The 120,353-nt window shown below is 37.6% G+C and overlaps 7 protein-coding genes and 1 long non-coding RNA gene across 11 annotated transcripts; 3 read left to right on the forward strand and 5 right to left on the reverse strand.

The window, feature by feature from the left end:
* Positions 1-10,636: 10,636 nt before the first annotated feature.
* exoc3l4 (exocyst complex component 3-like 4) lies at positions 10,637-24,518 on the reverse strand. The gene is made up of 14 exons (XM_056760730.1): positions 24,280-24,518; positions 22,868-23,158; positions 22,601-22,642; positions 21,298-21,498; positions 20,338-20,947; positions 18,070-18,187; positions 17,717-17,842; positions 16,659-16,759; positions 15,659-15,757; positions 14,784-14,907; positions 13,657-13,779; positions 13,395-13,547; positions 11,798-11,916; positions 10,637-11,508 (listed from the first exon to the last, which is right to left on the reverse strand). The coding sequence occupies exons 2-14, from the start codon at positions 23,142-23,144 to the stop codon at positions 11,292-11,294; spliced, it is 2,310 nt and encodes a 769-aa protein (XP_056616708.1). The 5' UTR covers positions 23,145-23,158; positions 24,280-24,518; the 3' UTR covers positions 10,637-11,291.
* A 298-nt stretch (positions 24,519-24,816) lies between these two features.
* si:dkey-45k15.1 (exocyst complex component 3) lies at positions 24,817-32,490 on the forward strand. Its single transcript, XM_056760003.1, has 14 exons — positions 24,817-25,130; positions 25,327-25,364; positions 25,513-25,671; positions 25,770-26,376; positions 26,470-26,554; positions 27,127-27,255; positions 27,667-27,767; positions 27,861-27,974; positions 28,073-28,196; positions 30,585-30,707; positions 30,787-30,939; positions 31,021-31,142; positions 31,235-31,376; positions 31,945-32,490. The coding sequence occupies exons 2-14, from the start codon at positions 25,340-25,342 to the stop codon at positions 31,945-31,947; spliced, it is 1,887 nt and encodes a 628-aa protein (XP_056615981.1). The 5' UTR covers positions 24,817-25,130; positions 25,327-25,339; the 3' UTR covers positions 31,948-32,490.
* A 6,805-nt stretch (positions 32,491-39,295) lies between these two features.
* si:ch73-49p17.1 (protein LBH) lies at positions 39,296-44,791 on the reverse strand. Its single transcript, XM_056761574.1, has 4 exons — positions 44,259-44,791; positions 42,320-42,404; positions 40,939-41,155; positions 39,296-40,776 (listed from the first exon to the last, which is right to left on the reverse strand). The coding sequence occupies exons 2-4, from the start codon at positions 42,401-42,403 to the stop codon at positions 40,724-40,726; spliced, it is 354 nt and encodes a 117-aa protein (XP_056617552.1). The 5' UTR covers position 42,404; positions 44,259-44,791; the 3' UTR covers positions 39,296-40,723.
* Positions 44,792-45,834: 1,043 nt separating this feature from the next.
* Positions 45,835-71,004, reverse strand: LOC130431736 (protein AHNAK2). Its single transcript, XM_056760904.1, has 7 exons — positions 70,619-71,004; positions 57,881-57,930; positions 57,680-57,778; positions 57,477-57,587; positions 57,222-57,375; positions 56,941-57,110; positions 45,835-56,848 (listed from the first exon to the last, which is right to left on the reverse strand). Exons 1-7 carry the CDS (start codon positions 70,668-70,670, stop codon positions 47,096-47,098), a joined length of 10,389 nt encoding a protein of 3,462 aa, XP_056616882.1. The 5' UTR covers positions 70,671-71,004; the 3' UTR covers positions 45,835-47,095.
* Positions 61,628-75,649, forward strand: LOC130431737 (uncharacterized). Its single transcript, XR_008908314.1, has 4 exons — positions 61,628-61,735; positions 71,956-72,149; positions 74,695-74,772; positions 75,504-75,649. It is a non-coding gene; the product is annotated as an uncharacterized LOC130431737 (long non-coding RNA).
* A 3,121-nt stretch (positions 75,650-78,770) lies between these two features.
* On the reverse strand, positions 78,771-83,065 carry aifm2 (apoptosis inducing factor mitochondria associated 2). The gene is made up of 9 exons (XM_056760931.1): positions 82,752-83,065; positions 81,933-82,116; positions 81,739-81,854; positions 81,539-81,658; positions 81,331-81,423; positions 81,136-81,244; positions 80,181-80,333; positions 79,482-79,682; positions 78,771-79,175 (listed from the first exon to the last, which is right to left on the reverse strand). The coding sequence occupies exons 2-9, from the start codon at positions 82,105-82,107 to the stop codon at positions 79,021-79,023; spliced, it is 1,122 nt and encodes a 373-aa protein (XP_056616909.1). The 5' UTR covers positions 82,108-82,116; positions 82,752-83,065; the 3' UTR covers positions 78,771-79,020.
* Positions 83,066-84,538: 1,473 nt separating this feature from the next.
* On the forward strand, positions 84,539-108,271 carry ninl (ninein-like). Of its 3 annotated transcripts, none has more exons than XM_056761190.1 (28): positions 84,539-84,844; positions 85,940-86,147; positions 86,227-86,323; positions 87,453-87,640; positions 93,038-93,104; positions 93,197-93,390; positions 93,492-93,647; positions 95,193-95,360; positions 97,743-97,879; positions 98,072-98,212; positions 98,289-98,463; positions 98,646-98,756; positions 98,847-98,933; positions 100,102-100,249; positions 100,351-100,410; positions 100,498-100,619; positions 100,740-101,086; positions 101,564-103,111; positions 103,555-103,659; positions 103,754-103,823; positions 104,294-104,578; positions 105,109-105,222; positions 105,306-105,452; positions 105,532-105,681; positions 106,022-106,135; positions 106,942-107,151; positions 107,234-107,347; positions 107,705-108,271. In XM_056761190.1, exons 2-28 carry the CDS (start codon positions 85,965-85,967, stop codon positions 107,894-107,896), a joined length of 5,430 nt encoding a protein of 1,809 aa, XP_056617168.1. In that variant the 5' UTR covers positions 84,539-84,844; positions 85,940-85,964; the 3' UTR covers positions 107,897-108,271. The 3 variants fall into 3 exon arrangements, with proteins under 3 accessions (XP_056617168.1, XP_056617169.1, XP_056617170.1); XM_056761191.1 differs by having other exon boundaries at positions 87,456-87,640; XM_056761192.1 differs by lacking the exon at positions 101,564-103,111 and having other exon boundaries at positions 84,543-84,844.
* Positions 108,240-110,092, reverse strand: gins1 (GINS complex subunit 1 (Psf1 homolog)). 2 transcript variants are annotated; one of them, XM_056761194.1, is made up of 7 exons: positions 109,894-110,089; positions 109,727-109,791; positions 109,540-109,638; positions 109,367-109,457; positions 109,175-109,291; positions 108,886-108,960; positions 108,240-108,648 (listed from the first exon to the last, which is right to left on the reverse strand). In XM_056761194.1, the coding sequence occupies exons 1-7, from the start codon at positions 109,966-109,968 to the stop codon at positions 108,580-108,582; spliced, it is 591 nt and encodes a 196-aa protein (XP_056617172.1). In that variant the 5' UTR covers positions 109,969-110,089; the 3' UTR covers positions 108,240-108,579. The 2 variants fall into 2 exon arrangements, with proteins under 2 accessions (XP_056617172.1, XP_056617171.1); XM_056761193.1 differs by having other exon boundaries at positions 109,175-109,457; positions 109,894-110,092.
* Between the last annotated feature and the right edge of the window lie 10,261 nt (positions 110,093-120,353).

Here is a 120,353-nt window from a genome sequence, read left to right on the forward strand (position 1 = left end):
AATCCGCGAGGGGGACGAGTGGAAGACGGCATTTAATACACCATCTGGACATTACGAGTATTTGGTACTCCCGTTTGTCTTGACCAATGCTCCTGCCGTCTTCCAGAGCCTCATTAATGATGTGTTGGGAGACATGATTAATCGTTTTGATTTTGCATACCTGGATGATATTCTTATCTTTTCCCCCTCTCTCTAGGAACATAACCGACACGTTAGAGTGGTTCTCCAGCGTCTTCATGAGAATCAACTGTTCGTCAAGGCGGAGAAGTGCGACTTCCACTCCGATACGGTTTCGTTCCTTGGCCACGTAATTTCCCCCCGAGGCATTAAACCTGACAGTTCCAAGATCAAAGCTGTTGCCGAATGGCCCACCCCTGACTCTCGTAAGGCCTTACAGCGGTTCCTGGGGTTCGCCAATTTTTACAGGCGATTCATCCGTGGATTTGGCCAGGTGGCCACTCCGCTCACAGCATTGACCTCCACCAAGATCCCGTTCTCTTGGAATATTCATGCACAGGTAGCCTTTGATAAACTTAAGTCCAGATTTGTCTCTGCACCTGTGCTATGTTTTCCAGATCCCGAACGGCAATTTGTGGTCGAGGTTGATGCTTCCGATGTCGGGGTAGGCGCAGTTTTGTCTCAGCGTTCCAGTCATGATGAGAAAGTGCACCCTTGTGCTTTCTACTCACACCGCCTCAGCCCTGCTGAACGAAACTACGATATCGGTAACAGAGAGCTGCTGGCGGTTCGTCTTGCTTTGGGTGAGTGGCGCCACTGGTTGGAGGGGTCGTCACAACCTTTCTTGGTCTGGACGGACCATAAGAACTTGGGGTATGTCCGTTCAGCCAAGAGGTTGAATTCGCCTCAGGCAGGTTGGGCACTCTTTTTGACAGATTCAACTTTACCCTATTGTACCAGCCTGGTTCTAAGAACATCTGATCAAACCGGATGCACTCTCTCGTCTCTTCGAGTCCCCGGGGGGGGAGCCGTCTACTGATGCCATTCTTCCCAGAAAGATGGTGATAGGGGCTCTCACCTGGGACATCGAGAGACGAGTGGCGAAGGCCGGTCTTGGGGTACAAGTTCCAGAGGGGTGTCCAGTGGATAGACTGTTCGTTCCAGCCTCAGCACGTTCTGAAGTCCTCCAGTGGTGTCATTTCTCCAGGTTGGTCGGCCATCAAGGAGTTCAGGGAACCGTGGCGTCAGTGCGCCAGCGTTTTTGGTGGCTGTCAGTGTCCACCGATGTCAGACAGTTCGTGTTGGCTTGCCCGGTGTGCGCTCAGAACAAGATGTCCCGCCGTCCAACCGCTGTTCGTATTCGCCCCCTCCCCATTCCCTCCCGCCCCTGGTCACACATCGCTCTGGACTTTGTTACGGGCCTTCCCCCCTCCAGAGGAAACACTGTGATCCTCACTGTGGTGGACCGATTCTCCAAGGCGGCCCATTTCATTCCTCTTCCCAAGCTCCCTTCCTCCCGGGAGACGTCTCAATTGATGGTGGACCACGTCTTCCACATTCATGGACAGACTCCGCTGTCTGACATTCAACAACCCTAGCTCCTGGAGCCAACAGCTCTCTTGGGTGGAGTTTGCCCACAACTCTCTCCCCGTCTCCTCCTCAGGTATGTCGCCATTTGAGTGTTCTCTAGGTTACCCACCCCCTTTGTTTCCCACCCAGGAACTCGATGTTGCCCGAACCTCCCTGAGACCAAGGCCGCAGCTGACCGTCACCGGTCCTCTCATCCTACCTATGTGTGCGTCCAACGGGTATGGCTTTCCACCAATGACCTACCTCTCCGGGTTCCCTCTCGCAAGCTGGCTCCCAGGTTCATTGGGCCATTCCGTATCACCAAGGTGGTTAATCCGGTGGCCTTACGGCTCAAGCTTCCCCCTTCTTTTGGTCGAATTCATCCTGTGTTCCACGTATCCAGGGTTAAACCAGTGTTCTTATCTCCTCTCAACCCCGCCAGTTATTTTAACGTGTCTACCATGATTCCTTAAAAAAATCAACCTTAATCTGGTTTACTTAAAACTGTTCATTTTCATTGTATCAGCTTTATTTGCAACAGTTGACGATGTACTCATATTAATGGAGACTCTTTTAATTCTAGAAACTACAGTACATTGGTCATCATTTTGGAAAAATTTGTGTAATGCTTTTCATTACACAACACTATGTATGATAATTAATTTGCAGCAGAGGATGAAGGTCTGCTGTGACAGAGGTAAAATGTAAGTCACATGTCCAATATGTCATGTAGCCTATGTACAGTGTATCCCTTTCAAATACAAATACATTTTTTGTTTTTTTGTTTCTTTTGATTATGTTTGCTAAAAGGCCATAGCTTTCCAAATGTTAAAAGAGGTGGAAACGGCCTTTCCTGAAAGGCTAATTGTTATTTAGAGAAATTCCTTGCAACACTAAACTTAAGGAGTCTGAGGATCAGAAAGACATTCTTAAGGAACACAATCAGTATGATAAACCTTAAGTCTAAGTTTTTTATGTATTGTTTAAAATGGATTCAAAATTATAAAAAGAATTTAAATCTGTGAACAATATGCCATTGTGATCCCATTGGGGGTCCCCTAATAAAACCATGGAAACCTGCCAGCCTGGGGATCGAACTTGCAACCTTTGAGTTTAAAATCTGGCTCTTCAACCATTAGGCCACAAATATGTTTGACCCAATATATCAAATATTGCCTAATAAGTGGACATGTAATTGCTCTGGAGTTAAAATACTTCACTATAAACATCCTATAACTGTTAGAAATTGTAAGGTGTGTATATTTATACAGTGATATTTGGAGATGTTTTAATAAGCCTCATTCAAAGTATATAAAGTATTTTATATAAGTACATAAAATTTAACAATAACAGCTAACATTATTTTATTTAAAGATTACTTTAAAAGGTTTTATTACATTTTAAAAGGTTAAATAATAAAGGTAACAATAAAATTAGTTGTGAATGCTGAATTGCTATTGGTGAGATTGCAAATGTAGTTGTAATATTAATGTTAAATTATAATATATGATACGTAACAGATTGATTTGATTGATTTCACGCCCACTTGACGCTCATCAAAAATGCAAACATGCGCAGACCACCTCTGAAGCTTAGTAACATTTCCTTAACATGAACTAACCCTGGAACATAACCTGCTCCAGAGCAGGTTATCTTCAGAGATTGAGTTGCTATGGTTACTTGCATCACCTGTTTTTGGAACCGAAAGTTGGGGTTATCAGCTAATTGACATTTAAACTTACCCGGGTATGTCAAATTACCAGCTTTCTTGAAAACCCTCACATGGCTGGTTGGCAAATGTTTGCAGTTAATATTTTAAATGTCCAGTGTATGAATTTTAGCGGTGTTGAAATTTAAATCGAGACAATAGAGTTAAAGGTGCAGTTTGTAAAAAAACTCCACTAGAGGGCGCACAATCAAATCAACAACAATGGCGTAGCTTGATGACGCTGTGAAGGAGCGTGGAATGATGGGATCTGTTGACTTCAAATCCACCGCTGCTGAACATCAATAAGACAGGAGCGAGAAATCATGTTTGCGGATGAGGTAAAGTTTTATAAATGTTGCGAATAATTGTTGTCCATAAATATATAACTGCTACAAAAGCTAGTGGCTTGCTAGACACTTATTCAGCATTAGTCCACACATGGTTGTTATGCGGTTTCTATGTCAGTAAAGGCGGTAACGAAGGGTTACTTGGATATGACACCATTGACAGGCGACTGCACAGCCCTGTGTCACTGTTTAGAATTGCGATTTTCTCAAGATTAACAAGTAGTTGGAAACATTTAAGATAATGTAAGTACTCAGCTGAACAAAATATATAACACTGGCCTAGTGTTTTTGGGATATTTTACTGCAAAATTGTTACAAACTGCACCTTTAAGGAAATGTAGATGGTAATAAATAACAAGAACGGAAAATGATGACACATGCTAAATAAAACCACAGAATACACTTTTTCAAAGTATAAATAATTTTATTTCCTAAAATGTTTGCGAAAATCGAAACAATTATTAATTAAACGAAAGTGAAACAATGTTTGGCTTTTGCGGATGTAAAAAAATTACTTTGATTGCTTAAACACATTTCTTAAAATGATTCCTCGTATTCTCAAAACAGTAAGCACAAATCCATAACATATTCCCCAAACATCCAACTTTCAGGTCAAAATTAAGCTGTCTTCTCAAAACATTCAACCTTGCTGAAAAACTAACTTTTTCCCCAGATATGATACACAAGCCCTCAAAAACACCCACACTACAAAATAGTCTTAGTCACTGGTGAGATCAATTCAAAACACTGGTACTAAAATCTCTTACAGGGATTCAAGAATAATTTGACAGCTTAAGTGTTTATTATAATATACAACATAAACGAGTGCAGATATAGAGCAAAATGCAAGAACGAGCTTTAGTAAAAAATAAAAATAAAATATTACAGAACTGTAGAGTAGATGAAGATTATTCTGCAAGACAAGAACCAACAAGTTCAAAAACCGAAGAACAATATGAACTGCTCATGCAACACAATACAGTACACAACTGCACAAATAACATTTACATTCAGGCATTTAGCAGATGCTTTTTTCCAAAGTGACTTAGAGAGAAGATAAATGAAACAAAACAGTGAAGTTATTTGTCAATGGGAGGCAATACAATAAAATTTGGCATCCACTGCACCATTTCCCCAATTTCGTAAAAGTATACTATTTTCTGAAAAAATAGGTAACAGGTAAAAAGGCTACAAAGGCACATTTGTAAAACTGACTTTGTAAAAAAGATTGTAAATTTGAGGTTACGTGCCACAGTGTCCTGGATACAGAATAGTGAAATTTCTCTCATGTAAAGTATTTACTGTGATTATACTGTATGTTTACTGTAAATAGTATAAAGCCCAGTAGATGATTCTAGGATGCACAATTATCTGTGCTCCTATTGATATTATCCTGAGATTCTGATTGGTGTGTCATCAGTTTTGCCACTGAATGGACAAATCTGTGATATTTGAGATTACTTCTTGACACTTTAGTTCATTATATTGTGTGTTTGTGTTTTCTGAATGAGAACATGGTGAAGGCTTTGCAAAACGAGGCTGTTTTTTTGTAGGGTTTGTACAAGCGTACAAGTGTACTGTTCTGAGAATGTGCCCTCCAGCTGCCCCGCCCCCCCGCGGTGGCCCGGCTGATACTGGGCCCTCGAGGCGACGGCCATCAGAGATGCAGAGCCCCGCGGGACAAGGACTTGGGAACCCGCCTAAAGCGGCCCTGACAGGATGAGCCATGGGGATGGAGAGTTCAGCGGTCGACCCCCCCCCCCTGCCAAACATGTTGCTTAAACATCCCCCACCCAAGCCCTCTTTAGGGCCGGGCGCCCACTCTCTCTCAAAGAGCTTCTCTCTCTCCGGGCTTCCCCGCAGCACTCTGCACCGGGGGACACAACTTCTCACTACCTTCCGCAATCTCTAAGTGATGTTGAGTTGGCTGGCGGCAACACCAAGCAGGTAAGTGGGCAGAGCAGTCAGTACAGTGCCATTCGGTCTGGCCCTGTCTACACAGGCTTTTTCCTGGCCCAACCAGACTTGGCTCTTAGACATTAATGGCTCTGACGACAGCCCCCCCTGGTCAATTCCCCTGATGAAGGACCTTCTGTCGCAGGGGAAGGGCACGGTCTGGCACCCCAACCCAGGCCTCTGGAATCTCCATGCCTGGCCCCTTGGCGGGAAGAGGAGACCTTGACTGGCTTTGCCGCCAGCGGTCAGAGAAACCGTCCTGCAAGCTAGTTGCCCCGCTACTAGGCGTGTGTACGCTTATAAGTGGCGCCTCTTCTCGTCCTGGTATTCTTCCCACGGGGAGAACCCACCGAGTTGCTTGATTGGGTCAGTGTTGACCTTCTTACAACAGAGATTAGAGAGTAATCTCTCCCCATCCATGTTGAGAGTGTATGTAGCAGCTATTGCTGCTCATCAAGATCTCCTGGAGGGTAAGTCCCTTGGTCGACATAACCTGGTCACCAGTGTAGTGTATTTCGGGGAAACTATGAGTTTGATCACACTAAAATACGGATAATTAATGATGATTAACTACACCTATCTTATACACTTTATCGGATTCAGCAGACCTGATAATAGGTACAAACTAAACTCACTTGTCCAGCGAGTGATCCGCAGATCGTATATTAATTCTAAGAAATATTACTTTCCTGGCCCTGGAAACATAACACTCTTACTGTACAGTACCGCTCCAGAAATGATAACGAAATCAAGCAGTTTAAGTGACGTTAACATGTGATAAAGAGACACAGCAACAGTTCAATTGTAGATAACAAATGCAGGTTTATTGATCACACTAAAGGGAATACAAACCGACTAACTAACAAAATAACAAATGCTAACAAACAAAACATGAAACAAATGCAGTAAAGAAAGGTAAGAAATAGACAAAGTAAAGAGTGGCAGTTTTACAAACAGCTATTCACATCTGCATGAACCATCGTGGACAGTCTCCTTAGTTAAAAGGGGTCACAGCTTAAACGCACCTATTTAGGAAATAGTTGATTCTTGCATTGGTTTCCATTTGAGTGTGCTTGGACAAGGTTTTTTGCCCGTGGAAAAGTGTTCTCAGAGTCCTGATAGTTTTCAAAGCAAGCTGATGAGTCCGTCTACTTCTTTCTTAGAGCCGGGATTGGCTGTCGAAGTTAGCCGAAGTAATTCTGCCGAAAGGAAAAACTGTCTCCGAAGAGAGAGACAGGTCTCAGGAGGTGTTCTTGAACTGGAATGCGCAAACACACGGAAGAGCTGAGCATCGTTTGCTCCGTTCACGGGTGTTTTAAAGCCTGGGGGGTTCCACACCCCTCCAAAGTTAGTTATCCAATGTGATGAGCTGATTTTGGAGCGAAGTAAAATTCCTTTGTTTCGCCTATTAGCTCATTTGCATTTAGGATTACTTGGAAGTTTGGCGCTGTAGAAATCTTTAGAATGACATAACATAGATATGGTATCACACACATTATTGTGCCATTCCTCATCTTTCCAGGAATGACGAGAGTAACATTTAGATATAGAACATGCCAGGATTATAAGTACATTGACATGAAGTTCGTACAAGAATGGAAATTGGATCAGACTTGCTGGCGCCGATTAGAGTTCCACTGAGAGGTCATGGTCTTAACGACCCTCAATGGTCCTCTTTATTTCAAAACCCAAATCTGCTGACGCAGATTAGACCCCTATTGAGAGGTCAGGGTCTTTTACGATGCCCCAAATGGTCCTTTTTGTTTCCACACCCAGATCTCTATTCACTGGTTAGACCCCTATTGAGAGGTCGGGGTATTTTACGATGCCCCAAATGGTCACCTTTGATCTGGGCAAGATCTTACACCAGGTTCCTCAGGGGCGCGACCTCGGCGCGTAATATGGTCCTACTGGGTCTTGGTTTGGCCCCTCAGAGACACCAGTCTCCTCATCTGATGATGAAGACCGTGCTCTTGATGGCACCCACTTCTACCAAGAGGGTAAGTGACCTCCAGCATTCTTTGTGTCCCATGGGTGTCCCAATTCGTGCAGTCACTCTCAGGGTATCCTGAGACACCGGCCCGGTTACGTGCCCAAGGATCCCACCACTCCCTTCCGGGACCAGGTGGTAACCCTGCCGGCGCGCCCCTCTGGGGAGGAAGACCCAACCTCCAACTTGCTGTGTCCAGTACGTGCACTGCGCCTCTACTTGGACCACACACAGAGCCTTAAAAGCTCTGAGCAGCTCTTTTTCTGTTTTGGAGGACAGCACCAGGGGAGGGTCTATCTCCAAACAGAGGTTGGTGCATTGGATTGTGGATGTCATTACTTTGGCATACCAGTCCCAAGATCGCCTGTGGCCACTGGCAGTGAGAGCCCACTCTACTCGTAGTATGGCCTCCTCGTGGGCACTGGCTCAAGGCGCCTCTCTGGCAGACATATGTAATGCTGCGGGTCAGGCTACACCCCAGTACCTTTGCGTGGTTTTACAACCATTTTATTTTGAGTGACTATTCTCCCCACTGGGGAGACCATGTTAGTGTCTCTCAACTCAACTCAACTCAACTTTATTTATATAGCGCTTTTTACAATTTTCATTGTTACAAAGCAGCTGTACATGAGACACATTGAATACAAGTATGAATTCTAAAGCAGCCCCCCCGGCCAGGCAGATAGTGCAAAATAATATGCAAACGGTGGTGAGGAACCCAAAACTCCCATCGAGAAAAAAACCCTCAGGGGAACCCAGGCCCAACCAGGGGATTTCAGTTCCCCTCTGGCAAAAGCTGCCGCCTCTTCACAAGCTCAACAGTGCTTGCACAACAAGGCTTAATAAAAATATAAAAATGAAGGATTTAAGATTATCAATAACAATCTAATAGCATTTGAAATGTTGTAGGAAAAACAAAGTTGTCGCGTCCTTTATCCAGCTCTATCCTCTTAGCTCTTGTCAGGTCACCCCTTCCCATTCTCAGCTCTGCCATCAGGTCTGGGCATAAACTGCATCCTGCGGTAACCTTGGAACAAAGAGACAAGATTGGCTGAGAGAAGAGCGCTGTTCTGCACTCTTTGATGCAACAAGTACATCATTTGTTGTTGGATGTGTTCCTGGTTCCGGTTGATCTAAATAATGCAGCCTAAATCCTCTAAGGATTAATATTATGGAGGTGTAGTGTATGCAAGATTAAAAAGATGAGTCTTTAGTCTAGATTTAAACTGACAGAGTGTGTCTGCCTCCCGGACCGTGCAGGGAAGAATATTCCAAAGTTTAGGCGCTAGATAAGAAAAGGATCTACCACCTGCACTTGATTTTGAAATTCTAGGTATTACCAACTGACAGGACGCCTGAGAGTGTAATGTACGCGGAGGTCTGTAATACAATAGAAGTTCATTCAAATACTGCGGCGCTAGACCATGTAGGGCTTTATAGGTAATAAGGAAGATCTTAAAGTTAATGCGATGCTTTATAGGTAACCAGTGCAAGGTTGACAGAACCGGGGTTATATGCCCATACTTTTTTGTACGTGTAAGAACTCGAGCTGCCGGGTTTTGAACCAGTTGCAGTTTTTGTAATAGGCCCGCAGGGCAACCACCTAGAAGTGCATTACAGTAATCTAGTCTTGATGTCATGAATGCATGAATTAATTTCTCTGCATCTGACAGTGACAGAATATGACGTAATTTAGATATATTCTTAAAATGGAAAAATGCTATTTTACATGTGTTGGCGACATGGCTTTCAAATGACAGAGTACTTTCGAATAAAACGCCAAGATTCTTAGCTGATGACGAGGATTTCCACATGTACCTCCCCTAGTGGTAGGATGTGGTCTCCTTAACACAAAATCCAAGAGGAGAGCAGTGTTTCACTAGTATTACGGCTACGGAAGGCGCCTCACTACTAGAGACGAATGCCTCCGTCCGTGATGATCAGTAAAGGCTTCTCAGTTTGACCACTACTGTTCCAACCGGAAGATTACTTCTCACTGTAGCACAACGTAGAGAGACCGACTGAAGGGAAACGTCTCAGTTATGACTGTAACCTCCAATCCCTGATGGAGGGAACAAGACGTTGTGTCTTCATGCCACAATCCTTTGCCGATCCGCTGCAGCGGCTGGGAGATACCTCTCAGGTTCCTCAGCCCAAAGGGTGAGTGAATGACCGCCGCCATCTTCCTTTCATACCCGTTTGTACGGGGCAGAGACTGGCGTGCGTGTGCCATTTGCCAAGCCCATTGGCATTTTAAATTCCTCTCGGAGATGATAGGTTCTCAAGGTCAAGGTTTCACAACACAACGTCTTGTTCCCTCCATCAGGGAACAGAGGTTACAGTCGTAACCCAGATGTTTCTGTGCATTTCAATGGAAATTAGTATGACAAATTTTTTCGACACTTTTAAGTGACATGATATAGTCAGAAATAGTGTGCATGCGCTGAAGAAAGACTCATATAGTGAATCAATGTGATCCTATATAGAATTTGAAATCTGTCTGAAATCTTCATTCGTTTCATTACACATCAGTGCCTTTTACTAATATTGAAATGTTATAAAGTATGTTCTTGAACTCTTGGGCACAGAGAACCCTCGGACCAGACTTCGGATCACTGTTTTCTGTAAGCTTATGATGGTGATGGCTCGTTCTTTATTGAAATGAATGTTGTTGAAATTAAACTGCTACGGATTTGCCAGTCCTAAGCCTAAACAACACAAGGGGACTTTACTGGTAAATTTCCCTAATTATGAAAGTGACGATATTTGGAGTATTAATAACACTAGAGGAAATGATCATAACCTCAGAAATTCCCTTCAAGGTCTTTTCTTCTGTTATCTGCATAATTATCCTACAATAGAGGATAATCAGGTTAAAGCAACAATCTCTACTGACCGCTGACATTTTGAAATCTTATCTGTTAGTTTGTACATTTTTTAAACAATAGCCTTGGCATGGCCAAAACCTTGCGCTGCAGGAAATAAAAAGGATAAAATCTTCACAATCATTGCATTCAATCTATTTCGGAGTTCATTTTTTCATTAATCATTCTGCCCCTCTCTACGTTGTTGATTGGGAATAATAATAAATGAAAGCAACTTCAAGGATAATAAGGAAGATTAAATGTATATTCACACAACTGTCACATAGCAAAATATAAATTTTTTACCTTTGCAGTAATTACAAAATGCTCACAAATATTTAAAAACAGCATTTATACAGGTTATGTTGAATATTTGTCTGAAACAGGTATGTCATGCATGTTGGTATTAAACTGAACATCACTGTTAACTATAAATTATCTGATGATATAATAGGTGAGAGGCTTCTACATTCACTCATTAAAATCACACTGGCTACCATAAATATATTATTTACAAATTATGAGCATGGTTTTTTATATTTTGCATTACGAACTTATAAATAAAAATATCCCTACAAGTATACCCTGCAACATGTTTTGAGAACGTGTTTCACAGCTTGTATTTAAGTTAAAATGTATGAATTTATTATTACGATTATTTATTATCACTGATATTATTAACACTATAACTAGTTCACGTTGTAATATTTAAATAGACATAACAAGACGAATGTTCTGATCTTACTGTATTAAAATATGATCCACAACAGGTAAAATACACATAATAATATACCACAAACATTGCATATTTTAGAGAGGTTTGACAGAGATCTTTAAACAATATATCTTACTGCTTATATCATTAGATATATGGGTACTGCCATGTGCTTTTCTGTGGATTAACTGTCCGGGACCATGAAAGAAAGACATGTGAATGGTGAACCAGCAAAGCAGTCTGTGTTCACAGCTGCTTGAATCTCTGTAAAGAGGACCTGCTCTTCAGTCCTTTTATTCGTAATGCTACTTTTCAACTCCATCAGTCGCTCCAGTACAATATGCTTATCTCGACCTCTGATGACCCCTCGAAAGTACAGCACAGCTGACATATGACTCTTTCTGGAGAATGTGAAAGAAAAGAGTGGGTCAAACAACAACTTCCCCTCTAGTGATTATTTCTCATTCTGATGTGTTGCAATTCTAAAGGTCACTCGGTCATTTTTATGCTGGCAACATGGCAGCAGTGTAGTACATACGAGAGAGCGACACTTAGCGGCAAAAAAGTAGCATCACACGACAGAAAAATATTCATTGGCATATTATAAGATTTAAGGGATGAAAATACAGGCAAATTCCCTTTACAATATGCTGATTCTTTAATAAATACATGAATGACAGGGAGTCTCACCTGATATCAGGATAGTTCTCAACCAATGGCTGTAGGTTATTTTTTATTTCACTTTTTTTACATCCAACAATCTTGCTTAGATGGTTCCCAACTGGATGGAGGTAATCTAACGTGGAATTCTGTGGAGAATGACACAGTAACGTATTTGCATCATGTTTACTTGTGTCTTTTCTGTAATTTCAGTTTTTAAACATATTTCCAACTTTCTTTTTTTACAATATATTTGGAAAATCTGTAAAAAGAATTATGTAAATTTCTTTACAATTACGTTTTTTTTTTGTACAGCGTATGATGTTTAAAACCTTTGAATGACTTGATAGCTACTGTAAATAATAGACACAACTAAATTGTGTCTATTTTTTTATTTATTGTAGTAAGACAAACCAGAATGTGAGGAGAAAAAAAACAGCAAGTAGTCTAGCTAAAGCAACTTTTTATTATTCATCTAAAATCTGGATAATAAAGACGTGTCCTCATATTGGTTCTAAACATTTGGAAGCCCTAGGCAAAATGTATTTTGGAGGCCCCTCAGCACCCCCGTCACCTCCACCTTTTAGAATGAATAAAGTATTTTTTACACTGTAAAACGTTAATGATGTTATTAAAATGATTTAAAAAAATTATGGCGGCTGGGATTTATTTTTTTTATTATTTTTTGTAAAATGTTTACAGCAACACAGCCATCACTTTTCCACTCTTTTGGATGAGTATATATTTAAAATGGGAAAAAAGCACCATCATAAATAAATGACTTAAAATCAGTCAGCTGCAGGAAAGTGTTTATTCTCTTATAGGCTACATTCAGAGAATGCACCAATTGGCTATTACTATAGTTTTTTCTGCCTTGCTTGGCTTGTGGACAAGTGTATAGGGTTATTGTAGGTGTGTTCCACTTTCACTTCAAAAGAAAGAAAAAAAGACAGACTATTTAGGTCAAAGTAGGGGTTGATAAAATCTTATTATCAGGTACAGTAGCATTTTAACCAAGAAACTAAATAATGTTGAAATGAAACACAGCTTCTTCACTGTATGAATTAAATAAATAAAACAAAACTTCTTTGGTCCAGAGCAGTCCATGATTTTGCATTTTGTTGTTTCATTAACATTGACGACAAAATCAGCAGCAGGTTTTTAGTCTATACATAAGGGATTTTGTAATGCAGCCGGAGAAAAAGCCCTGACACGGCCCGAAACGGAGGATCTTCTTGTGTCATACTGAAGGGGTCTATTCCGCAATAACAACAGTCACTTTAATTCACTGATCCAATAAAGGGATATATATCCGACTGTTTAGTTTCACTAAAGACATAACGGTCGGTTTTCATGTGATTTTGACATAACCTTGTATTTCACAGTATATAAGATGTGCAAAAAGACGCGATAGAGAACGTGCTTGTAGAACGGGCGTGTGAAAGGTTACAGTTATGGAGGCCCCACCTCCAAGCCTGAGGCCCTAGGCAACTGCCTGCTCTGCCTGTTGCGCCGGCCCTGAGTAGCTATGTATTGTAATGCAGCTCATTCAACTCAATCATTCAGTCTCTAATTGTGTATGCTATGAGAAACATACGCCATATCAAGTTGTATTTTGTGGATTTACCATATCTTGAAAAATCTCTTTAAGTTCGGCCCACTGACTGGTGATCTTAGAAGCGGCTGATTCATTCTTCTGGTTTTTGCATGAGTAGTTATTCTTCATGAGTTGAGATATGTATTCTTTCACCACAAAAAAGTGAGCTTCATTCACGAAAGCCTAAAGATTCATCAAGACATAACAGAAATATTCATAAAGAGAGATTAATTAAAAAAACTAAAGGGTAAAGTCAACACAAATTCGTAAGTGTGAATGGTCAGAGTCTCACCTGTTTATGTTTTGGGCTCATGTATTTGGTCTGTTCAGAAAGACTTTTGGTTCTACTGATGAGCTGAGAAAAATCGTCTTCAAATGAAAACCATTTTCTTGTCATTTGTCTCCTGAGGAAGGGCTACAAACAGAAGCACTTCCTTTGAATTTATTCTCTACGCCTTCACATTTCAATTGTCTTTCCATTTCTAATCTGATATTCACAAAGATTTTGCCATATTGCAATAACTCTGATTTTTAAAGCCTTATACCTCAAAGTACACTCTTAACTATTAAGGTGCTTTAAAGTTTCAGCGATGCCATAGAATAACCATTTGGGGTTTCACAAAGAAGCATTCAGTCAAAGGTTCCTTAAGGAACCATCTTTTCTTGCTTTTTATCTGAAGAACCATTTGTGAAACAGAAAGCTTTGGACGTTAAAGGTGGGGTGGTTGATTTGGAAAGGTGCTAACTTTAGCCTGCTAGCACTGAAATTATAATCCCCTTTTTTCAATTCGTCGTCCAAAGCCACACCTCCTCCAAACACATGAATGTATTTTTTTAATCCAAGCAACGAATGACAAACTAAATCCATTGCATTCTTCTAGAAGCATGTACATACCTGTCCGAAAAAAAAGGCAGCTATGGTATCGTCTTTCAGACCCTTTGACTGCCGGAGCTGTCTCCATTATGTAAAAACTGAACTGATGTTAATTCAAGTTTTTCCTCTTTCATGATTCAGACGAGCGAGCTCATAATGTATGATGTCTGCGTAAACAGGGTGCACTGTGGTATGCATAATACGTTGGCTGAAACGTACACTTGACCATTCAAAGTGTTCGGCCAGAACTTTTGTATTGGGCGACGTTTTTTGGTCCTACGCCTTTCACAGATGATATTAAATTAATAAATTATTATATGACCACTATACTTCTTGATTGCTATCAGGATGTGAAGAGATTTCTGTAACCATTTAGACAAAAAGCTTCTTATATGGCATCGTGAAGCATCTTTATTTTCAAGAGTCTACAGCCAGATATATTCTTGCTGTCAATTTCCTTTGCATTGAAAGTCCTAAAAAGCACATCATATCATTTACAGTGATAACTGTGTGTGTTTCACACGTTCAGACACATTTTGTCCCACCTTGACATCTGTTTTGAAGTTCTCCATCAGAGTGTGACGGAGTCTGCTGGTCAGTCCATCGATCTCTTTATTAACCTGCTCCAATAGAATCAGGCAACTATCTTTATAGCCTTCCATGTGCTCTCTGAAGAAATCATTTTAGATGAAATCATATTAAAATGTGTGTTTTACAGCATATGAATCTACAACTGTCTATATACTTTCATTTTGTTTTATAATTTTTTTACTATTAATCTTAAAACATCTAATGTATTTGTATTTTGTGTTCTTTGTAGTATTTCTTTGCACTTTTGCAAACATTTATTATGATTAATATTGCAGCCTTGTAGCTTGGGTTAACTTATTGTTAGTTTAATTCTGAATTGAATTAAACATGTAAAAAGATTTCCATTCTTGCTTTATACAAAATGTGGTTTTGGTATAATGTCCTTAAATAAGTACTTTTACATTTAATTAGAAATATATTCAAGACATAAAATTCCAAACAGTACAGTAAAGTCTACAAGACCGGTTCGGGACTTTCCCTGCCAACTGGCTGGTTGTGCGTTCATTCACAGAAATCACGTGATGAATTGTTTGTGTAGAATGTCTTTAGGGCATTATGATCTACCCGCAGAAGCATTTGTACACCACCAGCTGCGAGGTGTCGTATTGTAAAACCAGCTTTACACGCATGCCTTTATGCTCAATATGTTTTCAAGCTTTTCAAATCATTGCAAATTGTTTTTCAGTGTTTGACGTCTTTAAGATTTAAGCTAATGTTTTCTTTGAACTAGATTAGCTATTCAAATATTATTTCTACTCCACCCAAACTCCTGTAAGTAGCAAAAGAATTTACAAGCATTGTGGGATACATATCTGATAGAGTGACTTACTTTAAAGCACTAAAGCTGTTGATATAACTGATGTGATATGCTGTCCAGAGAGATGAGTTAGAGACATCACTGTTCCACTCAACAAACGCTGACTCAAATCTAAAGAGAGAATACAGACATCCACATTTCATGAATTACTGCTGTTTGCTTTTCATTGAAGGCCCCAATCTCGAAACCAATGATTGAATGAAATGCAAACGGACAACAAAGAAATATGCTTATGTCATATGGGACCACACTGTCAGTTACTGATCCTGTGTTTTAAACAGGTCTGGGAAGAAAAAGTAAATATAAACATATTCGACAAAAACAAAACTGAAAGTATCGCCTACTGTTTATGAAACGAGGCAAATGATTAGACATAACTTAACATACATCAGCGGAAAAAATTATGAGACGATTTTAAATTAATCATCATTTCTAGATATTTTGTGGTTAGTCCAGTGTCTGTTGAATTTCAAGAAAATCAAACCTCAGGAATAACAAAGTCATCCACCAGCAATGTGAAAGACTGTCAGCATGATAAGCCACATGAAATAAAATGTGATAAAAATCCAGGATATATCATAATTTTTTTTCACTTTTCCTAAGTACATGTAGAAATATTACTGCTGTATTGCTTAAAAGTGAATCTACACTTGTTTTTCTTTGTGTTTGAGTTCTGAAAAAATGCAGATCATCTTTTCTTTTATTGACCTGTTTCTCCAGTTTTCATTTTCTGCAAATAAATGCAAATAGAAACCATAGTTTTATAAGAAAGTTTGGAGAAATATTGTCAGTAGTTCAAGAGGATAATTTTACCTAAACACAATTCAGAAAAACTTTAAAATAGTCTCTAGTCAATTTTCACAGCTGTACAATGTATAACTGAATGCCGTATGTTCTTGAAACTCTTGAGACTCATTGTCCTTTCCACATAGAATGTAAACAACAGAAGGATTGCAAAGCTTTAAGCTATAAAACTTCAATTGCCATGTTTGTTCTTGAATAGGCTACATACCGTTTTGGAAATAGCTTCAGTTCCTCCAAGCAGGAACGGACAACCTTCTCCTCAAGGTTCACATCGATCCTACTGGATCCTTGTACATGCCCTTTAATATTCTACAAAACAAAAAAAACTATGTACATTCATCTCTTATGTTGTTTTTAGAATTACAGCGGCCCAATCAAACCAACTGGTATCTGTCTATAATCTCAGGACAAATTTTTGTAAACTAGTTAACTGTTTTATGTTTTTAAGGATCACTCGGATTAGTATTTCTGTACAATACACATATACTCTTTCATTATTTAACAAACTTTTTTGAGACAGGCTTTACTTTCAGATATAGTTCACCCAAAAAAAAAAGATCTTTCACTGATCGTCATTTCAATCCTGTATGGCTTTCTTTCTTCTGCAGAACACAAAAGAAGATATTCTGCAGAACGCTGATAACCAAAAAACTTTGACACCCATTGACTTCAATTGTACAGACACAAAACCACTGGAACCTTTCTCTAAATATTATTGCGTAATTTCTGAGTGATGTTGGGCACAACCAAGACATATTAAGGTATATTTTAAACGAACTGGGCACTGGTCTTCACCACACCACAGCTATTAAGTCCCTGAGAAATAACTTGTTCCGGCCCCAATCATACCTTAGGACCAAATTTGGGCATGTCCCCAACCCCCCCACCGCCCCCGTTAATATAACAACAAGCTACAAACAGGTCATTATAACCTTGTGGTGAGCAGGTGCAGAGTGAGGATTTATATAAAAGTTCACAAAGATTTCTTTCTATTTATTCATTTATACCTAAAAAGTATTCAGAAGTATTCATAGGAACAGTAGGAATGTAAGTTGACATGTGTGTATCAGTGGAAACATCTGAGAACACATTTAACTAAAAATAATTGCATACGAATTGGACGTAAATATTTTTTGGGACCCCTGCACTTTAGGACCTTTACTGCCCTCCACTGGTAAATAAAAGTTTTTAAAAGTCTGTGTCAATAGGAAATACAGGGACTTCCCACTTTAAAGGAAGGATTTGCATTTGGACACTCTGTCTCACCGTCCAGATATCCATGTCTATGTGTGAGCTGTAGAGTCCTTCATCAATTGTGGGTTTACTCCTGTTTTCCCACATCTCCTCGTTCTCCAGCTCAATAATTCTGTCAAGTGATGCTCTCATGTCAATCTGGCAAGGAAATTACATCAATTAGCAGAATAAGTTGTATTTAATCAAACTACTGTACATCATCTACATCACATTGTCAGTTACCAATGCCGTCTATTAAATTCACAATTATATTTTGTCTTTTGTCTTTTTTATTGTGCCACATCAGGCCCACACCCATCAGAGTGCCCAGGACAGGATTCCCGAAGGCCCCCCTTCACAGAGATCACAGATGTTGATGTATTCACCTGTAAGCGACTGCAGTATTTGGTTTTGATCTGATTAAGAAAATCTTTGTTTAGTGGCAGAGTTTTCCATTCCACATTCATCTCCGGTTGCAAGTCATTGCTGCCCATTATCTTCTCACTGTGGGAACAACAATAACACATGTTAAAACACAATCCATTTCTTAGAAAAATTTCTTTATATTTGGATTTAAACATGACTGGATTATTCTATGAGGAAAACTATACAGTTTTTTAGTACTGTATAGTAAACATCACTGTAAGCATTGCTGGAGTTGAATTGGTGTAATAGAATGAATGGATCTGTTTTGATAGTTTTGTAAACTGTAAACTTGATGATGTACTGTAAATCTGTGGTTCAAGAAACTTGGTTTAGCATGCCAATTCAGGTCAAATAAAACATGAATGGCTCTAACGCGTTTTGTCATTTGCATTTAATCTGATAGTGATGTTTATGCTGGTAAATGTGTACTGTATACGTGTGCATATCTGAAAGGTACAGCACAGTGGCGTGGACCACTGAAAATAACACACTAAAAAGCGGGTTCATTTAAAGCATGACTTCAGAAATGAATACATTGCAAGAAAAATTTGGAGATCCTCTATGGTTTTATGATGACTATGGTGTGTCTTATGGTCTATTTAATGCATTGACAACTGTTCTCTCTTCTTTTCATTGTGGTTAAATGAGTGGCACCGTCCAGGATAATCTCTTTTAAAATATTGTATATCACAGAAGCGAGTCGTAGGCAATGAGATTATTAATTTAACAAAAACATGTTTTTGCATAACACTAAAGTTCCAATGTGTAATTTTTTGGCGGACCTATTGACAAAAATGCAATATTATAAACATAACTATGTCTTCAGAGGTGTGAAAAGATCTTACATAAGGAAGTGTTGTGTATGTATTTCACTGAGCTATTTCTATATGCATAGACCGCAGGTCCACTTCCATGTTGTTTCTACAGTAACCCTAAACGGACAAACTGCTCTACAGAGCGTGTTTGGTAAATATGTTATCTCCCTCAGCAAAGATGTGAGAACGTGACGACATCTTAGTTCTGTGTCAGCCACCGAATTGCTTCGAATGGGAGGGATGGAGTGAGCCATAGAGTGCAATTCGCAACCTCACCACTAGTTTCCACTACTGCACATTTAAAGGGATAACCAAAAAGGAACATTCTTTCATCATTTACTCATTCTCATGTCATTCCTCACCTGTATATGACTTTCTACAGAACACAAAAGAGGATTGTAGTAGAGTAGGCGGGGCGAGACCGTGGTTCGAGTCCGGTGAGTAATTGTGAATTAGCGCCAGCTGTGCGCACACCGGGCTCGAATCACGTAGGAGATGGGAGCATAAAAGGAACGAGCGACTGGACCGTCGAAGAGAGAGGACCGGGCCCGAACTTATTATAAGTTCCGGTGTTATGCTGAAAAATGCACCCCTGCCAGATTATGCACCCCCTCATCCCCACAATGGTTAGGGTGAGGATTAGGTGTTAGGGGAGGGGTTAGGATTAGGTGTGGGGAGGGGAGTGGTTAGAATTAGCCAATCAGACAGCGTGTGTTAGAAGGGGGTGCTTAATCTGGCAGGGGTGCATTTTTCGGCACAACACCGGCCGCCGGCTGTTATATTAATTTATTAAATGTTTAAATGTTTGCCGGTTCCCGACTCCTTCCTTCCATTTTATTGAGATTTGTTACATTGGTGCCGAAACCCGGGAGGAAGGAATGTAACAAATCTCAATAAAATGGAAGGAAGGAGTCGGGAACCGGCAAACATTTAAACATTTAATAAATTAATATAACAGCCGGCGGCCCCTCACGGACGACCGCCGGCGAACAAAACATGAACATAAATATAAATACAAACATAACATAAGTTCGGGCCCGGTCCTCTCTCTTCGACGGTCCGGTCGCTCGTTCCTTTTATGCTCCCAATCTCCTACGTGATTCGAGCCCGGTGTGCGCACAGCTGGCGCTAATTCACAATTACTCACCGGACTCGAACCACGGTCTCGCCCTGCCTACTCTACTACAAGGATATTTTGAAGCATGCTGATAACCAACAACACTGGCTTTAATCGTATGGACACAAAACCACTGAGACATTTCTCAAAATATCGTCTGTTGTGTTCCAGAGAAGAGTCATATACAGGTTTTTAATGACAAAAGAGTGAATAAGCGATAACAGATTTTTTATTTTTAGGTGAAATATCCCCTTAGCCAAGCCTTTTTTGTAGTAAAAGTAAGGTCAGTCACCCACCTGGGGTAGCGATGAATGATAAAATCCAGAAGAGCGTAATAATCCTTCAGCTCAGTCACTTCTTTCAGAAGACCCTTCAAATGCTCCTCCACGACATCATGATGGCAGGAGATGTATGTTTCAAACACATTAAAGTCCGGTGGATATGAGTTCAGAAGTTCTGTCTTAACTCTGGTCAAATCCTCCACAATCGCTTTACCCAGAAGCCCCAGATGCACGGCCAACCATGACATGTTCTTTTCACGGCTGTCCAGGTGAACTTTCTTCAAAGTATCTCTAACTCCATCTCGTAACGCATCTCTCCACGCCTCCCTCCATCCTGGCAAGGCTCCTGGTTCTTCTCGTCTCTTCTCTTCCTCCAGAATAATGTAGGCCACATACACCAACATCTCTTTATTGTGGACGCTTGAGCTGCGTACGATGTCAGACATTTTGTTTCTAAGTGTCTTATACAGCAGTTGGAGATCTTTCTCTTTATGAGCGAGCTCAATGGGACAATCTTCTTTATCCAGAGCCTGACGCTCTTTCTGAAGCTCCAAACGCAGGGAGAGCAGGTTCACATAAGCATCCTCCAAAACGTCAGTCTCGATCAGTTTGTTGATCTCCATTACTGCACAAAATAAGACAGAAATGATCAAAAGCTGAATATTGTCAACCATACCACTAGATGCCACTAAAACTCCACATTGCTCCTTTAAAAAGTTGATGTAAAGCTGAAGTCACATCTTGTCTAACGAATATTTGTATCACTGAAATTCAATTAATTTTTCTAAATTAAAAGAAGTAGTCAGAGCTTTAGTGTGGGCTGTACATACACTGTTAGCTCACAGGGACCTGGGTTCAAGTCTGAACAGGTACCCAAGTTTAAATAATGAAATGTAAAATATTTTTGGAATGTACAGGTTTAAATTGACATTTATTGAAACTTGTGATATTAACACAGCAGATAAATACACTGACCTGACAGAGGAACAGTTGGAATCTCTGGTAGACTATACGTGTCCCTCATCTTCTCTCTGACCTCTGGTCTGGACTCTTCAGGTAAAACCTCTGTGACAGGTTCCAGATGTTCCTGTTTGGCTTTTTTGGTGCCAAGACCCAAATTCTGCTTAAACTTTCCCCCTCTCTTAACCAGATTATCTGTTATTGTCACTGCAGAATCTGAAAACAACAAAAAAAATGTTACTTTGGGGAAAGATTCACATTGTTACAGTATGTGTAACAAATGATCAATTCTTCCTATTAGCAAATGATCATGATGTCCCTTACAAGGATATTTTGAAAACATATTAAAAACCCAATATTAAAGGGGGGATTTAACGCTGTTTCATGCATTCTGACTTCTTTACAATGCTAAACGTGCTGGCTTCTCATGCTTAACCAACTTGTCAAAAAAGAAGTTGGACATATTCATGTGCTCGATACACTCCCCCAAGGTTCGTATACGTTTCGGAACGTTTTTTTTCAAGCATGAAAAACCGTACCATAAAAATATTCTTCATCTCTTATTGGGCAATTTTCCAGAAAAAACACGCACAAGGGCAAGGAGCGATATAAAGACCCGCTAACTATTAAGATTGGCTGTGCTGCGTCAAGATTGGCTGCGCTGTGGGCCTGCAGCCTCAGTGCGTTACTCTTGGGATAGTGAGAGAAGTTGAGGTGCGTTTGTTTGTCCACGGCATTTCAGGGATGAATGTTATGTAAACGGTGGATATAACGCTGGGTTTGCAGATCGTTTAAAACCGATAGATGCGGCGGTCCCAGCGCTAAAGGATGCCGGACATGAACCGCACAAAGTAAGTGAAACTAAGTCATATGTCTGTGTTTTGTTGGCAATCGGTGCATACGTGTATAATGGTAACAACACAAACTTATAGTAAATCAACAGTTACGTTGGGGTAATGTGATGATGTATTATTGTGTGCTCCTGCTGTAGTTCCTACCCCCCTGCCCACACACCCCCAGGAAGTTGTCTGTTTTCGGAAATAATCATACAGCTGTAGCCTTTCTATGTTTTTTTATTTAATCAAACTAATTACTCTTCTAAGATACGAAGTAATACTACTCTATAGGTAATCAACATTAATATGAGATTGGCAGAAATTGCTCGTTCAACTGGACCTTTAACAAGAATCTGATTTCCTTTTGAAACCTTATTTAATCGCATAAAGCATTTAACTACATTAAACATTGTTTTATTCACTGATATTTAACTTCTACACAGTTGTTTTTCCATAATTCATTTTATGAAAACAGGGTTTACCTGACATTCTGCTAAGGGAAGATTGTGATCCAGTGCTCAAGCCTATTGAAAGAAACATGCAAATCTTTAAACTCAAAATTGCCCTTTGAATAAATAAAGATACCATTGTTTTTAAATGTTTTAGAAGATCTTGGATCAGGTAGCAAAATGTTATTTTTGACTACCAAAAGTAACACAGTACAGTAAGCTTTTGTTTCACCTCTTCCACTGACCATGGTACAATACAGTACAGTACGTTACTGTACTTTAAGGTAACAAAACACTTACTTGGAGATTTCGGCAATCGTAACTGAGAATCCAAGGTTTGGCTTGAGTCGTCGTTAGTGTCCTCTGGCCGTTTGTTTTTAGAGGTCAAAGGGTTGACCATTCTAAAACTCGCTCTGATTGACTTTATCAACTTCTCCTTCACTGGACTTTCTGTCTGTTTTTCACCATTTTTCAAAAACTTTGTCTGATGTGCGTCTGCATCCAATGTCGATGGGTCATTGACCTCATTATCTCCATCTGCTTCATCTAGTCCACTTTCTGCCATTTTGCCATGCATCAGTCTGATAAAGCCTGCAGAAAATATATAAAAAAATATAAACATATACAAATTAAACATTAAATTACTGCAAAATGATGACAACTCAAGGTTTGAACAGTGTCGACCTGAGTTTGAGAATGCTTATGTTGAACCTATCAGCAGCAGACACATCATGATCAACAGATTTTTTTTGTTTACAGAAAACAACACTTTTTCCACCGGGGTGGAACTGTGTCAAAGGTTGTCTTGGCAACAAAATTACCTGTCCCACATTAACAAAATAATAGTGTGACAAATATTTCAGTAAAACAATTAAATACACCTCCAGTAACTTAATTTATCATGGCTACGAGTTTACAGGAATGTAACATTAAAAATATATATATATATTTGTAACGTTTTTACTTTAACTTTACAATATGTAGTGAATGATTGTTTAAACTGTTTTAGACACATTTGCTGATCATAGTATTAATGATTTAATTCAAATATAACATAGTTTTCACTTTTAACTTGCAATACATAGAAAATATGTTATTAAGTCACTGAAAGATGTACAACTTACATTGTTTACAGGCTAGGCCTATATTACCTGGTTTTATAATTGAGTTTATATATTTATATAGCATATTTTTTAGACCCAAATAGCATGTCAGATAGGTTACATCAATTCACAATATATATATATATATATATATATATATATATATATATATATATATATGTCCTTTAACATAACATATCACATACAATCTGAATATTTTGGTTAAACAAAGGTACTAAAGTGTATTAGAGGGACAACACAAATCGAAAGAGTGTATGTATGAATTGATCGACTCTTTCAGAGCAAGCAGTGTCACAAGTCATCTAAACATTATCCCAGAGGTAAACCCGATCAAAATGACACATTACATTTATTTAACACCACAAAAGACACCATTTTAAAACTTGACTAAACTAAAAGCGTCTAAGCATCTGCAGGCACCGGTGTTATGCCGAAAAATGCACAACAAAGATTGTTCGAGACAGATCACGATAAGATGTTGAAGGTCAAGCAGTTCAAGAACCCACACAAAACGACTGTAATTTTACTTTTAATATATGAATAAAGCTGTTTGTAAACGTTGCATTGCGAATCTCCGCCTTAACTCACCTGATGTCCGGGTTTGTTCAACGTCAACAGGAGAACTGGAAAATATCTTTCACTTTCCGCGTTCAAGATCAATGAAAGACACGCGCATTACGTACAAGATCGACTGGTTAAACCGATAAGAAATATTCGGTGAGATTCAGACATCCACGACTTACAACACAGGTCACCTTGGAACGTCACTGAATAGCTGTATTGTCAATTATTAACAGCTCGCATGCACTGCCAACAAACCAACGACCTAAACTCTCTACTTTAAGGTCACAAGCCGTTCAAAACACTTCAGTGAAAGATCACTGTTTTTTACTAACTTCCGGATTTTTATTTGCTTGAGAAAATGATTACACATATACTTTCAATTTCTCAAAAAGCATTTGTGCTTACCACTAGAAAAAATAAATCAGAGTGGTTACTACAAAGCATTATGTGTTTCCTCAAATGAAGAATTACTTTAGAAATAGAAAAAATGTTGTTTTTCTTTAGTAATGTTAATAATTATTAACCTTTAAGGATCTTTGTTGATTAACATTTGAAACCCTGTGAAATGGAACTCGACTGTAATAAAAGAGGAAATGACTGATAATAGAAAAGATAAGAACACGATGAAAAGAATCTACGGAAAGAATGGATGAGGCCATACTTTGTATTGTGAAAGCTTCTTTGCTTTCTCAAAACCCAAACTACCTATTAAAGCACTTATAAAAACCTAAAAACAAACGTACATGGCTTTACCTAAATGACCCTTTACCTGAACACGCCTTCCATTGGCGATAAAGAAGAAAGTGAAAGTAAACTCTGACTTTCAAAGCCAACAGCAGAGTAAATAGAACAGACACTTCTGGAAAATCGGTCAGGTAAGATCGACGGCACACTTTACCTACCAAAATGTATTTCCCTTAATATATTGAGTTTGATATTATTCTTACTGTTGTTTGTGTTTAATAATATGACATTGTAATAATTGTCATAACTTATTTTAACATTTGAAATATTAATGTTTATAGATTTGTTATTTTACCTTTTTATGATATATGACCTTCTTCTGTTCAGATTGAGTGTAACAATGGACAAGTCTCCCACAACACCTGGTAAGAAAATCGATCAATTCACAGAATCACAATTCACCTTATGTTTTATCATATGACAAGCATTAATGTTCCTGCTTTATAAATGAAGACGTCCATAATAATATCAAGTAAAACATTTCTTGACTAATATTTTTTTGTGTTTGCACAGCTGGGGGAATCTTTCGCAGGTTATCTAATTTCAGAAAAAGTGCTCCACGCATTAGAAGGAGAATGTCAAAGAAACTATCTTCTTCATTTGATAAAGAACAAGAAATTACTGAGATATTTCAAATTAAGGAAACACATATCCCTTCTAAGCCGTGTTCGGGTAAATCCATTTACAACTGTTGGTGTTGTGCAATGAAATCTTACGCTGCGTAATAAAAAACAACACCCTTTGTCATTGTCCCTTTGTTTCTTCAACAGTTTTACAGATAAGGGAATATATAAAAACGGATGAGCTTAAAAAGGCTTATGTGAATCTTCTTTCCCTTCGCCTGGATATTGAGCAGAAGCGAGGAGCTTTAGAAGAAGGAGCTTCTGACGTGGATCTAGTCAATAAAGAGACAGACATTAGTATGCTCTTTGACACCCTAAAGAACAAAATAGCTGATATTGTGCGTTCTAGTACGCTGCCATCTATCAATAAAGAGTTACTTGGGCAAGTGGTCACTATAGTCCTGGAGGAAAAGAAGAAATCAGAAATGATGATGGGATGGATGGAGATGTTGAGGAATGCGGTACGAGACGGGGTTAGAGACAGCTTGAAGAAAGTTCCACTGGACAAGCCTGAACAGAACACGTCATGGTTGGCTGTACACCTGGGGCTTCTGGGTAAAGCGATTGAGGATGATTTGAAGAGAGTTACATCAGAACTTCTCAGCTCATATCCAAAAGACTTTAATGTGTTTGAAACCTACGTCTCCTGCTATCATGAGGTTGCGGAGGAGCATTTGAAGGAAATTCTGGAAAAGGTGACAGATGCAAAAGATTACAAGACTCTCCTAGACTTCATTATTCGTAGCTGCCCCGGGTAGGCTGCTGAATTTGCAAGACAGTACATGTATATAATACCACATGTACATTAATTCATTTGTTTATATATTGTTTCCTGGTGTTTTCACAGTGATCTGAGAACAGACCAGGGAGCTGTTACACTGGACCAAGACTTCCTCAAGAAAATCAAGTCTGCATATTGTGATCGGCTGATGGTGAGATATATCACATTAAGCTCTTCTTGTTTCAGTGTTTTATTTTTTATACATTGACATATAAACAAATCTCAAAGATGTTTGTTTACCACTTTATTAAGTTACTTTGTTCTGCAAAAGAGGTTTAAAAAATGGTCTTTGAACATTCAGTGTTGAAGGGACATTCACTCAAAAAATGATTTACTCACCCTCAAGTTGTTCCAAATCTGTATAAATTTGGTTTGTTTGGTTCAACAGAAAGAAAGACATTTGGAAGAATGTTAGCAACTGACATTTCTGGGGCACTACCATAGTAGAAATAGTTATCGTATAAATGTGTCGTTCTGTTGGAAGAATTAAGGAAAACAAACAGTTCTGGGGCACCCTTGACCACCATCTTAATGGTATTCAATGGTGCCCCAGAAATATCACTTGCTAACATTCTTCAAAATATCTTTCTTGGTGTTCCACAGAACAAAAAAACGGTATACAGGTTTGGAACAACTTGAGGTTGAGTAATTCATGACAGAATATCATGTAGTAAAAGTACACCACATGACACCATGTTTGTAATGCTGCACATTTGTCATTAGGAGAACTTTAAAGCTGAACTGGAGAATATTATCAACTTGGAAAGAGACAAGGTTTGGAAAATGAAGAAAACTCCAAACACAACAGATGAAGGATTCCTTACCTCACAATTCAACATGGAAATCTGTCAGGTATTTAATGTAGGCACTATCCTATTCGCAGTGCAGAGCACTAAGTATTTTTAATATTGCACAATACTGCTCTGAGAGACAAGGTTGAGGATCCACATGCAGTGTTTATTAAAAGGGTAATCCAGAATCATAATCTATAAACTGTCATGAACGGTAAGGGAACAAGGACAGAGGACCCAGGTGCAGACAGCGGGTAAAGACTTAACATGGCCTCCTCAAAGACATCATGGTTATAGTTGTTGTCAAGGTCAAGAAAAGTACTAAAGACATCATTAAATTGGTCCATCCACTCATAGTGGCTCAACTGAACGCCACCATAGACTGATAAAACAGATCAGTATATCAAGCAGAGTTTTTGTCTGATATCAACCCTTGACAATATACCCAATTCCTTAACATTTGTCTTTTTAGATGACAGCAAGTTATGCACAGCAGCTTAAAGAGATCGATGAGGATCATGGGAAGATGTTTGTAAGGTTTTCTTTGGAGGAGATTCATGAATTTCATAAAAGGTTTGTACCACTGCATCATTACACCATGAGCTCATAAATTTATACATCATGCACACACCTCATGTGATCTCTGATTGTTTCCTTCTCTTTAAGATTTGAAGAAGAGTTCAGAGAGCACACCCGCTCTCTGCTGACCTCAGACCTGCTGGACTTGTATCTGTGGGTCAATTATCACATCACATATATCAACACTTTTCTTTTACTCAAGTAAGTCCACCGTGAAATTGGATTGCTTACATCTTTATTACATTAGATAGTTGGAGGCCTATATTGTAAATCATTTTAATCCTGTATTGTTGTTACAGAGAGCAAATGCAATGCTATAGAGAGAGCTGTTTAACTCAGGTGGTGCAGCTGGAGAAAGACATGGACGAAGTGACACAAAGACTCCGTCAGACCCTAATGGAACATTTCAAAACAGATATCAAGGTGGGCCTTAAAGAATGAACAGTATAACTAGCATATCAGCTATTACTGTCAAACTGATTTGTTTTAGGTAACACTTGACAAAAAAGTTGTATTTGTTAACATGCGTTACTGCATTAGCTTATATGAAAGAACAATTAACAATACTTGTTTGTGTTGATTAATGTAGTTCATGTTAATTTAAGGATTTAATAATATATTTTTGAAGCAAAGCTTAAGCTGTTAAAATTAGTTAATGCACAATGAACTAAGATGAACAGTTGTAATGGCATTATCTACCATACAATCAAGCACGTATTAACGCACATGCTTGCTTAGACCGCAGCCTATGAGCCCCACGTGTGCAGGGGCCCCTGTGTGGCCAGATTTCTTTATTTTATTTTAAATGCACTTCAGCGCGAACAAAGAAAAAGATCCTCATTGGCCCATAAAAAATATACAGGCAGATGATTGGATAGATGTGACATTTGGGTCAATCAGCAGCTGGTGAAATCATGTCAATCATTTTCATTTACGTCACTGCTATTGCTAGCCGGCAGAATGTCCTGTAGAAAGTACAATAGTGAAGCACAAAAACAAGTAATACAAAGCTTAAAAGAACAAAGTGACCATGGAGCCATAGGACTGGCAGCTCATGTCGGCCAACATTTGTTCTGCGGTTCAAACACCTGCAGCGAGATCCTTTAGCTGTTGCAGCAGCTAGCTCATCATGTCATCGGTAATATTTCAGGGAGTTATTCCACCATATTCCACATGCTGGACAGAGAACCCGAGCTGCGATGCTTTCCATTTTTCTAAAGCGGTGGGAGCTTGAGCTCGCCTGGCATCTGCCGTTGCTAAGCAAACAGGAACAGGGCACTTTGCTGTTGACCATGTATCGCAATATATGCATAATGATTTAGGTCGTTTGCAGACTGGGCACATTTGCTGCTGTCCAACCCGTGCGATTGTTTCTGGCGCCCCCTGCAGCATTGGTTTGGTTTCACCAGCTTGATTCTGTAAAACCCTGGTACGTTTGCTTAACGTCAACACAAACGTGCAGGGTATGATAGTAAACAGATTAAGAGAACACGAGTCAATATGTCGTGCGTTTTATTCACTTTGGGCAATTATGTGCAGCAGAGTAAACAACACTTGGTCTTACAAGTGAAGTGGCAGATTCTGTTTGCTCATCTGCCCTACATCTCTGAGATGTCTGCTGTCAGATGTCATATTGACCTCTAGCAAGATGTGTTTGATTTAAAGCGGATGTACAACAGCTCCATCTCTGGAAAAATTGTCCGTAGGGTGTGAGTGCGTGCGTGAGTGAGTGTGTGTGCCCTGCGATGGGTTGGCACTCCATCCAGGGTGTATCCTGCCTTGATGCCCGATGACTCCTGAGATAGGCGCAGGCTCCCCGTGACCCGAGGTAGTTCGGATAAAGCGGTAGAAAATGGATGGATGGATGGATGTACAACAGCTCTTTCTAAGATGTTTAGCAGAAGGTTTTAAACAGCAGATATTTTCCAGAACTCCAGATCTTACAGATGTACATGTGCTATCTGGGTACTGTATGTTTGTTGCATGCAGACAGCTTTCTGCTGCTTGCAAACAAAGTGTTTCAGGAAACAGCGTATTAACATTCATTTGCCATTTCAAGTGAAACATTCAAGTGAAATGACCCACGCTATCATGTTTTACAAGAGTTTTATTCCAGTAAATACATTTTAATCTGCCAAAACGAAGGCACAGAGTTCGGTACCCTGGTGGCACCCCAGTCCACAAGACAGCTTTCACATTCGCTATTTCTTATGCAAACCGTGCCCTGTTCCGAACTAAACTGCAAGCGTAAAAGGCACCTGAAAGCCACATAAGGGTGAGGGCCTCACACAAAGGGCAGCCTAGGGGCTCCTGACCACCTTAATCCACCCCTGCATACAAGGAATGATACATGCTAAAAAACCATGCTGCTCACTGTTTGGTCTTGTTACTTAAAGAGATGGGTAGAGTAGCCAAAATTTTTACTCAAGTAAAAGTACAGGTAACTACAGATATTGTTACTCAAGTAAAAGTTCAAGTCGCTATTAACAAAAAAAAATTGAGTAAAAGTAAAAAAGTATGCAATAAAAAAATTACTCAAGTAAAGATGAAAGAACGAAGGTCACGTAATGTAACAAAGTAAAAGTACAGATTGTCTATTAGAAATGTATAATAATAAATAAATGTATCGCATTACTACTCACCTCTGGTTACTTAATGCGTTCACTAACGTTAACAAATAGAATTCAATTGTAAAGTAAATGTACCTGCGAAACTGAATATGCCTATGTCTTGAGATGTCACATAAAAAAAGGATTCCAGGTCTAAAACTACAAATGTATAATCTAATGTGTAATTTACATTTTCGCAAAGCCTTATATAAATGGTATGATGACAAAGAAATGGATCAAAACTGATGAAGATTTTACAGAAGTAACATCCAGAATTGAGAGTTACTCTGGACTCTGTAAATCCATGAGGAAACCAGCATCTCAGGTAAATTCCATTTTTGCTCAAAGGGAATCTCTCAAAGCTGTAGGGAATGATGTTTAACTCATAGCGTCTGTATTCACAGAGCTTCGTAAATGATGTGCACTATTATGTGATAAAAGAATATGTCTCACAACTGATGAAGAAAAAGTTTTCATGTAAGAATAGCAAGAATGAAGAAGCTGCTGATAAAATGAGAACACAATGGAAAGAGCTCAGGAAACTGTTTGAGGAAATGGTAACACTATCAGACTGTCATAAAATCATGGAAAATATACATTATATTATCATATTCAAAAAAGTATTCCTCCCTATTCAGGGATCGTCCTTAGACTGGCTTTATCCACTGGGGAATTACCTTAGTGATATTATAGGAATGGAAAATGAGAAAAGTATCAAAGATATTTTACATCCATTAGTTAGCGATTACCCAGACATCAGGTAAGCATTGAGATCATTTTCAACACATTCTTTTTTTACTTTTTGTTCACTTGCAGTGTATCTTCATACTGTATTCACCTTTCCATTTCTAGCAAGAAGCAAATGTCAGCGGTGTTGTACTTCAGAGACAATGGTTTTAGCTTGGAGAGACATCAGGTTATTAATCAGTTTAATCTGCTCAAACGGGACACTGCCAACATCATTCATGAGCACAGCTTCTTCATTGACATGAAGGTATTTTGCTGTTTTTCCCTACACTAGATCTGTAAGAAAAACTTTCTGATAAAAATATGGTCTGGTTTGCAATTAAAAACTAAAATGATTAGCTTGAATAAATAAAGAAACTAAACTATATTTGCATGTCTTAAAGACAATGCTAATGTTTTCAAGGCAGCAGTAGAACAGTTTTAGCAAATGGTTAAAATTGAGAACAAAATTTTCATAATCACATATGTTTTTTTAATGCTGAACAATTTATCAATGTAGGTCTATATAGTTGTAAACATAAATCTTACATTTCTTTAACAGCATAAAGTTTATATAAAAAGAAACGTCCCTGGTTAAAGTAACCAAAAAACAATGTTCGTATTAAGTCTTTTGGCTGAATGTGAATGAAGTCTAAGGGGTTTAGGCTGAAATACTGTATGATGTAGTTAAAGGTTTAGAAAAAACACCCACAACAAGAATGCTACAAGCACAAACAAATCTTGCATGCATGAACAAAACCAAAAAAACTGATATAAAATTATAATGTGATTTAACTGTATTGGTCTCCAATTTATTTTGTTTTTATCTTTTATAGTGAGATATACTTCTTCATGAACCGTCGTATTGAGGAGAAGCTACTGCAATTTGGGAAAATACTCCAATTTTTTATAATGTTTTCAGGGATTGTTATACGTTAAAAGTACAAAACAGGCAAAAGATTATTTAGTGTACAGGTATATATTAGTTTATTGTTGCCACTAGAGGGAGACAGCCAACTACAGACGAGATATTTGCATTTCCTTCACACAATTATGCAAAAGAGGTGAGGGATTCATTCTGTTTATCTTATTTGATAACAATCATGTAAATGTAAAACTTAATATTGTACATAACCATGTCTGGACTGTACAATCATTAATCCAGGTTAATGCTGGATAGACCCCTGTACTTACAAAAGCTTACGTTTACTCCTTTTTTCTGACTTGTCCGTTATCTTTTTTGTGTGAAATCATGCTTCATGTTAATATGAGCATGTCCATTTTTATTTGCTTTTATATTTGTTAGAGTAAAACCATAACAAAGGAACCTAAATGTTTGTTAATGTCATAATAAATAAATTCAATGCAATTCCATATGCAAATATTGAGTGTGTTTGTTTGTTTGTGTGAGTGAGTGAATGTGCGATATGAGGTCAGAAGGCTTTCCACTAGCTTGTATCCAGATGTTGTGAGGATTACAATCTTATCAACAGAATCGAGTTTCTGTAACATGGGTAGCAGGGGATTTAAAGATATTTGGATGATATTGCAAGATCTTAGTAAGATATTTTCTTGCAAATGTTTAGCATATTTAGATTCAGAATAAACAGTGTTTTATTGAGGGGAATTTTTTTTAAACCCAATGTTTTCCGCTGATAAACCTGATCTGTTAAAAATAGCAGTATTCCAGCATTTTCTACATTTGCCCATCTTTCTTCTGCTTTGTGCATCCATCACTTTCTATTTACCCCTATGAATCCTTAAGCTTTCTTTTTCTGCAACTTGCCCTACTTTGCCCGTTCGTTGTATAATTCTCCCCCCGTCCTCTTCTCTTACCTTTTTCTCTCAAGAGCTTATTCAAATATCTTCTGGCTGATTTGTATATAGAGACAGGAGGCGGTGATGACTTCCTGAGTGCTGTGTCATTTTCAAGATGTGTGTTTGTATGTGAAAGTACATATCAGGGATGATGTCTCTGCCGCTCAAACACTGTTATATATTTAGCTCATTGTTCCAGACTTCTCAGACAGTTCTTCATATTGAATGCCTCAAGCGTTCTCTCACCCAAACTTATCGTGAGGGGGTGTCATACTGAGACACAGCAGACACAGCAGGCACGTGTCCTATATCCACCCAACCCTTAAATCTATAATAGATGTATGGGTTTGTAAAGAGACTTTAAATTGGGGCTTTAAAGAACCCTTTCAACAGTGGTATATTATTCAAAGACCCTGTACGGTGATTTGAAGGACTGTAAGAGCATTGCTATGAAATACCCTGGACCTATCTTTATTATAAAATAGTTTTAGTAGCCTACAACATGCTGCTGACAACAGCAACAAAAAGGGCATAAGCAAACACACAACGCTGAAAAACATCCATGTAAAAAAACATTTATAAATTTGGCAGAGACCTGAGTCATTCCACAAAACTGGTGTGATTTGAGTGCCTCTGACCTTTTTAAGTGTATTCTATCTATTGGGTCACCAAAATCTATTTTAAAACCTTTTTGTATCAATTGAACTGTCTCCTTAAATAAAGCTTAGAACATGACATACATTTTATCTTTATATTATAATATTGTCCCTCATGGCCTTCTATGAAGGTGTGCTTAAGATATGAATAATAAAATGAGAAAATAGTCCATGCATCCATTAAATTTACATTATATACATTGTTCAATACCTTAGTAACCCCTCAACCTCGTTACACAACCCATTTCCCCCCCCCCAAAAACATCATAAACTGATGCTTGTGTGACATCATTAGCAGGAAGTGACATAATAGAAGTCTTCTGAACAACACTGTGTTTAGACAAAGGCTAGTTACTACCTTCTTTTATAACTAGAACTTATTTAATTTGTGATATAGTGGTTGTCAATCTCAACAACTCTATCCCGTTACATCATAAAAAGATAGAAAACTATTACTTGTGAAAATGATCTTCGTTATTTAAACAATATGCATGATTTTGTATATCATGCATGCCATGCGCTCTCATGTTATTTAGTAAATTTTGTTGAACTCATTTTGAAATTTTAGAGCAATTGGGATTTTTAGAGATATAAGGTGCTGATTTTAGTTCAAATTTGGAACTCAAGCCACATATTTGATTACAACAAATATGGTGTTCAAAAAATGAAATATGTTTGCATTTGTCATTTAGCAGACGCTTTTATCCAAAGATGTGTTTTCAGTAATAGCCGTACAATCTTCCTTGTTTCATGGAATGACCAACCTTCTTTTAAAGAAACAGTGCATTCAAGTTACAGTATGTACAGTACAGTATATGTGTTTCCTATTGGATTCGAACCATTGACCTCTGTGTTGCTGATGCAATGCCATACCAACCGAGCTGCATGAAAAATAACAAGAGTTTGCAACAGATATTTTTTGTTCATTCTCACTGTTACATTTATAAATCATTTATGCTTTATAGTGTTTGCTAAGGGAAGCATTAATATTCCATCTGCTCTGACAAAAGCCTCATATGTTGTGGCTTCATGAAAAAAGGTTACTTCTAAGCAATCAAACTTGCCATTTATTTTTTAAATGTGTACATTGAAAAAGGCAAGGAAGCCTATCCCATAAGGACTCATTCTAAGCTCCACTATCCAGAACAGATGTATAAATGTAGTTTGTTTTTCAAGTCTCAAAGTCTTTAAATACACAGCAAATGAGGGACAATCTGGTCCAAATGCTGATTATTGCCCAACCAAAAATAAAACCAGACTGTCCTAGATTTTTACTCTCGTTGCAAGAAACAGAGCAAAGCTACAAACGGCATCTGTATTGAGCTTCAATTACCTCTTAGTTCCTGTATCCGAACTGACAAACATGAATCATATTCAATACAGAGGAACTTTTGCTTGTGAGAAGCTAATTTTGTTGATGCAAATGTAAAGCTTTGCATGCATAATAGGCCCACAGCCAAAAGCAAAACAAAGGTTTGAAGCCACAGAGAAAGCAAACCGGCACAACATCCCAGACAACCACGTCTGATGTGCTACACAGTTTATTTTGCATGGAATCTTGCACTTGTTCACCCTAAAACACTCCTATTCTTCCTCTTTATCGCTATCAGATGTTTGCTGTTTCACTCAAACTTGTCTGCGGATGAAATAGCACCATCTTGAGCTGTAAGGAAAGGTTTCCGAGCGTGAAAAAGCGTAAGTGAGAGGCATGAATAAGAGCTGCATGGCATTATGGGTAAGAAAGAACAAACAGAATTGGCAACAAAGGCAGACGTGAAGCCCTTAATTCCCCAAGGGGCTCATTTGATTCTGTTTCATCTTGAATATGTAGTTTATTAAAATCAAAAACTCATGAAGATCAGAATTAACTGAATCGACCTAGATTGGCGTTCTCATTCATGATTTTATTCAGATATCTACCCAGGGGCTGAATCTTCAGGGTTGGGTTTTTATGCTCTGACTGCTTCCATCAGACGTGACTTGATTCCTTTTATGTAAATTGTTTAAGTCACTTTATGTTTTAAACAGACCTGACTCCCAAAATGACAATAAGATAATTTTATGTGGCATCAAATGGACCGACACTGTTCATCTTTATGGTATTGTGTATGCTAACCTTAGTCTCAACCAACCAACCAACCATCCCACCTCCCCCTCCCCCCTAAACCCCCCCCCCCATAGGGCCCACCCCACATACACACGCACAACACCGCAAGGCTTATAATAGAGTTCTCATGAAAGCCTCTCTTCACAAACAAAGCACTGACAGATAAGCGTCAAGCTCTTCGTGATCCATCTGTCACCTAAACCACACCAGAGAAGGTGAGACAGAGAATACACATACTGTAGGCACGCACACACTGTCGGAAAACACAGGTATGAAATGACATTGGTTGAAAATATGTAGTGAGGTCTTGATGTCAACAAATGGATGAAAAGGAAATAGATTGTACGATTATCTGCACTGACACCCTTAATATATATTTAAAAACAACACATATACGTAAAACAATATATATTTACAATGATTTCTATGTCTGAAATGGCTTTACACAGTCAATTTTAAGGATACAATGTTCTTTACATTATGTTGGATGGTTTTATGCGGATGACAATCAAAAATAATCAATTACTCTCCCTACATAAATTATTAAAAAAAACACCAAAGAAATCTGTATTCTTGAGTCTTAGACCTTTCCAATGATATATAGTTTGTCACGATTTGATTAGAATTTGCATGCACAATATTGACGCAAACTTGTCCCATATACGGAACGGGTGACAGTTAACAGGGTTGGTAGAGCATTGAGTAAGAAACACAACTGTCATGGGTTTGATCCCAGGGAACAAACATACTGAGGAAAAATGTATTTAATGACTTCACTTTATGTTGTTTTGTATAAAAAAAAACATTATTTATGTCTTCCACATTTTAGAATACCATCTTCAAAATAGTTACCTAGAATTTACTAAATTGTTCTTGACATTTTATCATCCAATTTTTCGAGGTCTCACCCTGGGAAGATTTTTAAACAGAGAGAAATTAAAAGAGAGAAATGCCATCTATCCTGGACTCTTGGTTTAATGCTTTTCATGGTTGCATTATTTGGTCCGAGTTCTATTTTTTTAAGTATTAAAAGTTTGTTTTCTAAATGAATAAAATTAAAATGTTGCCACACTTATATTTTTCATATTTTGAGATAATGAGAAACATTTTTGTCGAATCATGCTAAACTTTTGACCTGTAGTGTATTTCATTTAAGTACAGCAAATGCAAATCTAAGTAAAGTGAATGCATCACACTATCAAATATGAACAAATTACAAAAGTTTGTTTATTAATGTTTCAAAAACAGGACAGGGGATGTTCAGTGCGTGTGTGTTAAAGTGCTCAACTATATTTTGGAGATGAGTTTGTACAGTACACAAAAGTGAGCAAAAAATAAAAATCCAAGCAGAACCTCTGGGTGAGTCCTCATTTATGACACAAAATCAAATATAATAATTAAAGTTTTTTTAAATTGTAATAATGCAAACTTTTCTTTTAGGGTTAGATCATTGTATTTGAACTAGCTGTGTATAAAACAACAGAAGTCTATGCCATGTTCTAGATAAGTATATGTGTGTGTTGGTGTGTAGTTGCAGGTGTTTTTTCTTTATGGTCTCACCTGGCTGAAATCAGCTGTTTGAAGCCAGCTGAGGCAAAGAGAGAGAGAGATAAAAGCAAATCTCTTTAACTACAGAGAGAAACTTTATTACAGCACTTTCCAGTAAGACGACTGTTTATGGGCGACACACCTTAAATCAGAGATCTGGTGCTTTTCTGCCCTGGATATAAAACAGAAGAAATCTCATGAAATGGCAAGAGCAAATAAAGATTTAAGATTGAGACTACAATGATAATGATGATGGTAATGATGGAGGTGATGTGGCGAGCATGGCCCATAGCTGTGTTGCTAATCAGGCTCCTGCTGAACTGGGTCAAGTGCCACTATCCATTTCTGATGTAACCAAACCCCTGCATTAAACAATCACCATAGTTACCCAGCACAGAGGGCTTTGACTGAAGTGGACCAGAGATAAAAGAGAACACAATAACATTAACGGAGGACAGGCGAAGTGATTGGGGAAATGTTACGCATGGGTGTTTTTAAGGCCGGTTGCTGTTTTCATTTCGTTAGAGGATTTCTGGCTCAGCGTGTAGGCCAGCAAATGGCCCGTTACATGAGGCCGACAGAACTAAAGTCATCAGGGTCACATTAATCACAGAAAAGGTCATGGAGCTTCATGAAAGATTTAATCTCGTCATGTCCTCTTTCTGTGTCATCTGAAATATTCTTCTAATACAAGCACACTCCAGGCAGTATCATTCTAAGCTCACTCATTCAGGTCATATATGAGTTTCTGGGCTTTGCTCATTTTGTATTTAGACCTATACTTTATGTCTGTTTCTTGGATCTCCGTCTGCTGTCTCTTTGCAATTCAAGGATGAAGGTCAACAAAACTGTACAAGTGTAAAATCTCATTTCATGCAGTGTGTAAAGCCGAAAGTGAAAGAATAAGAAAGTTTTTGTATTGTTCTAATAATTGTACCGGGTCGGATTTGTGTCACTGGGTGACGCCTATGTTCCATTTGAATTGCTTATCACGGTAGACCAATCACAGTAGACAATCTGACCAATCAGAACAGAGTAGGCTGACAGAAAGGAGGGGATTAGACAGATGAATCGCCAAACGAATTCAGTCAAGAAGTAAGGTAATAATAATTATAAGAAAAATGAAAGTGTTATTACATCTTGTATGTACGTAAACTTGTTGTTGGACACTCTATATACCAAAGGAGGACCTTAAAAATCACAAAATATTTACTCTTTAACATGCAACCCAGTGATGTCCTCATGTGGAAGATCATTCATCTCACTATACAGAATTATTCTGCTAAATCTCTGATCTTTTTGGAGGTACCGAATAGTTGGAAGGTGTTGACCGTGAGGACTGCTTTGCTTAAGTTACCCCGTCTGATGTCACAACGCAGATTTATTTTGAAAGAGGAACACGTTTATTTACTAATTGATTTTAATTAGAGATGCACCGATATATTGTGCAATAAGCAGTATTGATCAATAAAAGCTATTTTTTACACTAACGCAGGAGTGTCCAAAGTCAGTCCTGGAGGGCAGGTGTCCTGCGAAGTTTAGCTTCAACCCTAATCAAACACACCTGAAATGCTAATCAAGGTCTTACAAAGCAGACTAGAAACTTCCAAACAGGTGTGTTGAGCCAAGTTGGAGCTAAACTTTGCAATGCTCCGGCCCTCCAGGGTAAGATTTGAAAAAACCCTGCAGTAGATGATCAGGGCCGATTTAGCCTGTCAATCAAAAGAGGCCAGAAACATGCAATGAATTTGTGCTCTTCATATAGAATTCTTTAAGAAACATCACCAGTTTGATGTTTAATATTAATAGGTTTTGTATGGATTAATACAGTTCAGAAATATTCATCTAATCTGCATAATCGGTAGAACAAGTGTGCGTTTTTAGAAATATTTAGAAATATTTAATACATTCACATACTGATGAAATACAGATCATGGACTTGGCTAGCCATCCACATTGTAAGGGCCGCGACCCATTGAACTATTTATTTAACCAAAGTTAAGTATAAAATAGTAAAGTAAAAGTGTGAGTTTGTGATTGAGATAAAGAACACTGCCATTATTTGAATAATAATCTTTATTCTCATAAAACAATTCTGCTAAACAACATATAGGAGCAGTGTATAAAAATATCAGTTCCAATTTATGATGAGAAGGCAATTGGATGTTAATCTTGGTACATTTTAGTAAACAAAACAAAAATAGAATAAAAACATTAAACAACATTTTACATGGTCAGTATCAGTTCAGGTAGAATGAACCTTCAGCGTGTGTATCAGCTGATTAATTATTCAACTTAATAGATGTATGGGACCAAAGGACAATTTTCAATGCATGCAAACAAAAAATACACCAGCGATGAGCTAGTCTAAGATTTTTGTATTGTTTTTGTAGAAGACACATATTAAAAGCTATTTTAAAATAGGCTAAAAACAACATAAATACACTTTAAGCCAAATTCATCATCAGAGATAATGTGAACATATCCCAGGACCAATGTGTGTGTAATATGAATTACAAAAGCACATGAAATTCACTACATCAGTCAGTTTTATCTAAACTATAACTATTGCAATAAAGATAAAGTGTTTCTAAATGAAGTTCAGATCCAGTATAACACGCAGTCTCTGTCCTTGACCCAGTAAGAGCCTCCAGCTCCAGCTATTGTGCTTTGTTTGGCACATCTTTGAAAATATTGTGTGCACAACAAGCCCCTGATAAATATAAGTCTGCCGAGAGTCAACCAGAGCTTGGAGGGATAAGTAGGTGCTTGTCCTTCGAATGATTGACAGGCGGACATGTTTGAAGTTCTATGGCAGCCGCTCCTCCAAAGCTTCAGGCAGATGTTCCAGGGTGTGCGCGTGCGGTCTCCTCACAGAACGTTTTCAGCCGTTGAGGGTGTAATGAATAATGTTCACATAATATTCACTATTTGACCATCCAAACTCAGTAGTTGAGAGAAACTTGTGCTAGGCATTTGCTTTAGATATGAAACATGTATGCGAATAATATTTTTTTCTGTCTAAAGGAACAGAAAGTTCTAAAAGGCTGGTCATTACAAACCTGGACATTGTTTTGTTTCATATTATATACAACAGTAACAATGTTGTCCTTTTGATACAGAGACAGCTGTCAAGATTATTTATGCCAAAATGAAATCATTATAAATGTGAGAATGAGATTAAAAAGAGAAATAAGGTACATCAATTTCAGTACTTCTTGGAAAATCTCTCGATTATCTTCAGTAATTTTTACATGCAACGTAATGCAATATTAATCACATCCACGTACAAAAGTTATTTTAAACTATGTGAAGTCTTTTCAAAGCCATGAATGTGTTCAGATGTACATAGCATTGTGAGCTCTGCTCTAATTAACACCTGCATGCGAGATTTGCTGCTTTTGGGCTTGTTGTCAGTGTGAATCTTCCGAATGAGAACTGAGACTTGTGATAATGATAGACTTGTGAAAATATCTTTAGTAAATTTCAGTCACGCTCAGCTGGCACTGATGTTTCCAGATCGCTGCACTTGACTTCGTCTACGAGAAGAAAAAGCATGCACAGTCAATCTGCTGTTAACTAAAACACGCAGAATTCACACAGCATTGTTGCTATCAGACCACTGCACAAATGAAGGTGGGTATAAATGAAAACGATTATAAAAAATAGAAGGTGATTACTCTCTCACCAGTCTCACACACCTGCACTCGTGCTGTGTGTTAACTGGGTTGGAGAATCAGACATCTGTGTGATCTCTTGGGAGGGTGTGTGCGTATGGCTCGCGGGGTCTGTGGTTCTCAGGTCATCCGGGGGCCAACGTAACTCTCCGCTCTCCACCTCTCCATCAGTGGGCTCCACCACGATAGAGGGGAGGCGTTTGGACAGCTTGGGGGGACGCTCCTTTGTATCTGGGAAAATCTGAACATACAGATGTATCATTGAAAGGAATAATTTAGCCAAAATGTGATTTTCCCAATAAAAACTTCTAAGAATGGTTACTCCAAAATGGAAATGATTTCACCATTGGTTCAGCCTTATTTTTGCTGATAACAATGGTATGTATTTATCATAAAGGTACAATGTGTAGAATTATGGAGAATCTCTTGACAGAAATGCAATATAATATACATAACTATGTCAGATGTGTGTAAAGCCCTTACATAATGAAGCATTACGTTATAATAATCTTAGAATGAGCTATTTCTATCTACATAAAGCCCGGGTCCCCTTACATGTAATTCACAGTGTTGTTTCTACAGTAGCCCTAAATGGACAAACTGCTCTACAAAGCGTGTTTGGTAAATATGTAATCTCCTTTGGCAAAGAAATGAAAATGTGACGACATCTTAGTTCTGCGTCAGCCACAGTAGTGCATCGAAAGGAAGGGGTGGAGTGAGCCGTTGGTTGCAATTCTCAACCTCACCGCTAGATGTTGCTAAAATCTCCACATTGCACCTTAAGGGCACACTCACACAATACTATAGTTCACAGGATATTACAGATTTCACACCAATCGTTATAGCTATTATTGGCCTTAGTGAATCTGAAGAATATCATGGCCACTCTTTTCTACATGCATTTTTCATATTGAATGTAAAATGTTATATGATAGCTTGCTGCAACAAACAGACTAAAATAATTTATAAAAAAAAAAAATCCAGAAGCATAATAAATATGGTGCCTTTACATGCAGAGGATGTCTATGAAGTTTGGTCATGAGACACAGGAAACAAAATGGCATTTATTGTTTAATATGTATTGTATTTTATATTGATTTGTTGATAATTTGGTGTGTTATTTTAATACGTAATAAACTTTATAGTTTCTATTTACTTTCAATATGTAAAAGAGCCTGGATGGATATTTGTCAAGAAATAGTTTCTGCTACTGTGATGAAGGTGAACAAATGATGACACAATTTCCATTCTTATTCAACATTTTCATTGATTATTTGACAAGCTAACAGTTCTGTTCAGTTGAGAGTTGAGATGTCCTTGTTGAAGAAATGATCAACTTGGTTATCTAAAAATAATGAGAAGGTAAAGGATGTGTGTGGATGAAAAAACTGTAATAGACACAGACCTGAAAAGAAACACCTTGCTCTCCTGTAGCACCCACAGTGAAGTCTTCTCGACTATGTTCTGGGTTGTTCATTATATCCGTCATTCTATTAAGAAAATAAACAATGTATAAGCCTTAAATTGACACCAAACGAATCTATATACCTCTATATCTATCGTCTAACTGCATTTAATACACCAATAAACAACCTTTCATGACCATTTGGGTTATTAATATGAATAAAATGTTACTTCATCTAAATTCATGCTCTATCGTGTCTAATGCAGATCAGTCTTGTACAGTCTGTGATCCATAAAAAATCCTTCCCGACTTCTGCGGAAGTCTGATAGCCAGAAATGTGATTTTAAAAGACACACACAAGCAAACATGCCATCAAACTTTGCTCAAGGCTTTAACCGCGCCGTGACGGAGACAACGCTGGCGTCGTGCTGCAGGTGGGTATGCAAATTCATCCCCAAACAAGAAGTGTAAAACAATAACCCTTCAAACAGGCTTCAACGTTTCTCTTTCAGGCTGGCGCTGGTCTGCAGGATGTTTCTATTGAATAGACAGAAGTCAAATGCTGAATGCTAATAAAAGCATGAACACATAAGCAGCAGCACACCCACCCACCCACCAGGCACTCTCACAAATCCTGTTCAATTATTCAGTAGGTGAAAGCTGAATGCTGTGACCTATAATAAACATTTTATAGTTAACACATTGATATCAACTCCTAGTAAATCAAATGGTCTGGATCAAGAATTTACTATTTTTATAGTCTAAAATGGTGTCACAAAGACGCAACCAGTTTCCAGGACCCAGCATGCCGGGCCTGCAAATAATTGTTTGAGTAATGTTCTCATTGAACGTTGGTCTACAGTGTGTTTAATGTCCACATTATGGTGAAATACTAATAAAACTGACAGATCGTCTTTCTAAGACCTGTCCTGTGATTATAGGTTAAAGAAACATTAAGGCAGCTCAACTCCTAGCCTTGAAATACAAACACATACTTATACGCGTGATACTTCAATGTCACATCATCAAACTTCAAAATCCGACAAGCCTCTTCTTTAACTTTTACTGGATTTATAATTGCAATAAATTGCTCTCATTTAACTCACGAAAGACCTACTGTAGACATGATTTGGCATGTATACTGACTTCAAAAATCGTGTTGCAGCCAAAGCATTTTGGCACCGAATGAAAAATGTTATCAAAGTGTATTAGTGATTTCTTTTCAATTGAACCGTCGCTCATGGGTGTTGATCCACACGCATGCACCTACACACAAAAACACACCCATAGATCTCAACATCAAAGAATGTGAATCAACTAGACCAAATAGGCAATGACAGCCAAGACTGTGTATATTTAAATATCTGTATGAAATAAGAACAAAGTGTTGTCATGTACTGTTTTCTAGTGCTTTCCAAGCTGATTAAACCTTGAACCCCACTTTCTTTTTTTTCAAGAAACATTCTTATCTGTTATCACACCAATTAATTATCAACTACAGTTTAAGACATATAATGTATTGTGATTTAAAAGCATATTCGTATAGTACAGTGTGTGACTAAAATGTAACCCTATTAAAAAGCATTTACGGTGTTTCAAAGACGTACAGCACAGTTCACTCACACAATCGCATACATGTGACCAAACTTAATTCATCAGGTTGTATCAATACAGCAGGCATATGTATTGTATACATGTTGTAATAAACAGTAAGATACATCAAAGAGACTATTATACGTAATTGATGTACTTTTATTCATTAATATCATCTCTCAACAAACTCTTAAACCAAGAACAGCAAAGAAACAAAATACCTGAATTCATAACCCAATTTCGGCCAACTTCTACGTCTAATATTTCCCTTGGAATTACGCAGATGAATAAACATTTGCCTGGAAATGTGCAATAAATTGCGAAATTATACAGCACACACGCCTACCTTGCTCTTATCCCGTTATTTTCTTGAAGAATTCGCCGATACTGAGATTATGTTCTCTTGACACCGCGGTACACCGAACAGAACAGACGGCTTCCGTGTATATCAGTCAAAGCCAGCTGACTTGAACAGTTTCAGTGCGCATCTGACCTGCAGCCGGAAAGTTAATGTTGAATGCTGTCATAAGTCTTGTGCTGATCCAGCCAGCGTCATTCATTTACATGTTCCAAGCTGCATACAAGCACCATGAATCGTCATATGATTGGTTATGAGAGACACGAACTAAACTCAGCCCTTCCTGTTTGTTCATGCCATTTTCACGATCACGCCTGATTATGATAATAACGCAAAGGTTTAGAAGACGTTTTAAATCCCTTTGAATAACAAGACATTCAAGTCCTTCAAAATAATAAAAACAACAACATGGTGCGATGTGATGTGACCCGATTGTTATATGCAGGATTACGAGTAAATAGGCTTACTAAAAATATACACATCAATAGAAGCTTCAACTTCGTTCTCGTTAGTGGTTATGACGTTGTAGTACCCTGTTTTTAAACTTGTCTGGCGTAACGTGACACTCATTGACAACAGTTGACAACAGTGCCCCCTGCTGACACATAAAGTAAAGTCCAAGCGTTTCATATTTTCTGTGTATATACAAAGTTGACTGAATCAAATGCGTTTGTTTTATTATGTTGACTGGCAGAGAATAGTTTTGATACGTCAGTCAATTTTAAAAAGCATTACTGCGTTTGACGGGTCAGCCAATCCGAATCAAGTAGCCTACAAGCCGCGCATGACGTAAGTTGTCGTCAGAGACTTAGCTCATCGTCTGCAGAATGGCTTAAGAACAGTTAAGCAAGTGTTTTGCGTTTTTGTAAAGGAATTGAACTGAGGATAAGCTGTTGCTTATTGTTGTTGTTATTATGGGGCGTTTTCGACGAGCAGAATAAGTGACACTATCTTTCGTAATGACATCACAGGTTCTCAGCTACTTTGGAAAATACTGTGATATGCTCAAATATTGAATGTAGAAAGATGGATGTATTGTCTACTGTAGGGTTTAAACTAATGCCAATCCTTGAACATCGGAACATATAGGATTTATATTGATAGTTCGTGATCGTGATTGAAAATCAACAAAACCACAAGGTGTCGCCATTTGTCTTTTGAGTCAAACAGTTTCCCATCAAGTTTGCATATTGTTAACTAAAATATCAGGCTATGTGAGAAATGTATTTGGTTTATTAGAGAAGTACGAATATACATTATATAATACAAAGTTCTTCAAAAATGAACTTCAAAAACTTGACATCAGAACTAGCAAAATAATAATAATTTAATAAGGTATCTTAAAGAGACCTCACCCAAAAATAAAATTTCTATCATCATTTATTCAATCTCAAGTTATTCAAAAGTTGTAAATGACCCGTTGTTTGTCTTTCTATGTGAAACACAAAATAATATATTTTGAGAAATGGTTGTCCATTTTGTGTCCATATAAAGCAAGTCAATTTGGTCCAAAGGAATTGTGTCATGCAGAAGTCACACAGGTTAGGAATGACATGCGGCTGAGTAAATGATGAAACAGTTTTAATAAAAGTCTGCACCCCGCACACAAATCAGATGTTGAATAACACAGTACTGGAGGTTCCTCGGTTTCTCACTGTAGCTGGATGGGAGATCATCTGTGAAAACAAAGGTTGCTAGAAGATGTGCGAATGTAGCCAGCAGGGTGTGCTCACCCTCATCCACTGGTCCTGATCACTATCCCTTGGATGAAACATTTAAAACAGCTTCACGAAAGTGTTGAATGAGTTTCCATCTGTTCAGAGCTTTTACTGACCTGCCTTTTCTTGTAGCTAAATTAAATTAATTATGCTAATATTATTGTTGGTACAATCAGATCAAAAGGTTTGTGAAAACATATGGTCAAGTGACCCTAAACTTTTAAATTGTAGCGTTAATTGAACAAATACGAATGTCATTATTAAAAATATATAAATATTACACTTGTCATTACAAAGATTAACGCCACCATTTATAATAAAAAAGTTTAATTATCGGGTAGATTATCTCTGAAACTCAAATGTAAAATTCAAATCTGTCCTTCACCACTATTGCCACAAAATATAGCATAATTAAGTTAACAAACTGACAGTATTTTACATTTTGTTTAAATGTTCACATACGAAGCCAGACCATAAAACATAATTTGTTTCACTTTTGCTTTTTATTCTTTTTGCAGTGATCAGTTTCTTTTACAACATTAATATGATTCATTTGATTACATACAGTATGTTAAAAGTTATTGCTTATTAAGAAACTGATTTATATTTTAAAATATGCAGAGAACCGAATAAAATATATGTACATAATTCTTTTTCATTTTGTTTTCAAGGCTGCAGTGACTGATTTAATATGCAATCGAATATTTTTGTCAAAATAGATACGCCTATCTTTAAGATATCTTTAAAAGCCACGCCTGCTGTATAGAGTAATTGTAAGTTATTTGTAGCTATTTAAATGGTGTTTGCTTGAATATTACGTTTGCAATGTAAACAGTATTCCCATGATAATAGTTTTACAAGTACAAAGTGCACTGAGCACCGCACATGAAATTCAAATTTAGGCATATAACATATTACATACTTTTTGAAATCTTAAAATTTCTATAAGCTAAACAACACTCTGTGTGGTATCTTAATAATTGTCAGCGCTGCGTGATAGCATTACAATTTATCTGGCTTATGTGTATATGGTTATAGAAGAGAACACTGAAACATACATTCAAAAGCATACAATCAACTAATTTAATTAACAGCCATGTGTCATGTTCATTTTCCTCCATTGTCATCGGTTGAGGAATCCATGTGTCTTATAGATATTTCCGAGCTTGTTACTCTGACCTCTTCAGTTGTGGCTACGCTGTCAAAAAACCTCATTTTCTCAGTGTGTACAGTGTCTCTCAGTCTACGAAAGGATGAAGAAGTCTCATCAGAAATAGGTTCTGCTGCATCTCCTTCAAGTACACGTGTTGTATGGGTCACAAGTATCGTCTCCTTTCCGTCTCCTAATGTCTCTTTCACAACATGCCTTTCGACCAAAGTATGCGTTTTACTTTGCACTCTTGTTTCCTCAACTGTCAACACTGAGTCTGATATTTGTGTTACTTCAATAGGCGACGTGTGAATTCCAGGGGCTTCTAGATTAGTGAGGATTGAAACTTGCTGTGTGTCTGATATAGCTTGTATGTTGGATGTGATGACATGAATTTCGCCTGACATCTGTTTGAAAGTGTCCCCTGAGGGTGAGGATGCATCGGATGAGAATGGGATATTTACTTTCTCTGGTTGGTGAGGCTCCATCGAGATCAGTTCACATCTGGCTGTGGATGTCACGACATCACTTTGTACCTTTGTGTCATTGACCCCAACGGTGGCAGTGGGTTCAGCATATTTCACTTTCACTCTTGTAGGGAAGGTCTGTGATGGGGCAATATGCTCAGTGGTTAAAGTGGAACTTATATCTGCAAAAGCTTCAGATGACCTCAGTGACAATGTCGGGCTAATGTTCTCCTCCTCAATCTCACTCATGGGGCTCTTCTCAGGCTCCTTTTTTGATTCTTCTTCAACATCATCATTTATCTGACTCCTCTCAGCTGCTTCAGTTGGCTGAATTATTTCTTTCTCTGTGACTTTTGCGGTTTTGGTTGGAGAAGAAAATTTGGAAAATTTGAACCAGCCTCCCTTCTCAGTTTTTGCTTCTTTGTCACCCTCTTCTTTCTGGTTTGCTGGAGGCTCGACATGCTTTTCACTTTCTTCAAACCTAGCATCCGCTAATTTATCGCTGTCATCTGAGGACTGGCTGAATCCTAATTTGGGAAATTTGAATTTAAACCTCGATTTGTCTTGAGCTCCCTTATTCTTATGTTCTGGTGATTCCTCAGTTTTGTCTCCAGACTCTGATTCTATCTTTCCTGATGGTTTTTCCTTCTTTGCTTCTGTTTCCTCTAGCGCTGGAACATTAAATTCAACTTCAAAACCCTTGAAAACATCCCCAATGGCTGGCATTGTAAATTTGGGTGATTTATCAGGCCCCTGCAAATCATCTACTTTAATCTTTTCATCTTCTTCTTTCATTTCTGGAGCACTGGCTTTTATGGTTGCATCATCTTCATCCTGAGATTTTGTTCTTGAAATGTTCATCTTTGGCATTTTAATGCTAGGAAGTTTGAATTTGCTTGGCGAGCCTTTGTTACCATCCTTTTTTTGGACAACAGCCTCTGGAGCCTGTTCGGTTGTTTCTTTAATTTCACCCTCTATGTGTATATCTTTAGAAATATATATAGGCTTATCTTCAACATTTAGGTCAGTTTTAATATCTGGTGCATCTACTTCTGTCACTTCAGCTTTTATGTCAGAAGATTTATGAGCTGAAATTCCAAATTTAGGCATTTTAAAACTAGGAAATTTGAATTTACTTGGCGAACCTGAAGTAGCCTTTTCAACTTTCAGTTCTGTCTCTTCTGGTTTTATAATACTGACACTTCCCTCTGGGAGAGCTGTATCTACTCTTGGAACACTTACATCCTCTGCTGGGATCTTAATTTCAGGTTCAGTGATCCCAGTTTCAGGTGCTCCTGTCATTACCTCAAATTTTGAAAGTTTAAATTTACTTTCCTGCCCCTCTTGAGTTCCTTTTGCTTCTATATTTGTTTCAAATGATTTGGTCTCAATTACAGCAGTTTTGACTTTAATGTCATCTAAAGAATCCATCTTTGGTGTCTCTACCTCTTTATCAACTGAATTAACTTTAGTATCCAGTATGTCAACATCAGCCTTTGGTGTACTGGCAGTAACCTTTGGAATGGAAATCCCAAATTTGGGTAGTTTTATTGTTGGGAGTTTGAATTTTGTTGGGGAGCCAAATTTTGCTCTTGTCATGTCAGTTTCACCCTCTGGTGACTTAATGTCTGTCTCAATGTCTCCTGTTTTTGCTTCAGACACAATGGATATATCCTCGGCATTTGTTGTTGGGTCATTTATGTCTACAGATGGTGCTTCATCCGATATGTTAATGTTCTCATCAGGAAGGCTCAATTTAGCCCCTTTAATGTCCACATTTGTTGTAGGACTATCTACTTTGCCCTTTGATGCTTTGATTCCAAATTTTGGGAAATGAAATGTTGGAAGTTTAAATCTGGTTGGAGATGTAATATCTGCAGATTGATGTGAAACATCAGCAATTTCCATTGATATGCCTGTGTCAACCTTTGGCAGACTCACGTCAACTTCAGGAGCCTTAAGCTCTTGTTTTGATCCAATTTCGGGAAAACTAATCTCGAGCACTTTAGAATCCATTTCCACCACTTTCTTCTCAATTGTTACATCCTTAATTTCACAAATAGGCTGTTGGACCTCTTTTTCTTTACCTTCCATCTCTGTCTCCTTTACTTTCTGCATGCCAATTCCAAATTTTGGTAGCTTGAATTTGCCTCCCAGCCCATCAATGTCAGTCTCTTTGGGTTTAACATCCACTTTAGCAGAGGACCCTTCAATGTCCATACTTGTTTTCATTTCAATCTCTCCTGTTTCTGGAAAACTGATTTCTGGTTCTTTGATATCAAGATCTGCTGTTGGAATATCAGCTCCTGCCTTTGGATATTTCATTCCCATCTTTGGAAGGCTTATTAAGGGCATCTTAAATTTCATCTGGGAAACACCTATTGGCTCTTGTTCGTTCAACTCACCTGTGAAGATAATATCTGTCCCTTGGTCCTCAACGGTTATGTTGCCCTCTACCACAGACATTTCAGTTTTTAATAGACTGACATCAGTTTCTTGGCCTTCAATATCTGGTTTTGAAAAACCCAGTTTTGGAAGTGAAAAGCTGGGTTTTTTCACTTTCATGTCCAGGTCTTTTGAGTCGACCACATGTATGTCTGCTTTCCCCTTAATGGATATATCATGAGCATCCATGTCAGCATCAATTGAAGGTGGTATTATTCTCCCTTCTTCTAGATGAATATTGGTTTCATTTATTGTGGCAGACACATCAATCTCTTTTGCTCGAATATCTGTGTCTATTGTTCGTATTTGGGCTGACACTTGGATTTCTGGTTCAGGAACACTCAATTCTGATGATAAATTTACGGTGCCTTTTGAAGTTTTGAGTCCAAAGTTTGGTAGGTTAAATGCTGGCAGTTTAAATTTGGTTGGGGAACCAGCAACTGTGAGATCCTTCTGTTCATCCTCTTTCCTTACCTCTGGAAGTGTCATTTCTACTATTTGATCAGGTAAATCCAGATTTTTTTCAGGTATGGATGCATCAATCTTTTGTACACTGGCATCAAGTTCAGGAGTTGTAATGTTTGGTTTTGAAAACCCAAGTTTGGGGAATGAAAAGCTTGGTCTCTTCACTTTTGCTTCCAGTCCTTTGGAGTCAGCTGCAGGCATGTCTGCAATCTTCTTAGTGTTACCATCTTGAATGTCAATATTGGATGGATGCACTTCTAATGTTACCTCTTGTTGAAAACTTTCAATTTTTGTGTTTGTGGCCTCTATTTCTAAATCCTTTACTTTAATATCTAATGCTGCTTTTTGTGATTTGACTCCAAATTTTGGGAAACTAAATGAAGGGAGTTTGAACTTTGTAGGGGATCCAAAAATTGTTGAGCCCTTTTGGTCAGACTCTACCTTTGACCCCATAATGTCTATGTTTGTTTCCGTTGTATTAACACCACCTTCTGATATGGAGATATCAGGTTTTTGAACACTTACATCAAGTTTGGGTGTTTCCTTTACTATGATATTTGTTTCAGCTATGTCCTCTGTCTTTGGTGTACCTAAATCAAGCCCTTTTGTTTTGGGAAGGGCAATACCAAACTTTGGCATCTTGATCTTACCCCCTTCAATTTCGGTATCTTCAACATTTAAGTATGCAGTAAGAGTTTGACCCTCTCTGACCATATGAGGTTCCCTGATATCAACAGATGGTGTTTCGATCGATATATTTATTTGTGTATCTGGACAGCTTGCGTCAGGTCCTTTAACTGTGATATCATCATCTGACATGTCTTTCTCTTCTTTGTCAGCTTTTCCTCCAATCCTTGGCATGTTTATTGTTGGAAGTTTAAACTTTGTTGTGCCACTACCAATTATTTGATCTTTTTGTTCAACGTCATCCTTTGACACTGTAATATCTATTATTTGGTCTTTCACTTCTACATGACCTTCTGGTTTAGAAGTATCCACTTGTTCAACACTCACATCGATCTCTGCGACCTTGGTGTCTGGTTTAGAAAAACCTAGTTTAGGAAGTGAAAAACCTGCTTTCTTTGTCTTCATAGTTTTTGAATCAGGTACTTCCTCTTCAAACTCAGGTTTCATCTGTAGTATAGAAATGTCAGCAGTATCTACATTTGGTTGCTCAAAACCCAAGTCTTGATTTGGCACAGTTATGTCAATTTTTCCATCTGACTTTTCTACTGAAGTAAGTACTTCAGACTCCAAATGTTGTGCCTCCCCACCCAGATCTGTAACTTCAGGTTTTACCATTGAAGATGAGATTCCAAATTTGGGAAGTTTGAATGTGGGAAGTTTGAATTTGAGGGGTGAACCTCCTGTGGTTTTCATTTTTATGTCATGCTCAGGTTGATTTACATCTACTTCTTCTGTTGTCATAGGCACACCATCACTCTTTACACCAAACTGAGGAGCTTTAATGTCATGTTTAGAAAGTGCATATTCCGACTTTTGCACTTTGGGCTTTTTCATCCTCACCTCAGTGTCCTCAGGAACATCTATTTTTCCATCAACAGACTGACTTTCCATTTCCATGTCATGTGTTAGTGTACCTTCAGGTTTTTCTACTGTATCAACTGTTTTTAATGCCCCCTTTTTGCTTTCTGATCTTTTTAGCTTTGGAAATGAAATTTCAAACTTGGTCATCTTAAATCTACTCGCATGACTTTCAGGATCCATTTCTTTGGTCTTAATTTCTGCATCCCCTGGTAGGCTTTCAAATTGTACTTTTGATGGTTCTGTATATTGAGTTTCTGTGTCTTTAGAGACAGAAACAGCTGCTGATGTTGCCTCTGTTTTTGACTTCTCTACATCATCAGCCTTTGCATTGGATTCCTCCACCATTTTTGAGCTTGAAATGTTAAATTTAGGGAGTGAAATTGTTGGAAGTTTGAACTTGGATGGAGAACCAGTGGTACTTTTAGTTTTCAACTGTACTTCAAGCTCTGGGTCAGGAAATGTTACCTCCATGTCTTTGATCTCAGTTTCTGGTATAGAAATTGGTTCTTTTTGGACACTTGTGTTTACATCTGGGACCATAGTCTCAGATTTGGAAAATCCAATTTTTGGAAACGATATTTTTAGTTTCTTTAACTTGGTCTCACTCTCTTTTTCTGGATCTTCTGGTATGTCTGCATTTTCTGTAACTGAAGGATATTTGACTTCAGTATCAATTATCTGGGCCTGCACATTGACACCATCTGTTAAATGTGCAATGGCTGGCTTTTGACCAGGACCATGGTCTACAAGACCCACCTTAAACTCTGGAGATAATGCCTTTATTTCATGAGGGGCATTGTCAATCTTTTCTGTTTCTTTTATAGAGACATCAACTTCAGGTTTAGATAGACTGAGAGTAATGTGTGTGTCCATTTTAGGAACAGATAGCACATCTCCAGACAGTTCAGCCTCTGGCAATTTAATTTCTTTTGGGATTCCAGGTGTTCGTTTATCATGGTCAGCAGCTGTTGTCTTTGGTAAGGAGACACCAATTTTTGGAAACTTAATCTTGGGAAGTTTAAATTTGGTTGGAGATCCTTCCAAAAACTTTTCAGCTTGTTCAGACTCAGCACTGGACTCTTTTTTCTCTTTAACTGGTTCATCATAATCTTTGATCTCTGCTGGTTTGGAGGCATCTGTTTTTGGAAGACTAAAATCAGCTTTTGAAAACCCAAGTTTCGGAAGTGAAACGCTTGGTGTCTTTATCTTTATATCTAAGCCTTTAGAATCATGCTCAGGTTTTTCTTCTTCATATGACACCTGTACCTTGTTGTTTGCTGCTTCCAAAGTAGTGTCACCCTCTATTGTTAAATTACTATTATCAATGTCTGAATCTGTTACTCCAGAAAAGCTAATACCAAATTTTGCCAGTTTAAATGTAGGCCCTTGTTCTTTAGGCTTTACATTTTCAATTTTCATGTCCACACTGTGACCTTCATAATTTCTTTCTGTGGTCAGATGGATTCCTTCTGTCGATTCCTTGATATCATCCAGTGGTGTATCATCTTTCAGTTTCATTATTATTTGTGCTTCTGGCAGTGTTACATCAGGTTCTTCAGCATCTATGTCCACCATTGGCAAATCTTTTGCCACCTTGGATGTTTTAACTCCAAATTTTGGCAAGTTGATAGAGGGGAGTTTAAACTTGATTGTTAGATCTTTTTGCTCAGCCTCATCTCTGGAAAGAGCAACACTCTCATCCATTTTACCTTCTGGCATGGAGAAATCTCTCTGTGATACACTCACATCAACTTCGAAAGCTTTGATGTCTGGTTTTGACAACTCAACAACTCCAACTTCTCTATTTACTTCATGGCCAGTCAGACTAACCTCTGGTTTAGAAAATAACATTTCTGGAGACAATTTCATTTCTTTTTCCTGTCCTGAATAAACAATATCTGCCTTTGGAGTGCTAATACCTGTGGTGTCTTCCTTTTTCTCTTGCAGAGACAATTCAGCTTCAGGTTCGGAGACAATGAGAATAATTTCTGGACCTTTAATATCAGGCAGTGCTGTCAAGTCACCAGATCCTTTTGGTAATTTAAAATCCATGGTTGTTTCCTCTGTGCTGACATCAGCAATTTGAATATTCTGCCTGTCATCAGTTGCTCTGGAAAACGAAATCCCAAATTTTGGAAGTTTAATTCCTGGGAGTCTGAATTTTGTTGGAGAATCTGTTGAATCCTGAAACTCTGCCTCCACCGCTGTGGTCTTACTTTCAACATCTTTTTCTGTTACCTCAGCTTCTCCCTCTTGTAATGAGCCTTCTGTTGGGAGAGTTATATCAGCATCAGATAATTTGATTTCCGATTTAGAGAATCCAAATTTGGGAAATGATATTTTCCTCTTTTTCATTTTAGACTCTGGTTCTTTTATTTCTGCTTGTGGCTCCACCTCAGTTTTTCCATCACCCTTGACCAGACCACTTCCCTCTTTCTTCTGTTTTGGTGATGACATACCAAATTTGGCCAATCTTAATCCAGTCCCCTCTGATGCATCATCTACAGCCTCAATCTTCATGTCTCTGGGTTCTTGGTCTTTGCTAAACTCAATACTTGCATATTGATTTTTTTGCTTAGTTACATCATGGGACATATTTTCTGCCCTTTTTACCTCCTTTATTTCATGACTTTTAGATGAGGTGGTCTTTTTTGGTAATTCTATTCCAATATCTGGGAAACGAATGTCAGGTTTCATTATTCCGAAACTCGGCATGGACACCTTTGATTTCTTTGATTTACTTTCATCTCCTTCTCTGACTGCCTTTATATTTGACTTTTCAGTTACATCTGTATCAGTGCCATCCTTTACAATCTCATCTTGGGTGTCTGTTTCTGTGGCTACTTTGATTTTATGCTGCTGAACTGATTGCTCAATTGCTTCCATTCCTGGTATTTCGATGTCTTCCCGCTTTGGAAGTTTGAATTTGACATCTGGGGACGTACTTATTTTATCATCCCTTGCCAACATCTTGTCATACTTGGATTGTTGGGCTTTTGACTTGGTTTTTGATTGGTCCATTTTGCTCTCAGTTATAAGGGTTTCATCATGAAGATGCAATTCAATTTTTGGTAATATGATGATTTCTTCTTTTGTAACGATAGAGGAAGATTCCTGTTTGACTTCTTTGATTGTGTTTTCAGGCATACTGATTTCTGTGCTCATGCTTGAAACTTTACAAGGGGATCCTTTAGGTGTCAAGCCAGTCTTCATTTCCATGAATGCGATTTCTCTCTGTACAAGAACCCCTGTAATGTCTCTCTCAGGTAATTTAAATGCAGGGAATTTTGATACTGCTTTCTTAACATCATCAACATTAAACTCTTCACCTTTGGCTTGACCTGTTTTGGAGGTTTGGATTTTTATTACCTTCTCGATTTTAGGTTCTATAATTTTTGGAGGCTTAAAACCAGATTTTGATCTCTTTTTCTCCCTCCCAGGAATCTCTATGTCATCTCGTTTCAGGTTTATAGCTATTGATTCTTGGTGGTCGAATTCAGAGAGATCCACCTTGGGCAATTTAAACTTTGCCTCTGATATCTTACCAAGATCACCTATTATGGCATCAATATTAGCTTTTTGTGTCAACTCAGCAGTGTCTGTTTCCAAATTTGAGATTTTTATATCTTGAACATGTGGTTTTGGCTGGGATATAACAGGTGTTGGAGTTCTTGGTTTCTTTGGGTCAATGATAGTTGAGGACATCTCCTGCCCTGTTTTAATCTCAAAAGTGAAAGGGTCTGATGATGTAAACTCCAGTCTGTCAGGCTTGTGTACAAAATGACTTGATATGGCCATGTCTGCCAGTGGCCCTCTGGCTCGAATCCCATAACTTTCTTTTTCAAGAATGTTTATTTCTTTCTTTAACTTGTCACTACCAATCCTTGGGGATCTTTTAGTTAGTTCTATATCTGTCACGTCATTGGAAACCTCAATTTTAGGTATCTTCATGTCTGTTTCTTCTGGCCCTTGAGTCTTCTCAAAAATCTCTTGATTGATCAACTTGATATCAGAATCCACTTGATGCCCCATAGCATCTTCTTGCAATATTATGTTGGGACTCGTCATAATGTTGTTCATTATTGATGGATCAGAAGTTCTAATCCCACTAGAGAACGATTTTAATTGGCTTTCTGTTTCTATTTCAGATTTATCCTTTCCTTGTATGCTAATCTTTATTTCAGATCTCTCTCTTCTTTCTTCCCCAAGAGCAACTGTAATATCAGTAGTCTTTAAAGTATTGTTCAAGGTGATGAGCTCAGCTCTATGGAGCGACTCAGTTACTGGCAATGTTGTGAATGCAAATTCATTTCTTGTTTTAATAGTCGTATCAACTTCATCCAATGTATTAGAAATCTCTATCAAATTAGTCACTGACTCTCGAAAGCTGTGCTCCTCAGCAATATTCATAATATTGTGGTTTTCCAAAACCTCAATATCGTCTGTTTTTAACTCTTCATTTTCTGAGGTCTCTTCAACGGACTTGGTCCTTCGACCTGTCATCTTCTTCTTGAGCTTAATTTTGTTCATCTTTTTCTTGTCTTTTTCATCTGGAGATTTTAATGGAGACTTGAGAGGAGACTCTGTGTCACTTGTCGTTGGGCTTATCTCTAATTTTCTCTGTTCTTCAGCTTCGGATGTGCTGTGAGATCTCTTGAATTTCGCCCTGCGTCCCTTGGTAAGGGAGGGAAATTTTGGCCAGGAGATACGATCATGCTGCTTTTTGGACTTTCTTCGACCTCTCATCTCAGGTCCTGTACCTTCATCTCCGATAGCCTCCTCACCCTGTGAATCATCAAAGAAACAGAGATCAGGTGAGTTCTGGGACGCTTATTGACATTTTCCGTTATGAAGATAAAGGACAGTGTTGTAATTACAATGGCTACATCTGGTCTCATTGTCTCAGCGTCTTCTTGGGTTCTTGTTGGAACTGGTTTGCGTTTCAGACAAAACTCCACTCTGTATGGTTGTGAATGCTCTAGAATCTGGAGTGCATCTTCATATGACACATTATCAAAGAATACTGTAGCACTAAGTATCTGATCACCTGAAATATAAAATGAAAGAACACAAATGAGTATGCAGATGACACGCTGGTAGAGACCAGATTTTGTACTTTTTTAAGTATAATTATCCTATTATAAGCAGATTATCTCACCTTCTTTCACACTTAGATGCTTTGAGGCTGGTGACTCTGGTTTTACTTCCTTGATAAAAATGCCATTCTTTCCCCCTCCGCTTACAACCAGTCCTTCAGCACAGCCTCCCTTTACTGACTTCACTATCATTTCTGACCCATCATTTTGCATGTCCTGAAATTCATTATTTCATAATTACAATATATGCATTTTTAATCAGTAAAAGTCATTCACTGGTCTTACAGTATGTAGCGTTGACTTTATGTGTTTCTGACCTCTGTTTGATTCATCTTGGCTGAGGAACGCTTATCAAAAAGTGACCCGAAACCAATCTTTTTGCCTTTTTTGGAACTCTTGGTTGTTGAGTCGTAGAAGTCAACCTCACCCTGGCAAAATTGTTAGTGAATACACAACAATATAAAACCAAATTTGAATAACACTAAACAAATGAGTCAATGTTGTGTCATGTAAATGTCACCTGTTTGACGTATTTCTCTGTGGTAGGAAACTCCTCGACGGGAGAGGAACCCTGAGGTCGAGGTCTTTCCCCCTCTAAAACTTCAGGCTCCTCACATACCTATTATATTATTTTCCAATTAAAGATGAAATAATAATAAGAGACAATAAACTTCATTACTTTATGTTGTTGCTGAACATGCTTTACTTGGATGAAACTCACTAAATCATCCTCTGTGTCTTGCTCTGGAGCTTTCAGCCTGTGTCCACCACCTGTTGTGATACAGAAGGCATAATTACCTCTTGCAGGCATTGCACTGTCATGATACTTAAACTACTTGAGGTTACTTATGTCTGCTGGTGAGATAAAAAGCTTTTAAGGAACTTGTGAATTTGATTCAAGGAGAATTACATTTCTTCCAAGAGATTGCTGGCTGTCAAATCATATTTAGTACTTGTTCATATTTTTGCTTTGAATCAATTACTGATGGTGGATCTGTTTTTTAAGGCCAAATATGTGGTATCTGCAAAGATATAGGAGTCCAAGGTATTTCTGAGTGTATTTTGTGTGCATAATTTCCTGGCAGATATTCCCACAGGGTCTCAGACAGTCTACCTGCTTCTGTTGTTTCCTGTAAAGTGAGGCACTCTATTGATCTGAAGGGTTTGATTTACACAGCCAGCAATGAGATCAACATGAAAGCTTAGGTTGGATGAATCAGATGAAGAAGGCCTAAGTGCATTGAAACAGATATGGTTGTTATTATTATCTGCAGATGTGCTATTATTGCAAAAATAGAAATACAATTACGGTTCAATGTCACTGTAAAAGTAAATAATCACTGTACACAGTATTTTACATGTATTGGTACATATATTTAAGCATATGAATAAGAATGTCTTTAATAGTTTTTATGATTTGAAATAAATAGCAATAATCCTAACATGGCAATTAAGAAATATAATTCTGATTTCCCAGAGTGTAATGCACTGAATACGGGGATGGTTTAGGCTCATAATCATTTTCCAGACCATTGACCAGTAATCACTCAAAGAGTTTTAGAGCACAGAGTTTTGTATAACATTGAAACATTGGACATGAACATTATTATCTAAACAATGGAGTACATGAAAAATGTGATAACTCTTTATTGCTGTGGTATTTTCCCAATTTATTTTATCAATTAATTAACCACATGCTGCATATAACACAGTTTCAAATTTTTATGATTTGCAGTAAATTGTAACCTAAAAGGGACAGTTCACCCCAAAATACTAATTCTGTCATCATTTACACACCGTCAGGTTGTTTCAAACCTGTATAGATTTGTTTTTTCTGTTGAACACAAAGAAATTTTCATCTCTCTCCACTGGCTACCAGTTGTGGATTTAAATCACTAATGCTTGCCTACAGGACTATCACTGGATCGGCACCGGCATACTTTAACACCCCCCTTCACTCCTACACCCCTTCAAGATCCCTGAGTTCAGCAAACCAGCGGCATCTTGTATTGCCTTCCCATAAGGGCAGTAAATCGCTTTCCTGCTCATTCTAATTCACAAGTCCTTCCTGGTGGAACATTCTTCCTAACTCTGTCCGGTCAACCACATTTCTCACAACATTCAAAAAACTACTTAAAACTAGTGGTGGGCATAGATTCATTTTTTTAATCTAGATTAATCTAGATTAATTCCAAGATTAATCGGTGGTCCCGAGTCCGGTGGTCCCTAGTCCGGTGGTCCCGAGTCCGGCTGCCCAGCCGCCGCCGTCAAGTCCGGCTGCCCAGCCGCCGCCGTCAAGTCCGGCTGCCCAGCCGCCGCCGTCAAGTCCGGCTGCCCAGCCGCCGCCGTCAAGTCCGGCTGCCCAGCCGCCGCCGTCAAGTCCGGCTGCCCAGCCGCCGCCGTCAAGTCCGGCTGCCCAGCCGCCGCCGTCAAGTCCGGGGTGGAAACCAGGGGTGGTGAAGTGCTCGGCGAGATAGGGTCCCGGCTCTCCTCACGGTGCATCGCGTACCGGAGAAGGTCAGTGAAACCCAAGGGCCGCAGCATCCTTACCTCTGAGGGCTTGAGGGGTTCATCGAGGCAGCTGTTGAAAATGACTTTGAGTTCCGCCTCGGTGAACCCTGAATTGCCCGCAGAGGCTAGGAACTCCCAGGCAAAGTCCCTTATGTCGGACGCCGTATAGTACGTGCGCTTGGCGGCAACGTAGAGCCGCCAAGGAGGTGGAACTCTCTGCCTGCTGGGTTCTGTCTGGCTCGTGCATTATGTCAAGGGTCGACAAGGTTGAACCCAATTGCAGGCAGATAGGACAAGGCAGATGAAGGGGTTAACAGATTTATTAAACAATAACAAGACTATAAAACACAAAGCAAAACCCACGCGGGGAAAACAGGACCGAAATATATAAACTTTAACAGGAAACACTGACTAACTTAGACTACAAAACAAATACTGGAAACAAACACTTGACTAAACTTACTAAACACGGGAGACAGGAACAAGGCAAGACGAGGGCATGAAACATACAAGAACTTCCACAGCTTACAGGCAAGGTAAGACCAAAGGTAAACATCAGGTATAACAAACAATGAACGCGCACCAGACAAAGAAACATGAGGACTCCTTATAGGGAGGGTAATTAACACAAACTAGGGAACAGGAGGGTAGGAAACGATGACGCGACTCGAGGAGAGTATGGAAGGCCATAAGTGTCAAGACCATTATGGAAGGCCATAAGTGTCAAAACCATCTCTCCCCACAAGAAACAGAGGATTCTGTATGATTCCACCTCTAAACCAAGAAATACCTGACAAGGAGAGGTGGAACCATGACAGTAATAACCCTGGTGTGGAAATTCCATTTTACATATCCACTTTATTTCCTTGTTGGCATATATGTGCAGCTAAGTTAAAAAATCAGCTGTTTTCATGTTTTGAGAGGATGATTAGGTTAATTTATTTTGATTGAAAAGTTAATATATATTTAAGTTTGTTCGTTTTTCTTTTTTTAAATCTTTCGTTAATTATAATAATAATGAATAATAAAAATTCATAATAATTTTGTTAAGAGAATTTTCCATTTTCTCAAATTTTACAATAAAAATACATTGAGACTGTAAAAGATAGCCTTCAGCACATTTTTTAAGGTTGCTTTTAATCTTGCATCAAATAGTGAACTGCATAGACTTGCATGTATGTACAAATGACTCCTTTAATTAGAGTTATGAAAAGCTTTTGATGGGACAGTTAGGTCCTAGAGATGTTGTGATAACAGCTGCGCAGAGTGGGCACAATTCGATTTTTTTTCATGGGGGCCCAAAATTCATCACAGCCGCAACTGCTAATTTAGCTAAAAATGCTATTTTCACGAGTTGGCAATGCAATGATAAATGGCTGCCCTGACCCCGCCCCTAAACCTAACTTCATAGGGGAAAACTCATACGATAACAAAACATGAGAATAAGATAGTAGGGAATAGGAATTAGCAAAATGTAGCCACCTTGTAAATATGTATGAATTCCCATCAGATTGGGTTGATATATATTTATACATATGAAAGATATCGCATATTAAAGTACTTTTGATGGAAATTCGTGTTGATGAACACGAATTAATACATTAGGGTTCGTGACAATTTCACAAATTCCTGTGAGACTTTGTTGCAACATACCAGTAATATGATGTCAACAAGTTTTATAAAAAGCTGTATTGAGAGTCTTGTTTGAAAATATTGCGGGGTATGATTATGTATCCGAACAAACACAGGTTGTTGACGTTTGGATCATACTTCGTCGCTGTCTGGAAATTTGTCCAAATTTTGTCAATTTCATATTTTTTCACAAATCGATGCTATTGGTCAGTCCCTATGTGGGTCTGTTATTTAAAAAAATTATTAACCAATCTAAAGTGTCGAAAATATCTTGAGAGCAAATCTCTTAACTCCATTGGACACTTCAACTGTCTGAGAAGTCTAGTAACTCCACCTGTTCTTCACTCCGCGGGAGCCTCTCGGTATTACGTGTCCTGATTGAATGTTGGATAACTCTGTCTGGTTTTTAGACAAAAACAGTGAAAAAAGTGAGGTAAGTTACATTTGACTAGGCCTGTTTTGTTAAAAATCGATAGCTGTAATGCTTCGGTGCAGATGGAAGCCCTTTGAGCCACGAAGATAAATTTGCGAGCAGATTATCCTAATTTCCGCCTATTAGACAGCCTAGTCAGCTCGTCGTTTTTTGTATTGCTTAAACCTTAAAAATAGAGTTTAGGAAGATGTATGTTACCACAGTCGTTAGCTTTGGTTAACTATTGGAACCTTTTCTCTAGTCAAGAATCTTAACGCGACCGCCGACTTTATTTGCGTGCAGATTAATTTCCCCCTATATTAGACAGCCTAGTCAATTTATCGTTTTATTTTGATATTGCATCACTCACAGCTCTAACGTTTAAACTAGAGTTTAGGAAGATGTATGTAACCCCGATCATTCGCTTTCATTAGCTCTTAAAGCCCCGTCGTCTCTTGTCAAAAGGCTCAACGCGACTGCAGACTTTGATGAACACTGCTTGGAGCAGCGACGTTTGTGTCCGTACCATTTTTATCAATCACAGCGTAATCTCGCATCTCCCTGCTCCCAAATCACAAACCTTGTATCTCCGATTAAACATGGTTTTGGGGAAATGTTTTGTTAATGCTGGTACACAACAGTGTATGACAGCAATATAAGGTATAATACCAACTTTAACGATACAATGTTTAATCATTAAAAAAAATATGCATTTTTTTTTATTTCCTGAAAAAGAATGGTTTTGGAGATGCGAGGATTCCGCCCGACAGACTTGCTCCCCAGGTACACTGCACCGTGCAGCTTACACGATGTAGACCGTGTACGGTCACTTTGTGTATTTACGTTAATAAAGTTCTGCACAAGAGCGAGGCAGGGAGAACTAAATTGACATGCTCCAGCTCCGCTGGCTCTTTTCTTGTTTTGTTTCTGTGACCGAAGTTAGAGACCTTTTATGTTTTGTTGCTGGAATCTGTATGTAGGCTGATGACTGTGACGATGCAAAACAGGCTTATTAAACCTGAGAAAAACAGCTTTTGCTTAGTGTCGGTCATTTTCTCTGGTAAGATTATTACTTTTTCTCAATGCATCCCAACTTTGTGTTACAATAGGGAGATTGAAAACAGACCTGAACTATATGAGGGCAATGCAGAAACACGAGAAAAAACTGCTGAAACAGTAATGTTCATACATACAGATACACAGAAGTTGCGTGAGGGCCGTGAGCAGTTTGGCGAAAGCATTTGGCCCCGTTTTAAACAACCTCAGTGTAGAAATGTGAAGAGATACACAATGCAGAGTATGCGCGTCATCTGCGTTAGATGGACCGAAAACAGTCATGTGTTGTGCGTGCTCTTACAGGTACTCTAAGGTTACTGAAAGAATGCCAACAGCTCGTTCAAGAGGACAGTTGAGGTTGATTTGGGGATTTTTTTAAATGAATTGGTGGATTTTTATCATTCTAGGGTGGTTCTGTACACACTCCTGACACACAGATATGTTAAAATAACATTCAACAGTGCATTTTCTGGATTAGGGGACTTTAAGAACAAGCTCACCCTTTAGTACAATGATAAACTCAAACGCCACCACATAAAACCATATAACTCTTTCTACGTCCCAACATAACCAAACATAAACACCAACAAGTTTATCTTTTTCAAATTTTATTCATTACAATTTAATCTCCCCATTTGTTCTCATGCAAAAAAATATTGGAACTAGGAACTAGATTTGATGGTAATACAAACAAAACTGATTAGTGTAGGCCCAACACAGAAATCTTAAGTAATCTTTTTATTTGAATGCATTCCCAATGACTTACTTGCAATTACGTTAAGATTACTATTTTAACAGGAATAATGTTACATCAACTATTAAAAAACTTTATGGCTGGAAGAAAAACTTCAGGCTACTAATCTATTTTTATGCAAAACTAAGCATAACTAATTCCTTTGAAAATACTGTTAGAAAAAAAGTCTTTAATAAATACTGAGAAGTAAAGTGAAAAGTTAGCAATATTGTCCAAGATTTTCTTGTTACATTAAATCAATAAAAAAAGTAACTGATCATGTACATTTTAACGAGGTTAATTTAGTTAAAGTATTTTTTGTTGGAACCTACCTGATGTCGAAAACAAATTTCACCGTGTTTCCACACTGTAATTCACCAAATCCACAGCATACATATACATCATACGATTGCTCAGTTAGTGCTTGCTTTAGTAGAGCTCTACCCTTTTTGTAGATCTAAGGTATGGCACATCCCATTTTCTGGGCCTTGGTTCTAGATGCTGTTACCACAATTATATTGAACAAACATTTGAATGCATTGTGTGCACATGCACGTATCCATGATTGAATAAAATTGAAAATTCTAGAGATTTGTGTGCTTTTCTGTGCAAAGTTTGTGGATTAGAATTGGTTGTAATTGTCCTTCTGTTCTGCAATGAATGTTGCCATTGTTGTTTGTTAAGTTAAAATCTGAGCTGAAGGAAATAGACATGGTGTACAGGGATTTGAATGGTGATTTATAAGATCGGGATATGTGTTGCTCTGTTTTATTGACACAAAGAACAGACAAAAGATTAAATGGAGATCCCTTTCTTAAAACAGGTTCAGTTTACTCAAAGCAAGCAGAACATTTTGTCAACCTCAACACAGTATACAGATTGTGTGTGTGTATAACTTTCTGTGTGTATTACTACACATAAGATAAAATCAAACAAATAGCCAATTTAAGAAGCAACAAACTGTGAAGGTAAAATGATTTACATAAATAAAGTTGTCATTGAATGGTCAGAGAAATCCAGTTTTAGTAAATTCATAACATAGTTACTCCCTAATCAAATATTTGCTGATAGGGTGCTGCTCTAAAAGAGATAAGAAGTGACCAAGCTAATCATGTTACAGTTTAATTTGTATGACTAGGATAAATAAAGCATTTAAAAGTAAAGTACAAAAAGTGTAAACACACATAGATTCTGTTTATGATGTAGAGGAACTGCAGTTTCTTATTTACTGTATACATGTCAATCATTTTATGTGTGTAGTTGGCATTATCGCTATTACAAGAACAATAAGCACAGGATATTATCCTATCCAAAATGGGGTTGTTCCTTATGTGGTTGACTACTTGCTAAACCATTTAGATTTTTCAGTGAACATGGGGCATAGCTTTAAGAAGGAAAGTTGATTACATTTCGATGATTAAACAAAAAACTACAGCCTGATAGATTAATATGACTCATACAGTATTTGCCCAGTGATCTATTGGATATTGTGCAGAGGTGTGGTCACACTTCATCACATCATACCAATTGCACACCAGTTACTGTTTAGTTGCTGTGAACCAAAAGCATGAATATTTTTATGAGCGTAAAAACAATAGAGAGTGACAGAGTTGGACAATATCACCCCTTTGATATTTAAATAAAAGCTTTCAAGTGTCCAAACATGTCTGTTTCAGACTTTCACATCTTGACATTATCCGATACATACATCTGAGTGCATGCACACATTTATACCACAATAGTGTTGTTCATGTTTATAAAAACGTATTTAACCATTTTAAGATGACCTAACATAGATAAAGTGAATCAAATTATTCGTCCAGTAATACAAAGAAGTTGTTTTTGAAGGATATTTAAAACTGTAATGGACACAACTGCAAGCTCAGTATGCAAAAGCACTGTCAAAAAGATGTAGACGGTTTCAAAGCAACAACATAAACAAAAGTTTTTGTGCATGCACGCTTTCATGGACCGAACTTAACTTCCGGTTCACATACGCAAACAATAGTGCCTGTAGATTATTTCTGATAACAAGCAAAAGAGACTTGGCTAAACTTTCTCAACAATTATATGTCAATGTGCCTAACATCCTTACGTTTTCTTTAAAGTCACCATGAACGGATGTTGTGACTGACTTCTTTTCCATATCGTGAAGTATATGTGAGTGAAACTGCTACTAAAATTTGAAAAATTCAGGGCTAAAATATCTAGCCATAGGGTGGCTCAGAGATGACATATTTTTGTATGCAAACCTGGAAGCAAGTTAGCATTTTAGGACTTCTGGTTCCATCGTTCCAAAGTCTATGGTTTTTTTTAATGCCTTTTTACTTCCGCCGATTGTATTTCGCCTTCAAAAGTAACAAATTTTGTGTTAATTTGTTAAGATTATCTTGATTGACAGAACATGTAAACATCAAAACCTTTGTTTATCTCAGAATTTATCTTTTGTGATCTTCCAAAAGTCTATGGGAAAAATGCATATAGGCTTTCGGTCGAGGTAACCAGTGCAGCGCTTACTTCGGGGTTAGCCTACAAAAAACAGCATCTCTGAGCCGAAAGTGAAGAGTTGTTGTTGAGAGGGGAAAGGAGCTTAATGTTTTTGATTAAAGATTATCAATTAAAGTCCAAAAGAATTTTAAAATAATAAAATCACGGATAAATAATTTAAAATAAGCACTGCAACAATGTGTAAAACACTTAGAAATTTCCTCATTTCATGGTGACTTTAAATACGACAAAACTACAGTACCTTTCAACAAATTGTTTTTTTAATCAGTTTAACGTACAACACAATTCAACAGATTTTATTGTTTATTTATTACAATTACATTTAATTAAAATAAATTATCATTAATATAAATTTAGTAAAATATAAATAGCCATAATATTAACCACTAGCCAGACTGATAAACACACTCTTTATAGCAAAAATCAATTCAAAGGTCAGTGACATATTGGAAAATATCAGAATAATGACTAAACATTGCTTATTAATTACATTAACATTTTTAAATGATTCCAGGTAAAAAAATTCTAATAAGACTGCTTGATATGATTTCATAGAATGCGATAACAGCAACAATTAGGTGGCAAATGTTGCATGTAAGAATCGCTTAAAATGACTAGTTGTTATGATCTCACAATTTCAACACAGTTGAATTGCCCAATAGGACATTTTCCACACCTTATGCAGGGAGAAGCAGTCAAGAATATGTACAGAAGAAAGGAGGTTTAAGGTTCCACTGGTTCGTCGGGTAGACATCCTCTGGGTTTGGGGGATAAATGATTATAGAATAACATAGCATACTTAACTTTCCTTGCCATTGTCAGAGAGACATCTAATGAGTTGTGTGTCCCAATTTCATCACATTAGCCTGAGTAATAGATGTCTTTTGGTGAGGTGCTGCTGTTAATTCCCTTTGTATGGTTCCCATCAATGCGACAAATCATCAGTTGTGCACCTCATCTTCATTGGGTGTTCTATCACAAGACACCCTCAGCCAAGGGAGGCCCCCCGCAGGTTGATCAGACCTGGCTGTGTGTAGCATTGTTTCAAGTTCATCTTGCAGAACCAGTGGGTAGCTATCAATGCAGCCAAAGCCACCACAGTCGTTACCCACCAGCCCTGAGAATCGAACTGGCAACCTTCTGGTCATGAGTCCAACTCTCTAACCATTAGGCCACAACTACCCAAACCACTAATGTGTGCTCAGTGCCCCCGGATCCGTATCGCATAGCATTTCAACACATTACTAAAATCAACATAACCATATGCGCCAACCCGTTGGCTAAGTCTGTTATATTCCCATTGGCTCCGTTAATGCAAGCTCAGTGCCCCCGGTCCCGTATGGCATAACATTACAAAAAATTACCAAAAATGTCAACACAACCATACGCGCAAACCCGTTGGCTAAGGCTGATATAGTCCCACTGGCTCCGTTAATGCAAGCTCAGTGCCCATGGTCCCGTATGTTATAACAATACAACACACAACACCATTTTATTACAGGTTCACTTGGCAGCAAGATTGTGTCCTTCGGTTTAAACCACAGCCAGTGGTTGCTTCTCTCAGCGACAGTGGCAAGTTCTTTGACTTCTGTCCGTTGGGCTTGTCCTCTGATCCCCACTTTCTTAAGCAGCCTTGTAGTGGAATTGGAAACAAAGCACCTGCAGCCCACTTCCACCGGGAACACTTTCGCTGTCCATACCGGAGATTCTTTCTTACAAATCCTTTGTTAATGGCCCCTTCCCAAGGTACAGTCAACTCAAATATGAGGACTGTCCTACTGGAGCTGGACCGCCGAACCATGTCCGGCCACAGGTTGGTCACTGCGATTTTCATGGAGATACTAAGTCTTTCTTAAATCAACTCGCATTTCCCAATCCCTGGCTATACTCAGCAGACCTGAATCTGGGGTTAAAGGCTTGGCCCACGGTTTCTACCCCTCTCAAATAAAAGGTTGTCAGTGACAAATTGGAAAATATCAGAACAATGACTAAACATTGCTTATTAATTACATTAACATTTTTAAATGATTCCAGGTAAAAAATAGATTATAAATGTGCTTGATATGATTTCATAGAATGCGATAACAGCAACAATTAAATCGCAAATGTTGCATGAAATGTAATATAAGGTTTCATGGTAGGTCAGGACAGATCCAATGTAAAGTAGCTGCAAAATACGTAATACAAATTCTGGAATTTCCCAAATACTGACCCACTATGCAAGCACATAGACCCATGATTACAGGCATTAGTGCTTGTTTACTGCCTTGTTGTGGCCACCTGGGAGGATGTGCTCCTCAGTCACACTAATATGGTCAATTAGCTGCTCAGTGAGTTACAGAGAGCGACATGAATTCTGCCCTGTACTGCTCACATCATACACAAGACTCTTTCACAGTCAAGTGTATTCAAAATATAATCGAATTTCACTGACGGAGGGGTAAATAAACTCGAAACAGAATTGGATGTTACCCCATATTACGAACATGGGACCTAGTTCCCTCATGTTTCCAATCAATCAGAAACATTATTTGATACATTTGAGTGCCAGTACTTTAATGATATCATTTTGACATTCTGGGTTACAAAAACGATATTGACGCTGGTGATAAAAACAAGTTGGTATGACAGCCTCATGGTTAGAGATTTTGGATCGTACAGTAATAATCCGGTATTTGGGACATTACATGAGAGGAATTTACAAGAAAGGTGTGCCAGCCATGCAGGTCAGAAAAGCTTTTTCTTGAAGAATGCTCCACCCACATGAAAAACACAAACACTCTCAACTTCATTGTTTATTCATTAGCAGGAGGACATTAGTGAGAGAATGAGATTAATGGATGATTTTGAGGAATGGGCTCTAAGTGGATATAATCAATGTGTACCTGAACTTTATGGCCTTTCTCTGCTGATGCTGTAATATTTTAAGAGCTCTCTCTCCCACTCTCACACTCTCACTCAGTCTGTGGTTTTTCATCCAGTGTTTGTATATTTGAATGAAGTTTAAATGTTGTGTTAAAAATTTGTCAACTGTGGTTATCACCTTTAAAATGTGGCATTTTTGCAATGGTAAATTTTGAACACAAGGTGTCCCTTGTATATGGTCATCTATCCGTGTGTTCTGGCAACTATTCAAGTCTTGCAAGTTTACAAAGAATTGTGCTGAGCCCAACAGCATCTCTGACAAAGTTTTTTTTCATATTCAATTCATTTAATTTATATTCTGATAAACTATTGTCTTGAAATGTACTCATTTTACAATTCATTTTATTTGCGTCATATTTTAAGCATTTATTTGGACTGTACAAATTAAGTTATAATAAAAACATAGCACTACAGAAGTTTGTGCCTAAAAAAACAAGCTCACCTGGTTGAATTAAATCATGTAATTATGCTGTAATGTACAGTATTTGTTGTGTTGACATGGATGAATTGCTTATTGCACATTGAATTTTTATAGCTTTGATTTTAGTTTATTTATTATATTTAAATATTCATTTTAAATTAATTATGAAATTAGATATTATATTTAGATTTTTTGTTAATTTTAGTTAAAGTTTTATAAATTTTCGGTATATGCTTTGGTCATTTTATAATTTATTAGGTTTTTTTTAAGATAAGATTAATACTTTTTTATTTTAGTTTTTGTTTATTATTATAATTTTAGTGCTTTATACTAACTTCAGTTTATTTTCAAAGCAACATTTAAATTTTGTTTTCCTTGAGTTTTTAGCTCAATATTTATTTATTTCAATGAACAGGAACGATTTCAAGGTTATGTCCAATTACTGTTTTCTCATTTAGTTCACTTTACAGTCTACTTATAAGTCACAAAGACTTAAAGTTCACCTCAAGGCCAAAAGAAAACTATACCAAATAGACAACAGCTGTCATTCTCCTGAGTTGGATGAGACAAGGGAACAGAACGACTTAGAGCCCTATTGGTCAATTGGATTTCCAAGTCTTTGTTAATGGTACCAAGTGGGACATCACTATCAAGACACTTTGTTTGGAATGACACAACTAAAGGAAGTACAAAAAATTAAGACAGACACATAAAATATAACTGAGCTAAAGTATTTTTCCAAAGTTCAACATCACATTAATACAATGAGCACTATGCATTCTTTATTTTATTTATTTATACTATGTAGATTAAATAAATGTGTTTATTAGGACAATATTGATGTCCATAACTTATTCTTTGAAATTGTAATATGTCCTAATATTGCTAATATTTAAAACGTAATATTCTTAAAACAATCTTGAAATTACACTCCATATTGTAAACGCACACAACACTGCAGATGTCGTTAATAAAATACTGCATAACTCAGTTGACACACCCACAACATCATAGCCACGCCGACTTTACTGCAGACACACCCAGAACACACACAGTGCAGCGTCATCTCAGCAGAGAAACGCAGTGATGCTTGTCAACAAGCTCAGCACCAATCTTCCTCGAACACACACACATACACTCCCTAACTGCAAGAGTGCCAGTGCTGCTCTGTGCAGAGATAAAAATAGCGAGCACAGAGCATGCAGAGTGAGAAAGAGAGAAAGAGAGAGAGAGAGAGAGAGAAATAAACAAGGATGCCCACCAGTGGCTGATGCATGCCAGTTGGGAAATGCCAGGTGAAAACAGTCACACATGTTGCCTGTCGTCTGTATCTCTTTCACACGCTGTCAAAATTGAAGTCTGCTCACGTCCTGCCCAAATTTCACCTCTCAGCTCGGGCAGCTTCGTCTTCGCCTTCCTGCTTAAGAACCTGCTGGTTCTTTCCCGAATCTCTCCTGATGCAGCCGGAGTCAGAAAATGAGAGTCTGAGCTGTTGTACAGGAACAAAGTCACCTCTAACTTTGGCTGGGAGAGAGAGGAAGAGAGATGTTTTGCCTCATCCACACTACTTTCCACTATTCAGGAGTCAGCACTCTCTTCCCTCGCAGAATAAACACTCTTGCAGCAGGCTAAACCAAGTACACAGGGTATGGCTGACTTGGGACGGGGGTTTAAACTGAACGATGTAAATCCCGCCTTCTTGAACATCCCATCCCACCCTTGTGATTACCTCGACCAATCACTGCGATGACACTGCAAAGAGTCGACCAGCTGATTGGTGTTGGACACAAGAAAACATTCCACCTTTATAGGCATGCGACAGAGATGCGTAATTGGATTTGAGAGGAAATAGTACATGTTTTCATGTGTGTGGCTGAGAAGAGAAGAGTTGAGGATGTTATCAGTCAGGTGACTGTATATTGTCAGAGGTGCAGCTAATGCAGGAGACAACGTGTAGCTGGGATGTCTCACATTTCACAACTTTGATGGTAATTTGTCAGACAGGGATGAGAGATGCTTTTATGGGAAGATGGACACTAAATGGGACGGGCTAAATGATTTATCATCCAAGAACTAAGAATAAAAAGTGATGTCAGACCAGACTGTGACGTCAACCTGAGACCTAGAGGCACTCAAACGACATCAATATTTTATCCTTTATATGGACCAAACAAATAGCAGAAACTCAAATATTCAAGACGACATTGTTTGACATTGTCCTGATGAAATCGGTTTGTACACAAGATGATATTTTTATTGTTCAATAAGTGCTTCCAGATAAATGTTTATTTGTCAAAGTCTGTGAGCTGATTTCATATGAACTTATTTCTTATCAAGTACTTAGAAACCACTAAAATATTGAACCTATGCTTTCCACGTTGATTTTATACATCTATGTTACTTGACTGTATGACAACAATTCCAATTAGTGTATTTTAGAAGTTTTGAGACAGTTAACACTGATGAAACAAAACTGAGAACTTTAGTCATGGCAGGTTACATATGTAATATATATTAAAAGTTAAACACATGTAAACCAATTTCTCTTCTTGAAATCCGTCACAGATGTCCCTATGTCTTTATGCCTCTGCATTTCAGACAGGGAGTGGCAGGATGATACTGCATTAGCTCCTGGCTTCTGCCCAAGAAACTCCACACCGAAATCAATTTGGGTACTTGAGAAAAACAGAATGTGCCCGGCAACCCAGTTTGCCTTCACTATTTCTACCAAAAGTGCTAATGCTGACCATCATCTTCTATCATTAGGCACCACATGTTCATTGATTTGTAAGGTAATGCATCCTACACGTTGTTAATATACAGTAATACCATAACGTTTGGAAGTTTTAATATTCATTATATATTGGTGCTGTACGACGTTTTTCATCTGCAGAACACAAAAGACGATATTTTGATGAATGTTGATGACCAAACAACACTGACTCCCATTGACTTACATTGTATGGACAAAAAACACTATTTTAAGTAATTTCTTAAAATATCTTCTTTGGTGTTTCACAGCAGAAAGAGTCACATACAGGTTATCAATGACATGAGAGTGAATATATTATGATTTGTATTTTTAGTTGAACTGTCTCTTTAAGATTTTTGCTGTTTAGTAGACGATCTAGAACTCTGGGAAACTGGGAAAAATAAACTGTACTATACTGTTCATTGTACTATAGTTTTAATATTTACATTTGGGAGACAGTTTCCATCCAAAGCAACTTGCATCAAAATGTATATCATACTTAATATCATATATGGATATATGATATTATTATATCATATATCATTAGTGTATGTGTTGCTTGGAATTAAATTCAATTAGTTAGGAATTAGTTCACCCAAATATTTAAAATCTGTCATGAAGTATTCAACCTCAAGTGGTTCCAAACCTGTATTTTTTGTTCTAATGGACACTAAGAAATATATTTGTAAGAATGTTAGCAACATACATATCCGGGACATTATTAACTATCATAGTAAAAATGTGTATCAAAGGTGCCCTAGAACTCTGTAGAAAAATAACAATCTCAAATGTCAAAACATCTCAGGCTTGGAACAACCCGAAGTTGAGTTAAAGATGACTGACTTTTCAATTTTTGGTGAACTATCCCTTTAACTCTTGTATTGCATGCCATATGATGTAACAGCCACAGGAAGCCACAGTGTCTATCCTTCACGGCCTTGTTTAAATTAGCATCAAGCTAATTCATTGTAATAGGGAAGGACTGTAATCCAGAGCCACCTGTAGCAGGAATTAAATTAGCAGCTATTCGTATATTAGTCTCAGTCTCTGGCACCACTTCTCCAACACGCAGAGTATTGATCCTACTAAGTCTCCAGTTTCTGACTCATCTCTGACTGGAGAGTATGTCTTTAATATGTGTGTTAAAAGCAAAAGCCATAAAGACAGTTGACCTGCATGAAAACTCTGCTATCATTTACTCCCTCTCTTATTGTTCCAAACCCTCATGACTTTCTTTGTTCTGTGTCACCTAAAAGGCAGAATTCAATATACTTGTAATGAAACCTCTAAAACGTCTCCTACTGGGTCCCACATAGGAATGTCATTTGGGTTTGGAATGACATTAAGGTGAGTAGATTATCACAGAATGTTCATTTCTAGGAATTGAGTCCATTAAACTATAGTCATGAAGAGGTTTTGACCTTTTGCACAGAAGGTTGAGTTTAAGGATACAGCTAGTAATGCTCACTTCATTCCAGAGGTGACCTCAGAACTTAATCAGCCAAGACATTTTTAACCTTTTAAAAACGTCACGTGCTGCTTGATTCAATTCCACGCTGAACATAACCGTCAGTTTTAAGCAATTACATGCTAATGTTATTTTCAGATTTTATCATGTATTTTGTGGACATTCTTGTCCTTATGGATGGTTAATCACACATGTGTATCTGATGTGATAATAATCTGTCTAATATGGTCCCACAACAAAACAGAACAGTAAAATAGATGATTAAATGTGAAATTAAATTTGACTGTATCCGATACAATAACAACACAATGCAGGAACCTCAAGTTTCTCATAGGATAGTGTCAGTTGCACAGCATGCATTATGCAGTACAATGCTAAGGGCTTAGATTAAGACAGTATCTAGAAAGGTGCCTTTAAAAAACGAAATTTTACTAATGTCCATCTTTAGACAAAATAATGGCACTGCTATATTTCAAGACGTCAAAGCAAGTGTTTTTAGTTCAGACAGATCAAGCATGAAAATATTGTGTAAGCCATGTCAAACAGGGCCTAAATCCATACATGTTATATATAACGGAAAATATAGGTGATTAAGATGATAGAAACATCAACAGTTAATACCAGTTTGTTATCATGGATAGGTACACACATCTACTGTAAGTGATTTGACAAAAGGAACCATCAGGAATCAGACAAATTACATTCTTCAGATCCAGTAACTCACATAATGTATATAGTCTGGTATACAAGCCTTTACACTAAATCACTTCTATAATCTTTGAAACTCTAGATGTGATGTCACTGCATGCCCTCAATATATTTTTATTACTGAGACATTTAAAAAACATTTAGACAATGTGTGGGTTTTTAGTGGGTGTCTGATGTCCCACGATCAAACCAAAAATTCAAATTATTGTTTCAAATTATTTTATGGTTCTTTTTAACTGGTGTATTAGTTTATTATGTAGATGTATTATGCACATGCTCTTCTGCATTTAGATGTTGTACAGTATAGTTGTGTTCATGTCCCGTGGATTGATTCTTCTGCTGTTTGTAGATGAAACTGATACTGTATTACTGCATGTGTTTGATGCTGTGCGTTTTGCCGATTCTGCAGCTCCCGCAGAAGCGATGAAAGATTAAACACTGATGAGCTAAATGTAACAGCACTCACTACAGGAGGCCAGAGCTGCAGGTGACCATTCGTGTGATACTGTAGGCCAAGAGATGTTCCAAGAGTGCTGATGCAGGCCAAATCATTTTAACAAGCTACACCAAGTCCTGAACCTGTAGTGTAAGAAAGAACAAAAGAGGTTCTTCACACTTAAATGCGTTTTGGGACACTCTTTGGTTTAATCTTACTTGTTTACACAGTAGCCTTTGATTTTCATAAATTGTTATATTTTTACATAGTTTACCTCATCTATCAGTATTCTTTTTCTGTGGAAACCATCTTTAATATGCGTGGGTAGAAATAAGTTTAGAGCCATTGCTGATTAAATGTAAGCTCGGTGTCTCATGACTGCATTGATAGAGTTACATTATGAATCAATCCACTGCTGTCTTGTTCCGTGAATGTTGAGGACAAGCTTGGCATGATTAAAATACTTGGTTTGTCTTGGAAATTAGAGTGGGAAAAAGAGGACCTTTTTGTCAAAACAAGAATTCACAATTGAATTTGTAAAGACACGGTTTTCTTTAGAATTCAAAATTTACACTAGAATGTGATGTTGTGTAAAACGAAATATATTAACTGACCTCAATACAGCCATTCATATACAGTAAGTAGTTTCCGACTGATGTTGAATGGGAAATAATTAATTTAATTTAATTCAATGTTTATAAATTGTTATGTGAAATAACAAAATATAATTTAATAATATATATATTATGTGCTTTATATTTACAATGTATTAAACTAAACAGATCCTTAAGGATGTTGTCCAGCCAGCCAGAGGACATCAGGAAAAACACCAGCGTCATGGAAAATGCAGAATAAATACGAAGAGGATGACTAATGATTAATACTGTGCGGTTGATTTGTTAGTTCATAAATCAATTTAGAGCTAATTCAATTTATAAGAGGAGGGAAGATAGTGAAGCTTCTGTTTTTCAAGCAATGCTCAAGCAATTGTTTTGTGCTGTAACCTGAACCACAACATGCAGAAATAGTAGAGACTACCAGAAAAATTTATGTCCAACTTTGAAAAATTGATGTTTAAGGTTTTTATTGACAGTTTAAATTAAATATGAACTAAAAACTTTCCATGCATGTTGCAAAGTTGTGTTTGGAGTGTAAACTGAATCTGCAGCTTTGTGAAGAATTTAAATGGACAGTTCATCTTAAAATTGAAGTTCTGTCATGATTCTTCCAAACGTGTTTCCAAATGTGAATTTTTCTAACCAAATAATTCTGGGGCACCATTGACCATAGAAAATATGGCAGGCCCAGAACTGTTTGATTTCCCAAATTCTTCAAAAAAAAATCTTTAAGAAAAAATCTACAAGAGAACTAAAAAAAAGAAGCTTGTCTTGTGAGATATTTGTTTTTCATAAATATTTAAATAAAACCCATTTTCCCTGATATGCTGTAGTTTGCCTTTTTGTAAATACCTTTAGGGGCGGTTTCCAAGAAAGGGAATAGCCTAAAACAGGAATAGCCTAAAACAAGACTCGGCCTTGGTTAAATTGGGATATTTAAGTCGTTTATAAAAACTTACTTTACAAAAAACATTACTGGTGGGCATCTTGAGAAACACCCTGATATATTGTAAGATATGACAGTGCAAGTTGTTTTCGATTAAGACACCTCTAACATTTAAGTTGTCTGGGACTAGGCTTAAGCCCTGTCCGGGAAACTGCCCTATAAAGCTTTTTTGTGTTTCAGTGTCTATTTGTCCATTCAGCCTGAGAGGGCATATGAATACGGTACCCCCACATCACTTTTTTGACCCACTTGTTTTAAATATACATCTCTGAAGGTCCAGTGTGTGACATGTAGCGGCATCTAGTGGTGAGGTTGCGAATTGCAAACAACGGCTCACTCCACCCCTTCCCCCTCCCTTTCGAAGCCCTTCGGTGGCTGACCAGGACTAAGATGTTGTTACGTTTTCACTTCTTTGCCGAATGAGATAATGTTTTTACAAAACATGTTCTGTGGATTAGTTTGTCCGTTTAGGGCTACTGTATAAACAACATGTTGAATTCCATGCAAGGGGACCGCGGTATGCAGATATAAATAGTTCATTCTAAGATATTAAAAACATATCACTTCATTGTGTATGGTCTCTTTACTGAACACCTCTGAACACATTGTTGTGTACATTATAATCTAGTTGAATCTACCCATCTACATTTCAAAGTTCATGTGCTCCTAAACCATGTTCAGCTAGCCAAAGAGAACACGATGGACTTACTCAGCTCAACTCTTGACTCCTCTCACTCATGGAAATAGCAGATTTATTTGATGAGCATCGATAAACGCGTTTATATCTGTCTCTCCTTTCATCTACATAATTGAATTGTCTGTGTGCTTACATCAGTCATTGCTTTTTGACTGACCAGAGACAAAACATTATGCTGTTCTCTGATGGTAAAATGCTGATTTGATGTTTGTTAAGCCTTATTGAACCTATCCCATTACATTAACATTGTGCATTAACACAGGTACCTCATGTATCTCATTTTAAAATTCCTTACACATTTTATTTACATTTTTACAATTCACAAGTCACATTTGTGGAATATTGGACGTCAACCAATGAATGTTCATCGGGGGCGTCGTGGTGCAAGTCCTGCATGTTTGCACTTATTTCAATTCTGGAATTAAACCTGCTGTAGCCTTCTCAAAGTCTTCAATTCAACAATAGTTCACTTTAACTGAATGATGTCACAAGTCACATAAAAATTCTTATGAAGAAAATTTCAGTTTTTAGTCAATTTGTGGTTAGTACAGGGTTTTTTTGGCATAAAAAAAATGTAGATTTCTGAAGACATTTTAGAAAGTGATGAAAGAAAACAAAGGACAGTAAAACAATATAAAGGACATTATTAACCACATTTTTTTAACTGTTCATTTAAAAAGGTGTCAGTCCCTGAACTGCAGGCCAGATCTCAAAAACTGCTAAATTACCAAATGGTAGATAAAAAATCATTACAACAATTGACAAAAATGGATAGTGTCTTGATAAGGAGAAACAGTGGTTAAATTGACATTCACATAGGAACAACCTATAAGACCGAAAAATGTGCAACTCTGTGACCCAGACTCAACATAAACTGTGGATCATGACTTGTGAGCATCACAAAATTGTAATTTATGACAGGACTGCCATTTAAAGACCATGTGTATCCAAGGGCAACATGCAAAAATGTGTAGCCTGGGATAAAGAGCACAACGCAGTGATTTCAGAACAATAATTCAGCAGCAGCTTCATAAACACCAAATGCCACTGGTCTCCCCCGTCACCAACTTAAAACATGCCCGATTATTCATGGGGAGCTTCCAGCTACCTAAACCCTAAAGAATAATCCCCGCACACCAGTGTTGCCAGATCTTTCTGGCAAAAAAACAAGCAATCTGTTCTGTTAAAGCAAGGCCAAAATTCGCTATTTGTCCAACCAAAATCAGACTAAGTAGTGACCCCTTGGGGTCAAATAGATTAAGAAGAATTGTCTGATTTCTTTCTGGATTTATTGTAGGAAAAACTATGAGGTATTTGGAAAGTACATCAAGATGAAAACTAAACAAAAACTACAGTGATTTATATTGACGTTATGTTAGGTGTGACTAGAACAGAAGGTAGGGCTATTAGTGGTTGGTCATAATGTATCATGCTACGGGACCAAGCTGTAGCAATCTAAAGTATTTTATTATTTTTTTCGAATTAATCATTAACCACAACTCATACTTATATGTCAAAAGCCAGATTAGTGTCATTTATGGAGACATGCAGTCCTGTCCGGCCAATAACATAATGCTGAAACAGGTTGATGTGGTCAGTCCTTACATTTCCTAAATCTATCAGTAAAAAGGATGTGCTTGATCTGTTTTTTGAGAGTCTGTTTATATTTTATGGAGTTTTTCAACAGAGGCTCATTTCTTTTTTAGTGTTGCCCTCTATTGGCGAAACATCACAGTAAGATGAAGAATACACTGTTGTGAATGTAAACATATTTATTTCTTTAACATGTATGAATACATAAAGCTGGACATTTTGGTGATCACAGAAAATATTTGCTCCAGTATTTATGAATGTTAACATATGTTTATACTGTGAATATAAGGCTTCTTTATATTAATTTATATAAATACATTGCAATGTTGAATGTAAAAATCTCTTTAAAAAACAGAATTTTAAATATTTCTTCAATAGACATAATGAGAATTAATTCATTCAATGAAAGACATTTAGGCATGTAAGCATTGATCGTTAACCTTCTATTAATTAGGGGCTTTTTGGCCCATTTCGTTCCAGCTCTTCCACAGCATCAGACCCTGGCTTTTACCCTTAACAACCAGAAAGCGAGGTAGTTTATAGCCATTAAACTGGCCAACTCCATTATCTCTTCCCATAGCAACCAGCATAGTCACACTCCCTAACAGGAAAAAAATTCATATTGATGAATGGTCATGTCTGATCATTTGTTTTCCACGTAAAGACACATTTACAAAACTTAACAAACACAAACATAAGTTTTTCAAAAACTGCAAAGCAATCGCTTTCATGAACATTGCTGTCAAATCACCAGGCAATAATGTTTACTGGAAAAAACAAGCGCAGATATTCTGCCGAAACTTTTTCTCTTTCTGCAAATCACGAAATAAAGAAAATAATATGAGAGTGAGCAAACGCTAACAAAGTTTTAGCTATCTTTACTACTATTTAATATGAAATGTATTACCTGGGTTGTATGATGTCAATGTTTTTCCAGACAGACTGTTTGTAATATTGGTGGTAGCAACTCCAGCATGAAGTCCAGCGTGATATGCCATCTTGGGCTCACTGATATCGGCACAGTCACCTACAGCGTACACATTGTCAAAGCCTTCCACTTGTAAGTGCTTGTTCACCTTCAAAGCTCCGTTCTCTGCTACCGACGCACCTGAAGAGAGAGCCGCATATTTTTCATGTCAGTTTAGCAATTTAGTCAAATTAGTTATTACATTAACAAAATATAATAATATAGGGCACTGCTGGTAGAAGTAAAAAAACTCGATTGGATCAATTTTCATAGAAGTAAATAACATTCTTTATGCCTCGTAAATGTACTAGCAGGTGATCCTAACCTCATTAAAAATGTACAGAGCATTCATCCACATGAAAAAGTAATGAAGGCAACCTGTTTATTTAGACGAAGCTGTTTACGTTGGCATTTTATTTAATTTGCTAGGTTCTGCTTAAAGAGCAACTAAACTTACTGACTGACCTAACTTTCGGTACAGTAAATGGATCCACGCTCATGTGGGTTCCACTGAATGCACAATTCTGATTGGGTAGCAGCTTTGTTACGATTTTACAGCACATGACTACCCACATTGTGCATAATTGGGGTTACGACCCCATTCTATACAATTTACATACAAAAAAAAAAAGGGCTTACTTAGACTGGAGCAGTATGCTTCGGAGTTGATCTTAAGTCCAGTGCAGCAGATGACCATGTCTGTTGTGACCTGCTCGTTCTTATTGGTCCTGACCACCATGCCATTCCGACACTTGTTGAATTCCAGCTCGTCCAGATTTGACACTTTATGCCCTGTATTTGCGTAGATAGTGAAACAAAGCAAAAAGATATTATCCAATCTCAAACCATAATAAAACTAAGGATCATGGAGCATCTTGGTTGCCTTAATGTCCAAGACACAGTTAATAGCCAAAGGAACAGTTCACCTAAAAACAAAAATGATCTCATGATTTACTCATCCTTGTGCTGTCTTTAAATCTCATTGGTTCTTGCATGTTTTGTGACGAAACATATGACAAACAATCACGAGACACACAGTTACTATTACAAGAGAATTGTCATTTTAATTTAAGCCATTTCTTTAAGCTTATGTTAACTTTAAATCATCCACACTGTGTCTCATCCATACATCACTACTGTATGTGATCATTCATTTGAAAAATACTGTTACCGTATTCACGCAATTTAAAATACACACAGTAAATAATTCTAGATAACATGTTAGCATAATTCTTCACATTTCTCTGAAATCATAGTGGCTACACTTACAAATTCAGTAGTCTATAAATAATTTATTATTTGTATAATATTTATATAATATTGTTATTTAATACATCATTATCTTTCAATGTAACTTAATGTTAAAAAATGTACATCAAGTATAAAAAATGTAATACAAACAGGGAGAATACTGTACAGCACTGTATTACAGGCTGAGCAATTATTGTAATATTATTGTATAATTATTGTAATTTGATACTGAAACATGGCCACTGTGATTTCTTCAGTCCATAAGAACTACATGATGCAAAGGAGCTTAAATTAGATGCTGCTTAGCAACCTCAACATGTTACATAAAAAAACTGAATTATACCCAGCAATAGCTCCACCCCTTTCTCCAGCAGCACCTGCTTGGCCTGTTCTTTTACACTAGGGAGCAGCTCAGTATCAGCCAAGTCCTCACGTGGATGAATCAGAATCACCTAGATTACGGAAAAAAACAGGCAGTCATGCAACTGTGATATCTTATTATCACAACATCATATCATCAACATCAACAGGCAGCCACCTTCTTCTTCGGAAATTCTGTCTTGACCTCGGCAGCCATTTCAACACCTGTGGTTCCACCCCCAACAACCAGGATCGTGTTGGCTGCCTGGATCTGCAAAATTGGATACAAACATACAAATAAATACAAACCCCACATACGATTTAGACTGGTTATGGTTACAGCTCCAAACGCACAACATAAAAGCAAAAACAGTACAAAGACTCACCTCGATCACAAAATCCTCATATTTCTGAATAGCTGACTGGTAGGTGTCCACAGAATTGTGTTTGCCTGGGAAAGATCCACTTGTTCCAGTACACAGAATGAGGTGTGAATAACGTACTTCCTGAAAACATATATCAGTACATTTACATGCATAAAAAGAGTGCCCTGTTTTCTCATAATTTCCCTTTCTTCTGCTCCTACCTTTCCATTGTCGAGCACAACCGTCTGCGTTTCCGTATCTATCCGCTTAACACGTCCTTGGAGGAAATTTAACCCAAATGTTTCTTTATATGGTATAAAAGTCTGTTTGGCAAAACCTGCAGGAACACATACATAGCTGTCCAGTTATCCAAATAAACCAGCCGTGTTATATTTTGCAGGCAATTGTTGCATACCAGTTTGAACCGAGGCACGTAGAGCTGCAACGTTGTGATGAAAGGCATCAAGGATGTCGATAAGCATAAATGGAACACCATGATGCTTGAGGTGCTGAGCAGCTGCGATGCCACCGAAACCACCTCCTACGATAACCACGTGGACATTCTGGTCAATAGACAACTGCCCACCCATAATGCTTATCTGCAAAAGAAGGGAAAAATCTGAAAACAATTCAGATTTTCTTATAGTTTTTGATCAGTTGCGGTAGGTGACACACAATAAATATGACATCATGAGTTTCATTAGGCTTTTGGGCTCATGTGGTGGAGCAGCCTTGTTAAACTTTTCCCTTTGCATTCCAGAAATTCCTGCCTTAACTTTACATAGTTAGGACAAATAAATATTGTGTGCTTTAAATTGTGTAAGTTTTACTTATCAAAACTCCAATCGCTGATGCTAAAGAGCACCCTCCAATTGTGACAACTTACCCCATATCCTCCGAAAACGCAACTTAAGGCACTGCATCTACTTTCCAGAATAATAAGGAAAGAAATATAGCAAAGACACGAGGACATGTGCCTAAAAAGACTTTGACTGATTTAAAGCATTCTGCCAATTAAAAAAAAAAAATACGAATTTAGCGAATATTAAAACTGTCCAGCTTGCTACAGAAAGAATGTCAACGTATACAACCGTAACTAACATGGCCACCCATCCGTCCATATAGTCATATTCATAATCTATAAAGACGAACTACATTAAAACAAATAAACTAAAAAGACAAGCTTGTTATCCTCGCACTGCATAAACCAAAACGTACTGTTCTGAACACTTACCTCGCGATATGGAGATTTAAGGAATTCTCAACCAGTTCCTCCACAGTCCACACATACGAGTCTCTCTTCAGCTCTTTATGTCCGTGCGCGCTGTTCTATCCAATGGCAGCTTGATGTGTGATGGTGGTGGGCGGGGCTTCTTGAGTGTTGAAGGAAGTTCTGCTTCGAAGAAAAATGATTCCAAAATCTACATTTCCTTTTTTTACGCTGATGTGTAGCGAAGGTGCGCGCGATGGTTGACGTTTGAAAGGAATGTTATAGTGTCGTCTGTCTGTAGATCTGTAATCACAGTCACGGATAGGTTATTAATAGACCACTCATCTGTACATTGCATATAACAGTGAGAGGTCATGTAGTGCTGAGTCACTGTGACAGAGAAACAGAGAGATGGTTTGATTTGACTCAAGCATGATTCATCTCTAGAAATTTCCCTTAAAGTGTGAAAGGTCGCACATTTCACATTTACTTAGGTTATCAGTGAAATAATGGCATCTTGTTTAAATGTTGCATAATCTATTTTATAGTTCATTAAAATCACATCTAACATAAAAGGGGCAAAATTACCAAAAACATGCTACTGAATTATAGGCCTTATACTTGAATATAATTCACAAATTGGAACTTACACCTAAACTGAAGTTTAAGTTTTTGTTGTTGTTGTGAAGTATGGTTTTAATATAAATGGGGTTACGTCGTGAAAGTTGCCTCAGTTTCAGTTTTATCTCTCTTGGCGCACGTTATTGGCTGGAATACACTACAAGACATTTAAAATCGGATGAGATTTTTTTAAACTAGACATCATACACTTGCAGACTTTTTGAAAGTTTCAGATAGAAACACACTAACTGATAAAATCTGCAGGCTGGCGCAGAATTTCTGCAACAAGTCCAAACAGAAAATCTGATCAAAGGTTTTGAAGTGTGTTTTAGCCTTAAGCCAACAGGTGGCGCTAAAATATTAAGCTTTAAAGGAACAGTTTACCCAAAAATGAAAATTCTGTCTTCATTTATTCACTCTCAAGTTCCGACTGATGAACACAGAGAAATATATATGAAAAACTGCTTGTAACCAAACATAGTAGGAAACATTTTTTTGTAAGTATCTTTGTTCTGTTGAACTCAAAAGAAGATGTTTTGAAGAATGTAGGAAAGCAGTGTTGGGGCAGTTTTACTACTATTGACATTTTTCCTACTGTGGTTGTCAATGGTGGCCAATAACTGTTTGGTTACAAGCATTCTTCCAAATATCTTTCTCCGTGTTCATCAGAACAAATACACGCATTTTTTTTGAGCCTATGGCTATACAGAGAAATAGAATCGAATGGCATGTGAAATATTTAATCATAATAATTCGTATATAAATGTTTAGCCTTAGCTATGAGGAGCTTAGCTTAACTTGAGTATATTTTATGATATTGTGAACATTGTTAAATATGCTGTACACAACTGCAGATTGTTTGAAATTATTTGTATGGCATTTAAAAATGAACTGCTAAGGATTTACAAAGCCTTAAAATATACATATAGGAGGTCTTTATCTGTCTCCTGTTAGATGTCTTTTTATTAAATCGGTGTTTGTTTGCTTTTATTTTATTTCTGCTTTAAACAATTGTATGATACGTTTTCTGTAAAATGTTTATAAGCTTATAAAAACATGAAAATGCAGAGAAAAAACAACACTGTTTAGCTTTAACTATAATGTTTTTATTACAGAGTGGGGGGGGGGCTAAATCTAAAAATGGGGTCGTGGGGATCGTTCTGTCAGTACAGTGTAGTACACCGCCTGACCAGCAGGGGCTGCAGATGGCGCATCAGTGAACGAGCAGTGACTCTGTCCAGACTGAAGCTGCTAGTACAGTCCGGTGAATGGACGCTCGCTCGCTCGAGGGATGAGTGCGAGTGTCTGTCCTGCAACAGTTTACTTTAATCTCGAGAAGTGATGCCGTATATATGTCGCAATTGTGTTCAAATGGCGAATAGTCTTTTACAGTACATGACCGTTATTTTTATGACCATATATTGATAATACGAAACCGCAACTGATGTTGGTCAGAAAGTGAGTTTAACGGGAACGGAGGCATCGTGAGTTTAACGGTAAGATAATTTATATTGCGCCGTTTTCATATTAACGCAAAAGAGATTTATTTTGATAATATGCGCATTTATCAGGGCTCATGGTTTACTGGAAGAGTACCACGATTTCTTTTGTTTTACCGTGTCTTCCCCCTCGTTCCCATGGTGAAGTGTATACCGAACCCGCGTGCTGCATTGTGGGATACCTGTAGCCTTTTACGCTTACACGAATGCTTTAATATTTATGTATTTTAGAGTTGTACTTTAATATTAACGTTGATATAATATTTGTAACTTATTGGGAATTTCCAATAGTGAAACTTTTTTGGTGAAAATATTGCAATAAAGTTTGCATCTAAAGACCCTGTTTTGACTTGAGTTGAGGGTCAAGGATCTTTGTGGTTTAAAAAACAAGACCAGTCAGTTTCAAAGTGGATTCACTTTATAACATTAAGTTACCCTTTCAAAAATTTACCATATATTAAATAGTAGTAATATCAAATTCACCATATTCTCCATATAGTCACTATAGTTTAATGATAATATTCGTAGTTAAACTGTGGTCATACAAATGAAAGTCAACCCACAGAAATCATGGAAACTTTACTCTTACTGTGATAAAATCCTGGTGTTTTTTTAAAGGTTAGTAGAAAGAATGTATTTTATGCAATGTTCTAAGCAGAATGGATTTCACAATCTAGATTCTGTTTTGCATTTTAAGTGCAATCTTTCTCTCCTTAAAGACTACTGATAAGCAATCCAGGCTCTCATTGGCTCAAAACACTCGCATTTGATATGGATGAGTACTCAAGTTGTTAGAATAATAGACGTTATTGCCAGTTGGACCAAAACAAAGGAATTCTTAGGCACACTGATCTCTCTTTGCTAAACTAAAGACACTAAAAAACTAAGTACCAAATATAAGGCACCTCCAGGAAACAGAATGAATGTGTTTATAAAGACAAAGTATAAATACAAATATAAATTGTATAGTCTATTAATAAAAATCAAACTGTATCAATTTATTTATTATTTGGCATGATAAGCTGTTCCTCTATGGGATAGTGAAAGATTGACCACAAACTTTGTTTGTAACTGATAACTCTGGATTCACAGAACTTGCAGTTCAGAATGTTGTGGGATGGATGAGGAGGAGCAGAACCGCTATGTGGCCCAGCTGAAGGCTGAATTCGACAGCTGTGACACCACAGGCACAGGTTACCTTGACAAAGAGGAGCTTACCGCTTTATGCCACAAACTCAGTTTAGATGCCCATCTGCCCTTGCTGCTGGACACTCTTCTAGGTCCACAGCATTATGCCAGGGTGAGATCTAATGAGCTGTTTTTTAACTGTTCTTGAGATATCAGTAGACATTAAAATAGCCTGTTTTTTCTTTTTGCAGGTTAATTTTGAGGAGTTCAAAGAGGGCTTTGTGGCTGTGTTGTCGAGGTCATTGGATTTCAGTACATCAGAGGAGGAGAGCAGCTATCTTGAGCCAGGTATTTAAATAGCAGATGGAAGACATTTATACTGTTTGCCCGCAGGCTTGGAATCTTCATCATGATTTTTGTTTCTAAACAAAATTCTTTGATTCTTTGTTTCTTTTTGATTTTAGTCCAGTCATTTAAAGGACTTGAAGCATCCTGGTGATGCTGCCTGAAATCTATCTTCATTTTGTTAATAACATTACATTGTTATTAACAATGTGTTAATTGTGTACAGTGTTCATGGTTCTGCTCATAGGGAGGGCGTTGTAAAGAAAAACATGCAAATGCATGTATGTATTATGTTCTGATAGTACAAAACAAAACATCACAAGCCTTTGCCACTTGTTTGAAAGAAAAGACAAAACATCACTTTTAACCACATAAATGCTGATCAAAGACCTGAAGAGTTTGGGTGCTTTCTGGTTGTTGAAATTGGCATCAGTGACATTGGGGCCAACTGCTTTTAAGACATTTAGAAATTTAAACTTAGTTCTGAGGACTAGGAACAAGGACATGTTTTTTTATACTTTGGAGGTCACCTCCTGACAAGTCATACAAACAATGTTTTTATCTCAGTAAAAGAAAATAGATTTTGAGTTTGTCTTATCAAGTATTGGTGATAGCAGCTTGTTATGTTGAAAATCATAAAAAGGTATTTAAAGAAATCATTTAATCCACAGAAATGTCAAGCTTGTCTTTAAAGACAGTCTGGATATGTTTATAAAAACAAAATATGTTTTGACTTTTTTTATTAAAGATAGATTTTAAGGTAACAATGCAGATTCTGTCATCTTTTGTGCAAGGGATTCTCTAAGTCAAATCCAAAATATAGTTCACTCATCATGGCTTTGTAGTTTTGGGCAGAAATAAAGGTGTTGTAGTGCTCAAGGCTGCGTTTACCATGAACAATAATATCTGAAACGTTTGATGCGAAACAGATGTTAAACTGATCCATGATTCATTGTATACATATTTCATTTTTTATTAGATGCACAAATGAAATGAGGTCAGCTTTTAAAATACATTCACAGAAAACGTGGAATTCATATTAAATCAATGTATTTAATTTATTTTGACCACTTTCTTATTTTATTCGAGATATCGCCAATTTCTGAAAGGCGTCATTTTCATGTGCTTCTAGCAGTCCAAGAAGAAGTGAAGCCTAAATATGTGAATGGAACCAAAAGGTACGGCCGCCGATCACGACCAGACAAGAATGACTTGGAGCTAACAGCCGACTTGGAAGACTCGCCAGCGTTTGACAAACTAGAAACAAATGGCGTGAGGAGAGCCAAGCTCAGACGCTCCACCTCACTGGAGAGTGTTGAGGTAAAATATGTACATTATCTAAACGTCTGTGCTGTTTCCAGTGGAAACCAAAGAGCTTTTACATTTTTTATTGATTGTTCTTAGAATCTAATTTACTTTGAACTCAAGTGTGAAAGCAGTTTGAACGCATTTTGAAATGCATGTAATGTCTTTATAGATGAGAACAGGCATTGTTAAAAATGTTATCACCTAATGTTTACACGGCATTGTCCTCAGAGTGTTGCATTGTTAGTCAGTTTAACACCTGAGTCAGTTTGGAAAGGGTCTGTTTTGACCTGGTTTTCACAGACAGGAAGTGTGGTATTGTGGAATGTGCAAGTGCTGCAGGCCCCCACCTTCACCAGATTTTAATATTACTTTTGGCTCAGGATCAAACATGGTTCATTTCACATTCCCTCATATTCTCTCTCACTTTCTCTCTCTTTCATTTTCCGAAGAACACTTATAAAAGAGCTCTGTTTTATTCTGCTGTGTCTGTGGTTTTTCATCTGGAGTCATTTTACAGTGCCTGTTCAAATGAAAACCTGTACTTTTGAAACTCTCAGTCCTTATATTTTGTTTTTAAAGAGTTATTTTGGAGTAAGTATCAACTTGCCTTGGCACTAGAAGTAAATAATGATAATTTGTGTTGCCACAGTGTCCCTGAATGTTATGGGGGAGGGAAGCCTCCATTGTTCAAGGCATTTTAAGGTTTAAATAACATTGGAAATCACTCGTGTTGGCAAGGACAACCACAATTGTAACTGGTTTTAGCCTTTGACGCGGAACCCTTTCAGGACAGTTTGGTGCTACAGTCATGAATAATAACTAGAATTGTGTGTTCTGGTAGCTCAATTTGTGGAGCATTGCATAAGCAATGCAAAGGCCATAGGTTCACTCCTGAAGGAACACATACTGATAGCTTGAATGCAATGTAATTCACTTTAGATCAAAATTGAAGTAAAAACGGGCTACGGCAAAGGTTTGCTGCAGAACCATAAATTGCCCTTTAGACTTGGGCAAGTTAGCAACCATTTGGAAACCATCTAGCAGTGCTTTAGCAACCAGCTAGAATGGTTTAGTGACCATTTAGCAAAACCACTCAACAACTTAGTATCTGTATAGCAATAACCTGTCAACCACCCAAAGAGTTTTGCACAGTCAAGCGCAACTGTTCTTGTACAAATGTTCAAATCTAGTCCAAATAATGATTCTACTAAAGTGAAGAGTTCTTGGGAGAGTAGATCATAATTTGTGGTGGTGTTGAACCATCAAATGCAGTAGCAAAAACTGAAAGCACGCTAGTCCATTACTGGACAGTTTATGTTGGCACTCCCAAGTATTCATTGTTTAGACGCTGTTCGGATTGGTATGTTTCAGTGCCTGTGTCTTAAACATAGTTGGTTTTTCAGTCAGGATTAGAGGTCTTTTTTAAGTTGGTCTGGGTGGAGCTCAAACTCAAACGGGTTTGTTTCTAAAGCATCAGCTGTGGTCAAAAAGCCTGATAAAGTCAAGTAAAACAAGGGAAGGGTTTGGCTATAATTTGGCATGCCGCTTCCTCGAACTGTGCCTCTCATTTTAGAAACGCATACTTGCATACCAGAGCTCTCACTCCTTTTTTCTCTCTAACTCTGTTTCTCTCTGCCCTGACTCTTCTTTTCTGTTTTGTGACTGTCCCTCATCTCTTTTGAAATATTTAGATCCTGTAACCCATGGATGAGAGAGTTTACATGCTTTCTAAAGTCACTCTGTCAGAAGTGATTTCACGTTACAGGCCAACTCATCATGTTTGGATCAGTAATCTCTTTTAAAAAGTGACTGTGCACTGCACTGGCATTTTACATAAGCATTATATAAAAGGCTTTACGATTTAATTCGTCCCCACTCCCTGCTGGTGATGTAACAGGACACTGTTATTAAAAATGCACCGTGGTTTCCACAAAACGTGATGTGTACTTCCTGAAGGAAAAAACGTTGTTTTAATGTTTTAGATGAGCTAAGGTTTTAGACTTTGGTGTAAATGAACATCTGCACAAAATATAAATTCATGAAAATGCAAGGAAGATCAGACCAACTACAATTTATGCAAAAATATGATTGTCCTTGCTGCAAGTTATGTTGCGGAGACTGGAAATGCAAGCTTATGCAAAGAAGTTTTGCATTTCGACACATTCAGGTTTTAAGAACTTTGACCTATGAATTCATATCATATTCATGTCAGCATGGGGGAAACCTTAGTAGTAATGAGTCACAATCTTATACACGCGGGGGTCTGCTCGAAATTTAGCATTCAAGTCACCGCGGCATAACACATACAGTTCTGAGTTTTGAATTGATGTAAGAGATTTTTTTACTTTATCTTTATTGTAAAAAAACAGTCTGACTTTATCTACAGAATAAAGTTTGAATGGGATCTTTATAGTAAGCAGTTACATTAAGTTGTTTTAAAAATATTTTTCGGTTAAAGATGAACAAACATCTGTTATTATATCACTTGGGCTGTTGGGTATGATTTTTTGAAAAATGTCAATTTGACGTAAATTTGACTTCAACCTTACGTTAAAGTAACTTGCAATTTAAAGGGGTCATATGCTGCAAAAAGGTGTTTTTCTGTGTCTTAGGTGCGTTACAAGTTGCACTTGCATGTATTGGACACGTAAAATTGCAAAAATGAAAGTGTCGGAACAAAAGATGCATTCTATCTAAAAGCGAATGCTCACCCAGATCTGCCTGGAACGCCTCATGTAATCACACACCCACAAATCTACGTCAGTTCATGTTATGATTTGACTAAGACCGCCCAAATGTATACACAAGTAAGGTGGGCGTACCTGTCAGTACAATTTAGGGCTGCACGATAATTAATCGTGATACCACTAAATCCTATTGTAATCGAGCTGGCTGCAAAATGCAATGTGTCGATATTTTTTTGAATGCGTAGCTTCTCCGTGAACCACACCTCTGGATCAGTAGGAAGGCTCCTCAATCTAAAAGCAGTGCGAGTTTGAGTTGCTTATACTTTGCATTTGAAAAAGCAACACTCTTCAAACATGATCTTTATAAATATACTTTATTATCATAAAAATACCTGACGAGGCTTGAGTAACCGTGATAAAAAGATGTCCATAGGCATTTCCTAGATTCTAGAATCTAGAACATGTTATGGTCTTCTTCTGCAGTGCGTATTTCGGGTTTCCGCACGAGAGCGCCCTCTGGCTTTCGGATGCAGCTGCATTTTCCAGTACTTCACTCAAAAGCTGTGCATAAATCACGTGATATTTATTATCGGTTTATCATGACAGCCCTAGTACAAATGCTTTGGAACCTGATGAACCAAATATGGTAAGAGAGGTAACATTTCCATCACACGCTTGCAGTATTCGACCAATCACTACGCAATGCTTAACTGGCCAATCAAAGCACATCTCGCTTTTCAGAGCGATGAGCTTTGTTCAAAATAAGCACGTTTCAGAGAGGCGGGGCAAAGATGAGATACAAACATGCACGGTACGTGGAAAATGCTGCAGTTTTGGACCTTAAATTGTGTAAACACATCGCATTACATCTAAAACAAACAATAATATTCATTTTAGCCGTGTCATATGACCCCTTTAATGTTTCAAGATGAGATGGCGATAGGGAGGCAAAAGTTACAAAACTAGTCTTCTGGTACCAGACCTTTTATGCTATAAAACTACCTACTTGATGAAGTTACATAGTCAGACAATCACTGTCTTATATATTCACATACAAAATATTTGTCTTTGTAATCTTTGTCAAGTTAATGTAAGTCAATGTTATGACTTGTTCCTCAAATATTGCTTTCTTTTTTAGCCCTCTCATTTTTCCAGCCCCCTTCCCCTCAACCACCTGGCTTCCCAATTTCCATGATTCAGTCAATTCCCAATGGACAAAATCAAGTCCCACCCTGCATTTTATTTCTCCAAAAATATATAATATTTCAGCCTTAACTCTTAAGTAAGTACCTATGAATGTTGGTACAAATGAATGTTGACTTTTAAATTGGCCCCTGTGGCAATTAAGAATAGATTATTGTTGTCTGTTATATAAGTATCATTATGTCCATTTAGGAAGCATGCTAACATGAATTGGTTTGGGAATAAGATAATTGATTTTTAGTCCTGATCTGCACATTCACAAGCTCGAGCACACATTCCAATCCATATATTCTGCCATAATTAATGTGAGCCACACCACTGCCTGTTTATGTAAATAATTGAACAGGGTCAAATGAATATTGCATAATAGACGTGTCAGCCTTTTATATGCTGTAAATGATGTAGAGTTGGGTAGTATGACTTCTTTTGAAATCATTTGCTGAATGACATTATATATTTAGGAAAGATACTTTGAGAAATGTCTCATGTGGTTTTGTGTCCATACGATAGAAGTTAATGAGGTCCACTGTTGTTTGGTTAGAAACATTCTTCAAAAATCTTCTTTTGTGCCCTTAAGAATAAAGAAAGTCATACAGGTTTGAAATGAAATGAGGATGAATAAATAATGAAAGAATTTCCAGCTTTGGGTGAATACTGTTATTGTTTGAAATATTTATTTATAACTGAGACAAAGGGGTCTCCTATTTCCCACTTCTCTGTGAACAGTTATGCAATGCTGTTCATATTCAAAGTTGAAGATAATGGATTGTGGCTTGTCCCACATTCATGTGGGTTTGATCCCTTTTTGCCTGAGGAAGAACTTTTTCATGTTCTGGTTAGTGTATCATGGTTAATATGCTTCACCATTATGATACACTGATCAAACCACATGTCTTACATGTTAGTGACATTATAAATAAAACTTATCCACCACTGGATGGCACTAGCACACAAAAAAGTATAAAATAACTTCACATGCAAGGGTCTTGACAAGCACTTTATTGCATTTTCAGTAAAAAAGTATCTCACAAACACATACTACTTGTAGTGTTTCTGCAGTTTGTATTCTTTGCACATTATTTACCATTCTATGTTAATGGAATAACTGGATGACATGCTAAGTTTGCAAAATGTGCACAACATAGCATACACAGGGCATAACAATGTTTCCCATAATGCAGTGTGCTTAACTTGACCTTCCATTTTTGGTGTAATGAATGAACCAATTCATATTTCATATTTTTCTTAATGTGCATAATGTGTAATGCTGTGTTGTTTTTTGGTGGATCTATTGACAGAAATGCAATATAATATACATAACTATGTGTTCAGATGTTTATAAAAACCTTTCATAATGAAGCGTTATGTTTTCATACCTTTGAATGCTAAATGTTAAAAAAGGTTAATGCAAATCCAGATTAAAATTAGTTATATTACTTTCTAAACATAACAGGCAGTGTAATATATAATGATAGGCTAGTATTTATATGGACGTTTCAACTCTTAAATGGATTTTCAGAGTCTGAAGTCTGATGAGGACACTGGAAGCCACAAGGACTCCGCTCACCACTATTTTGTGGCACAAGGTAGATAAAATCCTACTGTATTGTGGCCTGGTAAAACTAAACATTTTATATCAGAACATAAGTTTATTTCTATCTTTTTATGTATCCCTAAGGCCAGTTGAAGATCTGGAGTCAAGATGGAACAGGAAGTCCCCAGCACTCCCTCGAGCTCCCCAAGCAGGATGTGACAGACGGGCAGGTGAGGGCAGTATGGGCGGAGCTGGGGGTCGGAGCCGGAGGGAGATTAAACCGTGAGGAGTTGGCACTCGTCTGTGAACACATCGGCCTCAAGAACTTACAGTCTGAGGTACAGTTGTGTGTGTTCTCGGAGATACATTTCAATATTTCATTTTACATTATTCAATTTGTTTAGTAAATGTTTGCATGTTAATTTGTCGTTATGTGCAGGATTTAGATGCTCTCTTCAGGAAACTAGACAGAGATCAGGATGGGAGAGTCAGTCTGAGTGAGTTTCAGAGCGGTCTGTTCAGACAACACCATCATGGTGCACCCATCTCTACCTCCACCCCTGCCCGGCCCAAACCCCAGCGCCCAATCTCAAAGGTCAGGATCAAACCTCAAGATCACTGGTGTTGAAAAGCCAGATTTATAAAACAATCATCGATGCGGACATGAGAGTGTGATTATTTCTTTATTATATACATCATAAAGTTATGGTACACTGAAAATGATCGAATACATGTTTCATCACAGTCTCAGTCTAACCAGGCTTTCTGTTATCCTAAAACTTTAACTACACAGAACTTTTTGAATTATAAAAATGTAATACATAAAGCTTTTTTTTTTTAATTTAAACATGAACACAGTTGGTTTAGCAAACCATAAACATAATAAATCAGCAAAGTAGGACCCCTTTAAAATTTTTGACATGTACATTGCGGTATTTCGATGCATCTTGCAACCTTTTCCCTTAGTTTACATGACATTCCTTTTGTAAACGTTACACTATGGCATAGATAGCTGACAGCCTAAAAGCATTTGTGTTAGTATTTTAGTAACATTTTATGACAAACAGAATAAGTGTAGTTAGTTTAAACCAATTTACACAACATTACATTCACACAAGATAGCAAAAAATTTCCAGCTGTAAAAATAAAACATACATAATACAGTCTCTCAGACAACTTATGACATATTTAAAAATGATTTATTCATGCAATTCATATGGAGATGTACTTGAATCCTGTACAATGTTCCAGAACACAATATGAAAACTTTAAAAAGAAAAAAAAATGCACAAAAACAACGGCAGCACTTACTTGTTTTTAACTCATACAAGAAGAGCATTTTTTATCTAATGGAGAGAATATCTCAACTGTGACGCTACCTCTTTTTCTTACCTGTTAATTAAAAGATGGACGATATAAAGACAAAAAATCTGGATGTTTTATGCAGAAATGGTTGCTTGTCAAATAGAGTTTAGGTTACTGAGGGCAGCACAGACTGAAATCAATTATGTTAATGAAGAAGGCGGAGCTTCTGTTTCACTCTCTCCAGTCTCTAGCAACACACAAGTCATGTATTCCTGTGCAATGACCAAACAGGAACTAACATCTGACATGATGTACTGCACCACAGGCCTCATACCTGCCTGTAATGTATTTACCTGGGAATTTAAAGACACTTTGGAGTCTTATGGTGATGATATTTCAGAGGTGAATTTGCCCACATTTTCAAAAGCACACAAAATCTTAACTCAAGCTTTCCTCATTTAGGAATGCAGGCACACATTCTTATGGTAGATTTGTTGGTTAAAATGTAACATCAGACCAGATTCAGGGTACATATTTAGAGAAAAACATTGTGTACTTTGGATGATGATAAATACCAAATTGCATGAATATTTTGTGGTGACTGGAGCTAAAACTAGGTTAAGCCAGCTTAAAGCTTAAGGATGTTTGTTAGTGGTCAGTGAAATAATTTTCTCCATGATTGTGGCTGTAGCTCTAGCGTGTCGAGGATAGCATTGTTTATTGTGTGGTGGGGCTGAGATCTCATTTTACGCCCTTTCATTGCAGTGCTATCATTGCTGTCTCGATTGTTTTCTCTCTTTTTTTTTCCCTCATGTCATTCCCTCTTCTTACTCAGGCCCTTGAGGAACGTGTGGTGCGGTCCACCTCCCCTTCAATACTGTCAGCCACTGTGGGTCAGAGACTGTTGAGCCGGCTGGATGATGGGTCGGGAAGCACAAGCCCAGAGAAAGTCATTGCTCTGTGGACGGAGGACGGCATCCACAACAGCAGGGATGTTTTACAGGTAAAGCCGCACTTTGATTTTACTGCATACTCATAAGTTGTACTTGTACAAAGGATTAAAGTTCTAGTTGGGGGATTTCAATAAACCTTCTCCAAACATTAAAGAAAGTAACTCGCACTGTATTATGTTGTGTACCTGAATTACTATTACTTTCTTAAATCATCAAACTTCAGAGATCAGACTTTTCTAAGTGATCAGGTTTTTGCTTAGTTGATGATACAATGAATGAAACTACCATAGACTTGTGTGAAAAGTGGGATCTAAGCTGTACTATGTTTAGTGAACAGAATGTCACTATAAAGGGTTTTGACGGGCAAACAGGAAACTACCCAGGACATTTTATATCACTGCCCTAACATCCTGAACATTGGATCTTATCATATCAGTGGGTTGTCTTCTAATAAAATGTTCTTGTTGTATAATTTACTTACAGAATGTATTTTATTGGTTAAAATGTATTTGATTACTTTTCATTCTTAAATTTTGGTGAGAAAGGCCCCCCAAGATGTCACAAAATCAAAAAAAAATTGTGTTGGTTTTAACAAAAAATTATATATTTGACCCTGGACCACAACACGATTTATTCTTTTATTGTAGTGGATATCATGTTGCATGATGATATTTTATAAATTTCCTCCCATGAATATTTTAAACTTAATTTTTGTGAGTTGATGCAGCAAAATTGCGAACAAAAATGGGTGGAAACTTGCTGCTGCCCACTCTTTGGGAATGACCCACTCAAGTTTGGTATCTATGTAAAGCTTAGCTTAATTTACGCTATCGGGTTCATCTCCTTTCCACAACGTCATTACAGTACAGCAGTAGGCCGATAGAAATCTTATTCATTCAGCTTTCAGATGATGTAAAAATCCAGACTTAAGACTGGTTTCATTGTCTAGGGTCGCATATTCTATATTAATAGAATGGAAATTTAAATTCTAAAAACCCTTTAATTTTTTTTATATATATATATATCCAGTCAAAAGTTTGGAAACGCTTAAAAAATTGTATCTAAACTTTGTGCTTAAATGTCTGAAATTACTTTTGTGGACAAAAATATAATAGTGCCGTCAAGAATATGAATAGAGGAAAGGAGGTCCGAGGTTTCACGGGGGTCATTGGGTAGGAATCCTCTGTGTGGAGGATCTATGATTATATAATTACATAGCATACTTACCTTTTCTTGCTATTATCACAGAGACATCTCATGAGTTGTGTGTCCGATCCCACTTTCATCGCTTCCATTATCGTGGGTGAAAGATGCCTTTTGGTGAGGTGCTGCTGATATTGCCATTTGTGTGATTCCCAACAATGCGTCACATGGTCAGTTGTGGACCTCGGCCTCATTGGGTGTTTCGGCCCTCTATCACAAGACACCCTCAGCCAAGGGAGGCCCTCGGCAGGTTGATCAGACCTGGGTGTGTGTTGCATTGTTACATGGTCATTTGGCAGCCCATGCCTTGTCCATCGGCCTCAACCAAACCCAGTGCCTTCTTCTTTCCGCAAGACTGGCCAGTTCTTGATTATCCTCCACTGGAGCTGTCCTCTGAACCCCACTTCCTGTGTCAATTAGCTCATCCAGATGAGTGGCTGCAGCCTCAACAACACTTGCTTTGCTGGTAGCTCTGTGACATCATACCTCAATACCTCGTGCCATCCCATTGGCTAAGGCTGTTCTAGCCCCACTGTCACTGTTAATGAATGCTCATTGCCCCCGGTCCCGTATGGCATAACATTACAACACATTACCAAAACCTCAACGCAACCATATGTGCCAACCCGTTGGCCAAGGCTGTTTTAGCCCCACTAGCATTGATATCATTGTATATCATTATATGAAAAGTTTGGTTCCAAAATGAGATAACTATTGTGGATGCCAATTAATATCAATCTATCAATATCAATAGCGTATGATTTAAGCCATTAAAATAAAAAAATGACATACTATAACATAGTAAAAAACATGCTTTTATTATTAAAAAAATATATTTAAACCAAAGTCTTCATATACATTACTAAAGTTAATTCTCTGATTGCACAAAATGTTGATAAGATTACATTTATTTCATTTTTTTAAGTTTTGTGCAAATTATTCGCACAACATACTGTTAAAATCACAAAAATAATATTTTGGTGAAGGTTAGATGTCATTTTAAATCCACAGATATGCACACTACATATGGTTTCAAAATGGGTAAAAAAAGCTACATACACAAAATGTTGATAAAATCCATAACCCACTATAATCCATAACCCTCTGCAATACCCACAGAAGCACTGCTCTATAGGTTTTTAATACGAAAATATACAGTTCTATAAATGTAATTTTCCATAAAGCATATCGTAAAATGTATTTTCAGGTTTTGCATTGTATGTGTGCAGATTCTGGACTTTTCTCTAGAGGAGAGACTTTGTTTGGCTGAACTCACTCTTGCTCTGGACAATGAGTTACTGGTCAGTGGAAATGGCATCCACCAGGCGGCTCTGGTCTCCTACAAGAACGAGATAAACTACTTGCAGTGGGTGTCATTCACATATAACATCACATCTTTCTTTACTATCAAAAGAATACCACAGCAATTAAACACAAAACATTATTCAGGTTTTTTACCCCCTGGAGGTGATAGGCTATCATTGCTTTGCTCAAACACATTTGATCTCTAAAATGGATGAGTAATCTTGTAATGTTATGATGATGTCCTGAACTTTAGCGTGTTGGCAGACCAGGCCTGCCAGGAGAGAGACAAAGCCAAGGCTGATCTGGAACTGGCCGACCGCCGTAACCTGCAGCTGGTCAGAGAGGTAGACGATCGCCATAGCACCATGGAGTCTCTCAATGAGTCAAAGATCAAGTAAGGCCGCTCTGCTCCCCTCAGCATCTGTTGTAAATGCTCTATGAATGCTCTAAATGTCCCTCTCGCTGTTCAGGGGTTTGGAGCTGGAGTTCAGGGACAAGCTCATGGCACTGCGGAGTGAATCCGAATATGAGAGCGAGATATTCCTGGAGGAGATGGAACAGGAGCGGGCGAGACTTCGGGAGGAGCTGGAGCTTCTCAGGTCTCAAGATGCCAGCCTGCATGAGGAAGTTTGCACTGCTGCGAAGGTAACTTATGACATCAGCATTATTTTACATAGCAGTGTTTGTCTAATGTTTCACTATAAGACCGGCTCTTAGCTACAGAACAGGACTTGTTAAGGAGGAGCTGTTCTGTTGTGGTTAGTGGTGTATGTTTCTTTCGGCATGTCAGCGTGGTGTCAGGTTAAATTATTCTAGCTGTGTTACAGGAGAACAGTCGATTGGAGAAGGAGGTCAGTGTTTTGAAGGAGAAGCTGTCCGAAACCGAGAACACCATCTCGAAACTACAGAGAGATCTAGATAACCTGCTGCAGGATAAGGTAGAGGTCTAAGAACATCTGAATTGAATTTGCTAAAGCTTATAGCCACTAAATGTCTCATAATTGTTCTGTATGTGTTTTAATAAACAGTATGGTGACCTTGATCCAAATGGTACAGGACTAAATCAAGAGGAGCACTTCTCAGAGATCATTAAGGAGTACGAGAAGCAGTGCAGGGTATGATGGACAGTGTGTATATTTTGCCTACAGTAAAGGGTCATTACATGCTTTTCTTAGATTAAAGCTCCAGTGTGTTTTGTTTTGAAGATGTATAAAACCCTTACATAATGTTTTTATTACCTTAGAATGAGCTTTTTCTATCTACATACACCGTCCCTATACATGGAATTCACAATGTTGTTTCTACAGTAGCTCTAAACGGACGAACTGCTCTGCAGAGCTTGTTTCGTAAATATGTTAGCTCCTTCAGCAAAGAAGTGAAAACATAATGACATCTTAGTCCTCTGTCAGCTACTATAGTGCTTTGAAAGGGAGGGAAGGAGTGAGCCATTGGTTGCAATTCGCAACCTCACCACAAACTAACCACTATTCATACACTGGACCTTTAAGTTTTGCTTTCTATGTAGTTAGGGGTTTTCAATTATAATAATTTAATTAGATTTATTTGAGAATTGGGTGTGGTCTTTTTTTTTTAAAACCGAAATAGTCTCAATTTATCGTGTGAGTTTGGGGTGGTACTACCTGTTTACGAACCAGGTGAAACCTGTTTAAACCTGGAATCTGTAACATCTAACCGTCTGTTTAAAACATAAAATTGCAGGTTACTTTATGTACTGTTGTGGCCAAAAGTAATGGGGGCAGCTTTATTTGTACAGTATTTGCCTTTTAAATCCCCCAGGATCGATTATCAAACAATTCAAATTAGTTGTTTATGCTACAAAATTAACCTTATGATGAGTACTACAGCAAATCAGGGAATATGGGTTTTAGTCAAATATACAAAAAATGCATGGAAAAGCTTACAGGAAATAAGGGATACTGTACGTTGACTACATTTTATCTAGTATTTCTAGTATTAATTCTTGTGGTCATATTTTGTAATCATTCTTCTAACAGTTTAAATTGTGTGTTTTTGTTGTTGTTGATAAGCCTCCTTCAGTTTGTACTCCAGTTACATACAACATGAACACAAAGTTCTGAAAGAACTTCTGTGATCATTTTCTCACCTTCGAGTTGTTCCAAATCTGTATAAATGATGAACACAGAGAAAGATTTTTGGAAGAATGCTTATAACCAGAAGGTTTTGCCCCCCGTTGACTCCCATAGTCGGAAGAGTTTAATTTGTGTAAATGGGTTTGTGACTCTGCCTCACTTCCCCATGCAGGAGTTGCAGGACAGGAATGACGAGTTACACTCAGAACTTGAGTTGGTAAAGTCTCAAGGCTCAGAAAGAAGATCACGACGATACAGGGAGAGCCTATCCACTCATGACTGGTCAGGCCGAAGAGCAATAACCACAGAATCTGATTCTGGTAAATATAACAGATTGACTTGAAATTCAATTGGCCTTGAATATGAATATTGTGCTGGTTTAGATGTGGTATGAAATGGAACTTTATGTTCTGTTCTGCAGATGATCCAGAAATGAAGAAATCGCCGCACAGAAAAAAGCTTCTAGTCTCGGACAAGAATGGTAAGCAGTTAAAATGAAAAGTTAACATTTTTCCAATAAAATACGATGTTCATATAGTTCATAGTTCGCTTTGGTTTGTCTCTTCAGCTTTGGGTTCCTTAGAAAGTTTGGCTCCTACTTTGAGCATCGAGACTGAATTGGCCATCGGGCAGATGAAAGAGAAATATGAGCAAGAGATTCAAGACTTGAAGATCCAACTAGAGACAAAGGTATATTATACTATTTTGTATACAAATTGATACATTTGTCTAGTTTCCACCCAAATGTTTTGAAAAACATATTGTAACCTCATAATGTAAACAAGGTAAATGTTGGTGTTGTATGCACAGGTGAACTTCTATGAGCGCAGCATGGAGCTGATGCGTCAGAATATGGAGGTTGAGCGGAAGGACATCTCGCAGTGTTTTAAGATGGAGATCAGTGAATTAGAGGAGCAGAAAGCTCAAGCTGAGCAGCGTGCAGCGCGCATGCATCAGGCTGTGGAGAGACTGGAGGCAGAGATGATGGGAGGGGCCTGGAGTCCGGAGCAGGAGCGGCGGATTCAGCGAGAGCAGGCCGATCTGGAGCAAAACTACGCTCGTGAAATCAGTAACATCGTATTGAGTCTCACCTCAGAGAAAGCTCAACTGGAGGCAGAGCTCAAGCTGAAGATGGACCAGGAGGTGCTGCTTGTAAGGTTAGTGTGAATAAACTATGTATGTTAGGATCTCAAAGCTGTGAGGTAAAGTGTAGAATAGGTAGGTGTACACTCAGGGCTGGAAATGGGTGTTTGATTTATTTTAAATATATATCGTAATATATATAATAATACAATATATTGTCAATTCCTCTTTTCTGGGAATCGATAAGCAGAGTTTGAATCGATAAAATACCCAACCCTACTTTCAAAAGAGGAAACATTAATCATTTTGTCCTAAGAGCCACGATAGGAACAGTGCATGAAGCTATGTTAATAGGTAGGAATAATGGTGATGCTAAGGGGAAAAAGAGAGTTTTGACTTCTCCTTCGTTCTCACGTGTACCAATCTTTCCGAACCTTGATGACTGAAGGTAAAACTTAACCAACATGCCTATCTCCTAAAACCAAATGTCGTTATCAATTACACTGGTGTACTTTTAGACATAGAAATGTTAGCCTGTTACTGTATCTCAGGGAGAAGGCGGAGCAGCAGATATTGCAGATGAAAGCGCAGCACAGCAAGGCCCAGCGCTGTCTGCAGGAACAGTCCGAGGAGCATCGTAGAGAGATTGATTCATGGAAGTCAAGAGCACAGGAGGCGCGCAAGGAGTGTCTCCTCAGTGCCGAGCGCTGGGGTGAAGAGCAAGCTCAGATTTGCAGTAGAGTGGCACAGGAAAAGAAACAACGAGAGGAGGATCATCAGGAGGAGATCAGGCAGCTGAAAGAGCACATACAGGTACTCGAAGATCAAGCTGAGCTTGCCTCCAGGGCTGAGGAGGAGCTGATCATACTACAGAGAAAACTGGAAGATAAACTGGAGGAGATGTGTGTTCAACTGGAAGACAATACAGTGTCCATGAAAGCCCAAGATGCCCTCATACTGCATTTGACTTCGGAGCTGTATGCCAAAGAGAAGGAGATGGAAATCAGGAATGAGAGAGAACAAAAGCTTTGCGATAAAGTGTCTCAGGTTGAGCAGAAGCTTAAAGATGAACGAGAAAAGAGACAAGAACTCGCGAAGCAGAAGGAGCAAACGCTGAAAGAAACAGAGAGGTGTTTTAAGGATAAGCTATGCCAGCTTGAACAGGAGAAACTGAAGGAGAAGGAGAAGGAACGGGAACTTCTTGTTACAGTTTCTCGGTTGACAACAGAGTTGGAGAAGCTGAGGACTGATTTAGCAACTTTGCAGGAGGAGATTGAAAAGATTCAAAGCGACAGAAGTCATCTATACGCTGAGAGACAACTAAGAGAGGTAGAGGAGCTTCAGGAGAACTTGGCTAAAACTCACGAGGCGTTGAAAGACCGAGATGACGATCTTTCAAGACAGGCGTCTGCACTAAATGCTTTGGAGCTTGAGAGAGATAGACTCTTAGTGGACCTCAAACAGCTCCAAACGCAAGTCAATAGTCTCTCAGAGGACTGGGATCAGATACACACCAGTGAACAAAACCTTCAAAGCTCCCTTCGTGTGGAGCAATGTAAGGTTGAACGGCTCCAAGCCCTTCTGAACTCTCAACAAGAGGACTCAAGACGTCTCGAACAGGAGAACACTGGCTATAAGAGACTTGCGGACCAGCTTTCATCTCAGATTGTTGAGATGGAGGATGAGGGGAACAAGCTCAAAGGCGACTTTGATAAAATGACTCTGGACCTCCAAAGCAAAGATAGCCAAATGCTTGAACTCCATCATCAGCTGGAAGCCAAAGTGGAAGAGATGGATTTGCTGTGGAATGAAGTTCAGCTGAAGCTTAACTTGTTAAAGAATGTCAGTCATCTCTCCGGTCAGGTTCAGATTTTGACCGAGCAACTGAAGAACAAAGAGCGAGAGCTGTGCTCTGTGAGGGAGGAGGCCGATGACACCACCAACCAACTACAGCAATCGCTGATAGACTCTCAGATGGAGCTTCATCAGATGGAGGAGTCCTTTGAATGCGAGAAGATGCAAATGAAAGAACGGCTTCTTGAGATGGAGGGACTTGTTATGGCTTTAGAGCTGGAGGTGGATCCAGACTGTCACCACAGGTTTGTGGTTCTCCGGCTTGTAGATGACCGTCGAAACCGAAACAAACGACTAACCACTGACTTGTGTTTCTCCCATATGCCAAGAGTTGATCACTACTCATGACTGATTTGATTTTGCAAAAATGTTTGAGACTTTTTTTTACAGAAGACGACTCTAATCATAGATGTGTGCTTTTGAGACGTCATGCTGCATCTCACTAACTGAATGATACTGACACGCATGATTGTGAAACTCGCTGTCAATAACAGTTATCATGAAAGTGTGTTCTTGTATCCATGTAGTTGTAATAGTTAGTGTTTGCTCCTCTAATCTTTTTCAACTGTGACTATTGAAAATTTTGTTGTGAAAAACTTGAACTGTGCCTGAATTTATACGTCTTAAACTACTTAAAAGTGCAAGACTTTGTACAAGGTTTTGACAAGTTCTTTTCTTTCAACTTAAGGGGACAACTTGATGAGGTCAGCTCTGAAAACGCCGCTCTGAAGGATCGACTTGCTGTCCTACAGCAGGATGTGAAGTTGCTTGAGGAGGAGGTCAACAAAAAGACGTAATGAAATCATTTGCTTTGGCTTAGCACATATTTAACCTGCGGTTTTCTTGTTCAATTTTCATGAATACCAAATGTCACTGCATCTTTTCAGGAGGAAACTTGAGGAGCTGGAGAGAAATTCCAGCAAGGACCATGAAGAGGAGGAAAAGCTACGTGAAGAGGCAAGAATAAAGGCCTTGGATGGCCGTTTTATTTATGGGGGCACAGTTTTTAAATTAAAATGAAAAACTTCTTATACGATTTAGTGATGCCTGAAAACATGTTTTAAAGTGTACGTTTTTGAAGACAATGGTGTTAACATATCTTTTTAAGTTTGTACAACTTTTTGAAATTGTCTCGTTGTGTGCATCTGTATGACATGTTTCTTTACAAAATAACATCGCCGACTACTGGCCTGGCATGCATAAAGCAGCGTTTTTGTAGTTATTTTTGGATCGATATCTACCCTGAATAAGGGATCACCTTAACGATGTACGCAAAACCTTTAAAAAAACATTTTTACTTATTAGTACATCACTGTTGTCCAAATGTACCCTTACTTTAAAAACATGGATAAGGTATGTTCCAAGAATCTTAATTAAAATAAAATACTTCCTGTCTTCCTAAATAGTGTTTTCCTTTTTCTAAACAGAACAGCAGATGTCGAGAGGAGGTACTTGAGCTCAGTGTGAGAAACCTGCAGCTGAGCAGTGATAATGCTGAATTGAGCTCTAGACTGGGTTCTGATCAAAGAGCCGTCCAGATGCTGACTGACAGACTGGCACAGGTGTGTCAGGAGAAAGATGAGACCGATGCCTCTCACAGACAGCTGCAGGACACCCTACAGATGAAGGACAATGACATACTGAAGCTTCAGGAACAGTGGAAGAAAGAAAAAAACTTTCTGGAGAGCGAACTCAAAACTGCAGAGGAGAAGGTATGGTTTCATTAGATATGGTATCATTCGTTTGGGTTGTAGATGATGCCTAACCAATTTGGTACTTTTGTCAAATTGGAGCATGGCGCTAGCAACCTGAGTCATGTGTTCGATCCCAGGGATTGCACATACTTAGAAACAAATGTATAGTATAATGCAATGTAAGTCGCTTTGGATAAAATGCGTAAATGTAAAATAAATATAACAACCTTTGATATTTTAATGGGTTTGATCCCCAAAAAAGGCAATTATCATTTTAAACCTAAACCTAAATATTACATATTTGTTGGAAGCAAAAAGAATTTTAAAGAACCAAGTTTTTAGATGTGGTTAGTATAAACGTATTTACTGTAAATACGTATAAATATAACTCTTTCATAATTCACTTAAAATATAATAGATTAACAGAGTCTACACCCCAACTACATTGATAAAAAGTACAGTACAAAGGAAAAAATGGTTGGGGTTACTTTCAGAGCCATTATTTCTATTAAAGATGTGAACAGCCCTTAAATCTTGCTTTTTTCCAGTTACTGCAATTGACAGTTGTTGAGTCTACATTAACTAGTCAGACCCTAAAAAACCAAGCACTGGAGCGAGACAAAGATCGCTTGTTGAAGGAAATGGCAGATGAGAAGCAAGAGGTGAGATGCTGAGGTGTTTTCTGGAGGATTGTCTTTACTACTGTAGTTGTGTTGTGCTAAAAGCTGATTGGTGTTTATTGCAGTTGGAGAAGCTTAAAGAATCTCTTCACAGCGCTGAAACGCAGATAGAGCAGCTCAACTCACAGCTGTTAAGAGTGTGGCAAGAAAAAGACATACACATCCAGGAGATCTCCACACATCAAAAGATGCTGCAACAGTGTCAGGACAAGGTGAATGAAAATCTCTTAATATCAGGTTTACTCTTTATTTATTTAGGATTGTCACAGAAACACTGTTTTGCTGACTTAGGTCCAGGAGCTGAAGGAGAGCTTGAGTCAGTTGCATAAAGAGAAGGAGCAGTTACATCAGACTCACAGAATGCAGGAGGAGATGACGCTCTGTGTTTTACAGAAAGAGTGCAAGAGTTTACGTGTACAGAACGAGGAGCTTTTTAACAGGGTGAGTCGAGAAGACCAATTTCCCGGCATTTGCGTACGTCTAAACTATGTGTATGGGCCAGGTAAATGTGTACTTAGAATAATTGTGATCTCATAGTTAAGGCACAGTTTACCTACAGTAATAGTTTTAGGCCCAGTTACTGTACGCTCTTAGTTTAAAAGTATTTATACAATCAATATGTAAAGCAAAAATTCCTTGGATAGGTTTTTATGTATAACACCATGGTCCTGCGAGGTCATTTCATTGATGCCTTAGTTCAGCCTCTTCCTATAGCACACTTTTACTGTACAGGGTTTTTTGGATGCAGTCTCAGGCTTGTAAACATGGTTTTTATTTATAGGTGGCTCAGCTGCAGACTCAGGAGCTGGAACTTCAGAAGTTGACACATGTACACCTTACTTTAAGGAATAAACAGACAGAGCTGGAGACTGCTAGACAAGAGGCAATTCAACAGGTAAGACAAATTATGTCTAATACAAGGATGTGCATTCAGAATAAATATTGTTCTTCAGTGTAGCTTAAACTTGTCATAATAGCACAAACATTAATATATAGCGGACATTAAATTTTTACATTTTTTTATTCTGGACTGATAAAAGTCCAAATGAATGATTTATACATTTTGCCACAACTAATTGAACCAATAACATGACTGAACATTTTCCATTTTAGCATTCTGTGCATTCCAGCTGGATTTAAGATTTTTATAAAACAAAATAACAGAATTTTTTTATTCGGAATCTTGCCCAATCTGCTTTAACAGTAAAGACGGTTTCATCGGACACACGTCCCTGGCCTGAAGTTAACGTCTTATCTGTGTTTGATGATTGGTCGGGCTAGTTATATTTGATTTAATTTATATTCATAATAATTGTAATAAATGAGAATTGTTGAATTTAATTGTATATTAATTTGATTAAATAAACAATTTGTTGAATGGGTCGTGAAAGTTTAGTCAAAGTAACAGTTCTTCTACTGATAACCCAAAATAATACAGGCTAGACATACTTTTAACTTGCTAGCTAATGTCATTTTCATTTTTATCAGACATAATCTACAGGGATTCTAATCTTTGCAGATGTGTGTACTGGATGTTAATTTTAGGCCACAAAAGTGTGCATGCGCTGTACTGTTGTTACCGCCTATACTTTGTCACTTTTTAGTAAAAATTAACTGATGGAGATTTGCCTCACAAAACATGAGAAGAATTCCATGGGAAAAGACAATATGTCTCACTTTTGTGTATTGAATGTTGTTTAGGCACTGAGGGCAGACAGCGCTCTGTCACTGGTCCAGGCTCAGCACACACGTGAGGTACAGGAGTTAAGGGAACAGGTGGGGTCTGGTACCCGGGAGCACCTGTCTCATCTGCAAACACAGCTGGTTGAACAGCAGCGCAGGACGCAGGACTTAGAAGATCTGCTTCGCTCTCAGGCCAAGCAGGCCAATGTTCAGATGGGCCTTCAGCAGGTACACCTGCATGTTGATCATCAAATTCTAAATCTACCAGAGGGTGGTAGATGTTTATTAACAACCATTTAATAAACAACAGGAGCAGTATGAGAAATTGATGGGGAGTATGCAGGAGCGTATGGATGAGGTTGAGGCCAAACTGAAGAACACACGTGTCCTGCTGCAGGAGAAAGTCAACCAGCTTAAAGAACAGGTATCATTGAAAATGCTAAATCAAATGTAGAAAGTGAGCTGTTTTTGGAAAGTAATTATATAATTAAGTTATATAATTTATCAAATAAATTCAAAATTAAGATCAAGAAAAAGTATTATTTGGTTAAAAGTTGTTTTAAATCTATTCTGTAAATAAAAGGTCATGGAGAGCATGTTCCATTGTGGGATACAGTAATCGGTGTACTGTGTGTAGTATGTATCTAGTTGTTGTTACAGATCATCCATGTGTACAGTATGCATGCTATTTACAGAAAAAAATATGACATTGACAAAGATTATCTGATATCTTGTGTAGTACTTTGAGATAATCATTCTTGACTTTTTTTATTTCTCATAGCTGGCCAAAAATGCCAAGTCAGATCTACTGCTGAAGGATCTGTATGTGGAGAACTCTCAGCTCATGAAAGCTCTACAGGTGACTGAGCAGAGGCAGAAGAGTGCAGAGAAGAAGTCCTTCATCCTGGAGGAGAAAGTAGTCGCCCTTAATAAACTGCTGCGTAAAATCGCCCCAGCATCCCTCACCGCTTAGAGCTCTCTCCCTGCAGTTCTGTACATGTGGTACTAGACTGTGAAGTCTCATCTTGGTGCAAAATGTTCTTTTGTTGACGCAGTAAACAATCATAGTGTTAAACTAAAAGCACAAATAATGTAAATATTACGTTTACCGAATGTTATATTTCAGTTGTGCTTTTTCAACAATGTAAAGGACAAAGTATAGTTATTTAAGTTTTATGGCCTTTTTAGAGGCAATTGAATACCAATGGACAAGATTTTTTGTTGTACAAAACACTTTAATTATGTGTAAACATGACATCGCATTTTTGTTTACTGTGATGTAGGGTACAAACTAAGTATTATCTGGCAAGTGTAGATCACTTCAATAAAAAATTTTATTCAGTTTTAATGCACATTTGATACAATATCCAACTACAGTGTACAGTTTTGATACAGATGCCTTCAATTTTTTTTATTCTGATGCACTATTGTCCACTCGGATATCAATCATTGTAATTTTCCAAGAATTGTCTCTTCACATAGAAAAAAGTGTGGCACCACTGAGTTGTATATGTATCATACCGTCCTATTATCACTGTTAACAGCAAGTAAAGTTTCACCTGTGTACACAAGCAGTCTGGTCTGTATAGAGGAGATAACTGGTAATCAGATGGCTCATCTAAATGAGTGAATTGTACAAAAGTGCTTTTCTCCCTCTTAGGATATGACGTGTTCTAATATTCCCTGTCGGATAAGCTGTTCACATTTCCATCTGGGCAAAAAGTGCTGTGAAGAGAAAGAGTGGCACGTGTTAAACGGCACACAAAACAGTCTTATGTAAAAATAGTTTTACATTTACATTTAGTCATTTAGCAGACGCTTTTATCCAAAGCGACTTACAAGTGGGGTAGATAATGGAAGCAATTAGGACATCATAAGTACAACAAAAGCATAAGTGCAATCAAAAAGAAGACTAGTCTCATATAGCCTAACACAGTATACGGTTTTGAAGAATAAAACTACCTGGCTATTTTTCTTCAAGAGTATAACTGTGCCATCATCTATTTCAAATTCACCATGGTCTTTAAGACAGCGCACCTGAAAAGAAAGATGATGAAAAGATTACGTAAAACAATAGATATTTTAGTATATTTTTATTATTAGTATGTGTGTGCCAATGTATTATATAATATGATTGATGGTGCTTGAATGTTATAAAATGTCAATTTCATCACAAAATAGTATTTTTTTGATCATCAAATATAACTTATTAATATGATATTTGTCACATCTAACAGACACGGGCACTCACCTCAATGTATAAACTTTTAGGAGGCTTCATATCCTGTGTGATGTCCAACCCTTCCTCTCCCCCAAGTGACCTCATATAGGTTGCCAACGACTTTTTGTACTGATTAAACCACTCCGTCTGCACATTATGTGTATGGTTAAGTGTATAAAGCAAAAGGTACACGACAACAACGTAAACATCTATCAATTGCACCTCTTCTGCACACATATGAAATCTGATGGTTGTGGGCAGCACGCTTCCATACTCCCATCTGAGAGCACGGATCCGCAGGAGGCGATCATACCTGTGGGACGAAGGAACCGGGCGTGATGTAACTGTTAAGGTAAAATAGATGAATAAAAGGAAAGTATAACGAAGATGTTTACAGGTATGCAGCACTACAGCGCTGATTCCTCAGCAGGCAGCTGTGACGAAACTTAATGGTGGGAATCAGCTCACTCTTGCCTTCTGTCTTTGCCTCATTTCTTTAAGAAATCAAAGCCAGTTCGGTATAATGTGCGTAACTTAATCTACATTCTACTATACTATTGCTTCTAAACTTTAAACACTTACACGTCACTCTGATTCTGTTCATACAGCGCTTTCATCTCCTCCAGGACTTGGCGAATACCGTCCTCCTGTTGGAAATTCAAACTGGCTGTTAGTTTACATTGAAATGTTAATGACATTCGTACTGTTTGTGTAAAAACTGGAAGTTAATCAACTTCAGCGTCACTTACATTAAAGGCGGGCAGCTGCCCATCGCCCATCCGTTGAAGCTCTCTGATGAGCTCGAGCGCTTTCTCACAAAACATTATAAATATATCACGAAGTGTCGCTTTAGTTGTGATCAGTCTCGAGTATCAAATCTACGAAGTCGTAGAGGATTTTCGCGGTAATTTTGGTTGTTATGGTCACGTGAATTGTAAGGTTACTACGGAGAGTCACGAAGGACAAATGCGCATTGCAAATTCACAGAAGTGCCGCCTGATTCTTTACTCGGATCCAAACTGCGTTTACAAAAATGTCTAAAAACAGTTTTCTGAGTTTGTGTTGCACGTTCTTAATATAGACAGAACAAATGATTTGAATGGAAAACGATTTCGATTATATGATTAGAAAACACAATTGAGCTAACTTACTAACATAGCTAACACTAATCCATTTTTACATATAAACGGTCGCTTTGAATACAATGCTGTTTGCTGAAATTAGGGGAAACATAAAACAAACAACACATACCAAATTAGTGTAATAAACAAACCATTAGTTCCAAAAAAACAACGACACCAATGTAGTTGTCTTAACAGTGATTTGTTGCATTGAAAATGAAAATGCATTAAATCATGCTCCATATTTTACTGCGGTAGTCAGATCATATTTTGAAGGGTTGGATAGGATTTATACAGCATTGATAACAGATAGTGCACAGTGCAAAAGTATTCAGGTATATGCTGCCACCTTGTGGTGATACATACGAATAAGCAGATTATTTCCTATTATTTTTTTAGGAAAAAATAATTCAATTCAATTAGATTAAATTATATATATATATTAAGATCATCAGTTTCTGCTGCACACATTTTTGACTGAATATGGTTGATCATATTGTTATTTTACAAATTAGAATAGGCTACTATAGTTCTTTTCTCTGTCAATATAGACATAGCAGCTATCAACATGCTCTGTACCTCTGCGTGTTCTAAAGAAATCACATGAAATCATCAGTTATGATTACTGTTGGATGGACAATAGTGAAGATTTGCATGACAGTATTCTGATACCTTTTTTTATTCCTATTTAGATTTAGGCATTTGGCAGACGCTTTTATCCAAAGAGACTTACATTACTATATCCTATACATTTTACATAGGTATTTGCAATCCCCTGAGATCAAACCCACAACCTTGCGTTGTTAACGCAATGCTCTTTCCACTGAGCTACAGGACAGCTATTTCCTATCTTTTATTGAATTACTGTACAGAATATGTTGTGTGACTGTACATTAAATGTCATGAAAACCTCACCTCTTAATGGTATGCAAAATGAACTGTGGTTTGTATATTGCACAAAAAGGCTGTGTACTAGACTGCTGCTATTTTATATGACACTTCTTTCAGAATCACCAGAGAGACAAAGCATTTCTGGGGTTTGGGAAAAGTCTTTGAATGTCACTGGAGGACCCAGACATGAACTCGATAGAAAAGCCACTCCTCACCTATTCTGACAGAGCTTGAATAAGTCTGTAGTTTGTGAAGTTCATGTGTGGAAGACATCAAAATAAAACCCTTAACTATAAACATTTCTTCAAAAAAAAAGTAGCATTTAAGTCCTGAGCAGGTGTGCGCATACAAATTCATTAATTTTGTTCAAAAGAAAAGATTTACGTTTGTGTAAAAAAATAACAAGGATGTGCACGGTGTCCCGAGGCTACATACCGACATGAATTACACTAGACATAACATAACCTGTTTAAAAAATACGTATTACAGCAGTAAAAAATTAAGAGACCATTCCAACATTGTTTTTAGTTTTTCTGAATGTACTATTTATAGGAACCCTGTAAATAATTTCTGTAGAAATTACAGTATTAATTGCAGCAGTTTGCCAGTGACTTACTGTAGATTTACATTTATGTAATTTACTGACAATTTTTTTAAAGATTGATGAAAATTAAGAAGTCTTTACCTTTACAGAAAAAAACGATATAATAACATCCTCATGCAAAGCATTCTGGGAACTAAAATTAGAAAGAAACACAGAAAAGGGTTGATGAGGATTTTTGCTCTCAAGAATGCTTTGCATGAGGCTGTTATTTTATAGTTTTTTTCTATACAACCTGTTATAGAAACTGAACAAACTGTTACATAATAAATTAGATAAATACAAATCTATAGTAAGTTACTGGCAACTAGCTGCATAACCACAGCAAAAACTTTTACAGTGAACTTGTTAAGGTAAATTTATCTTTTCTTGTTTTATTATGTGAACTACTAAAAATATTTATTTCAAATAAAAACATTTGTATTTTTTATTTGCTTGTTTTGCAGAAAATAAAACCTTAAGAAACATTTTCAGACCTCAAATACTGCGAAGAACACAATTTTCATATCCACTATTAAGTAAAATGTATTTAGATGCAGTTTAATTTTTATGTGAAAACCTCGATATGTATCACTGTTTTCATGTCAATCTTTCACATTTCTGACAGATGACTTTTTGTCGCTCCTGAGGTTTGATTTTGTTGAAATTCAACAGACACTGGACTGGTCTCAATACATCTCGAAATGCTGGTCTCTTAATTTTTGCACGGCTGTATGTACATTAATAATATTTTTTTATGATGAAGATATTTTAAAGAAAGCATTTCTCACATTATGTTTATGAGATTTTTTTATTTTTATTTATATATATATAAGTAAATTTATTTATTTATAAATATGTAAAAAATATGTGTAATATTTATTGTATTATAAAAAAGCTATAATACAAAAATACGAACATATTACGCACAGATGCCTGAAATAATTCTGTAAAACAAAGAGAATGTTTTTCCACTTACTTTATATAAGTGTAAAATAATTAAAAGTAAATTCTAAAAGGCATATTTCTTACTGATCTCTCATGCATCCCAGATCAACACCCAATAAACTCAAAGTTATTCATTTAAGGCATGGTCATATCCACATCCTTTACAGTGTGGGAACAGCAGAGTTTATAGGTGGGAGCTAGATAAATGAATACCACCCAAAGGCGTTTATGAGAGAAGCAAAAAGGGCGATATCCTTTCCAGAGGTCCCGGAGTCAAATAAAGTCATGGTCTGTGTCTGCCGCTACATAGTTTGATCGGGACGCCCCCCAAACAGCGGATAACAGTATAATTAACAGGAACAGCTGCAGACATGCTCCCTCTGTCAGCGGCCGCGGCACAACCTCCACTGGGCCCGAGCCCAAACCAATCTCAACAAATCAACTTTTAAAACCATAGAAACGGTTCACAGCCATATCAGTGTCTTGTGCTGTGACAGGTGGTCCCTCAAGTCCCCACTTTTCAAGCTGTACTTCCAGGTTTTAACCACGAACGTCATATTAAAGCCTTAAGGACGCTCGTGTAAGCGCTTAAAAAACATCCTCTGCTTGCGTTGTACTTTTCAGGCGGAGATAAAATCCTTCTTACAGACTCGAACGTGTTTCTGACATGACAACGGTATCCTATAAACCTCTGGGGCTTAGGCTGCTGTCACTGTAGTACTTAAGGGATCTGGGATGGTTGCAGGCAACAAAGTCTCAGGTACCTGTAAAAGGCACATAGAACAAATAACAGAGAGAGACGGAACGAAGGAAAGGATGACAAAGAGGATGAAGGATCTGTGAAAAGGGTCAGAGGGATTTCTCTGGTTTCTCACAGCGTGAGTTCAGCAGCATGTGTGTCTAAAGAGTTTCAGCTATGTAGCTTTGGCTCCTTCAGTCTTTCTCATCGAGCAGATCAAACAGAAGTGATTCAGCTGTGGACTCCACTCAGATCCCACTGGAACTGCACAAATGTTGCCACTTGAGCCCTGATGTCACCCCCACCCCCCGTCTATTAAACCACTCCAGCTGATTTCAAAAGAAAGCTGTTTCCTTGTTTTAAAATGCCGCTTATCCGACGGCACCGTTTCAGGAGCTCTATGATGTCCTGACACGATGAATCAGTGAGTCCCTATTGTATACAGTCAGGCAGGGGTCAGGTCGTGTGTATATATATACCCACTTTGTATTGAATCAAGGCAGAACCTTAAAGGGATAGATCACCCAAAAATGTAAATTCTGTCATCATTTACACATCTTTACTGCATTTCAAACCAGTATGACTTTATTTCTTCTGCAGAGCACAAAAGAAGATATTTAGAAAAGTGCTGGTTACCGAACAATGGCGGAACCCATTGACTTGCATTGGTTTTGTGTGTACAACCACTGTTGTTCGAATACCAACATTCTTCAAAATATCCTCTTTTGTGTTCTGCAGAAGAAAGTTTGGAATGACTTGAGGGTGAGTAAATGATGACAGAATTTTTGTTGAACTATCTATGACTTGAACGTGACCATAGCGCAAGGAGAAAACATTATATATATATTTATGTATATTTAACATCTTTCATTATTATTGTGGCATACTGAAGTACAGATCGCTCATAGGTTAGTCCGTATGCCGTACTAGTTATTGTAGAATAAATAGAATAAAATACAGCCGAAAACTGGAAAATATAGAACTATCACTGTTGATATAAAATATAAGAGTTTGACATAAAAAAACATCTCAAATGCATTTAATGGGAGAAATAGTGTATTTAAAAAGATTCACTACCGTTCAAAGGTTTTGGGTCAATTAAATTCATTGAAAAAAAAGCAATAATCTTAAAAACTCTTTTAATCTTAAAACATGTCAGGATGTTTGAAATTAATGTTTATAACATATTTTTTGTATAATATATATATATATATATATATATATATATTAATGTATAGAATACACTTTTGCAAATTCTAGGGAAAGGTTGGCTTCTTTGAAGATATTAAAAAATGACATTTATTTGGAGTTTTTAGTTGCAACATGCTTCCTATTGTTACATATAACAAAGTTGCTATTATTGTGTGAAAAAACAGTATATTATTCAACAATACAATTTAATGTTATATAATATACAACAATACAATACAACATAATATACGTAGAATACAGCATGTAGCCTAATATAATGTTTAGTTTTTAATGAAATTTCTTTGGATAGTAAAAAAGTCAGTTACATTGTTGTAGATGTGTGTGATGCCACTTAATAGTAGCTGTGACCTTGACTGATTCTGTTAACTGTATTGTTTACTGTCTGGGTGAATTTCCTCTCCGGTGACTGATGTTCAGATGTGAATGGCGTCTGTTGTGGAAGGCCATTAGCTCAAAATAAATACTTCAGGAGACTTCATTATGCGTGTTTAAAGACTGCCAAAACATTCGGCGATACAACTTGATCATTCAACATGTCATACATTCATCTGGTGTAATTATGAGGATTTCTTGTTTCAACTTGACTTAAATATTGAGATCATGTGGCCCTCCTGAGGTCCAGCCGCTGGTACGTGATTGGCTGTCTGTGTTTAAAGTATCCGCCCCCCTAGTTTATCAGGCCATGCATATACAGCTCACGTCTTCAGCTGTCAACATGAGCTGCATGCCAAAAGAGTGTGTTTAAATTAAGGGATTTGAAAGCTTTTTATTTCGTCCTCCCTGTCCAACATGAATCATTAGAAAAGTTCTCATACCTTACACATGTCAACATGCCAGTTCTCATTTTCTTTGTCCGCATATTCATGGGTTATATATCAGGTCTTTCTAGTTGGCTTGTAATTGGATGCTTCGATCAAAAGTTTTTCAAAACAATGAAAGTTTAGGAATTAAATAAATCTTGGTAAATGTACTGTCAATCGCACACAATTTTTACAGTTATTAAATAACACTTGCATCTTAAATAGATCTTCCAACACAGTCCCTGTATGGTACATCATCGCAGAAACGGTTTCCATGACATGACTACATGACCAACAATAGATCTGCTTTTAACTTAAAGTGATACTTCACTCAAAAATGAATATTCTGTCATAATTTTCTCACCTTCGAGTTGTTCCAAATCTGTATAATTGTATTTGTTCTGATGAACACAGAGAAAGATATTTGGAAGAATGCTTATAGCCGGACAGATTTTGCCCCTCATTGATTTGTAGAACAAATTGAACAAATTGCAAATATTTAACCAATAAAAAGTATTAAAAAATGCTAGTCAATTTTTTAATTTCCTTAAAACTGTTCAAATGTACTTCCAAGGTTTTGGAAGGATACCGACGATGCATTATATTATTTACTTTTTTATGTTTGGCTGACACTATGGTCTTAAAAAACAGTTTGCAAATCCTGAAATCCACGGCAGCCACATCTTAAGACAAAATATTTTTTTTCCCAAAATATTATATTTTCCAAATAGGCATCTGCTTTGATGATGGTAGTTTCCTTCTAAGATGTTAGATTTATAGGTTATTTTTGTTATGCAGCAATTTTTGAGTAGTCCCTTAAAAAAATAATGTCTGTGATGTGATTTTAGAGAATTCAGAGTATTCTGTCAAAGACATTAACATCTGAGAGTTTCTATTCATGAATTACAACCTTCACAATGACAAGAAATTAAAGGACAAAATGAAGTTATTTAGCAAAAGCATTGAGAGTTTTAGTTTAAATTTTAAGCATATTTAAAAAAAATGTTTTTACTAGTTTCTGTGAAAAGCCAAATATTATCACTGTACATTAACAGAAATCATTATAAAAACATAGCTAATGCTTTAAGTGTATTGTTGTTTTTCCACCAGGGATAACGTTAAACAACTACACTTTTGTTTTGAGAACAGATAAAGAACATATAAAGTGATTACCAATCAAACAATTAGCTATTGTCACGAAAATGTCTTTATTCACACTATTAATTTGGGTTTTTTCATTTTTCAATTTTTTTTATTATTTTAGTCAAAACAGTTAAAGGGAAACTTCACCCGAAATAAAAATTCTGACTTGTAAATTCTGTATATATGACTATGTAACACAAAATAAAATATTTTCATAAATAATGTCTCATCATCACAATTTCGGTGTCCATACAATTGAATAAATTGAAATCTGAACTGGAAGGTTTCCCTACAAGGATTTGAAAATATACTTAATCTTTAGGGAAAACTGAGATATAAACTATACAATAATTGGATCATAATGTTCACTTTCAATACCATCATAGCATTAAGGGCACTGAGCAATTAAAACAAAAACGGTCTGTGTGCTACAAATTTGCTCTCCCATATTTTCCGTGTCCATGTTATTTCAAATATATGTAAATTATCTAATTACCATTTTTCGGTTTAGTTCATAATTGACAGACCTAAGTTATTTTTAAGAGAAATTTTATTATGTCTATCAGACAAAATCCTTCAGCTACTGTAGACAAGCCACCAAACTTCAGAGGTGAGATTTCCTTATTACCAATAGATGGCAGCAGAGTACACTGAGCGCAAACGTGGCGTTCATCTACCTCATGAAAACGAAAGAAGCTTTATTATCGTGAGTCATACAGAAATAATGGTTTGTTTTATAACTCATAGTTTATAAAAAGTATTGTATGTGTCCAACATTTTGAATTCTTGAATATGAGACTCATTCTTGTTAGGCGCCACTAGGCTTAAACGATTAAAGCCAATTGAATGAAGCTGTATGGCTTCATTATCTGTGTGTTATTACAAGTATGTCATAATAAAATCATACACGCACGTAAAAATTATCATTTGCAAATTGCCATTAGGACATTTAAAGAAAGTAAAACAATTGAGGCGTAGGCTGTAATTTTTACTAGATGAGATGCCTAAAATGGCTATTTAGTAATTGGTTTTCAAACCCATGTTAATCCTATTCGAAAATATCCTCGAGGTATTTGTGTCTTTGTGAGATGTCTGTGCAAGTACTGATTTATGAAAGGTGTCTGGTGTATTTGTAGGCCAAATGGGTGAGGTCAACAGCTCTGTCAAGCCGGATGTGCATCTGTAGCCACAATGGCTTTTTCATGAGCGAATACATGCATAGTTTATTTGAAATCTGGGAATAATCAGTGTGGGCGATATCTTAAAGGCTGGGGAAATATTTTAATATGCAAACATTTAGGCCATCACCTGCCGTTGTGTTGTCAGTGGTTCAAAATCTGAACCGTGCATCCCAACTGCAACAACAACCTCCACCTGATTCCTAAAGAAAGAAGTGCAAGATGAAGCAGGCTTTAAAGAGAAAATATTGCAAAATAACTGGCGGGTCTTTTAAAAATTACCTCTGGAATTTTAATCCTGCTAATGTATTACAGTTGGGGGTTAAGACTATAGAATAGACACGGTCTTGGGGGCAGAAAGGTTTTCTTATCTGGAGGACAAGCATTAGAAGAGCAGACTTCAGTAATTCAGTATGATAGAAGCATTGCCTATAGGCCTATGTCAAATCCACATAGAACAAAACCTCTTTTAGCACTTTCTTGGCATCCACGTTTTACGGAATATTTTTATTTATTGTTGTCACGATACCTGTTCAGATAGGCGGGAGAGTGAAACTGTAAATAATTGTGAGCCTCTTAGCTTGTGTCCTCCCAGGAGTGAAATGGGTGTGAGACGTTGTGTGGTCTATGAATTTACACCTGCCCCAGGCATCAGTGTGTGGGGTTGCTCAAACCTTTTCTATTGTATCTGTGTTCTGAGATCTGTCTAATAGGGCTACGACTAATCATGTAATGGCAGATTAACAGCTGTGAACGCTGTCGTTTCTTTAGAGAAAAACTTCTGGAAGCTGTTTAGACAGAAAGAATTTTGTCTGTAGGTCTCCAGGTTTCATTTATATAGTGTATGCTATGGTTCAAGAAATGATGCAATAGTTTTGCTGAATTTTACAATCTGTGTTCACACATTCATGAGACACAGAAGTGTAAACACAAAATAATATGTGTTCTGATTGTTAATTTGTTGATTTATACCCCAAAACCCTAATGCTCTAATATAAAAATAATAATTGCAATTGTACAATTTTATTTTGCATTTTAAGTCTCTTTCTTAGCTAATGGGCTCAGCTTTAATCCTTTTGTTGTACCAGAAAGTAGATATGCACTTTTCATAAATTTGACTATCATCCAAAGTAGTAATGTTGTTTCTGAATCGATTGGAAGCCTGTTAAAATAAAGTGTAGAAAAATACAATAAAAAAAACTGCAATTGATGCAAACAAATGCAGTTACAAATTCATTGCATTTATTTATTTTATATCTTGGGCTCATGGACCATAATGAAAAAACAAAACGTTTAAAGGAAAAGTCATGCTTAATGGCCAGTTTCATTTCATCAAAAATAATGCATCTCAGATCATTTTGGAAAGATGCGATCGAGAGCTTTTTTCTCACTTTTTTAGTCAAACAGTACTGATGAACTTTCACAATAATGGGAAGATTTCAAACGTTCATTAGTGAACTTATCAGCAGCACGCCGTGCAAACAGGTCATGAAACACAAGCATTATTGAGACAAGAGAGGCTCCATCTCCCTTTGATCAATTTGTCTTGTTAATAAGTCAGCCGCAGGCAGACTTTAATTTCTTTAATCCTCATTTGGAACATAGTATAAAAAGACATGACATTTCTTCAGTCGAGCTGTCTGTCTGTTTTTATTTTCAATACTAATTATTATAACAAAGGCAACCTGTTCGCACTTTATCCTGCTTTCAGTTTTAATTTCATTTTGGTGCCCCGTGACATGAATTCCCTGTACCACGGGCTGAAAAAATCCTAATTAAACTGTCGACCTCCAACAATGTGTGCCACTTCCAAATTGGGGCTGCAGTTCCTTTGATAAAATGCCATTTAGAGTCTTATATAAGTAATGGCTTTTAATAATAAGCTTTTCATCATATCAAAATCAGTCATCTTTTGTGTAACAACTTCCATAATCGGCTGTTTTTATAGTCTTTTAATGGTATTTCATCCTAAAATTATTGTAATAAGTTACAAAACGATTTAATTTGATTACAGCAATTATTTATGTTTTGTAAACTCTAATCCTTTCATAAGCTACATGTATTTACTGTCTTCTAATGTGTAAATTATGCATGAGGTCATAAAACTGAAGAAATAATCATCGTTTAATTTTGTGATGCTCTGTCAATGAATGTTGAAAGACAAACACAGAATGTCACAATGCCCAACGGGCATGCACGTGCTATTTTTGTCTGTCAAATGTTTTTATTTCATTGAGCAGTTCCTGCTCTTTTGCATGTTGTCACGCTCGAATAAAAGTACTGTAGCACACTTCAACACTCTTTGAATGTTTAGGTGCTGTTGGATTAGTAGTGGTGTAAATAATAAAATACAGGCTTCATAAAAAACACAAAACAAATGTCTTCCTTGATGTCCATCATGTCCCACACACTTCATGCAAAGTGAATTAAATACACAATACCCGGCACCTTTTGACTTAAAACTAAGTTAACAGAATTTTAGCAGTTGGTCTTTGGATGATTGCAGGTCATGCCCATTGTAAATGTGTTTTCTAGTGTTTTGTGAGACGTGTACAGAGGATATTTGCCCTCCAGTGAGATATTAATTTAAAGTACTC

Source organism: Triplophysa dalaica, chromosome 11 (assembly GCF_015846415.1).
Source record: "Triplophysa dalaica isolate WHDGS20190420 chromosome 11, ASM1584641v1, whole genome shotgun sequence".
Lineage (NCBI taxonomy): Eukaryota > Metazoa > Chordata > Actinopteri > Cypriniformes > Nemacheilidae > Triplophysa > Triplophysa dalaica.

Coding starts and splice junctions, on each gene's coding strand:
- exoc3l4 (XM_056760730.1), bottom strand. CDS start 23,144: ATGCATGGCAAAATGGCAGAAAGTGGACTAGATGAAGCAGATGGAGAT. Junction 15,758..16,658: donor CTGAAGCTATTTCCAAAACG/GTATGTAGCCTA, acceptor TTCTCTCTTTAG/ATTTGAGTCAGCGTTTGTTG. Junction 11,917..13,394: donor AAGAGATTTTTCAAGATATG/GTAAATCCACAA, acceptor CATTCTCCACAG/AATTCCACGTTAGATTACCT.
- si:dkey-45k15.1 (XM_056760003.1), top strand. CDS start 25,340: ATGGACAAGTCTCCCACAACACCTG. Junction 30,708..30,786: donor TGAGGAAACCAGCATCTCAG/GTAAATTCCATT, acceptor CTGTATTCACAG/AGCTTCGTAAATGATGTGCA. Junction 31,143..31,234: donor AGCGATTACCCAGACATCAG/GTAAGCATTGAG, acceptor TTCCATTTCTAG/CAAGAAGCAAATGTCAGCGG.
- si:ch73-49p17.1 (XM_056761574.1), bottom strand. CDS start 42,403: ATGACGGATATAATGAACAACCCAGAACATAGTCGAGAAGACTTCACT. Junction 41,156..42,319: donor AGCAAGGTGTTTCTTTTCAG/GTCTGTGTCTAT, acceptor CTGTATGTTCAG/ATTTTCCCAGATACAAAGGA. Junction 40,777..40,938: donor AACACACAGCACGAGTGCAG/GTGTGTGAGACT, acceptor TTCTTCTCGTAG/ACGAAGTCAAGTGCAGCGAT.
- LOC130431736 (XM_056760904.1), bottom strand. CDS start 70,670: ATGTGTGACTGTTTTCACCTGGCATTTCCCAACTGGCATGCATCAGCC. Junction 57,588..57,679: donor CAGAGAAATACGTCAAACAG/GTGACATTTACA, acceptor CAATTTTGCCAG/GGTGAGGTTGACTTCTACGA. Junction 56,849..56,940: donor TGAGACCAGATGTAGCCATT/GTAATTACAACA, acceptor GATGATTCACAG/GGTGAGGAGGCTATCGGAGA.
- aifm2 (XM_056760931.1), bottom strand. CDS start 82,107: ATGGGTGGGCAGTTGTCTATTGACCAGAATGTCCACGTGGTTATCGTA. Junction 81,245..81,330: donor CAGAATTTCCGAAGAAGAAG/GTGGCTGCCTGT, acceptor TCCGTAATCTAG/GTGATTCTGATTCATCCACG. Junction 80,334..81,135: donor AGGGGTGGAGCTATTGCTGG/GTATAATTCAGT, acceptor ACGCAAATACAG/GGCATAAAGTGTCAAATCTG.
- ninl (XM_056761190.1), top strand. CDS start 85,965: ATGGATGAGGAGGAGCAGAACCGCTATGTGGCCCAGCTGAAGGCTGAA. Junction 86,148..86,226: donor GTCCACAGCATTATGCCAGG/GTGAGATCTAAT, acceptor TTCTTTTTGCAG/GTTAATTTTGAGGAGTTCAA. Junction 93,648..95,192: donor CCCAGCGCCCAATCTCAAAG/GTCAGGATCAAA, acceptor CTTCTTACTCAG/GCCCTTGAGGAACGTGTGGT.
- gins1 (XM_056761193.1), bottom strand. CDS start 109,968: ATGTTTTGTGAGAAAGCGCTCGAGCTCATCAGAGAGCTTCAACGGATG. Junction 109,458..109,539: donor CGCTGTAGTGCTGCATACCT/GTAAACATCTTC, acceptor TTCGTCCCACAG/GTATGATCGCCTCCTGCGGA. Junction 108,649..108,885: donor TCTTGAAGAAAAATAGCCAG/GTAGTTTTATTC, acceptor TTCTCTTCACAG/CACTTTTTGCCCAGATGGAA.